This window comes from Xyrauchen texanus, chromosome 39 (assembly GCF_025860055.1).
Source record: "Xyrauchen texanus isolate HMW12.3.18 chromosome 39, RBS_HiC_50CHRs, whole genome shotgun sequence".
NCBI lineage: Eukaryota > Metazoa > Chordata > Actinopteri > Cypriniformes > Catostomidae > Xyrauchen > Xyrauchen texanus.
Window position 1 is genome coordinate 21449729 of NC_068314.1, and position 128980 is coordinate 21578708.

Genomic DNA, 128980 nt, shown 5'->3' on the forward strand with positions numbered 1-128980 from the left:
TCTTATAGTTTACTTTTATGCTGACTTATGTGATTTTTGGAGCTTCAGCATTTTGGCACCCATCCTCTTGCATTGTACGGACCTACAGAGCTGAAATATTCCTCTAAAAATCTTCATTTGAGTTCAGCAGATGAAAGAAAGTCATACACATCTGGCATAAGAGTGAGTAAATGATGAGTGAATTAAATGTTTTGGGTGAACTATTTCTTTAAGCTTTAAATACAGGTTTATCTGCATATTGTTGGCCTCTGCAGTTTATGGTAATATTAAGGAATTTCAACGTTTTATTTTCAATAAATAAACTGTGATTGTGACTATGCATTGCTGCATTACTGTGGCGGTATCAAGCCTCTGTAAATAAGGGGATGATTTTGAACATTTACCTTCAAAAGTTTGGGCATATTATTATTCAGATAAATCGCTGTAAACATTTTTACTTCAACTTACTTGTTTGGCAATATCCTCTTCAATCTGTTGCTCCACCATGACAGAAGTTGACTTGCAACATTGAGAATGCAGCACGCACTTGTGTTGTGTTAAGAATTGCGTTCTGACCACTGATCTATATATATTATATATATAGATCAGTGGTTCTGACACAGTTTGTGATGCAACAATGCATACAATCAAGCTTGTGTTGCTAGAAGCATCTGCATTCACGTATTTGCACAGAGTATGTTTTGGCCTTAAAACCGCCTCCTTTTGGTTAGCCGTAGCAAGTAGAAAATCCTGGTTTATGGCTATGAGGTAAATTAAAGGCTACTGGCTATTTAAAAAAAAAAAGGGACAAACCTTTTGACTGACCCACTTTTCTGTTTCATGGGAATTTAAAGGACTGTAGCACAAACACAGAATTAGACTCTTTTACAGGGGGTCAGAGTCACAGAATCAGGGGGAAAACAATTCCCATTGATCATGATAAAGAGAAAGGTCAGATCAGTGCAGACCATCTCTTTCCCAAACTGTACTGTCTCACCTCTCCTCACATGTGAAGTACTTGACACCAAACACTGGCTTTTGTACCAACATAAAAAAAAACAGAAGCAGTACAATAGAGCCACAGAATAAAAGCAAATCTTCAATCACCTGCTTGAATTGAATGTGCTGTTGTGTGTAGCCAAGTGTCTGGTTTCTCTGAAGTGTCCATCAGCATTATAGTGTACATGATTTAATGTATGTGTAGAGTAAAAGAGGGTTTGTGTGTGTGTGTGATGGGAGGGTGTTTAGTGAAGGATTATGCAAATTAAATTTAGGGGGGGGGGGGGGTGTCCTGTCCAAAAATTACTTTGCCGGAACACTTGCTCAGGCGGGGTGCTTGACTAGCATGTGTGACCAAGCCGCCAATGCCCGCGCTTACCCACAATCCAGCTTTGTTCACTGGCACGTCACTATGAGGGTGCAGAGCTTCAGGCTGTGGAGAGGGGAAGAGAGAGGAGAAAAGAAAGATAGGGTGGTAACTAAATAAGAAAGGATCCTGGTCCATCTTTCCATCTCATATTTATCAGATTTACTACATCTTAAAATACACCTTTCGGCAGGTGTATTTTCCACACAGACCCAATACTTACCCTGCATTATTTATCTATTACAGTATATATTAATATATAAGTATGATATAAGTATTATATTAATATATAAATATTATTTACTTTTAATATTTAAGTAGTAGTATTTTAAAGATTAAAGTATTGCAAAATAATTGCAAAATAATTGCTAAATTAGCTGCAAAAATAAAGGGCATCTTGTGGAGCACCTGCTTCTGTTTCACACATGACAATAAAAAACTGAGCCCTAGCTGGTCCTGAATAAATTATTTAATCAATTACAATAATGACAATTGTGCATTTGCATACTGATTTTTTTTTTTTACTCTGTGATTGTGCATTGTGAGATTTAAATCGAAGTCACACGAGTGTTTTGACTACATTCACCAAATCTTGTTCAGATCCATTTAATAATTCAGTGTCATTTCTGGTGATGCCAGAAGGTGGTGACAATTGAGTATCTTGTGTGAAATTAGTAAGTCACTGAATCAACGTTCAAAAGAAAATTTTAATCCTTTAAAATTTGTATGTCTAAAGACCTACGAAGAGACTTCAGTAGAGGTTTTAAGCATTATAAGAACAAAGCAAATCTATCATTTCCCTACATTTTTTGAGCTGCTGAGCATGACTTTTATCAAAAGACAACAATAATAGTCTTATAATAATTATCAATAATCAATAGACAAAATCAATAATGTCTATATTTTCATGTATAAAAAAGAGTGTCTACATACTATCCATTCACTTCAGTAAAATAAAGTGTTCTAAGAACACAGCAGATCAATATTTTTTTATACAGTTTTTCGACTGCACACCAGCATAGTTAAAAAACAGGAGCTGATATTAAAAATAGCTTAAATATTTAACACAGATCTAATAATCTGCTTACATTGACAAAAACAACTGATCAAACTATTACCTCACAAACATAATGTAAAAATAATAAACTCCACTTACAATGTGTGCTTAAAAGAAGGATTGTCCTTTGTTTTTTCTGTAGTGTATTTCATGTAATGCTGCCAATCAAGAACGATATCCCGATAATTAACTTTCATTTGTGTGTTCCTCACATCTAGATTATTAATTTAGATCATCAATGCTGATAAATAAATGGATAAATGAGCTTTGTTGAAAGCAACTTTGTAGAAATTAATGAAGCCACATTGATTAGACTGTCTGACTGAAGGCCTATTATATTAATGTTGTTTCAGCTCATGAAACTCACCTGTGATTGGCTGGATGGTTACTCAATCAGCCCAAAGTAACAAAACGCAAAGAATACTGTATACAAATCCACCATTTTGACTCAGTATGGGTTTAGCTTGGAAAAGTGCGGAGGACAAAAATCACCTTTTTAAAAGTGTGGGGGATGTGTCTCCCACGTCCCTTGTGGCTGCTACACCCTTGCCTTTGTAAAAACAAAGCTCAGTTGCTACACTCAATACTGTAAAACAAAAACATGTTTTCAGAATCAGAAACAATTATTAAAGGTGAGTTCAAAGAGTCTTGGACAATAAAGAATACTACTGTAACTGTTTTAAATGGTTACCATTAAATTATGCCTATTGTTTGACTTAAATATTTGTAAAGAATAGTAGCATACAGTGTATACTGTACAGTATTCAGTAAATAGTACGCTAGTGTTCCATTACAAACATAGTTGCTATGCCTTATGTGGGAGTCAGTCTGAGCTGGCTAAACTACACAGCCGTGTGGACAGTCATGAAGACATAACTGTTACTAGTTGTATGTGTGATTGAATATTTGTTGTTTTCATAGAGAAAGATGATCAGTAACTGACCTGCCTTGCCCCTGTGTCACCATCACTAAACTTGTATACCTTAACACAATATTTGGCATATTTAGGGCAGAATTCACTAAGAATGAAGTGTGTGTCTGGACATATGGCAGGTTAAAACTTAGACTATTTAGTTAGAAACGGAGTACTCACATTAAAATGAATGGGAGAAATTGTAATCCCCAATATGACAGATGTAGAAAAGGAAGTACCGCCTTACAGGTAGAAGAGCCAATAAACTTTCGGATACAGACATCGACTTTCCGTTAAGTCGAGAACGTGCATGCGAATAAGCTAAACCAGCCTGGAAAATAGCCATTTATGATTTTTGATCCGTAGAAAATGTACACAACTATTGCTATAAAATAAAATTAGGTGTACTGCCTGCTCTCCTGGGGTGACAATAGCGTAATGTTAATTGCGCTATAGAAGGGTTGCCCAATACGTCGATCGCGATCTACCAGTCGATCGCAAAGGCAATGCTGGTAGATCGCACAAAATTTAAATGTATTTTGTTAAATTTTAATACAAATAAATATTAATGTTTTTCCATATTTTTGTTTCTGTCTGACTTGCACTTGACTAGTACATTTTGACCAGGTGAGATTTTTGTTTATTCAGTTGCCATGACAACTAGGTTCGCGCCTTCCAAGGGCTTCTTAGAACAGAGCGCGAAATTGCGAAGCTAGCAGTTTTTGAGTCTAGCTACCAGCAGCTAATGCCCGGATTATGCAAAACTGTCTGATTCAATTCAGTGCAAATCATTCGAATAAGGTAAATGCCCTGACTATTGTAATATTGTGCTGTAGGTGTTTTGGGTTTAGTATTAAAACTGAATGACATTAACATTGAACATTAATATATATATATATATATATATATATATATATATATATATATATATATATATATATATATATATATATATATATATTTTTTTTTTTTTATTATTATTATTAATTAGAAGATTAATTCCATGTATAAATGCAGTAGTCCCAACAAGCATTTATTTTTTTTTAAACAAAACTGTGTTTTTTTAGTTGGTAGATCTTATTGAGTTGGTCATTTAAAAGTAGATCATCACACAAAAAAGAGTGGACACCCCTCCGCTAGAGGAAATATGTAGAGTTTTGTAACTTCATAATAATAATAAAGGAAACATGGTTGTACAAAAGTGAATGACAATTATATAATTTAAAGGAATAGTTCACCCGAACATTAAAATTCTCTCATCATTTACTCACCCTCATGCCATCCCAGATGGGTATGACTTTCTTTCTTCTGCTGAATACACACGAAGATATTTAGAAGAATATTTCAGCTCTGTAGGTCCATACAATGCAAGTCAAAAGGATCCAAAATTCTAAAGCTAAAAAATGCTCATAAAGGGAGCATAAAATGAATCCAAAAGACTCCAGTGTTTTAATCCATGTCTTCAGAAGCAAGACATGATAGGTGTGGGTGAGAAACAGATATTTTTTATTTTACTGTAAATTCTCCTGCCTGCCCAGCAGGTGGAGATATGCGCGAATAATGAGAATCGCCAAAAACAAAAGAAGAACTCTTAGAAGAGAAGTGCGTTTAGGTCGCCATACACATTTGGGATGGCATGAGGGTGAGTTAAGGATGAGAAAATTAAAAGTTTTGGGTGAACTATACCTGTTTCAGTGCTGACGTGCCTGCTTGAACTAGAGTGTGGGTGGTTAGTGACAAAGATGGTTCAATAAATTCACCCCATAATCATATTTCATTATTTCATAATTCTAATCATATCTTTACTGCATCCCTTTTGAAAACTCTTGTTTAATTAATGTTACTTTCATAATTTATTCACATTTTTTAAATTTGCTGATTGTTAAATTCTAATGTTACTATTTATATATTATTTTATTTGGTAATACTACATGTTAACTTTATTTGCACTATTGTTATTTTTCTTGTTTTTGCACTGCTTTGACTAAACTAATGTACAGTTTAAAGCAAATTGAATTTCAATTGATAGTAGCAAAAGTTAAAAAGAAGGGGAGGCCTCTCGTCTTCTCCCTGTCCTCTCCTCTCTGCTTCTTCTGTGTCCATCATAAAAAAAAGAGAGAATGCTATTTAGCTTTCTATGCCTCACGATATCAAGCAGGAGCCGTCCCACACCAATGGTGGCTTTGAAAGAGAAGAAAGAGTGGTAGAAGAGATAAAACAACAGTAAGAGAGATTGCAGCTGCACTTTTGAACTTCCTTGGTCACTTAGGTCTTGAAGTGGAAAATCATTTGCCAACAGCGGATGAGTGGAGTGACCACAGTCAAAATACCACCCTTGAAACACTCATCTGTCAAGAAGAAGAAAACATTTTTCAATCTCTCTGATCCAGATGATCACCAAAAATAAGAGCCCGTTTTACAGCTGATTTCTAAAATGGCTCGAGCAGTTTGGAAAACAATGTTTTGCCACTTTTGCTTCATCCGCAGTATAGCCACAGGTGAGGTTGAGAAAATGCCGCCGAACTCTCTAACTGATGTCAATCAGTAGAAGAACACAATGCAAAATGTTCCAGCTTGAGTTGAAAGTGGCGTGAAACTTCCAGGAGGAATATTTTATGCTTGCTGTGCAGACAGTGGACAAATGGTTGAGGAAAGCCAGACGACTCAGTAGGGAACCAGGAAAATCTCCACACCAGACTCCGGATTTCAGACAAAGAAACACAAAAGGTAATTTTTTTTATCTGCAGAGCAGCATCTAAAAGGTATCAAGCAGGAGCTGCTTTTCATGGCTGAGAGAACAGATGGAGATCATCAACAACACACCACTGCTCTTCTGCCTTTCAAACAGGCCGAGCGTAGCTTTTTGCCAAGTTGGATTTTCTTTCTTTCTTTTTTTGACTGAATTAATCTCTTCTCTAGCACTCTTTCTTCTTAAAAGTGAGATTCTATACAAAGCTTAGGCCTTACACTTGCAATAATCGTTCTTTCTTTCTTTTTCTGTTACAATTTCCACTGAATTCCAGCTGTGGCAATCAATAGCATTTACCATTTGTTCTCCTTGTTGGCCTCTCTCTCTGCATTTTCAGGAGATCTGTAAATTGTTCTTGACAAGAGTCAACTGGAAGCATCAAAAGCAAATCCCAACACAGGTCATCAAAGATCTTCTTATGGTAAACAGCTACTTTTACAATAAAAAGTTCCAACTGGAATACTTTATGATTATTCACGAAGAGGCCAATCATGGTACTCTACTTCAAAGAACACCCTGGTACTAGCATGGTACATGTCCATAAAGAAAAAAAGAAAGAAAGAAAGAAAGAAAGAAAGAAAGAAAGAAAGAAAGAAAGAAAGAAAGAAAGAAAGAAAGACCATGGTAGATTTAGGTAGGCTAATATTTTTGTTAGGGCAGTCTGAACTTGATGATTAACATTTAATCATTATAAGCATCAAATTGCACCATGATAAAAAGAATTCATGAATAAAACAATATTTATTTGACATTTTACTTTAATGTTCTTATCAGTGATAGCTACACAGTTAGACTGAACAGGTTTCTGAAATAGAATGTAAATCTGCTGTTGCTCATTAAGCAGTGATGGTGTGAGCAGAAATTGACATAACTTGTCATCATTATGTCAACCTAAAATAATGATTACGTGTGAATATTTACCCAGAACTATTTCTGTGCCGATAGTAAGTGGTCACATATGGCACAATAAGGAGCATATTAAACCACCCTGTTATTCCTACGTAATTATGTTTAATATTATAGTTTTTTATTTTATCCGTGGTCTCCAATGGGTCACACGCAGGGCGGGAACAAGGCCAAAGTAAATCACTGAACAACGGATCACTGTCAACTCAGTTACAGTGTGATCTGCTATTAGGCGGGCAGATGTCGCCATCTAGTGGCTACTTTGGGTAATTATGCAAATCTGCTGAAAACCGTAGCATAGTGGAAATTACTGGGATAGTTCACCCAAAAATTTAAATTATCTCATCATTTACTCACCCTCATGCCATTCCAGATGTGTATGACTTTCTTTCTTCTACAGAACACAAACAAAGATTTTTAAAAGAATATGCCAACTCGTCCATATAATGCAAGTGAATGGCTTGAACTTTGAAACTCATAAAGACAGCATATAAATAATCCAAACAACTCCAGTGGATAAATCTATATTTTCAGAAAACACATGATAAGTGTGGGTGAGAAGAAGATCAATATTTAAAGGAATATTCAGGGTTAAATACAAGTCAAGCTCAATCGACAGCATTTATGGCATATTGATTACCACAAAAAATTATTTTGACTTTAAAAAAAGCAAAAATCTGGGTTTCAGTAAGTCACTTACAATGGAAGTGAATGTGGGAACATTTTTGAATGTTAAAACACTTTTTTCAAAAGTATAGCCACAAGACAAACAATATGTGTGTAAACATGATTTTAGTTTGATAAAATCACTTACAAACTTCTCTGTATAATGTTACAGCCAATTGTACAACTTTGTTGCCATGACGATGTAACATCAAACCCTAAAAATTACAGTATAAACAACTTTACAGCTCAAATAATACATGAGTTTTAATAGCATAATTAATGTAAGGGCTTTTATAAAATTATAAGCTTCACATTTCTCCCTTTAAACCCTTAAATAATTGGCAACATTCACTTCCGTTGAAAGTGGCTCACTGTAACATCGATTACGAGTCTAAATTTATTTTTATGGTAATCAGTATTATGCCACAAATGCTGTCGATTGAGCTTAACTTGTATTGACCCGATTTGGATTTGCATATTGCCATCTACTGAGCAGCGAGAATAATTTATAGTGAAAAAGGACTTAAATATTTAACTGTTTCTCACCCACACCAATCATATCGCTTCAGAAAACATTGGAACCACTGGAGTCGTTCAGATTACTTTATGCTGACTTTGTGTCCTTTTTGGAGCTTCAGATTTTTGCTCACCTTTCACTTGCATTGTATGGACCTACAGAGCTGAAATATTCTTCTAAAAATTGTGTTTCTGTTCAGCAGAAGAAAAAAGTCACACATCTGGGATGGAATAAGGGTGAGTAAATGATGAGGACATTTTTAACTTTGGTGTGAACTAATCCTTTGGTAAAATTAAAACATTCAGATCTACACACTCACATAATGACAATGACATTAATCATTGACTAACTGCCAAAATCACACACATGACATTTAGTGACGGAAATTGTAATTGTATTGATGAAAACGCTACTTTATGCATCAAACTAGTTAAACCAGTAAAGGATATATAAATATATATACATATATATATATATCACACACACACACACACACACACTTGCAGCCAAAAGTTTGGAATAATGTTCAGATTTTGCACTTATGGAAAGAAATTGGTACTTTTATTCACCAAAGAGGCATTCAACTGATCACAATGTAGTCAGGACATAAATAACGTAAAAAATTACAATTATAATTTGAAAACAATTTTCAGAACTTCTTAAACTACTTCAAAGAGTTCTCATCAAAAAATCCTCTACGTGCAGCAATGACAGCTTTGCAGATCCTTGGCATTCTAGCTGTCAGTTTGTCCAGATGCTCAGGTGACATTTCATATCATTTTCGTATATTGCAGCCGATTAAGCCCGTATCGTGGCCGGCCCGCCCGGTTATCCCAATGGCCCTGATCGGCCCCATAGTGCATCAGCCCACCACCAAAATGCCCGGTATGCCAGATTACCAGTCCAGCCCTTCTTGTCGGGCACTTCTCACGCACCTTACAGTCTAGCTGATCCCACAAAAGCTCAATGGGATTAACATCCATAACACTCTTTTACAATTATCAGTTGTCCAATGTCTGTTTCTTTGCTTACTCTAAACTTTTCTTTTTGTGTTTCTGTTTCAAAAGTGTCTTTTTCTTTGCAATTCTTCCCATTAGGCTGCACCCCCGAGTCTTCTCTTTACTGTTGTACATGAAACTGGTGTTGAGCGGGTAGAATTCAATGAAGCTGTCAGCTGAGGACATGTGAGGTGTCTATTTCTCAAACTAGAGACTCTGATGTTACTCCTCTTGCTTATTTGTACATCTGGCCTTCCACATCTCTTTCTGTCCCTGTTAGAGCCAGTTGTCCTTTGTCTTTTAAGACTGTAGTGTACACCTTTGTATGAAATCTTCAGTTTTTTTTTTTAATTTCAAGCCTAGAAATGAAAATTCTCTCATGATTTACTCACCCTCATGACATCCCAGATGCTTTTGAGTAATGTCCTGACTATACTTTGTGATCAGTTGAATTTTAATTTTGCAGTTAGTTTTATTAATGTATACTGTATATGCATGGCCGGCTGGTCCTCATTTATACTATGTTTTTCTGTGCTCCTGATACACACTATCTATGGAATACGTCAAACAAACAAGGATTCTTGATAGTGATGAGTATCTATCTGTTTACAGTGTACAAGTACATCAAGATTGACCAGGATTTGATGTTAAACCAAAGCCCTGTGGGGAAATCACTCTGCTCAGCCAAGAGTGAGACATGTATCTTATGGATCACCACATTTTTATGGGAGACTGAGAAAGAAGCCCCTCTTAGTAGACTGTTAAATATCATAGCCCTCCCATGAAGACAGAATACAGAGAAGTCAAAATCATTCTTATTCAAATCAGCATGAACTTCACAAGTTGAAAATAGAAAATAGAATTTAATAACAAAACACCAAAATCACATCCAATCAATTACAAAAAGGGGACAACAATCAATATAAAGGCACACTTTAGGAATCATTCAATTTATGTACATTAAATATTGATGTAGTGATTCTTCATGCATGTCAAACTGACAATAATCAATATTTCAGTAAATATTTCACACTCTCCACATCTTTTTAAAGTCAAAGAAAGCCATATGTTCAGTGTGCTTCTTCACACAATCATACCCCTTACATTTTTAAGCTGTAAAAGTGAGAATGCTGCACATTCAAAAGCCTGCCACCTTTAACCAATGCAAGGAAAGATCACAATGTCTTATAATAAAATAAAGGCTGGAGAAAGAGCAGTATCAGTTCCACCCCACTTCTCTGTGAGCCCAATAATACATGACCTGTGGCTCTCATATGTGATGAGTTCCATGAAAACAAAGTCTTTGAATGCAGAGATGAGCATAAATGACCAAGTTTGGAACCTATCTTAACAGGATGCGAATGTTTAGTTTCTTAAAATAGAACTCCTATAATTTATCAAACAAAATCAGAAATGGTAGGATACAGTACTGGTGAAGAGTGTTGGCATGACTGTCATAAAACATGACTGGCTGATGCTTTTTAGCTTCAGAAAACCCCTGGAAAAATAAAAGTGCATCTCTTATATAAGCTGATATTTGGAAAACATTTGTATACATGGAATTTGTGAACTTGCTAGTATCCATAGCTGAACATCAGAATTCATTTCTGAAATCAATGTAGTAGAATAAGAAAGATTTAACTGAATATATAAAGGTATCTGAAACAAAACATTAAATAAGAGTCCAAATTATATTATAGTATCACAAATGAGCAAACAACTTTCAGCCTTTCAGTGTTTGCATGTTTGAAATAATGGGTGGTTATTTACAGTATTAACTATTAACATCAATTTACTCAACAGAGAGTTTCAGACTCCTTAAAAAAAAACACCTCTGAAAATTATGCATAAGCAGCTTTGGCACAAACCAGTTTTGATCCCATATTAATTTCCATCTGACTCCAAAACACAATTTATTATACTATTAGGTCATATCAGTCCAAAACGTACTGGTCTAGTATAAACCTACACATTCTGCTTTATTCTTGGGGGACAAAAGGAATCCAAGCATCCTAGGTTCTCCCACAGTTGTTAAAAATAACAACAAAATCATTTGACAACTGTTATTGTGAAAATCATGGGATTGTCTTCATCACATTCTTTTTTCTGGCAGTGTCAAATATTCCCAGAATTCATCTGTAGAAACAAGCAAATAAGACGAGCCGTCAGAGAGCAAGTCAGACAAGACACTATCTGAGGTATTTCCAAAATGTAGTTTCAGAGTAATCTCAGTCCAAGGTCTAAAGTCAAGTATTGATTGTTGTGCATGCTGAGTAATACTTAGTTCAATGTGTGACACCACAGAGGGATCTGATGGAACAATCTGTTGTTTGACTACCTTCTCAAGGATTTGGCCTCATAAACTGTTGTGTCTTCCTCATCGCTTTCCAAGTGTGCCATCTCCATTGTGTCATCATAGTTTGACAGGAGCCCATATTTCTTCCTCTGTACATTTGTTTTCTTCAGACTTAAGATAGGGGGATATATGAAGAAAATGAAACACTCAACAGAACAATATCTCTGTAATTCAGTGCCTCTTTAATTACACTACTACTTAAAGGGATAGTGCAGATACCCTCCTGGTATCCCAAATGTTTATGACTTTCTTTCTTCTGCAGATCACAAATTAATATTTCAGCTCTGTAGGTCCATACAATGCAAGTGAATGGGTGCCCAAATTATGAAGCTCCAAAATCCATAAATGAAGCATAAAGGTAATCCCCATAACAGCAGTGGTTGTAAACAGATAAATAGGTGTGGGTGAGAAACAGATAAATATTTATTTATATAAAACAGTTCCGGTCCTCAAATCTGATTGGACGAGAGACGTTCCATGAGCACTGATGGTCTGACAGGATCAGCACTCGGACGCTCCAATGTGTGTATCACTCCGCTTGTGTTCGTGCTGTTCTAAACTAAGGCGTAAGTGCAGTGCATATCTGTTAGGAGTTACTGTCTTTATTTTTGAAATTACAAATGTTAGCCAGCAGGTGGTGGCAAAAGATAATTTTTGTGTGTAATATGAGCCAGTTGGTGATGTAAAGTGAATCCGTTAGTCATTGTTTACATAGAACAGCGCTCTGTGATCGCTCGTATTACCACTACATTACTTAAGCTTGGACATTGTTTTAAATGAACAATTTGAGGATTAAGGCTCATCGCAGCTGAGAGACACACCGGACTGTTTGAGTACAGAACTCGAGGTGCTTACAGAGTTTCCACATTGAATACACATTGTTTAAAAATGGATGAACTCATCGCTGTTTCAATAGCGATCGACTCTTGCGCGGCTACCACGAAATAGGAAGAAATACCCCCGCTTTGATGCTATTTTTCCACTTAGAAAGCTGACCTTCAGAACGCTGACAGCATATCTGCTTGGGAGTGGCAACAGCTGATCACACACACTACATCTCTCTCTTTCTCTCTCTCTCTAACACACACACACACACCCATCCATCCATCCTTGTTTATCCAATAACTTGTTAGAAACAGCATAAGCCGTGATACTATTTCTGAAGTGAACTTTTTGAATTACTAATGGAGGTTTGGACGCATCATTTGTTTTGAACCAGCAACGGCAGATTCTGATCCGTAGCGTAATAAAGTAGTTCAATGCACAAATGCGTTTTTATGACCTCACTCTGTTTTTCCAATTTTTTTTTTTATCTAATTGTTCATTGAACTGTTGTATATAAGCAATATCACACTCGCAATCGTGCTATATGGCCCTACATCAGCACAGCTGTAATTACCTACGGCACTCGGCCTGCAGCTGAATCACAGCAGTGCTGATGTAGGGCCATATAGCACTCTTGCTCGTGTAATATTGCTAATATACAACAGTTCAATGAACAATTACACTTGTCAACACTTTTATCCAAAGCAACTTACAGTAAACTTTACCGGGACAATCCCCCCAGAGCAATAGTGTTAAGTGTCCTGCTCAAGGACACAGTGTTGGTGGCTGTGGGGATGGAACCAGCAACCTTTGGATTACTATTCCTGTGCTGTAGCCCTCTGCCCCACACCAAGTAATTTTTTATCAAACATTCTCCTCCCTGCCAGTAGGGGGCAATATGCACAAATAATGTGAATCACCAAAAACAGAAGGAGAACGTGAAAGTGAAGGGAAAAGGACTTAAATGTTGATATGTTTCTCACCCACACCTATCATATTGCTTCAGAAAATATGGGTTTAACCACCAGATTCGTCTGGAGTACTTTTATGCTGCATTTATGTGGATTTTGGAGCTTTAAAATTTTGGCACCATTCACTTGCATTTTATTGACCCACAGAGCTGAGAACTTTTTCTAAAAATCTTTCTCTGTGTTCAGCAGAAGAAAGAAAGTTAAAAACATCTGGGATGTCATGAGGGTGAGTAAATCATGAGAGAATTTTCATTTCTAGGTGAACAAACCCTTTAAAACTGTATTTAATTCGGCTAGCCAAGTCAGACTCAAAGCCAAATGTCAGAAAGGCTCTCAAACCCTAGACATCGTTTTTGGAATCGTAGGAACAATAGAATCGCATGACGCGTTCCGAATGTTCGAACGCGAATTTGATGCCCAACATGATGTCTAGGTTGGGTACTCACTAGATATTGGAAAGTTTATAAAACACTTCCCTGAGTAACCACATGGCGGCCCCATGAGGATTCTAATTGCCTGTTTTCGTATTTCTGGTCTCCAGTCACCGAAACGAAGCGACCCAGAGCAGAACAACAACCATATAATGCTACTTATTGTAAAAATAAATTTCAGGCTCAACTTGGGCAGTTGTGGGCTGTCATAACTCAAAATAATTAATTATATCAACGTAACTAACATCGGACCATCTCTCCATATCATCTACACACTCAGGTGACTCTATAAAAAAACGGTCACCTCGACAGTTGAAGTATCGATATGTTTATTATTATTATTATTATTATTATTATTATTATTAGTTTTTACAAACGTTTTTAAACTTTACATTACCCGCTAAGAATACACGCCGATGCGAGTGAAAACACTGGAGACCGGAAATTGAAAACAGTCGGATCGTGGAACTCTTCCGCGTTCAGGAAAAAGGTGGGTAGTTCTGAGATTTTTTTCCCCAGGTCATTTTAGACTCACCGGACCGCTCTCACTAAGAAATAAAGGACTCCGATGGCCGTGATTCCGATCAGAACATACAGAGCCCTGTTAATCATCGCGCCGTCCAGATTGAACCTTCCGTCGGATTTCATTTTGGTTATGCTGGTGTTTTTAGGAGTCTCGTCAGGACTGATGCTGATGTTTGAAGTGTCCTTGGTTGTGGGTGATTTAGTGGTTCTAGGATTGGGCTGATTGTTCGTATCCTCGGCGAAAGAAACAGTCCACAAAGCCAGAAGTAGAAGCAAAACTTTTAAAGATGTCATAGTGGTTTGAGTCCGCGACGAGAAAACAAACTCAGACACAAATATGAAGATCGATTTAGTGACTGTTCATTTCCTGTTCCTGATTGATAATGACGAAAGCAGCCGCACACGTGGTGTTACGGTCAATTGTGTCCTGAGGGAAATCAATGATGAGATTGCAAAATATAGTTACTATGGCTTTGTCTCGTTTGGAGGTCCCATTTGTCAGCAGCATACGTCATCGAGGCTGTCTCGTTTAATTTTTACTCATTTGTATATATTTTTATTGGGAATGAAAAAAGCGTAACAATTGTATACATGTAAGTGCATGTACATAAAATGCATTGACAATAGATAGCCTACAAATTAAGAAAAAGAAAGACAAAAATGAAACGACAGGCTCGCATCCAAACGAGACGCAGTTACTACACCTGTTATAACTTAGTATTAGCCACCACTGGAATAATAAAATAGAGAAATAAAATGATTCTCAAAGCATTTTTGAAGGAGATATTAATGTATATTAAATCATAGATCTATTTTTATGTAAATTAAGAAGTTACAGTATAAACAATAACGATATTATTATTATGGTGTAAGTTCTTCAAAAATATATTAACAAAATTAAAAAAAAAATAGAATTCATAGAAAACAATTACTTAAATACACCTTTATTTTGATGAAAATGTTTTAAATTACTGAGTTCAAAGTCATTTTTATATTTTCTCTAGGGGTTGAAGTAAAAGTGGTGTAACTGCCTGGAGACAATATATATATATATATTAAGTGAATAAAATAAAGTCCCATCAAATGCTAAAATGTTGGCAAACGTTGTCTGGTATCATCTACCTTTAATAATAAATTAATGAAAAATAATAGGTAAAATGGAGTAACCCTAAAAAATGTTTATTGATATTTGATTGTGAGTACACTGGTGGCCAAAAGTGTGGAATAATGTACAGATTTTGCTTATGGAAATACATTTGACTTTTATTCACCAAAGTGACATTCAACTGATCACAGTGTAGTCAGGACATTAATAGCAAAAGAGTTCTCATCAAAAAATCCTTCACATTGGAGGATTGACTCCAATGATAGATTTGCAGATCCTTGGCATTCTAGCTGTCAGTTTATCCAGATACTCAGGTGACATTTCACCCCACACTTCCTGTAGCACTTGCTATAGATGTGGCTGTCTTGTCGGGCACTTCTCATGCACCTTACTTTCTAGCTGATCAAACAAAAGCTCAATGGGTCCATACCACTCTTTTCCAATTATCTGTTGTCCAATGTCTGTGTTTCTTTGACCACTCTTAACCTCTTTTTGTTTCAAAAGTGGCTTTTTCTTTGCAATTCTTCCCATAAGGCCTTCTGAGTCTTCTCTTTACTGTTGTACATGAAACTGGTGTTGAGCGGGTAGAATTCAATGAAGTTGTCAGCTGAGGACATGTGAGGCGTCTATTTCTCAAACTAGAGACTCTGATGTTATCCTCTTGCTTATTTGTACATCTGGCCTTCCACATCTCTTTCTGTCCTTGTTAGAGCCAGTTGTCCTTTGTATTTGAAGACTGTAGTGTACACCTTTGTATGAAATCTTCAGTTTTTTGGCAGTTTCAAACATTGTATAGCCTTCATTCCTCAAAACAATGATTGACTGACAAGTTTCTAAAAAAAGCAGTTTCTTATTTTTGCCATTTCTGACCTAATATTTACCTTAATACATGCAACTCGAAAACAAATACAAAGACTATGCTAAGCTTCCCTTAAACAAATAGCTTCCAGTTGTATTTTGATATAAAGCGATTTTCTGGTAATAAATTAGCAATTTAGAATGATTACTCAAACATAAGGTGTTGGGAGTGACGGCTGCTGGAAATGGAGGTTAGATTTGATCAGAAATGACTTTAATATAGTGATGGTGCTGGGGTTTTTTTTAACATTCATTTCCTGACTATACTTTGTGATCAGTTGAACACCACTTTGGAGAATTAAAGTACCAATTTCCTTCAGAAACAAAAAAATCTTTACATTATTTTTCTTAACTTTTGGCTGCCAGTGTGTGCGTGTGTTCAGTATATAGACATTACATTTCTACTAACTTGATACACCTTTTCAACAGGATGATAACGTGATTTCTTATTTTCATCATCTAGGACTTTCTAGTCTAAGGGTCATCGTGTGACTTTTGCAGTCCCATGTAAATGAGTAATAACAACAGGTCCTTGTTTTGACATGAATATCACACACAGAGACTTGAGTAAACAAATATTTACTGAAGGCAAAATACATAAAAAGTACAACTAGGAATGTCAAGAAGTATGAAATAAAGACTTTCAAAGCAGTGAAATCCATATTTTAACAATTGTCTTATTGAATTATAATCATGCATGCTGATGGTCCACAGCTGTTATCAAAACATACAAAATATATAAAAACGAATAACTTTTAACATTGAGATACAAAAATAGTATTTACACCTCACCCGTCCACTGTAAGAAAAACACACTTTACAATCCAAGGCAGATGTTGTAAATTATTTTTGTGTGTGCAAAGATGCATAATGACGCTTTATCTAACCACTGTAAAGAATTAATGTTTTCAAAAGATCAGCTTTTTCTCTCTTCAGTTTATAAAGTGACAAGCAAAACAAAGCACCTCCTTTATTTTTTAGGTTTCTCAAACTAATTTTGAAAATGGTCCCAAGTTTTTTTTTAATAAAACAAAAGGTGAACATTGGGTGGGTTGGACATACCCAACCTAGTGAAAAATGAAGTTTTTTAATAACTTGATCCTTATAACTATGGACACATTGCTGGGAATAATAAACACATTATAGTTGTGCTTTTTGTATATACCCTGGTACAATACAGTGCCATATATTTTCATAAGTTCCTGTGTGCTCCTAACAGGCCTTTCATAAAATATAAAACATCTTTAAAAATGTTTCTTGGATGAACTGCTACAAGTCTACCAAGACATCGCTCATTTAAAAAGGTACAACAAATTTGAACTTTTTGGACAATAAAGGCCTTAATTATTTACAAAGGTCACTGATTGAGATCATTTTTGATTTAAGACTTACAAGCATTTATCCTCACACGGTGCGCACAATTCGGCAGGTGTTCTTATAATCTGGCAAATATACTGTATCTGATGACTGCCCCAATTCACCTGCACTGCAGTTTCCATCACACGGTTCTCTACAGTGAGACACAAGAGAACCTCTGTGTGTCACTTGTAAGCACTGAGAAGACATGTTTCTACATGCCTTTTTTCATTTGAGACTAAAAGGTGTCAGGATATCCCTTATGAAGGTAAACAGAGGAAAGGCTTTGGCTTCAAGCTGTAGTGTACACACAAGTACATGAATACATAAAATATACGAGGCCTTTTAAGTCGAATAGTTAAAAAAATCTGCTATATCACAAAATAACATGAAGCCCATAGCTAAACTACGCAAAGAACAGGACAAAAAGTAGGCCAACATGCAACGGCCCACAGCATAAAAACAATGCAAATCTAGGTAATACTTCACTATTGAATTTATACAGAAAAGATTGCATACATTTGAAGGAATGCCTGTAAACATTCTAAGTCTAAAGATACAGTATAAATGATAAAGCTAGAGGATATGAAAAGTACAACCCTGCTGGGAGATACATTATGCAGAGGTGTAGGGTTTAAAGCCTGTACCATAAGCCTGATGCAATTATTCCGGTCTCCTGTGAGCATGAATGTTTGGCGCTGAGGGCACAAAATGGATTGTAAACTACAGATTTGCAAACATTAGGCAGATGTTTGATTGAGGTTTTGGAAATATGGAGCAGTCAGGCACAAATGGCACATTACGGAATCAAAGGCCTGTAGTGGTTTCCCTCTGCATCTACATAAAATCATTGTTTAAGGCTTAAAAAGTCTGAAAACTGAAGCATAAAAGACCTAAAAAACTAAAACTACAACTGTTCTAAAACTTTGAGTAAAACAAAACATTGAAATATATCAAATAAACTAAAATGCCTCTTAAAGGATTTGTTTACCCAAAAATGAAAATTCTCATAATTTACTCTCGCTCATTCCATCCCAGATGTGTGACTTTCTTTTTTTCTGCAGAACACAAAGAAAGATTTTTAGAAGAATATTTCAGCTCTGTAGGTACTTACATTTCAAGTGAATATTGTCAGAACTTTGAAGGTCCAAAAAGCATATAAAGGCAGCATAAAAGTCATTCATATGACTCCAGTGGTTGAATGCATGTCTTCAAAAGCAATATGAGTGGGTGAGAAGTGTGGGTGAGAAACAGATCAATATTTTTACTATAAATCTCCACTCTATCGTTTTTGGCAATTCGCCTTCTTTGTGCATTTCACAATCTTCTGGGCAAAAAGAAGCAGGGCAATTTATTGTAAAATGGACTTAAATATTGATCTGTTTCTCACCCACACCCTCATTTTGCTTCAAAAGTTATGGATTAAACCACTGAAGTTGTATGGTATTTTACGCTGCCTATATGTCCTTTCTTTAGTTTCAAAGATTTGATCACCATTCACTTGCATTGCATAGACCTACAGAGATGAGATATTCTTCTAAAAATCTTTGGGTTCAGCAGCAGCAGCAAACAAATAAAGTAAAAAAAAAAAGTCTAGCACATCGCATGAGGTAAATGATGAGAGAACTTTCATTTGTGGGTGAACTATCCCTTTTAATAAAATACTGCATTGATGAAAGTGAGCTTTGTGGATAAGACTTATTAAGATTTAAAAGTGACTGGCCACTCCAGTCCCAGTTTTCTCAAATGGTAGATTTGGAGAAGGAAACCCTAAGATGGTGATTCTCTCCGAGGTCATGGTTGTGGAACTGAATCAGACACTCAATTGCTTCCTCCACTGAATCCATCTGAATCAGAGCCATCTTGCGATCCTTCCTGGAAGTTGATGGATTAGGATTCATGTTAGAAGTACTGCAAACAAAATTTCCTAGAGTCCTAAAGAAAGTCTCCAACAGAATAATAATGGAATGCAAACTTACTGAAAGAACTTGAAGTTCTTCACCAGAGCACCATTGGTAGCAAAGAGCATCTTGAGTTCATCCTCAACAACCGAGGGTCTAAAATGGAGGTAAAGGTAAGACTTGGGATTTGAAATGATAAAAGGCTTATAAAACAAGCAGCTGGGTGTGTAAAAACTCACGGGATGTTAGACAGGTGAAGTGTGGATGAGGGAGGAAAGATGTTGGAGTAGTTTTTGGAGCCTGGCTTCTTGAAGCGATAAAGTGGAGAGTTGCTGTAATCTTTGGTGAGACCCTGATCCTCATGTCCCTCCCGTGGCATCTGAACAGTTGTGTGTTTGGACAGGGTAATACGCAGGGGCCTGCCATATAACTTGTGCCCGTTCAGATGGCTCATCGCTGTAACATAAGTTACAGAAAAAAATAAACACTGAAAAACAATTTAGATATAAAAGGGCATATCAATCCACTCCCTAGTTACATATGACATAAAGCAGTACATAATGGCTGATACCCTAGTTGGCAGTGTACTTTATACTGAACTAGGACTGGGCAAAATATTGAATATTAACAACATGAATCGCAAAGATTCTTTAAGAAAAAGACTTTATAAAATAAAAAATACTGTGAATATTGCAATGATTTTATGGTGCTTTTTATTTGGCCATTAAGTTTAATAAAGAGTGTTTCGGTAGACAAATTCATGCTCTTTTAGGGCTGCATAATTAATCAAAATAACACCAAAATGGTGATATGGTCATGTGATTGTAAAACCACAAATTGCTGTTGATAAAAGACATTAAAGGAATAGTTCACCCAAAAATTAAAATTCTCTCATTCACGTACCCTGATCCCATCCCAGATGTGTATGACTGTCTTTCTTCAGTAGAACACAATTAAAGATTTTTAGAAGATAGAACTTTGTCAGGTCCATATAATGCAAGTAAATGGGTGCCAGCACTTTGATGGTCCAAAAGTCACATTTAGGCATAAAAGTAATCCATGCGACTCCAGTTCAATGAATGTCTTCTGAAGCAAATCGGTATGTGTAAAAAAATGAATCAATAATTAAAATATTAAATTTTAAAAAGTGCTTCTTGGCAGCAGTTGTCGGCGAGTTCACACGAGAATCCGGAAGCGGCGCTTATTTACAACAGAACAAACGTCACGCGAGAGTTCGACCATTTCAAACAGCATCACAGCCCTGGACGGACGCACCGATTTAAAGTTAAAATCGTTTTAACTATCAAATTGTTTCTTACCTATTGATTCACAAGACAGAAAATATTCATTGAGCAACTGGAGTCGTTTGGATTACTTTTATGCTGCCTAAATGTGACTTTTGGACTGTCAAAGTGCTGGCACCCATTTACTTGCATTATAAGGACCTAACAGAGCTCCATCTTCTTCTAAAATTTTTTATTTGTGTTCTGCTGAAGAAAGACAGTCATACACATCTGGGATGGCATCAGGGTAAGTAAATAATGAGAGAATTGTAATTTTTGAGTGAACTATTCCTTTAAACAAAGGCTTGTGCTTCTAGAGCTTTTAGAACAGTTCACATGCACTGTGAAAAATAATTCTGCATGTTGTTCAAGCATTCACACAATTCATAACTTTAGTATCTGCTACAAGTTTATATAAAAATTTACAAAGGCTACACAGTGTAAAAGAAGAGGAGATGACAATGTTTCACCAGATGCAGAACACTGTAAACTACACACTGCAATTTGTGTCAAAATAAAAGCTCCAAGTGAAGTAAATAGGACAAAAACATATTAATTTAAATATCACAAATCTGATCATCAAAATAATAATTCAGTATTATATTATAAAAATGATCTTGACTGGGTCCTACAGTATTATGCAACATTCAACTGGGTTCCAAAAAAATACATATATCTATATATACACGTGTATGTATATAAAGGATGGGCATTCATCAATAATTTGGTATTCGAATATTTAAGCTCATAAAAATGAATATTCGAATATTATATTATTTAAATAAAAGGTAATTAATGAGAAAGAGACGTTGTAAAATATTTTTCTTAGTCAAAGTTTGAACTATAAACTACTCATTTATACACACCAGTTTAAATGATGGAATGTCCCTTACCTCAGCTAGCAAAGTCTTTCTCGGACGCAATATTTGTTGTTTACAGAAGCGTCTCAGGGATTACGTTGCTAAGGGGATGCTGCTTTCTGACGAGCTGCACATATACATGAGTAAAATGTACACCACTAATCCAATGCATTTAAACAGGAACCCAGCTTTCTCACAGTAAGCCACGTTCTCACAATAATCTCCTTTTCTGATGTCCATTTGAATGTACTGACAGAACCGTTTGCACAACAAATGTGATCAACTTGTGTCCATACTCAACAGCGTCACCTAGTGCATTCTGTTATAACTGCCATTTTTAGTTTGTGGGTTCAGGATTTAACAGATATATCACTGTATATATGGCCAGTAAAGCAAAACTTTGCAAAATTCAAATAGTATTTTTACTATTCAAATAATTATTGGAGAACACATATTCGAATACTCGCGCACATACCTAATATATATATACACACACACACACACACACACACACACACACACACACACACACACACACACCTAAAGGATTATTAGGAACACCATACTAATACTGTGTTTGACCCCCTTTCGCCTTCAGAATTGCCTTAATTCTACGTGGCATTGATTCAACAAGGTGCTGAAAGCATTCTTTAGAAATGTTAGCATCTTGCAGTTGATGGAGATTTGTGGGATGCACATCCAGGGCACGAAGCTCCCGTTCCACCACATCCCAAAGATGCTCTATTGGGTTGAGATCTGGTGACTGTGGGGGCCATTTTAGTACAGTGAACTCATTGTCATGTTCAAGAAACCAATTTGAAATGATTCGAGCTTTGTGACATGGTGCATTATCCTGCTGGAAGTAGCCATAAGAGGATGGGTACATGGTGGCCATAAAGGGATGGACATGGTCAGAAACAATGCTCAGGTAGACCGTGGCATTTAAACAATGCCCAATTGGCACTAAGGGGCCCAAAGTGTGCCAAGAAAACATCCCCCACACCATTACACCACCACCAGCAGCCTGCACAGTGGTAACAAGCATGATGGATCCATGTTCTCATTCTGTTTACGCCAAATTCTGACTCTACCATCTGAATGTCTCAACAGAAATCGAGACTCATCAGACCAGGCAACATTTTTCCAGTCTTCAACTGTCCAATTTTGGTGAGCTCTTGCAAATTGTAGCCTGTTTTTCCTATTTGTAGTGGAGATGAGTGGTACCCGGTGGGGTCTTCTGCTGTTGTAGCCCATCCGCCTCAAGGTTGTGCGTGTTGTGGCTTCACAAATGCTTTGCTGCATACCTCGGTTGTAACGAGTGGTTATTTCAGGCAAAGTTGCTCTTCTATCAGCTTGAATCAGTCGGCCCATTCTCCTCTGACCTCTAGCATCAACAAGGCATTTTCGCCCACAGGACTGCCGCATACTGGATGTTTTTCCCTTTTCACACCATTCTTTGTAAACCCTAGAAATGGTTGTGCGTGAAAATCCCAGTAACTGAGCAGATTGTGAAATACTCAGACCGGCCCGTCTGGCACCAACAACCATGCCACGCTCAAAATTGCTTAAATCACCTTTCTTTCCCATTCTGACATTCAGTTTGGAGTTCAGGAGATTGTCTTGACCAGGACCACACCCCTAAATGCATTGAAGCAACTGCCATGTGATTGGTTGATTAGATAATTGCATTAATGAGAAATTGAACAGGTGTTCAATATAGGAACACCTTTAGGTGAGTGTGTATATATATATATATATATACACACAGTGTGGGGAAAAAAGTATTTGATCCCCTGCTGATTTTGTACGTTTGCCCACTGACAAAGAAATGAGCAGTCTATAATTTTAATGGTAGGTTAATTTGAACAGTGAGAGACAGAATAACAACAAAAAAATCCAGAAAAACACATGTCAAAATTTTTAGATGTAAATAGGCTGAAAAGTATTTAGATATACTGAACTAGGGAGTGGATATAGACAGGCCCAAAGTAATTCTTAAAGTATGAATGCCTGTTCCTTGAGTAAGATTCTTAGCAAATAATTGTAATTTTGAGGCTGTTTACCGAGCTGGGCCTGTGTCCCATCAGACATCTGTATGAGAGCATTATCCTTCTTGTTGAACATGATTTTCACTCTCATTACATCCCCATATACACCTAAAAACAGGAAAGGTTATGTCAAATACACATGATGCATGTTCTGATCAATCACACCCTTATCAAAACCAGCCTGTGTGCTATAAAAACTACAGTTCACAATCAAGATAATCACACAATCACATGCTTTTCAGAGTACACTACACAAAGTGCAACTATTAAATCCTAATAACAACTGGTGTCTGTTTTGTGGTGTCGATCATATAATAAGGATGCTGGAACTTGCAAGTGTTTCATAAATCGTTTTAAAGTTTTTTTTAAGAAAAGACTATGCACTGCACCGAAAAAAATATATTCTTAGTCAAGAGGAGAGTTAAAGGGGAGCCTTGGAAGACTTCTGAATATTTCAATTTTTTTTTGTTTACATCATTTGAGTATAGAAACAGATTATCGGAGGCAGCCCGATCAACTGAGATCATAAAAAGAATTGTAAGAAAAAGTTTTAGAGGGGGATAAAAATGTTGCTTAACCAAAAAAAGAAAAATAGGGTGAGCTTATAAAATAGGAGTCTTGATTATTAACTAAGTACTTTAAACAGCTTTTCTCCAAAAGACATGCAATAAAAGATAGAGGACAATTTTCAAAAGCATGCAACCTTTTTTAAGGTGCCAATTTGTTTTGTCATATTATAAAAAGCTGCAGCCTTGCATCTGCTTTTCAAGGAAAAGGTGTTGTTTCACAAGAAGGCTGCAGTTTTTCATGACAAATACTGCAGAAAATAAGCGAGGCACTCAAAATAATTGGGCCTCGCCAATGCCTTGTGAGGAAATCAAAACGAATAAAAAAGACAGAACAAATGAGTGACAAATAAAGATGCTGAAGGATGACATACCGAAGAGAATAAAGAGGCAGTGGGGCGTAACTCTCTTTAAAGGACAGCAGAGGGGGGCAGCGGAGGAGGAAGAGACAGGTAAAGATCGGAGGCAGAGTGGAGGTTCAACATATCCGAGGCAGCGAGGCAGTTCCACAGGAAATGGCAAAAAACGATGGTTGGATCAAGAAGATGGTTAATGGATTGGGAGCATAGAGAGGGGAGGGAGTGGGTGGGGGAGGAGAGAGGAAGAGATGTATGTATGTTTGAATTGATGTTGGTGTGCGATTGTTGGATGATGTTGGATTGTGTAATTGTTCAACCAAATCAGTAGGGAGAGGCATATGGTGCAGCCAGATGGCAAAGGAGAACAGGGTTTTAAAAATAAAAAAAAGAGGAATGGGGTAAGGGGAACAGGGAGGGAGAAAAATTGGAGAAAAAAGGAGGTAAAAAACAAAGTCAGTATACATAAAGAAACACAAAGTAAAAATAGTGCTAAAGTTAACAAAGAAACATGACCAGCAAAATAATAATGTTATAGCAACTAGTTACTGTAGTAAACAAAAGATTTTATCATTTGAAACATGAATAAATCTGTTCAATACTATACATGCGTGAATGCATTTTCCTTTGGTCTGTTTACAAAAATAAAAAAAGGTAATATGAATGTAGTGAAAGTGAACCCTTTCAGATAATTAAAGTAAATTAAGATAAGCGCACAAGTCATACGGACTACTTTTTACAGTGCTTAGTTTTCATTGTTTAAGCTTAAAGTGATAGTTCACCCAAAAATGAAATTTCCCTCATCATTTACTCACCCACATGATATCCCAAGTGTGTATGACATTCTTTCTTCAGCAGAACACATTTGAAGAAAAATAGAAAAATATCTTAGCTCAGTAGGTCCTTAAAATGCAAGTAGATGGTGATCAGACTTTTGCGGCTCCAAAATTAACAGATAGAAAGCATGAACGTCATCCATACGACTTCAGCAGTTAAACTAATGTCTTCTAAATCGACACAATCGCTTTTGGTGTGAAAAAGACTTTTTAATTCTAAATCATCGCTTCCGGACAGCAACAGTATGTGCGTGTGACATCACATTGGCATGTTAACGCGAGAACTGACTAGGGCTGGGAGATTAATCAAATTAAATTTTCAATTATGATTTTGGCTTCCAACGATTATGAAAACAAGATAATAGAGATAGAAAAAATATTGTGCAGCATTACCTCTTGCAATGAAACACCCTGTTGTTATATCTTTAAAGCATCCTTTATTAAAGTTCAAATAATAAGGAAGTGGGTAATGAAAATAAACTCAGAAACTAGAATTTCTCTTTGCAGTCAGCTACACGTCTATGAGTTGCGTGAAGTTTCTGGGGAAGAGATTTAATCTTCTCCCGGCTGATGCAGACACTGGTGCGGGGACGCTCGTCATGCATTTGCTGCAGCTAGATTATAACGTGATGGCTCACGATGTAGTGAATCATAATGTGTCACCTTCACTGTGTGTATCTTATTAAGAAAATTGGTGATTCAATATCTATAAAGAAGAGATGGATCAAAGTGAACATAAAAAGGTGAGACAGTGTAGTCTCAGCCCATTATACGTCTTTTTTGGCTTGTTTTCCAAAATAAATCTAAAACTCCTATAAAACAACATACATTTCTTTTAAGAGATATACTGCAGAAGAAAACTATTTTATCAGAGAATGTTGAATACAATATTTAATCAGGGCTCAACATTAACCCTTGTTAAGTGGATTTTTGAAGGTACAAGTTAAAGAGAATTTTACTTTCCCGACCAGACAACAAGACTGATTAAATGTCAACAATTAAAAAAATAACCAGATGTATTTTTGATAGCCTAGGCCACTTATTAGAAAGTTCATATTCTTATTCTGCTGTTAAAAGTAATCCAGAGCACGTAATTTTAAAATTCGCTAGCGATATAGTAACAGCAGTGCCCTGTTTGATTGAAAGGCGGCGTATGTGTGTGCACGCTAATGTGCACCTGAACGGGTCAGCTACATTTCATAATTATGCCAAAATGTCTTCGTGAGGTATTCATGTAAACACAGAGAGCGATGTCTAAAGTAAAAGTAAACAGTGGAGAAAAAGGTGGATTTGTATTAATATGTTGTAATTGCAAGTATAAATGTAAGCTAATAGACCTGCTGTTGTCTAGTATGTCAATATAATAATCATATACAACCATAACAAGAAAACATTCACTGTAGGGCTGGGACAACGCTATACGTCGACGCAAAATATTTGCGTCGATTCGTCAGACCCAAAACAAAGATGGCGGCGCCGGACAGTAGTAGCAACACGAGTGGCTCCTCAGACTATCAGAAGTGCAAGGCGGCACGCACTCGTTCCTCTAAAGTATGGGAATTCTTTAATTTAAAAGGAAACAATTCAGTGTTATGTCGTCTTTGCAAAATGGAGATTGCCTTCCATTCTAGCACCACGGCAATGCACCAGCACCTGAAGAGGCGCCACCCGGGAGCAGCTGCAGATGACAGAGCAATGTAAGTTTTTTTTTCAACTTCCCACTTTGCACTCGATGTTGGAGTAGGCTATAATAAGACATCAAGTTGTTGTTATTTTAATCTGAAAGAAGAATTACAAGATGCACTTTTTTTTCAGTAAGCTAGGCCTATGTGTTTTCAAGGCTTCAAGGTTTTATTGAATGCTACCTCTGACTAAGAATGCATTACTTTGCACTTGTATAGTCTTTTATTTTGGAATTTTAAGAGCAATAAACATACATTGCAATGTTAAGGAATTCATGTTTTTTTCATTCAGATATGTAAATCAACATGTATAAATTGCTATTAGTCAATTAATGGGGAAATAATCGCTAATCGAAATCGGACTGGAAAAAAATGTAATCGTTAGATTAATCGATGCATCAAAAAAAATAATCTCTAGATTAATCGTTTATCCCAGCCCTAATTCACTGCTCTCGACTGAGTAACTTTATTAGCTTTAAAAAGTATAATGTATTATAATCATACAGTGAAGACCAGTAGTAGATTTATGTTGCATTTAATTCTGAATATTTACTTGAATGATTGATCGCCTATTGCTATTAAAAACTTTAAAAGCTGTTAAAAAAAATTCTTATTTTGTATTTTTATTCTATTATTTTTAATCTATTTCTATTCATTGCTGTTTTTTATTGTTATTTTATTGCAGACTGTTTACTAGTCTTGAATAATTACTTAAGAACTTGAAACAATCTTCCATAATTAACATATTAGTTAGTGTTATTATTTGATGTGGTTTTAAAGCTTGTATTGAGAATCATCAAATTTCACTACAGACTACTGAAATTTTGGTATCGTGATAATTTATAGCCTTTATTGTACATGATAGATCTTGATGTAATAACATGATAAAAAAAAAGCATATCCCATTGAGGTGTGAGCCCCCCTGCTGTTAATGATGGTGATGGAGGCTTTCCTTTATTTGACTAGCATATGTGAAAAATTAATTATCATATGACAATAGCCTCCTCCCCTACCCAGTGCAGTTCACATTTCAAGTTCAAGGAAATCCACTGTTAAAATGCATGATATTTCCAAAGTCAATGAGTAATCATGTTAAATAATCCTGATCTCAATATTGACCAAAATTATCATAAATATGATTTTTGCCATAATCAGACAGCCCTAGAACAGACACGCGTGCAACACACCCAGAAGAGCAGCGATGTTTACAAGTAGGTAGGATAAACGCTGTACAGCAGCTTGGTTGGTTTTGATCCGTATTGGTTTCTTTCCTCACAGTGGTGCTTTTGTGGGCTTATTCTGGATGTCTCAACTGAGAGAAGAACGTGAAATTATGTCCATAACATGCCAACGTGAATACGTCACACGAGAGAATGTGTGAACTCCACCTCTCATGAAGCTTACCGGAAGTGATGATTTATATTTAAAAATTACTTGAGTATTAATCTTTTTCATATCAAAAGTGATTGTATCACTTTAGAAGACATTAATTAACTGCTGGTTAACTGCTGGAGTCATAACGATGATGCCAACTGTCTGTGATTTTTGAAGCCTCAAATGTCTGATCACCATCCACTTTCATTTTAAGGATCTACTGAGCTGAGATACAGTAATTTTACATTTTTCTCCAATTGTGTTCTGCTGAAGAAAGTAAGTTACACACCTGGGATATCAAGAAGGTGAGTAAATTTCCATTTTAGGGTGAACAAAAAGAGCAGCAAGGACATTCTGCTAAATGTCTTTTGCATTTCACAGAAGAAAGTCATTCAGGCAGTGTAAATGACAGAATTTTCATTTTTGGATGTTACAAAAAAATTGAAATTTATTGAGGGGGAAAAGGGTAATTTCTCTGTACCTTCAAGTGCAACAGACATTCAGAAAATACAATTTCGCAATTTTACTGTAGTAAAATATTTGGAAAGGATGAGTGAAACATGTAAAGCAGCAAAATATTCAAATGAAAGCAACACAAAAAAACTGAATGAAGTTCAACTTAATGGCATCTTTTTATGCAAAACTTGAGGATGTTAGAGATAGAAATAATAAACTGAATACTGGAAGAAGGGTGAGGACACTTTTTGCTTTTTTTCATGGAAACTCTAAGAAATGGGCTTTTGAGCCCGCAAACTGCAATTATTGAATGACAATAGGTCACAAACTCGGAATAGTGAACCAAAAATGAAAATTCCCTGTTTGTGCACTCACCCTCGTGCCATCCAAGATGTGTAGGACCTTCTTTCTTCTTCTGAACATTTTTAGCATTTTTAGAACAATATCTCAGCTCTGTAGGTATGTTAAATGCAAGTGAATGGGTACCAAACAGACAATATTTAAGTCCTTTTTTACTTTCATATTCTTCTTTTGTTTTGGGCGATTCACATTCTTGATGCATATCGCCACCTACTACGCAGGGAGGAGATTTTACAGTAAAAATGACTTATATATTGATCTGTTACTCACCCACACCTATCATATCACTTCTAAAGACATGGATTTAACTACTGGAGTCATCTGGATTACTTTTATGCTGCCTTATCTTGCTTTTAATGTTGGTACCCATCCACATGCATTATGAGGAACTACAGAGCTGAATTATACTACTAAAAATCTTCATTTGTGTTCAGCAGAAGAAAGGAAGTCATAAACATCTGGGATGGCAAGAGGGTGATTAAATTATGAGAGAATTTAAATTTTTGGTTGAACAATACCTTTAAAAGGTACAAACTATATAAGTGAATTTTACACACTTCTGAATCATAAAAAGCATATTTGTAAGAAAAGGAAAAACAATACATATAAAAACTAAACATGGGTGTTCCTTGGCACAGGAAGGATAGGCATGAATCAAAGATAGTTTTTAACATTGTTTCCTGTTAACTAAGAGCTATAGCTCCATGTACTCATCAGGACTTGCCCTTTGAAGGACATAATGGCATCATATTTACTTTTGCCATTAAAAAATGATAAAAGAAAAATACCATCAGCTTACTCCAAAACCCCCTTTATATTAGATATTTAAGTAGACACTGACAACATCTAAGTGCATCAGATATGGATAAGACGTGAGAAGTGCTAACCTCAGGGTTCAGGTTGCTGACCAACATGACACAGTGGCTGCCGGGGAGGGCAGGGAACCCCAGTCTGCTGGCAGCTGCAGCAGCCGCCGCTGCTCCGGGGATAGTCAATGAAGCCAGGGCTCCAGGAATCCCAGACAGGGTCAACCCTAAAAGAGACATCATCAACATAATATTTCAAACATATATGCAATAAACAAGATGTTGTTTACAGATGAGCAGTATAATATAACACTGTACCAGCAGCCTGCTGGATAGCAAAGGCTGGTGGAAAGGCATGAGCTCCCGCAAATGGTGCAGCAGAGATGAGTCCGGAGAAGCTGCCAATTATAAGGAGAAGAAAATTAATGAATGCACTTCCTGAGGTGTAGTTACAGTTAAAGGAGGTAGAATGTGAATATAGTTACTAAAGGCAGCCATGGCGTGATGCTCAATAGCAGGTTGGCTGTCCCCAGTGGGCAGGTCTGGCCGTGTGTAATCACGACTTTTGTCATTATTGTACTTCACATTTAGGCTGGTTAGTTTGGAGAAACTGATACGCAGAGTGCAGCAGCCATTGTAGATGTTCTGTCCATCCAGGGCCTGAGAAAACAAAGAGATCCATGTAAAGCTGACAGTGTGACTCAAAGGGAACAAAAAAGGAAGGAATGAGTCTACTTTGAATAAGCCAGCATAAAAATACTATAAAAAGATGGCGCCTCTCACCAACTTGGCATGTTGCGCAGTGAGCCCATCCGCAAACTGCAGGAGAGTTTGAAACTGATTGTTTTTTGTGAAGGTGATCACCTTTAACACTGTGCCAAACTTTGAGAATATCTGTAGAGGAACCATTCCACATATTACAGTATGAAGCAAATGTAATCTTTGATGCAATGCCAACAGCTCAATATATCAGAGTAGTAGTACTGGAGGAAGTTTATACCTGGTGAAGAACATCTAGGGTCACTGGGTAGAAGAGGTTTTCAACAATGACCCTCAGGACAGGGCTGGGACCGGTCATACCGGATGGGTCAACACCAGCTATGGACATGCTACCTGTCTGAACAGCATTCACTGCCTGCAGTGCTGCCTGTGCCCTCTGTAGTCACAGAAAAAGACAAGAGGTTATAAGAAGGATGTCATTTTACTGCTTGCTTCGAGAAGGAAAATTTGTAAATGATTGATTACATTCCTGTGTATCCATACAAGCCTATTTTGATGTTTGACCAAGTGATTGGTGATTTGTCAACGGAACATTCTAAACAAAACATGACGTAAATGCCATTAGCTACATTTCTGTGTTTACTCAAACATAATGACACAGATCAAAACAAATGAAACAATCCTCCAAATGAGCACTGATGGGCTGCAGCTGTGGAATTCACTGCTAAAAGACATTTAGCAGCATATAAACTATGTTTAGAGAGTTGAAGGAAAATGTGCAGTGTGGAAAATGCAGCCACAAACAATTTTAAAATAATAATAAGATGCACAGCAATAAGCAAACCAGACATTCCATCCCTTCAATCAAAAAGAGCGCAGCTGCTCCAAATAACTCATCATCATGAAATTCTGCTGTCTTTATTTACATAAAAAACATTTACAAATTATTCACTCTGTCAGAAATGTGGAATGAAAACATCACACAGCCTCTGTACTCAGACTCTGATATGTGCTGGAGTGGCTTTTTATAAAGCACATACCACTTGGTTTGGGGAGTTGTCTGTTTTCAGCTCTTTGTGGTTGGAGTACTGCATGTATATGGGATGATTTCTGATGACTGGCGTTACTGAGGAGTAGTAAGTAACCATCGTTTGTGCTACCTCTTCAGTGTTCATTTCCAAGAAAGCCTGGGAAAAAAAAATGCAGATCATGCAATTTGCCTTAAATTAACAAAATAATGTTTGCTCCAATAGGTCTGTTCCAAACCCTAGTAAGTTCCCTTGATGTTTACTCTCTACATAGGCAGCTACCTTATAAGGCACCATCATAACAGATTGAATGATTGAATTGAAACAAGCTCCGTGGCAAACAAATTGTCACACTAATAGTGTTCCTCACATGAAGAGAGAGACTCGAATACCTATCACAGATGATTGCAACAATTTGATATAAATTGATACTCTAACAAGCACAAAAAAATGCATTACGTACAGAAATTATTACATTTGCTTCCTATTGCTTGAAATAGCCTTTTCATCATGTGCACACTTATGATGTTGCCTATGTAGTAGTAATGGATAATTTCAGCCAGCGGACATTTTTGGCCGAAAACGAAAAAAGTCAGAACATTTTTGTTTTCCAGTACTCCGATAATTTGTATTATTGTCTGTCATAGGTTACTTTCAAGCTGCAATATGGCATTAAAAAAGCATAAAAGCACAATTGAAGTAGTGCATATGACACTTTATATTCACTTCATTCGCATTATATTAAAAATCTCTGGAAGCCATACAATAGTTGAGAATCGCAGAGGATGCGTTTAATAAGTAAATATATAGTGTGTGTGCACGCTTCATTGAATGAGTGCTGCTCTTCAACTGATGCTGTAAAAATTACTGAGTGGATTTTTAATGATAAAGGTTCTTAATATGCTACACATTTTTATGTACTTTTTCTCAGTCTACTCTAATTTATAATGAAATGTGTAGTTACAGAAATAGTGGTTTCAATGCATCCTTAATAATAACAAAATGAAGAACTTCAGTTATTCCAAACAAAGTCTAATTTAAAATTATAATATTCGGTTGATAACCCAGTGTGTCCAGCATTTTCGAATTTGGCCTAGAATTTTAATTTCGGTCCATCACTTCTCTGTAGGCAGCTCACTTTGTATTAGAACAGAGAAAAATTTCAAGTTTAAGAAAAGCATTAAAGATTTCATAAATGCAAAATTCTAGAGTGTTTTACAGAGGGAGATTATCTCTGATTATTTACAAGCTAATGTTGAGTTTTATGAGAGAAGAGGGAAAAGTACCTGATTCTTTCCCTTCAGCATGAGCAGATTGGTGACTTTGCCAAATGGAAGGCCCAGGGAGATGACCTCAGCTTCGTTGATGTCATTGGGAAGCTTACGGACATGTATAACTCTGGATGGAATGCTGGGACTTCTAATGTCCCCTTTGAACTTCTTGCTGTCATTGCCGTTAGCTGTGAAGAAAGCAGATGATCAGGCCACTTTGCTGGGACAAAACTAAAAACATCTATTGAGGTTTAAAGAGTATATACCCGCTGAGCTCATGATATACGGCCCGCTGGAAACACAGGAGAACAGCTCGTCAGATCCTCTCTGCAAAAAAATAAATAAAAAAAAGCTCTAGATCATAATGTGTCCAGTAACATTTAATTTTTTACTACGTTTAGACTGTTGGTTCTTAGACTTGCATAGTTATTTGTAACTGGTTGGCGGACAGATAGAGAACATAAAGCCTTTACTTTTGGATATGAACACAAACAAAAACTGTCCTACATTTAGCCTGAATGCCAACCACAAGAGGCAAAAGGAAAGTTAGTATTATGACCAAATAAGGACAAGTTTATATTAGCAAAAACTAAAATACAGGAAATGGACAATGTGACAACTTCCAGCCTTCTTGTGCAAACAGCACAGCCTTAAGAGAGGGTGGGGTCAGAGTTCAGCAACTACAGACACACACCCCCTCCCCCCTTACCAGAATCTGATGAATGAACAAGAGATCTCAGTAGACTGGATAGAGGGGTGGAGTAACATTTCCAGGACGTTGATTGAGAGGAATGAGTGGCCAGACTGAATCTGGCCTTTCCTCTAAGGGAGCATGTCCATGTGAAAGCCCCTAATGCATCTACAACTAAACTACTATAAACCTACGCATAAATGTGCATAAATAGCCTACTTTTACATACATCTTTATATACTGTATTTTTCTCTTTAACTGGTAACACTTTACAAATAGGGCTGTTCTCGTTTATGTTAGTTAGCATGAACCAACAGTAAACTATACTTCTACAGCATTCAATTAATCTTGGTTAACTGGTTATAAATGATGTAGCATATTTGCTTAATATCACAGAGCGTCTTAAGTAGGGCTGGGCGATACATCGAATACCTACGATATAATTGCAATGATTTTGCTGACAATATAAAATATCGCAATGATTTTAATAAGCCTTTTATTTGGCCATAAGGTTTCATAGAGTGCATCAGTAGCTGTAAGAGCTGTATAATTAATACAAATATCAAAATGGAGATATTATTATATGCGATTATTTAACAACAGATAAACATGGTCTGTCTGCGCATGCGGGGGTGGCGGGGCTCATGGGCTAGTGTTTTTAGCACAGTTCACCTGCATTGTGAAGTACTGCCAGTTCAAGCATTCATGCAATTCCAAACAATAGTAACCAATATAAAGTTGTTAGGGATGCACCGAAATTAAAATTCTGGGCCGAAACCGAAAATCCAGGATGCACTTGGCCGAAAACCGAAACGTACTTTTTTTTTTACCTATTTAAGAAGAGAAAAAAGATTTTTTTTGTGTATGATTGTATTAATATGATACTTTTTCATTAATTTCATGAATTTAATGAATCTGAATTGAAAAACTACAAACCAATAAAATAAATCACACTTTTATTGAAAGTAACACACCAATATTGGACAAAAAATATATTAAAACATTATTAAATATTATTCTTCATTCAGTTCTGTAAAAATCTAATTTTACAGATTTTATTAACAATTATCCAAATAATGTAAAGTTTTAGAAAACTATTATATGCAAAACAACAGTCAAGTAATGAACTTAGCTAGCATCTTTGAAAAAGTTTAAATATGCAACAGTAATTTTAATTGAAACAAAAAGGCAGAACACAGAATGGCAGAGGGCCTCTATTCCACTGATCTATATATAACTATAATATATAATTATATATATAGATCAGTGCTCTATTCTGTTTATGTAAACGTATGTACACTTTAAGTGAACATTGTTGTGCAAAACAACAGTGCAAAACAGCAGTAATTGAACTAAATCCAACCTCAACTGTAAACGACAAATGTATCCTCAAGTGAAGAACAAGTGTAATGTAATTGCTATACACATCAAATTGGACCGCTTTCTATTTAACTACAAGTGACCGGTTTCTCTTCAAGAACAAAAGTTGCTAAACTTTCTGACAGTCTCTCCTGTCAGAAAGCTCATCAAGAACATGAGATGCTGCACTGAACAGTCTCTCACTATCTGTGCTGGTGCTTGGGCAGATAAATACCTGTTCGCAATCCACGCAAGCAAAGGAAAGCGGTCTTTGTTTATGCGCCCGTAGTCAAGGGGATTGTCGCCTCTGGCGTAGTTCAGCTAGATACGTCTCAAGTTGTGGTGTAGCTGCGCTAGTTGTGGCACTGCTGTGGATCGGGGCTCTTTCCTGTAGAATCTCTTGCTGTACTCTGTATATATATATATCTTGAAAGTTCTGCTGAACAAACACTGCAGATCGCAAATGTGATGTCCTTATCAGAAACTTTGAAGAATTTCCACACCGCTGACATGATCGGCCTTTGTTTGGTAGCGCTGTGATAAGGGCTAGATCGATCCAGAGTGAAATCAGAGCACTGAGGGGCGGGGCGAGGAGGTATATATTTTCGGCCTTTTCTCTCTTTCGGCCGAAAACCGAAAGTGCCATTTTCGGCCGAAAATTTTCGGCGGCCGAAATTTCGGTGCATCCCTAAAAGTTATTATACAAGTCAACAAATGTGGAACAGTAAAGGAGAGTTTGACAGCGGTTCACATGATTCGAAACTCAAACTGACAAACAAACATTGCACTTTCAGTTTCATTATAAAGCTCCTGGTGAAGGTGAAATAAACACGACTGCACTTGCAGTGTCTAAATAAAAACCCCAGTTTGAAGTGAATAGGACAGAAATATATAAATTTATCTTTACATAATCTTATCCTGAAAATAATAATAATTATATTATAATAATAAACTTTACTGTGTTCCACAGTAATCATTTAGTACTATGCAATATTTATCTGGTTTCCAAAAAATAAGTGAAGTCGTTTTTGCACACCTTGTTCATTCACAAAGAAAAATGTTTTAGTAAAAATGTATGAAGGTTAATAAGATTTTTATTAAGCTTCTATATATGATTGTAAGTTAAATCAATGAAAATTATTTTATTCTCCCTTGTGTTAACTTGGTGAAAAACTGTGGGAACTATGCCTTCATCATTTTTAAATATATTTTTATTTAATGCCTGTAAAATAAATTATACATGGCTACAATGGCTTTTTATATATGATATGATGGTTCCTCTTGATACCAAAAATAAACAAACACCTTTATGCCATTTCAGAGCAAATACCTAATTATCGAGAAATATTGAATTTCGTCAATTTGCTGAAAAATATTGAGATATAATTTCTGAGGCCATATCACCCAGTCCCATTCAAAATGACACATTTGTCAAATTACATGTGATTACAATATAAACACAGTACTCTTTAAATGACCAATCCTTTTTCAAGTAAAGACAATCCAAGCAGCACAATATGGTTAACATAATAACAGAGAAAAGATGTTGGATGCATTAAGACAAACTATGTTCTGGTGGTCCAATCTTGCCATGTGTTGAACTTGAGTGAAATCAGCATATTCAGCAGGACCACCTGGAGCCCACGTAACCACATGCAGGCCTATCCACCATTTATTAAAATTCCACGGCAAAACAACTCAATGAGAACCACATGTAAAACAGAGGGGGGTGGCTAAACAACAAGCATCTGGCAAGACATTTTAACACACTAAACTAAGCTATTCTCTGAAGAAACAAACGTTTTAAGCATTACTCCAAAACAAGCAGGACTCCAGACTGCGTCTAAAATGGTTGGAAATGTGACCAAAAATAATTGATTGCGACAATAATGTAAAATCGAATCACCATCTAATCTAATGACATTAATTGATGCTCAAGATGACAACACACTACTATTTACATACTTTATGTAAATATTAGGGCTGTCGATATAACACGTTAATTCAGTGCGATTAATTTGACAAGAATTTACACGTTAAAATAATTAACGCAATTAATCGCATGCCCACGGACCATAAGGAAGATTCCTGAGAAATGCAAGCTTGTAGTACCACCCGTTTACTCCAGAGGGCAGTAAGTGAAATTTCAGCTGTATGAGCAACACACAGTTTATACAGTGAAGAAAACAACATTCAGCAGACACACAACAAAGACATGCGTTACGTTCTTGCATTCAAACACTTGAAGGAGCACAAATGCAAACTAAGGGATCTCAAAATGTGTTTAAAGATTGAGTATTAAACTATATTTAACTTGACACGGTGACCTAAACATTATATGTTTATGCACACCCGAGACGCTACACAAGCATAACTGATGCAGGTGTAAATTGAGAGCTCTTAAACAAGCCCTCATAATAAATCTCTGATTGACAAATTCACTTGTGAAATGGATTGCTGTGAACTGTATGTCAATGATTGACTTATGATCAATAATATGGTAGTAAACAATACATTGTATTCTAAAGCCGCTTTTTGTATCGTCTTATCAATGATTAACTCTTCCGCCACAAGAATGTAATCCATTTTAATTATCTGAATATTTTTTATTATATATATATATATAGATAGATATTTAAAAAATGTAAAGTTAACTATGTATAATTATATACTGATATTAATATGTATAATCTTTAAATATTGAATTATTGTTATAGGAGGGGCTTTCTCAGCAAATATTTGTATATGCGATTAATTAATCGGGACAACACGTAATTAATTAGATTTAAAAATGTTATCGATTGACAGCCCTAGTAAATATCTGTAATGTAACAAAAGGGAATGTAAACTTATTTTCTCAACTATATATATTGTTTATTAAACCTCCGATTAATGGGTTATCAGCTGTTTTCCAGCTTTCTATCTAAAACTCACAATTCTGTGATTTAATGACTAAAACCAGCCATTTGTCGGCTTGATATTTCAGTTTAGGAGCCTATGTCATTTTTTTTTTGTCTGGAGCCCTGTAAAGTTTATGGATGGACTGGCTCTATTCACTTCCATTGTAAGTGCCTTACTGAAACCACTCATTATTTTATGTGGAAATCAACATTATTCAACTGTAGATTGAGCAAAACTTGTAGTGAACCCGAAATATTTCACTGACATTTATCCTGGTTCAAGGACTTCTATTATCTGTGCATAATGGTAAACATGATTTTTGCTCGTTTTAAAAACTGAGTGACAATAAAAAAAAATTCTGGAGGTAATCAACAGCATGTCACAGAGCTTGAATTTAATTAAACCCGGAACATTCCTTTAAAGCTGTCAGACAGCACTTTCACTGTGTATTTAACAAAGTTAATTAAGTGTAAGAAACACAGACTTTCAAAGCGTTTAAGTTTTATTTGGTGTTCCAAGATGGAATACTGGGTTAAACAGATTAGTAAAGGTGTGAAGAGCAGAAGAAGGGGCGAAGACCACAACAATTCACAATAAATAAACTGGTTCGTTACCACAGCAGCTCTGATTGTAATGTGCTCACCATGGAGACATTGTGTCTGTGCTGCAGGTAACTGAAACCCAACCCAGAACTGAATACACAGGACCCATTATCATTATACGCCCAGGTGTGCTTTTCACCCACAATTCCTCTTCAGGCAAGTGCCTAGACCTCATGTAAGAATAGGAGCCACTGAATGGTAATGGTCCATGTACAGGCTATGTATACAAATTACTACCTGGTTGTGCACCATAACAATACAAAATATGTTATTAGTTAATTGCAACATGCTGGACGTATAGTGTATTGTCAGCTTGCCTTAATCAGCATGTGTGGCACACTAAGCTTACAACACAAATTTTCACAAGATACTGAAAGCGAAAAAGACTGATAGCATCAAGCAAACCCCATGTGACCCATTTGCACCTCCCCCAGCCATCTTCTCTCTGATCAGCACTGCAGAACAAACACAAGAGCTACATGTGTGTGCTGAGTGATGAGGCAAAAATATTTGCATTTGATGAATAGACATCATTCATTTGAAAATATCAACAGCCAAAACCAATCTCTGAGGAATTCTCTGAAATGGGTTCACTCATTAAACAGAGGTAGAAATCCCACTAAATGAACAGAATGCTTGACAAGCAAAGCGCTTTAATGATGATCTAAAACACCAGAAAAAACAATGACTAAGTTTAAGACAACATCAAATCAAAATTGACCCTATATATTTTTTAAATAGATGCCCTTTGTCTTCAGTGTACATCTCTCCTCCATTCAGTTTCAAAGACCGTAACAAACAAACAAACACACACACATTAGTGATGTGCACGGATGGTCGACATTCGGTTAACCATTCAACGCGCCACTATTTGAATACAAAAATCACTATTCGGTTATACAAACTGATGGTTTTCTGGGCGCATATGGTCAGTTTTTCCAAGTTTAGGGCAAGTTAGAAGTTGTTCAAACGTTGTTTGTCTATATACTGTTAAACGCACACTTGACTGACAGCTTTGACTGTTGCGCTGAATCTCAGTTTTTTCTTTGAGCATCTCACGCAGGATCATTTTTAGATACCAATAAAGTTAAAAAGAACTTCCATTTTAATAAATGCATTTCGAAACACCTGCATTGTGTTTCATTCATTGTGCTGCGTTCTGAAGTTCAGGTTGCAAAGAGGACTTTGTGACTTACACCATTAAACATGATTCCAGGTTGTTTTTCACCAAGGAAAATTTCATCACTTGAAAAACAGTAAGACTGTGTGTAAGAGTATTTTTTCCCTTTTGCTCTGGTGTGCATATTTACATACAATAATTAGACAAGTACAGTGCCATTTGATTTTAAACCATTTAAAAACCAAAGCACTCCAACGAGGCTATTTAATCACAGCAGTGTAACTCCATGTACATGACAATACTTGAGTTCGATTTTTTTTTACTTTGTGAAACCAATGAAAACCAATTAAAAACCAATTAACCATATGTGAAACCTCACGTTTAATCGAATGTTAAAAGCAGTACCTGGGCACAATCCTAATTATATATATTCTGTATATATACTTAGTGGCATAATACTGATTACCGCAAAAAAAATATTTAGTCTTAAAAAATAAAAAACCAAGGCAGAAAATGTGAAGCTTATAATTTTATAAAAGCACTTATATTCTTTTACTGTTAAAACTACTGTGTAATGAGCTGAATTCTTTTTTAAAATCATCATTTTCATGGTCGTTTCAGGTTAATCGTATTGTCGTCATGGTAACACCACTGAATAAATAGGATATTACTTTACATAGAAAAGAAAGCAATTTTATTACACTAAAATCTTGTTAACACACATTTTATTCACAGCTTGTGGCTACACCTTTGAAACAATGGCCCCATTCTCTGTTTAGGGGTGAAAAAATGCAAATTTAAAATTAATTATCATTATATATATTAATAACCAATGTGTCCATCTCATATTACTTGAACCTTCTCGCAGCAGATATCGAGTAGAGCATGCAAGATTAAAGGGAAAAAGCGTACTTCAAAATTTTAATGCAACCAAGTTCACACCTACATAGGATAAAATGGATGAATGGATAGATAGGTAGATAGATAAATTGATGCTGCAGAGTTCGGCTTTCTGTGTCAATATTGAAAACTGTTTGCATCCATTTGACCAACGAAAGTTGTTGTTGTTGCCTTCTACCCCGATTAAGCTATATTATGTAAATATTGCTTTGTATCTCCATAAAAAGGTTTAACTATAGAACTTGGCTTAAATAAATGCGACTAGTGGTCAGGCATTGACTGGGAACGAAAACACTCACTCGTTAATTAATTATCTTTATATAGTGAATGCTACAAATAGGGAGCGATTGCAGACTGTTCTGAAGGGAACTAACCATTTGATTAGTCACCTGTGATTGGTCTATGACACACAGCAGCCATAAAAACATAAAACATTTTTATCTTTCACAGTGTGTGCCGCAAAAAGTCCAGCATGACAATGCGATTTAATTATCGTAAACGAGCTTGGCAAGCAGAGGTGTCTCCATTTAGCCACTTGGCGCCTCTTTCCCTATCCCAAAATGAATAGGGAACTCATGGTTACCACATATCCCACGTTACCGCCTTGCTGCTTATAGACGGTTTTTCATTCTATGGCCCTGCTCGATTAAAACCTGGATCGTATCTGCCTGCACATGGCATTTCATCTATAATTACTGGCTTCAGATTTCATGATGCACCGTAATCGTTAGGTAGAGAATCTTATTCGAATCACTGTCAATTGCGAATTGTCACACCCCTACTTCCATTGTAAGTAGAGGTCGACAGATATATCAGTTTTGCCGATTAATTAGCACCGTTAACAGATTTCTGGAACTATCGGTTATCTGCAAAAATCCACACAGATGGGAAGGGTCCGCTATCATTTTACAGTATGAGAGTGGCCTTTAGAGGTGGAAAAAAACCCCTATCACTTCACTGGTCCCTTGTGGTGTTGTTTTGACACGTGAGACTACACTCTGCATGGAGCGGAACACTTCAGATGTGGATTTAAAACATCAACAGTGAAAAGATATGTATACAGTACACTACAGTATATGTTGTCATATCATTATAAAGTAATTAATTTGTTGACTAGATGCTGCATTAGTAGAGAACAGCAGTATGTTTGCTAACAAGGAAAGATGTTCAACTTGGAAAAGTGTGTCTCAAGATCTGAATACCACTGCTATATCTGGACATTGCTACTTTTCATTCAAATGTACTGAATAAAAAACAATGCAACATTATATGGTTTATTTTTGTAATAAAGTTCAGCACTATTTTACTTTGAGTGTTATTTTTCATTCAGTATCAGTTTTAAAAACGATCAGTTTATTAATCGGTTATCAGCAGGTACTTGCCCAACTTAGTTATCGTATCAGTAAAATCCACTATCGGCCAACCTTTGTATGTGCCTTACTGTAACCCAGATTTTTGCTTCTTTTTTTAAAGGAAAAAAAAAAGCAGAGCTTAATTTGTATTGAAGCCAGAATTTTTCTTTAATCTTTTAGAAATCCTTAAGCAATAGGCGTAGCACTGAAACATTACATAGAATAAGAGAACAAAGGAATGTCACTGACAACCGTTTTCACAATATATGAAACCTCTCGTGTCCAGTACCAACCTCTTCAATTAGCATTAAAGGCCTGTGCTTGTACTCTTGCAACCCTCAAATAAATGCAGGTTTTATGCTACATATGTTACTGCATGACCTGAAACGTGTAAGTTGGTAACCTAAATGAACCTCATGAATCAGCCTTTTGTTCCACATCCTGCTGGTCCCTCCTCACTACCCACATACCACAGGAAATAATCTTTAATGAGAGAATGTGCGGGAATGTTCACATTGTGGCCTTGTGAAGACAGATCAAGGCAGTGATATAGAGACTCATCTTTGAATTTCACAACAGGCACAAACAACAGAAAAGATTATGAACCAGTGTTTAGTAATACAATCATCTCAGAAATTTGCCTTTTAGGTGAAACAATAAGTTGAGAAAGCATAGTGTGCAATGACGCAATGTTAAAAGTGCCTGTTCTGGCAAATCCTTAATTTGCCGGATTAATCATCTGTATGGAGAGATAAGTCAAGGCGTGGAAGAAAAAAAGGCCATGTGAATTCTTTCAACACAGAAAGCCATTGCACAGTGCATTCACAAAGGAAAAGGAAGATAGATCTCATTTACTTATCCAAGCCAAGCTGTTGTATGGTAAGTTGGTGGTTTAAGGACTTCTTAAAGTAACATTCTTACCTTTGTACCAACTGCAATATCATGAACAATGCTGTAAAGGAACACAGAGAAGGGACAAAATCTTAGATGAGAACCACAAACAAAATACACAGCATGAAGTTGAATGGGAAAGGAGAGCAGAAACTCTTAAGAGTTTAAAGCCTTTACCATTCTGACCTTTTGCATTTGTTTAATATAGACCCAATGAAACGAAAGGTAAAGAATCAACGTCTGCCAAGATGACTCTTTTACCAAAATATTAACCATAACGTAATACATATTTAACTGGTGCCAGTGGGTCTAATATTAAATTTGGCTCATGCTGTTTAGATGTTTTTCACATTAAAGGAATTATTACAGAGTAGATTGAACCAAGACTGCGTAATCTAGTTAGTTCCCACAGATCTCCCTTAGTGCAAGAAATATGGGTGGTATTTTGGGGTCAGTCAATGGTCGAAGATTAACCCCCACATCCTGTTTTATATGAACTCAAAGCAAATGCAATGCCGGAATCTTTTCTCTTGCTTATATTAGCTCAAAAGTCCTAAAATGAACATAGCTGTAATGTTTAAAAGATGATTTAACTGTAAAACAATGAATAGCTAACTGTGGCAATACCAAGTCAATATACATTTTGCCCAAGAGGGAAAAAAACTGAATGCAAACAGAGAGCTCAACAAAAACCTTAAGACAGGGGTCATTTTTTTCACAATACTTGAAGTGGTTAAACTTCCTTAGTTTCTGTGTAACATATTACATGTTGCATGTCCAGTGAGTCTGCCTGGTTCATCCAGGTCTATCAGACAGTCTAACTGGACAACCTTTAGAGCTTTTCATCATGGTGGTAACCATAGTTTCCATCAAATTGTCAGTTGAAAACAGTTACTGCTTTGGCAATATAACTGTGGTAAAACGATATTAGCAACCATTTTCACCACAAAATAAACAATTAAATGATACATTATGAAGATATATGTATATATACACACACTCTTAAAGCTTTTATACCGTTTTACAGCAACTAGTTATTTTTGTATTTCCACAGAAACGATGGTTACCATGGTAATTTTAGCACGCAAACACAGTTTACTAAGATACACATTATGCCAATATTTCTCTGGATAAAAAGTCAAATAACAGTAATACATGGCGAAGTAAGAGAAGAAAAGCAGTAAACTAAATATATACATTTACTCATAATATAAATTTTACCCATCTCTGAGCAGTACAATTTCAGACTTACTCTAAATCTGGGTAACTTGATCCCATAGGATACAATTCAGTCTCTAGGCGGCTGTACAGGGAAAAAGATGTCAATGCCATCACAATCTAACTAGACAACTTATCTCTTACTTACAAATTACTTTTGCCAAATTATTAGGCAGAATAATGTAAGTTTACATCTTTTCGATGCTTGACTCTCCCTATTTACACATATCAAAGAATGCTGCTCTTCTACGTTCTGTTTATAATATCTATGCATATACGATGGAACAAGTCCTCTAGATGGAATTCTTGTTGTTGGAGGGAAAGTTGAATCATGAGCAACTGTCCTACTTTAGACTGTAAAGCACGGACATCGATGCATGCATCAAACTACAAACAAATTATAGGCAAAACCAAGTAAAATGCATAAATGAAAACGTGCGTGAATCGGGTAGAAATCTGAGGCACGGGAGAACTACAGGGTTGTTTCATCGCAACTCGTGATGAAAGCGTTCGCGCTGACCAATCCAACAAAAACATTCATAACGGTTGTTAAAGTTTCATACGTGTGGTTGTGAGGGATGCATATCACCAAGACAGTCTAACTTATTTTCCATTTGTAATAATGCAGCGTCACTTACCCGTCCATTGCACACCGAGGAACAGCAGCTCTGATCTGCAACTTTCTGCTTGGCTGAGTTTTTCTTAAAGCGCGACAAAATGGTGGAGTATGTTGAGCGGAGCCTCAGCGATGAGCTCAGTGATTGGTCAGCTCTGGAAAACAGTGGGAGTCTGAGACACGAGGTAGCTTGTGGTTGGATAAGACGAGTTGAAAGCGAAGTACGGTACAGTTTTGTGTCGCGCATCCTAGTATTGTTCTGAAGGAAAGTACATTGTTCTGCGAGTTGTAGGATTTGTCTTTGTAAATATACCATAATGCGCTTATATGAATATATAAAACATGTTTTGTTCGTTTAAGTGGTTTAATGCGTTAATTTGTCAGTGTATTAAAAACTTTATGTGGTTAAATAGATTAGCCTACTGTATGGGTCCCACCAACTCAATGTTGAAAGAAAAGTCAGCCATTCTAACACTGCACTGAATCAAGACAGCCTCTAATAAGTACAAGGAGTTTATGTTCTCAATGGTTGGTAGACTGTGTGGACAATACAACAGCAGAATGAAAGCTAATATGGCTGGTCTCACATTAATATTTCAAGTAGTTAGTCTTGCAGAGATCGATTATGTCTGACGAGTCACTTAATTAGGCTACTGCCTTTCTACAACATGCAAAAAGATGTTGGTGCAATATAATGCCCCAATTCCCAAAAAGTTGGGAATGGGATAGTATTGAACATGCTAATGAAAATTAAAAGGAGTGATTTGTAAATTCTATTCAGCCTGTGCTATATGAAAGCACTACAATAACACATTATTTGATGTTTTACATTGTAAATGTATTTTTTTATACACACTAATTTCAATTCAAATGATTGCAACATGCCACAAAAAAGTAGTAACAGTCAATTGTTTACCACTGTGTAACATAAGCTTTACTTCTAAAACACAAGGTTATTACGTTTAGCAAGATGAATTTCCCCCCATTCATCCATTATGCAGGTCTTCAACTGCACAATTGTATGGGGCCTTTATTGCCATGCACTGCATATTGCGCCACACATTCTGAATTAGAGACAGGTCAGAACTGCAGGCAGACCAGTCTAGCATCTGCACTCTCACTTGTAATCCAGGGTGGCTATTTGGATAACAGCATCCAGTATGTTGCTCCAAAATTTGTACATATATTTCTGCATTAATGGCGCCCTCACAGATGTGCAAGTTACCAATGCCAAGGGCACTGACAGCCTCATACGACAGATGCTGGCTTTTGGACCTGACACTGATAACAGATTGGATGGTCCTTTTCCTCTTTGGCCCGGAGAATAAAATGGCTGTTTTTTTGTTGTTTTTTTTTTAAAAACTATTTGAAATGTCGACTCGTCGGACCACAAAACATGATTCCACTGTAATACTTTCCATCTCAGATTAGATTGAGCCTAGAGAAGTTGGCAGCGCTTCTGGGCAGTGTTGATGTATGGCTTCTGCTTTGCATCATAAAGCCTTAACTTGCATCTGTGGATGCAGCGGTGAATGGTATTGACCGACAAAGTTTTATCAAAGTATTTCCAAGCCCATTTCATGATATTTATTTCAGACATATGATGTTTATTAAGACAGTGACTTCTGAGGGATCAGAGATCACATGCATTCAGAAGTGGTTTTTGGCCTTGGCATTTACACACCGAGATTTGACTGGATTCCTTGATTCTTTTAAATATATTGTGCACTGTAGAGGGTGAAATGCTCAAAACCTTTCCAGTTTGTCTTTGGGGAACATTCTTCTCAAAGCGCTGGATTATTTGCTGATGCATTTGTTGGCAAATTGGTGAGCTTCAACCCATCCTTACTCTTGATATTCTAGGCTTATTTTGGAGGCTCCTTATTTACAATAGAACAATTGCCTCACCTGTTTTACATCACCTTTTTATTTCAACTTGTCAGATTGTTTTTAGTCCTATATTGCCCCAGTCTCAATGTTTTTGGAGCATGTGTAATCATCTGATTTAAAATTAGTGTATACTTTCCAAAAAAGATTCAATTCACAAGGTAACACATAAAATAATGTGTTGTTTTAGTGTTTTTAATATACAGTGCATTCATAAAGTATTCAGACCCCTTAATTTTTGTTGCAGCCTTATGCTAAATTGCAAAAAACTGAAATATCACATTGAAATAAGTATTAAGACCCTTAACTCAGTACTTAGCTGAAGCACCTTTGGCAACGATTACTGCCTCAATTCTTTTTGGTTATGATGCAACAAGCTTTTCACGCTTGGATTTGAATATTTTCTGCCATTCTTTTCTGCAGATCCTCTCAAGCTCTGTAAGGTTGGATGGGGACTGTCGGTGGACAGCCATTTTTAGGTCTCTCCAGAGATGTTCGATTGGGTTCAAGTCCGGGCTCTGGCTAGGCCTCTCAAGGACATTCACAGAGTTGTACCTAAGACACTCTTGCATTGTCTTGGCTGTGCGCTTAGGGTCATTGTCCTGTTGGAAGGTGAACCTTCGGCCCAGTCTGAGGTCCTGAGTACTCTGGACCAGGTTTTCATTAAGGATATCTCTGTATTTCGCTGCATTCAGCTTTCCTTTAACCTTGAGCAATCCCCCAGTCCCTACTGCTGAAAAATCCCCCAAAGCAAGATGCAACCACCACCATGCTTCACCGTTGGGAGGTTATTGTGCAGGTGATGAGCGGTGGCTGGTTTTCTCCAGACATGATGCTTGGAATTGAGGCCAAACAGTTTGTTTCATCAGACCAGAAAATTTAGATTCTCTCAGTCTGAGAGTTCTTTAGGTGCTTTTATTTTTGCAAATTCCAAGCATGCACTGAGGAGAGGCTGGCTACTCTGGCATAAAGTCCAGAAATGTGGAGTGTTGCAGTGATTGTTGTCCTTCTGCAAGTTTCTCCAATCTCCACACATGCTCTCTGGAGCTCAACCAGAGTGACCATCAAGTTTTTGGTCACTTCTCTTACCAAGGCCCTTCTCCCTAGATTGCTCAGTTTGGCTGGGTGGCCAGCTCTAGGAAGAGTCCTGGTTGTTCCAAACTTGTTCTATTTAAGAATTATGGAGTCCACTGTGCTCTTGGGAACCTTCAATGCAGCAGAACATTTTTTTGTAGATTTCCCCCGATCTGTACCTCGACACAATCCTGTCTCTGAGCTCTGCAGGCAGTTCATTTGACCTCATGGCTTGTTTTTTTCTCTGATGTACATTTTCAGCTGTGAGACCTTATATAGACAGGTGTGTGCCTTTCCAAATCATGTCCCAATTGAATTTGCTACAGATGAACTCCAATCAAAGTGTAGAAACATCTAAATTAAATGGAATGGACCTGAGCTAAATTTCAAGTGTCATAGCAAAGGGTCTGAATACTAAAGTCAGTGTGGTATTTCAGTTTATTCTTTTTAATACATTTGCAAAGTTATCAAAAATCTGTGTTTTGCTTTGCTATTATGAGGTATGGAGTGAAGATTGATGTAAAAAATAAAAATTATTTAAAGCATTTTAGCATTAGGCTGCAACACAACAAAATGTGAAAAAGGGTGTCTGAACAAATTATGAATGCACTATAGCACAGGGTCAATAGAATTTACAAATCACCCCTTTTTGTTTTTATTAGCAATTTCCTTACTTTAAAAAAATTTGGGGAATCAGGGTTGTATTTAGACTTATGTCTGATTGAAGGTTGCAGCATCACAGAGTATTGTTTTAAAGGGATAGTTCACCCAAAAATTAAAATTCTCTCATCATTTATTCACCCTTATGCCATCACAGATGTGTATGTCTTTCTTCTGCTGAGCACAAAAAAAGATTTTTAGAAGAATATCTGTTGGTCCATACAATGCAAAAGAATGGTGGACAGAACTCTGAAGGTTCAAATATCACATAATGGCATCATAAAAAATTATCCATACGACTCCAGTGGTTTAATCTATGTTTTTTTTTTTTTTGCAAATTAAGAAATTGTTAATATATTAGAAAGAAGGATGCATAACAATACACACAGTAGTCCAGTGACCATAGATGGCATGTGTGCATTAACAATTGCATTTTCTCAAAAAATACCAAATCAATTGCACACACAGTGCATTGTGAATAAGACATTTACTTATAGAACATGTAAAGTGCTTTTACTATGAATTTGCTTGTGCGGATCCAGTGCAAACAGCAATCTCCTGACAATTTAAACAGCCTGGATCAACTGCTTGGATTGTCATGGACTGACCGTCATGATTTGTGAATCAGAGGAACGTTTGATCCTGATTCTGAAGTTTATTTTTGCTGGAATTTCCTAGATTTTCATGAGGTTCATGAATTACATATTTTTAAATGAGATATGCACATATGTGAAGATGGTATATGATATTAGTTTGATTGATATTTGCCTTTTTATCATTAGACAAGACAGTAAAAGTTACAGTGAACTGTTGAAATGAGAGGGAGAATGAAACAGGTGAGTACTTTAACATTATGAGGTCGAATGCATGTGCTGCGTCTCTGATATGCAGACCGTTTAACTGAGACTGTGTTGCAGACCAGTCTATTATTGTAGTAACATGAAGACATGCAACAACAAAACCAAAGTGACGAGTTGTTTACATGTCTAAGTTGCTTTACATGCAAGCAGGCGATTCTCAGCACCCTCAAGAAACAAATCGGCCAATAATTAAAGAATATTTGCCTATTTATCGGCTTCGGCAATATGTCGGTCGTCTGCTATTTCAAGCTTGATTATACTTATTAGCACCATCTAGAGCCCCGTGCATGCAAGAAGCACTAAGTGAAGTGTAATCAAGCTTGAAATCATGATCTGACTGCAAATGCAATATGTACAGTGAAAAAGGAGTTATATTTTGGTTTGTTCTCACCCAAAATTTATTGGAAGAGCATTTTTTAGACAAACTAACATGCTCTTCAGCCCTTTGACTGTTGTGTAGACACATTGTTTGGATCAGACCCTTATTTATTTGGATTGCTCACAGGTAGGTTTAGACACTTATGGCATCAAAGTCTCCATGATCTCCTTGATGTCCAATAGCCTCTGGTGTGAGACAGAGTCTATTGTGACCACCTGGCTGAGGGGAGTTTTTACTGTCATTTTTATTCTGTTTTCATGGACCAACCTCAAACCAGGCTAATACAAATTATTTTTGGTTTGGTCAAACAAAGTATCCAAAGGAAATGGAAAAGGCCTACATTATATAGTATACAGAGTACATTATATAGCGTACAAGTAACAATAAATGTATTTTTGCTTGTTTCCTTTTAAAAAATTCTTAGTAATAGACCATCTGGCAGTATCGGTTCTTCAAGCTTAAAATTTCTTGTCCAGACGGACTATCTTACACAGAAAGCTTTAGAATCAGGTATCATTGTCAATAATTGCCTGTTTGCGACACTCAGGAAATTACTTTTTCCCTGTGCCCTGGGAGACACACCTGCTCTAGATGGGGGCAGCAACAGGAACTGAGACTCATTGTCTGCAAGGTAGCCAACAAAATGAGTCACATGATCTGGCCAGGTAAATAATAGGCCAGAGCAGAGACCAATTATCATTCATGCTTTGAATGAGCAAATAATACAGCTTGGAAAATTAACCCTAAAGTTGTAACTGTAAGTTGTAAAAAGTGTTTCTGAAATGTGATTAAAAATATTTGGTGGACTAAAGAATAAGATCTTAATAATATAATTGGGCACACATGTTGCTTCTGTGTACTTGAGTTCTCTGTATTTTAGATTTGTGGGTTAAAGGTTTAGTTCATCCAAAAATGAACATTCTCTTACCATTTATTCACCCTCATACCAGCCCAGATGTGAATGACTTTATTTAATCTGCTGAACACATCAAAGATTTTTAGAAGAATATCTCAGCTCATCTCATCAAAACAATGCAAGTGAATGGGTGCCAAAATTTGAGACTCCAAAATCCACATAAGCGCAACATAAAAGTACAATAGGCAACTCTGGTGGTTAAATCCATGTCTTCTGAAGTGATACGATAGGGTGAGAAATAGATGAATATTTAAGTCCTTTTTCCTTCACTTTCTTCCTCTGTTTTTGGTGATTCAATATATTCATTCATATTGCCCCCTACTGGGCAGGGAGGAGAATTTATGATAAAAATGACTTAAATATTGATCTGTTTTTCACCCACACCTATCATATCATGTCTGAACACATGGATTAACCACTGGAGCCTGGATTTATGGATTACTTTTATGATGCCTTTTGTGGATTTTGGCACCTATCTTGCATTGTATGGACCTACAGATCTGAGATATTCTTCTAAAAATCTTTATTTGTGTTCTGCAGAAGAAAGACAGTCATACACATCTGGAATGTGAGGAGGGTGAGTAAATCATGAGAGAATTTTCATTTCAGGGTGAATTATCTTGCACACTGGTTCATCTTGTATTATTTTCATGCAGTTATTTTAGAAAGATGAGTCCATTGTGAGAAGCTTGATCTTGCTTTCGCTTAAGTGACACCATGTGGAAACTTTTGGATATTACAGGTAAAAGACCTCTGACCTCTTGTCTTTGAAGATTCATTCATTGTTTTAAGCAATTCCTTCAAAATTATCTGTCTTTCTATATTAGTTCTGCAAACTTGTATGAGCCTTAATTGAGCCTGTTGACTTGAATGTTTTTACATTACCTACCAACACTTATTTTAAGTTTTCCATGTTGTACACTTCAAATAATAAATACAATATGCATTATATTTATATTACTATAAACATAAATACATTTATGTGAGTTTATACAGACTATGTATTGAGTTTTCCACCTAAGATACATTAATATCACACTTATAGACCTGGAAAAGAATTTAGAATAATGCAACCAGTTATACATACAAAATAATACTTTATGGATCTTTAAACAATATGAACTCAAATATTGATGAATCTTCAAATGATGTGGATAAAATTGCAAAAATCACTAGTAGAAACCATCTGATGGACCAAACAATTAACTGCAGAAAAACTCCTTTATTGCTCTTTGTTATTGTTTTACAATCTTATGCTTTAGTTAGTGATTTAAGAAATCAGATCAAATGTTTTGTGAATATCCAGTCCCTGACAGATCAGTTCTTAAACATTCTCATGTGAAGATGTTCATTCTTTCAAACAGTTCCATGTCTTAAACCTCTGCCACTTAGATAACTGAAAATGACAACAGAAAGATACACAGCAATGATTTACTCTGCAATCATATACATTTAAACTCTTTGAAATATATTGATTTAAAATGTTTGCACAATAGATTTAAGGAGACAACAATATCTGAACAGAAACCACCAAAAGATCTTTTCTTGGTGGTATGTTAAATTGTCGATTTACTTACAGGATTGGGATGGCACTGATGTAGCTAATGGCACCTGAGAGGAGAAAGCAGAAGCCACTGTACCAGCCGAGAGTCAGCGGATAAATGGAGGTGAAGAAGACATTAGACAATAGATCAGACACAGCCAGAACCAGCTGAAGCAGCCCAAAGATTCTCCCTGCCAATAGACCAAGCAGATGACTCTCAAAAAGTAACAAAAATGCATTCTGACTACATATGGATTGTGATTTATTTATATTAACATTTTATTGATTCACAAAACCGGATTGAAGAAACAGAACACACACACACACACACACACACACACACACACACACACACACACACACACACACACACACACACACACACACACACACACACACACACATGTTGTGTTTCCATGTTTTATGGGGACTTTCCATAGACATAATGGTTTTTATACTGTACAAACTTTATATTCTATCTCCTAAACCTAACCCTACCCCTAAACCTAACCCTCACAGAAAACTTTCTGCATTTTTACATTTTCAAAAAACATAATTTAGTATGATTTATAAGCTGTTTTCCTCATGGGGACTGACAAAATGTCCCCACAAGGTCAAACATTTTGGGTTTTGCTATCCTTATGGGGACATTTGGTCCCCACAAAGTGATAAATACACGCTCACACACACACACACACACACACACACACACACACACACACACACACACACACACACACACACACACACACACACACACACACACACACACATCCAGTGGTCCATATGGCTTGTGATTAAAAGAAACAGATTAATTTGCTTATGCACCAAGACAACCTTGGTCAACCAGCTTCACCAAAAGACCATGATGGTCCAAGATGTGCTTATGAGCAACATGGATATGCTGGTTGCCAGCTAAACCAGCACTAACCAGCCTGGCCCATCATAGAAATTCTTGCATGACTAAGCTGGTCTTTTAAATGGGGGTGAACAGGTGCCACTAGATAAGAGACATTTCTTACATATTGCATGGGTTTGTTTTGTTGCAATGTAGTTGTAATATTACCATATTGCTGTGGATGTAGATTCTTGGACAGCATTGCTCGCAGTGTTGGCATGGGAACACAGGCAAACATCATGATTGCTCTGGCTGTTTGAAACAACATATCTCAATGCTGAATCACATTAGACACCATAATGACTTACAGTTATGGCTGTGTAAACATGTTTTTTTTTTATATATTTTTTTTTAAAGGAGGATATACTTTTTCTGAAACATTAAAAGTGCTGTAAGTGATACACTGAATTAGACATTCCCCACCCCTTTAACCACAAGCTCTCTCCAAAAACCTGCCCTGTAATGACAAGTCAGCCAAGTCGATGTCAGCAAACCTGACCACACAAAATAATTGACGGCATGGCCAGGTCTAAGGTGGTGATTTTAAAGATCAAAATCAACACCTCGACTCTGATTGAAACTTTCTGTTTGGCTTAAAGAGTGTGAACCAGCCCCCTCACTTATTTTTTGCTTTTTACAGAGCCTAGGTTTGAGGTCTGTGGACACTTATTTCTGTGATTCCTGTCAGATAGTGGTGACATTTTAGACATTGCGTTCAAAAATCACATAGAGTTCCTGTAAAGGTATAGTTCACTCAAAAATGAAAATTCTCTCATGATTTACTCACCCTCCAGGCATCCCAGATGTGTATGAAATTCTATCTTCTGCAGAACACAAATTAAGATTTTTAGAAGAATATTTCAGCATTGTAGGTCTTCACAATGCATCTGAATGGGTGCCCAAAATGTTGAAGCTCCAAAATCCTTATAAAGGGAGCTTAAAAGTAATCTATATGACTCCAGTGGTTAAATCCATGCATTCAGACACAATTTGATAGGTGTGGGTGAGAAACAGATCAAAATGTAAGTAATTTTTTTAAAATCAGAAATTCATCTCCCTGCCCATTAGTGGGCAATATGCACGAAGAATGTGAATCACCAAAAACAAAATAAGAATGTGAAAGTGCCATTCAAGTGGAGATTGACTGGGAAGAGAAATCGGCCTGGGATTTTACATGACAACTGGCCCAACTGTTAACCGGGGGGTTGCAAATGTTGTTGAGCGGGGGGTGATGGGGGTTGTTCGATGTCCTTTACTGCATATCGCGTCGCTGTTTTGTGGTCCGTTCTGCATAAGGCGGTGGTTAATTGTTGCTTATTGCAACCACCAGCCCGGATCTCCCAATGGACTTTCCACCCATGATCGGCCAATAAGTGCATCAGCCCGGAAAATGCCAGATTACCAGTCCAGGGAGGGGAATCCAGGATTACCAGGGAGGAGAATTTAGAGTAAAAAAGTAGTTTAATATTGATTTGTTTCTCACCCACACAATCATATACTGTAGCTTCAGAAGATATGGATTTTACCATCAGAGTTATCTGGAGTACATTTATATTGCCCTTATGTGGATTTCGGAGCTTCAAAATTTTGGCACCCATTCACTTACATTGTATGTACCTACAGAGCTGAGAAATTCTTCTAAAAATCTTTGTGTTCAGCAGATGAAGGAAAGTCATACATTCATACTTATTTCGGGGTGAACTAACCCTTTAAACTACCACTATAATGACCATAACATTTTTTATTCTAATTAGACAAACTCACCCAGGAAGTAGACCCAGCTTTCTATGGCAAAAGCCATAATTGCCATCCCGGTGCAATTGGACACAATGCCCAGAAGAGTGAGGGCTGTGTCCCCCATCAGACTAAACAGAGTCAGGACCCCTAAGAAACTACTGAGATACATGGCACTGGTGGCAGCCATGCCATATCCTGCCCACACTGAGTCCCAGCTCAGGGGAGGCTTCAGTACATATAGCTGGAGCACGTTTTCTGCGCCAACCATGCCCACTATAAATACCATCATAGCAACCATCAGCATACCCACGGAGACTCTGTCCATTTTATTCACACTCTCAGATTGTGTTAGCAATGATTCACTTTCAGTATCTGAGCATCTCGAGTCAGAAAGGAGAAACACAGTGTACAGTAATGCCAACACACTGACAACAACTGCTGTCACAAGAAGAACTGATGGTCCGATCTGGTACAAAAATCCAGACAGGAGACCTCCCACAACCCCTGCAACACCAAAACAAAAGTCCACAATGTTCAGTTTAAGAGTACGTTTGTCCTTCTCTGAGCTTAGTGCTGCCAGAGCAGCCACCCCAGCCCAAAACATTGGCCCTCCTCCACTCAGACCATGCAGCAAAGAACCCAAGTACAGAAACTCCAAAGGAACCTTAATGTACATGAAGATGACAAGCATAAACATGCCCATAACAGAACCCATTTGAGAGACAACTAGGAAGACTTTTGGGCCATGGCGGTCAGCAATACGGCTCAAGGGTAGTATGGATAACATGGCTGCCACAGAGGATATTACACTTTGAATAAGAAGAAAGCGTGATGATAATGCCTGTGCATGATCAGTATCTCCAGCTGTTGTCTCCAGTGAGTGGTTGTACACAATCTGTGTGAGGGCCATCTCAAAGAAGGAAGTGCCCAGTTTATTGATAACAACCACTGGCTCCACTAAAGTCCAAAAGGTCCCCATTTGATTGGCAGACAGGGAGCTTGTGTTTTGAGGATGTGATTTATTTCAACCTTTAAGACAGAAAAATAAACAATATTTAGACAAATAGACCATATATAAACTATATTGCTTTTGTACTCTTAATATGAGACTTCTTAGGGTTTATTATTATTATTGTTTATTATATTATAAATAAGTTGGATTTTTGAAAACTGGAACACTTATATGATTTGATGTTTATAGCTGAATGAATATACCAAAGTAATACTCAGATTTTTAGCTACCAGATCTAAATATAGGGTAGACTGGGGCAAGTATTATAGTATTATTATATATAAGAGCAATAATTTTGTAATTTTAAGGTATTGAGTCAAAAGTGCAATTAAAGTAATGATTGTTTTCCAATGAGTGGGTTTATATGTTGGTTTTGAACTCCTTATTGAAAACGTCTCGGGTTACATATGTAACCCTTGTTCCCTGAAAAAAGCGGAAGGAGATGCTGCACTGAATTGCTTTGGGAACATGTCTCAGTTGTGACCAGCTGTGAATATGTATGCAACACGTGAATGAACATTGACTGGAATTTATAGCCTCTGCTGATGTAATCATTCGACGCACCTGGCACAGTGGCTATAAATAGATGCGTCACCAGTGCATCATCAGATATTTCGTCTGAAGAGCAGTCCCGGGGCATCCCAGTGCAGAAGAAAAGCGCAGCATTTCGTTCCGCTTTTTTCAGGGAACAAGGGTTACATATGTAACCCGAGACGTTTTCAATAAGGAGTTCAAAACCAACATATAAACCCACTCATTGGAAAACAATGAAAACCTGAGATATTCCCTTTACAAAAAGCTTCACTATGATGATGCGCTGAAGAGCGCTTTGGGAACGAGAATACCCACGCCGCCACACTGTGGCTGTCCGGACCGCCTACAGTTGTGTAGTGTGCTCACAAGAGCCTGAGAGGCCTCAGACATGAGCTTCAGATGTTGATTCAAGGACATAAGAGCCCGGAGTGGCAAGAACATCCAAACTATAAAAATGGAATGAATGTGTGCGGAGAGCACCAACCTGCCACATCACAAACTTGCTGCAGAGGGAGACCTCTAGCCAAGGCTTTAGAGGAGGTGAGCCCTCTGGTAGAGTGAGCCCTGACACTTACTGGCGAAGCTTGAAAGCACGCCACGAAGGTCAGGGCAGTAGAATCCCTCACCCAAGGCGACATAGTCTGCTCGGGGGTGGCCGCTCTTGCGGCTCCCATGGCAAGGAGCTGTTGCCCTATGTCTGAGAAAGTACCCTGTTCGGCCAGCACGGCACTATCAGTAGGAGGCAAGACCCTTGCTGGTGAACCTTGGCGAAGACTCCTGGGAGCAGAAAAACCGGGGAAAGAAACGCATACAGACGCATTCCGGGTCATGTATGTGCCTTTACGTCCAGACCCAAGGGGGCTGGGTGACTCAAGGAGAAGCAGAGGAGATATTGCGCTGTTCATAGAGGCGAAGAGGTACTTTGCTCAGGGTGTTCTGTATGGAAATGATTCGAGCGGGAGACAAATGAGCCCGCATCATGATCAAATTCCATATAACTCCCAGATAGGTAATTCCCTGGGTGGAAGAGAGAACGCTGTTTTGACGTTGAGTCTCAGACCCAGAGAAACCAGATGAGCTAAGATGATATCCCTGTGCTGAACTGCCAGTTCTTGGAACTGCGCAAGGATGAGCCAGTCATCTATGTAATTCAGAATTCGGATACTCCGGAGTCACAAATGAGCCAATGCTGTATCCGTGCATTTCGTGACTGTACGGGGTAAATAAGGCTAGGCCGAATGGAAGAACCCGATACTGGAAGGCTTTGCCCCCCTGAGTGCGGCGAGGGAAGAATTGCCCGAATGCTTCCTCGTGGCTTTTTGCCTCCTGGAACCTGGAGATAACCATAGTCATGGCGTCTTCAAAAAGTCCAGAAGGCGAAATTGGGGCATCAAGGAGAAAAGTTTTATCTTTGTCATTGATGCCAGATAGGTTGAGCCACAGGTGTCTTTCCGTGCTGACCAAAGCGGACATAGACCGGCCAATAGCACGGGCTGTCTGTTTGGTCACGCGTAGAGATAGGTCCGTGGCTCGACAAAGCTCAGAAAACGCTTCCTCGTCGAGCGCGGAACCTGCACTCAGGTCCTTAAGCAGATCAGCCTGGTATGCCTGCAACACCGCCATGGTGTGCAGAGCAGCACCAGCCTGACCCGCCGCTTGATACGCCTTCCCCACTAGCGTGGAGGTGGTCCTGCACGGCTTCGTGGGGAGCGAGGGTCTTTTCAGCGATGATGCCGAGCCTGGTGAGAGATAACCCTCAAGCATTATCAACCGGCGGCATTATCGAATACCCCCATGCCTCAGCACCCACGATAGTCGAATATATCGACGTTGAGGGCACGTGAACACAGGAAGTATAAGGTTTCCTCCATGAACGAGAAAGCTCGTCATAGAGGTCATTAAAGAAGGGAAGGGACTGATGAGGCGTTCCCTTCCCCCGGCCACCAGACAAAAATCTATCCTCCAATTTGGAGCATTTGGGGGTCTCTTGTTGGCGTGGCCACAGCACGAGTAACCACGTCGAGCAGTTCCTCTGTTGATTTATTATCAAATCCAGAATGCTCGGAGGTGGATAACTCGAGATCAGCAGAACCAAAAGATTCACGGTCCCCCTCATGAACCGAAGAGGCGCCAGAGCGTGCTTTGAGATCACGGGAAGGACCAGCTGGATCTGGGGAGAGAGCAAGCGAAAGGGACAAACCCGTCTCTCACTCCTCAGCCAGATCCATGCGAGAGCCCCACGAGTGAAGTGTGGGTGCTGACTCCCAGAAGTGAGCGAGGCGAGCGCGAAGCATTTTGCCTGAAAGCAGATCACAATGCTCGCACCCGCCCCGCCCCAATGCGAGAGCAGTATGCTCTTCCCCCAAACAAACAAAACAAAACTGATGCGTGTCCCTCTCGGCCATAGAGCGGAGACAGGGGAACACGCACCGTTTGCCTTGACTTTCAGTCATTTTAGGTAGACAGATAGATTTTTTTATTTATATTCTTTTTCTTTTTCCTCTGAAAAAAAAATCTATCTGTCTACCTAAAATGACTGAAAGTCATTAAAGTTACTGCACACTGCCTAACAGAATCTAACTCCTAACAGAGGAAAGAAAGTTTGACAGCTTCGTGATAGCACACAGCACAGAATGGCTCTGAAGACGAAAAATCTGATGATGCACTGGGGACGCATCTGTTTATAGCCACTGCACCAGGTGCGTCCAATGATTACATCGGCAGAGGCTATAAAGTGTTTCTTTGTTTTACCACTTCATAGCATTACAATGGCAATGAATTATTCTATAATACATTCTACTTACAAATATTTGAAAATATGTATTTTTTCCCCCCATTCAATAGTAATTCATATTTTAAACTTGGACGTAGACAGAAATTTACTTTCAAAACATACACATCCTGAGAAATATTCTCTGGAGTAAAAAGTGTGAAAACTTGCCCAGGTAACCCCTACATACTGGTCTATAAAGTACATGCAAATACCCATACATGCTAAATCAAAATGATAAATAATGAATGAAAGATGTGATTTCACTTAATTATAATCAAAAGAAAATTTGTATAAACTAATGCATTCAAAAGCCAGTACAGGCTAACATGAACGTGAATTTCTAATTATGAAAAAATAAAATCGACTACACATACCCACAGAATTGTATATCCACAAAAAATTGATTTTAAATAACCGTAAAAGTGTGGAAATCCCCGCTTGGTCTTGAACACTATCTGTTGCAGGATTGAAGCTGTGTGATTGAAATGAAAATGATTTTTAACGGAAACTTGTTGCTGCTTGTAAATCTGTGCAAAGAGAGCTGTGTTTACCATGAGACTGGTGATGAGAATGAGACGATTATTTAAATGTAATCTTTCTTGGCAGAAATAAAAATCACTATAGACAGCACAAAACAGTGTCAAATAATAGGGTTTCTGGGTCTTTTTTTGTGTGCAAACTTCAAATATTTACATTAGGCTGCAGGTGGACATCTCAATATTTTACATCATTAATAATGTTCTGGCACTGAATTAACAAAAATTATTTGTGAAAATTGCACTGCATATATAATGTGTTCATGGGGTTTATTCTCTGTCGTTGTCATGTACATGCTGGATTTAGAATAAACAAACCTTGGAATTAGAACATCAAAGAACTTCATAGAATAATAGAACATTAGAGAGCAATAAGTACTTGTGCAATAATTTAATTAATCTGAAATAGTGCACAGGGTTTACATTAGAGGGATCATTGCCTCCAGCCAAGTGAAGAATAGTCAGCAGGTATGAGCCATTTCTGAAATCGAACAAACTTCATACTTGGATAAAAAAAATAACAATAAAAAAGATCAATCAATATATAAACCTTTACTTGTTAACACAGGCTACAGGTAGTTGACATTTACATAAAAGAGAAAGAAAAATATTTGCATACAAGACAGTCAGTTGTATTGCACATATTCTTTGCTGCTTAAAAAAGGTATATGCTTATTTGTTTGTAGTATACCTGCCAACATGTGATTGTGAAAAATGGGGAGATTTTGGTGCCCCCATAGCCGGTGAAGTTGTTGGTGCCCCCCCCCCCAACGGAATGGTGGTGTCCCCGTAGTGAGTAGGTGCACCATGCAGACTGTGTAATATAGGGAGCGACAGTACTGGTAAGTAATACTACATTGAAGATTAATAATAGGCTACCAAGAAATTGATGGTATTCAATCAGATGGTCCCTTAGCACATCCAACACAGTTTTAGCAATAAATGCTTTTTGAATTATTAATAATAAAATGTGGATATCCTTTCATATATTCTGAGAACATTTCTGACCCATGACTTATAAAAATATATTTTCTTTGATTATTTATCTTACTTCTGTTTTCAATATTTGTTCTACATTTATTTAGTTATTTTTTCTTTCTCTCAGGGTTGTCTTTATGATTTAGTGATTGTATTCATACATTGTTAGATCTGTGTAAATTTGTACATATTATATTGAATATTAATATTTTTCAATATAAAATCCACAGTTTTAGCACAATGTGCGGACTTTTCAGACGGTCCCTTACCACACCCTCCACATAATTTTCACGTTTCAGCACAATATGTGGACTTTTCAGACGACTCCTAACCCACCATCTAAAACATTTACAATTGATATAATTGTTAAATAACGATCTAGAACGATTTCGCCGTGATGTCATCTGACCAGCTTACAGGACAAACCGTGTCCCGTATTGATTCGATACGGCACTCATCATTTCATATTTAAATTAGGGACGATCCCGTATGAGCAAATGTGGATGCAGAAAATCACGAGTTTATAGGGTTAGATAGGGTTATAGAGTTCAGAAAGTGTAAATCGGCAGTACAGCGGGAGGAGGGGTGGAAAACCGGCAGAAACCCGGTAAAATCGGGAGTTTTAGCAGGTATGGTTTGCAGACCTATTTTAATTTAACAAATCACATAATCTTCAAAACTGTTAGATCACATTTGTCTAAATGAAATCAGATATTCATTTCCACTATTATTAATTATTAATCTATGAATATCAAGCCTTTATTTATTTATTTATTTTAATATCAAGCCTTTATAAAAGGCTTATAAGCCTTTTAAGGACATAAGTTAGTATAGGTTATGTGTTGGCATAGGCCTACCTAGTTTCACCACGGCATTTATTTCTGAACAGCCATCTAAACTGTTAGAAAGATGGAAACAATATTCCATGTTCATGAATGTTTCTTAGGCTTTTGTTTTACTTGCAGCGTGAGGTGGCCAAGAGAGTGCGTCTGTAAGCGCAATGTGATATTTAAACCAGCCCATCAAGTCGATCATGTAGATGATTTCATCAGTGGTGCTGGATGAACATTGTGTGCAACATGTCATCTTGGTGCTAATTCATTTGCTCTCTTGGTTGTGTACATGCCAGCTTCCCACTGCAGGGCTCTCTGGTTTTTATGCCTTGTAACACGGGTGGCTTCTACAACCTGCAGAGAAGCAACAGTAACACATGATAAAACTGGAACTGTTCTAAAATATCTCACCTCGTTATTTACGCCGTCAATGGGTTGGATCCCAGCGTACTGTGATAAAATAAAGAACAAATTAATACAAAAATATAAGTAACTGTATTCCACTACAGTTACAGTTTAAATAATTGGTATTTAGAATACAGTTACATTCAAAAAGTATTTTGATAACTGAAGAGATTACTTTGCATTTTACTGTCATTTGTTTCTGTGACGCACACAAGTTGAGACAGTCACAATGTAAGTCAAAAAACTGCGTTTTATTGCAGGCAGGCAAAAGTACATACAAGGGGCAAATCCAGTAGAGAACGGTCAGGGAAAGCGTAGAGTCGAAAGCCGGGGAATCAGGATGTAGATATAAACAAGAGGGGACTAGAGGGAGCAAAACACAGGGGAACAAGAAGAGTTGGCAAGCTAAGAGGAAGACAAGAGGAGTACAGAACTAGGCGAGACTAGCGGGGGGCAAAGCACGGAAACTAAATACAATAACCAACAAGATACAAACGGAAGGATAGTGTATTTATAGGGGACGGTGCAGGTGTAAACAATGAAAGGTGACGAGACGAGTGCAGGTGAAACTAATGTGTGGGGATGCAGATGACGCGTGAGTGCAAGTGGTCATAATGTTCAGGCTGTGCGCCAGAGGTGAGTGCGCCAGAGGGAAGATAGTTTACGAACATGTGAGCGAGTGGGAGCAAAGTGGGCGTGAGGGCTCGAGCGAGCAAACAGAGCATGAAAAGCTTGAGGGGGCGGAGCGAGGGAGTGAGGTCGAGGGAGTGCGCGCGTGTGTGCTGGACGATCGCGGGAGAAGCAGAGGAGCGGGGTGTGTATGTGTGCGTGCTCGAGGAAGCGGAGATGGGGCAGAGGAGTGGGGTTCGTGACAGTACTCCCCCTCTGAAAAGGACGGCTCCTGACGGCCGCTCGGCTGCTAAGCTCGAGGGAACAGAACGAGCGTGTGAGCTCGCGGGGGCAGAACGAGCGTGTGAGCTCGAGGGAACAGAAACACACAAAACACACTAACAATATGAGGGCAGTCCAAGGGGGATAGGAGGTCCAACAGGGAAATGAAACAGTCCATGGGGGTCAATGGGCAGTTCAAGGCAAGGTCAGGGGGAACATAGTGGACAGGCGGGTGGTCGGGAGATCTAGGGGGCAGCCATAGGGCAGAGACTGGGTCAGGAGGTCTGGAAGGCGACTGGAGGACAGGGACTGGGTCCGGGGGTCTGGAAGGTGACCACCGGACAGGAATAGGGTCCGGAGGCCAGGGACGAGGCCACAGGACAGGTAGAGGGTCAGGAAGTCCGGGCTGAGCCGTGAAAGGCGGAGCCATCAGAGGCGGCACCGTAGGTGGCTCTGGAGGTGGGGTCCTGGAAGGCTCCGGAGGTGGAGCCAACGGAGGCTTTAGGGGTGAAGGCCTGGAAGGCTCTGGAGGTGGAGCCGAAGGAGGCTTTAGGGGCGAAGCCCTGGAAGGCTCTGGAGGCAGAGCCGAGGGAGGTGACGCCGTGGGAGGTGGCGCCGTAGAAGGCTCCAGGAGTGAAGCCCTGGTAGGCTCTGGAGGCAGAGCCATAGGAGGTGGCGCCGTAGGAGGCACCAGAGGTGAAGCCCTGGAAGGCTCTGGAGGCAGAGCCGAGGGAGGTGACGCCGTGGGAGGTGGCGCCGTAGAAGGCTCCAGGAGTGAAGCCCTGGTAGGCTCTGGAGGCAGAGCCGGGGGAGGTGACGCCGTGGGAGGTGGCGCCGTAGAAGGCTCCAGAGGTGAAGCCCTGGAAGGCTCTGGAGGCAGAGCCGAGGGAGGTGACGCCGTGGGTGGTGGCGCCGTAGAAGGCTCCAGGAGTGAAGCCCTGGTAGGCTCTGGAGGTGGAGCCAAGGGAGGCTTTAGAGGCGGAGCCGCAGGAGGCTCCAGAGGCGAATCTCTAGAAGGCTCTGGAGTCTTAGGGAGCAGAGCCGTAGGAGGCTCGGGTGGTGGAGCCGTGGAAGGCTCGAGAGGCGGAGTCATAGGAAGCTCTGGAGTCTTTGGGAGCAGAGCCATGAGGGGCTCGGGAGGTGGAGCCGTAGGAGGCTCTGGAGGGGGAGCCGTAGGAGGCTCGGGAGGCAGAGCCATAGGAGACTCGGGAGGCAGAGCCCTGGAAGGCTCGAGAGGCTTGAGGGGGGGAGCCATGAAAGACTCGAGAGACGAAGCCCTGAGAGGCTTGAGAGGAGGAGGAGCCCTGAAAGACTCGAGAGGGGAAGCCCTGAGAGGCTTGAGAGGTGGAGCCATGAAAGACTCGAGGGGAGGAGCCCTGAAAGACTCGAGAGGCGAAGCCGTGAGAAGCTTGAGGGGTGGAGCCATGAAAGACTCGAGGGATGGAGTCCTGAGAGACTCGAGAGGCGAAGCCGTGAGAGGCTTGGAAGGAGGGGGAGCCCTGAGAGGCTCGAGAGGAGGAGCCCTGGGAGGCTCGTGAGGAGGAGCCCTAGGAGGCTCGTGAGGAGGGGCCCTTGGAGGCTCGAGAGGAGGAGCCCTGGGAGGCTCGAGAGGAGGAGCCCTGGGAGGCTCGTGAGGCGAAGCCGTGAGAGGCTTGAGGGATGGAGCCCTGAAAGACTCGAGGGATGGAGCCCTGAAAGACTCGAGAGGCCAAGCCGTGAGAGGCTTGAGGGGTGGAGCTCTGGGGGGCTCGTGAGGAGGAGCCCTAGGAAGTTCGTGAGGAGGGGCCCTTGGAGGCTCGAGAGGAGGAGCCCTTGGAGGCTCGAGAGGCGGAGCCCGGGAGGGTTCTGAGGGGCGAACAGGACCCGGCAGAGCCGTGGGAGACTCTGGGGGCGGAGCAGAACCCGGCGGAGCCGTGGGAGACTCTGGGGGCGGAGCAGAACCCGGCGGAGCCGTGGGAGACTCTGGGGGCGGAGCAGAACCCGGCGGAGCCGTGGGAGACTCTGGGGGCGGAGCAGAACCCGGCGGAGCCGTGGGAGACTCTGGGGGCGGAGCAGAACCCGGCGGAGCCGTGGGAGACTCTGGGGGCGGAGCAGAACCCGGCGGAGCCGTGGGAGACTCTGGGGGCGGAGCAGAGCCCGGCGGAGTCGTGGGAGACTCTGGGGGCGGAGTAGAGCCCGGCGGAGTCGTGGGAGACTCTGGGGGCGGAGTAGAGCCCGGCGGAGTCGTGGGAGACTCTGAGGGCGGAGTAGAGCCCGGCGGAGTCGTGGGAGACTCTGAGGGCGGAGTAGAGCCCGGCGGAGTCGTGGGAGACTCTGAGGGCGTCTCTGTGGCCTTGAGCACAAGACGAGACTGGGGAGAAGGTGCCCTCTTCCTTCTCTTTCTCCTACGACCAAGAGGGAGCGTGGCCATGGGGACGGTTGAGGCTACAGGAGCTGGCTCGTTGACCGTAGCAGACATGGATGCTGGCTCGTTGGCCGTGGCGGGCATGGGCGTTGACTCGTTGGCCGTGGCAGGCATGGGCGGTGACTCGTTGGCCGTGGCAGGCATGGGCGGTGACTCGTTGGCCGTGGCAGGCATCGAGGCTGGGGCCGTGACAGGCTTCGGGGCAAGGGCCGTGACAGGCTTCGGGGCAAGGGCCGTGTAAGGCTTGGGGACTAGGGCCGTGTCAGGCTTCAAGACGGGGGCCGTGGTAGGCTTCGAGACGGGGGCCTTGGTGTGGAGCGCTGGTTCAGTGTCTGCCTCCCCCACAGTGAATGAAGAACCAGCGTACAGTAGGGCGAGGTCAATAAACTGAGCCAGGTTAAGGGAGCAGCGACCACCTGGCATGAGTGATGAGGTCGGCTCATTCAGTCCACATCGAAAAATGTCTTTAAGAGCCACCTCATCAAAATCCACCTGGTTAGCCAGGGCACAAAAGTCAGTCACAAAAACCTCCAAAGGTTGACTCCCCTGACGCAACGCCAAGAGTCGGGCCGCTGGCTCCATAATGTCAAGGGCGGGGTTATGCGTTACACAACCTCTGCCTTGCATAGAAAACCCTAGGTCAGCGTCCGAAGAGCCATAAAACCTCTCCGGGGGTGGAGAGTTCACGGCGCTTAGACATGCAAAAACGGGCTCAGGGGCAGACACAGGTGAAACCGGGTGAAAAAATCAGAAATAGTACATACCTGCTGCCCCTGGACCATGGCAGCTTGGTCGAGTTCCCAAATTGTAGCTCCTCGCGCCGAATGTGACGTGCATCTCCGCTCTAGTGAGCTGCGCGAATCCATAGCGCGGGGCATTGTGACTGTCGTTTGTTTGTGGTTGGTTATTCTGTGACGCACACAAGTTGAGACAGTCACAATGTAAGTCAAAAAACTGCGTTTTATTGCAGGCAGGCAAAAGTACATACAAGGGGCAAATCCAGTAGAGAACGGTCAGGGAAAGCGTAGAGTCGAAAGCCGGGGAATCAGGATGTAGATATAAACAAGAGGGGACTAGAGGGAGCAAAACACAGGGGAACAAGAAGAGTTGGCAAGCTAAGAGGAAGACAAGAGGAGTACAGAACTAGGCGAGACTAGCGGGGGGCAAAGCACGGGAAACTAAATACAATAACCAACAAGATACAAACGGAAGGATAGTGTATTTATAGGGGACAGTGCAGGTGTAAACAATGAAAGGTGACGAGACGAGTGCAGGTGAAACTAATGTGTGGGGATGCAGATGACGCGTGAGTGCAAGTGGTCATAATGTTCAGGCTGTGCGCCAGAGGTGAGTGCGCCAGAGTGAAGATAGTTTACGAACATGTGAGCGAGTGGGAGCAAAGTGGGCGTGAGGGCTCGAGCGAGCAAACAGAGCATGAAAAGCTCGAGGGGGCGGAGCGAGGGAGTGAGGTCGAGGGAGTGCGCGTGTGTGTGCTGGACGATGCGGGGAGAAGCAGAGGAGCGGGGTGTGTAAGTGTGCGTGCTCGAGGAAGCGGAGATGGGGCAGAGGATTGGGGTTCGTGACAGTTTCATTTAATGTTTAGTCTTTTCAGATGGAAAACATTTATACCTATAAATGATGTGATCAAAAGAGTATTTGAACAGCGTTGAAACACTTTCTCATGATGTGTTACATTCATACAGACAGAGAAGTAAGTTTGAAGTAAGTTTGGAGCAGAATAAATAGAAATAAACCTTGCATAAATTGTCAGCATTATGCTAAGCTAAAATGCTATTTCTAGCCATTTTACATGCACGTTACAGGCACAATCATATTTTTTTTTTATCAAGAAAATTCACAATGGATCATATTTTTTTTTTTGGTGAGACCTTTGATATTAGGGCAAAAATCATATTCTTAATTATATATATTTTTTAATTGTATTCCTGTAAAAATAGCTAAAAATCCTTAAAACAAGATCAATTAGATTGATCTTGTTTTAGAAACAACACTACATAAGATATTCAGGTTTTTTAGAGAATGTATTTTTAACATGTGTATTTTGTCTTGCTGTACTGAGAGTTTTTATAATCAAAACAAGTGAAAAAAATCTAAAAGTGCTGAAGAAGTAAAACAAAGTATTTAGAATATGTTATTGACCTTGAGTAATCTAACAGAATACTTTACAAATGATATTTTACAGCAAGTATTCTGTAATTTGTAGTGGAATACATTTCAAAAGTAACCCTCACAACCCTGCCTATGACATACATCTTGGAATAATATTCTGCTGTTTATAGTGCCTATGCTTAAAGGTGTAAAGTGTAATTTTTTTTTATGTTATAGGCCTAATATTTTCTCTCATCCCAATTTATTCAAACATTCTTCGGATGATTTCCCCCAAAAGTGTAAACAATCTGACCATGTACGTAGAGCTATGAAAACACTGCTCTGTTTCTTTAAGTATGCCAACCGGTTTGATACATTAACGTTGGCTCAACCAATGGTGTGGGTTTGGGGCAAGACTACCTGTTTGTTCGACGAATGGAACATGAGGAGAGTGTTCTGGATTATTTTTGTGATTATGTTTTTACACACTTGACTTCAGCTTTAAGAGTATCATTATTTCAAACTTCTTTCTAAGAGAAACACAGGGTTAGATGTATGTTCAATAGATTTAGTTTACTCACTGCACTTTCCTCTGGTTTTAGTTTGACCTGTCTGTCTTCAAAATCTTTTAGGAATTTCTCAGTCAGGCCTTTCTAGAGTGGCGAAGACACGTCAGCAAGTGGGTTTAAGGGCTTGATAGACAGTAGGGGGCATCGGCTTTAAGCTTCCCCACGGCTGGGGTGTCATTATGGACACAGAGGGCAGCCTGGAACTAAGCCGTGATGAGGACAACTGTGAACTTATATCTGGAGAGATAAACAGAAAAAAACTAAAAGATTATGCTTCATTCATCTATTTCTGCCAGTCATAAAACTGTTATCTGACACTTGCTGATATGCACTGAATTATGTTCAATTAAAACCTGACAAGTAAACATATAAATTGTTGACTTGTAATACCTGTAAACACCACTTCAGAATGCTGTTGCATGTATTTCATTAAGGATAGCTGAGAATACTATTTGTCTATTGCACTGATAAGTGTATTGTGACATGAGCCTGACATGAATTCTCAGTTTGTATGTGTTACTGGTCCTGCTCAACCCGCTCCGAGTGGGATTTGAACCGGGGTATCAGGCATGGGAGGCGGGTGCACTAAAGAGGAGGCTAAAGGCTAGCATCAGTCGCTATTGCGCCTCTTGAGGCCAGGGGAGTGAGGTTTACACACTGCACAGCTATCTACAAGCTGGCTACCATTACACTCACCCCCCTAAACCTCACTCCCATCCGGGTCACAGCAGCACTGTTACTGGTCCTGCTCAACCTGCTCCGAGCAGGATTTGAACTGGGGTCTCCGGCATGGGAGGCGGGCATGCGAACGAGGAGGCTAAAGGCTACAGTCTCTAGCATCAGTCGCTAGTGCACCTCTTGAGACCAGGGGAGTGAGGTTACACACTGCACAGCTACCTACAATCTGGCTTCCGTTACATATGTACAGGACACTGATATTGGATCAACAGATATAATTATATCAGAAAACAAGGCATAACATGCATGATTTGATTGCTTAAAAGCAATCTTTTACTTTAAATGTGTTTTACATCCATATGGTAAATGATTAAATCAATCTTCAGTAAAGCAGAATGCCATGCCATGGACAAAGTTCAGAAACTAATTAAGTTGGCAAATCTTTCTCATTCCTTGGTACTGCTGATATTCGTAAACATTTAACACAAAAGTTAATTATTAATCTATGAACAGGAGAGTTATGAAAAGCATTTGCCCAATATACTATAAAGAATGAAAGACAGTTTCCTGGCAAAAGACAACTAGAGGGACAATAAGAACTGTGTGCAGCAACCCCTCCCCCCCTCCACACCCCACCCCCAAATAGACAGAATAGTTATACCTGCCATGGATATTTGGGAAGTGTCCAGATTCCAGGAGTTAGGATGACTATAATCTGTCTTCTTTTCTTCTGGAAGAACAGAATCTACGTCCATCATATACTTCTGCATACTTTGTGGTGAGGATAGCGTTTCCTCACTACTGGTTGTTAGGGGCCTGGATTCGACTGGAGTCATGGGTGCTGAGATGGGTTCTATGAAAGACTGGCTACTTGACTCTCTCAGCTCCTGGAGCTCCTGTTCTCACCTGAGGTCTTGTTCGATTTCCTGGCAGATACTGTCTGTGGCATTCTGCATTTGGAGACACCAACTGACCTCCACATAGGAATATAACAAGTTTTTGTGGGTTCCAGTGGAGATGGAATATTTGGAGAGGATATTCTGTCTCTCCCTGACATGCTGGTGCCATTTTCCGCAATCCAGGATGGCAATTTCTTTGTTCTTAGAGAGCTGGGTTTTGTCTCAAAAACATTTTCTTTTTAAAACCTTACTTTAGAATGGAATTTTCCTCAAGATTTACATTAATATGGACTTTTACATCTTGGTTTCCAAAACAGCTGCTCTCATTGTATTTTCTGTGAAGCATAGATTCATCTGGATGTCAAATCAAATCAAAATCAAATCACTTTATTGTCACACTACCATGTACACAAGTGCAACAGTAGGTGAAATTCTTGTGTGCAGTTCCGAGCAACATAGCAGTCATGACAGTGACGAGACATATACCAATTACAATAAACAACATACTTACACAAAACAATTTACATATCAAATGTACACATACTTACACAAAACAATTTACAAATCAGATGTACACATACTTACACAACACAATAATTATATACAATGCAGAATATGGAACAGAATATACAATACAATACAATAAGTGGGAGTATATGAAATATATATGTGTATATATATATATATATATATAGCAGTTGTATTGAGGAGAATATGTTGACAGTCCAGTGTGAGATTATAGCTGAATAAAGTGCAGTGCTAATTATTGATCCTGATAGATCAAGAGTTCAACAGTCTGATTGCTTGGGGAAAAAGCTATCATGTAGTCGGCTGGTGCGGGTCCTGATGCTGCGATACCGCCTGCCTGATGGTAGCAGTGAGAACAGCCCATGACTTGGGTGACTGGAGTCTCTGATGATCCTCCGAGCTTTTTTCACACACCGCCTGGTGTATATGTCCTGGAGGGAGGGAAGCTCACCTCCGATGATGTTCCTGGCAGTTCGCACCACCCTTTGCAGGGCTTTGCAGTTGTGCGCGGTGCTATTGCCGTACCAGGCGGTGATGCAGCCAGTCAGGATGCTCTCTACAGTGCTGGTGTAGAACCGTGTGAGGATGTGGTGGTTCATTCCAAACTTCCTCAGCCGTCTCAGGAAGAAGAGGCGCTGGTGAGCCTTCTTCACAACGGCCTCAGTGTGGACCGGACCATGTGAGTTCCTCAGTAATGTGGACACCGAGGAACTTGAAGCTGCTGACTCTCTCCACCGGTGCTCCATTGATGGTGATGGGGCTGTGTTCTCCGTCTTTCTTCCTGAAGTCCACAACAAGCTCCTTGGTTTTACTGACGTTGAGGGAGAGGTTGTGCTCCTGACACCAGCGTGTCAGAGTGTGCACCTCCTCTCTGTAGGCTCTTTCATCATTGTCAGTGATCAGACCTACCACCGTCGTATCGTCAGCAAACTTAATGATGGCATTGGAGCTATGTGTTGCCACACAGTCATGTGTGTACAGGGAATACAGGAGTGGGCTGAGAACACAGCCCTGCGGGGCTCCAGTGTTGAGGGTCAGTGATGAGGAGGTGTTGCTGCCCATTCTAACCACCTGACGTCTGCCTGACAGGAAATCCAGGATCCAGCTGCACAGCGAGCTGTTTAAGCCCAGAGCCCGGAGTTTCTCATCAAGCTTGGAGGGCACTATGGTGTTGAATGCTGAGCTGTAGTCTACAAACAGCATTCTCACATATGTGTTCCTTTTTTCCAGGTGGGAGAGAGCAGTGTGTATTGTAGATGCAATGGCATCATCAGTGGAGCGGTTGTTGCGGTAGGCAAACTGCAATGGGTCCAAAGAGGGGGCAGAACAGAGCAGATGTGATCTCTGATTAACCTCTCGAAGCATTTGCTGATGATGGGGGTCAGAGCAACAGGACGCCAGTCATTTAAGCATGTGATTATAGCTTGCTTCGGTACAGGCACAATGGTTGATGTTTTGAAGCATGTGGGGACTACAGACAGGGAGAGGGACAGATTGAAAATGTCCGTAAAAACACCAGCCAGTTGATTCGCGCACGCTCTGATGACGCGGCCTGGAATGCCGTCTGGACCCGCGGCTTTACGGATGTTCACCCGTCGGAATGATCGGGTTACATCCACAACAGAGACGGAGAGTGAATCAACCTCTGTAGCGTCAGTCGCGAGTGCACTCTCCGTGAGGGCGGTGTTACTGTCCTCAAAACGAGCATAAAATGTATTAAGTTCGTCCGGGAGAGATGCAGCGGTGTTCATGGCGGAGACTTTATTCCGCTTGTAGTCCGTGATTGTGTTAATTCCCTGCCACATACTTCTGGAGTCAGTGGTGTTGAACTGACTTTCAAGTTTGTGCCTGTACTGGCGTTTAGCTGCACTGATAGTGTTACGGAGGGCATAACTGGCTTGTTTACGCTCCTCCGTGTTAGGAGAATTAAAGCGGAGGTCCGCGCAGTGAGTGCCGCGCGAACATCGCCGTTAACCCATGGTTTCTGGTTGGGGTATATCCGTATAGTTTTGGTCGGAACAACGTCCTCTACGCACTTCCTGATGAAACACGTTACGCTGTCAGCGTAAACCTCGATGTCGTCATCAGAGGCGGACCGGAACATCTCCCAGTCCGCGTGATCAAAACAGTCTTGTAGCGCAGAGTCTGATTGGTCCGACCAGCACTGGATCGTTCTGAGGGTGGGTGCTTCCTGTTTCAGTTTCTGCCTGTAAGCGGGCAGAAGCAGAACGGAAGAATGGTCCGATTTGCCAAATGGGGGCGGGGAGGGATTTGTAGCCTTCCGGAAGGGAGAGTAACAATGATCCAAAACCCGGTCCCCTCGTGTGTTGAACTTTATGTGTTGGTGGTATTTTGGGGCGATTGTTTTGAAGTTGGCTTTGTTAAAGTCCCCGGCAACAATGAACGCAGCCTCAGGGTGCGCGGTTTCCTGCTCACTTATACACCCATACAGTTCCCTGAGTGCCCGGTCTGTGTCGGCTTGCGGGGGATGTACACAGCTGTGATGATAACCGCTGTGAATTCCCTCGGCAGCCAGAATGGTCGACACAGAAGCATGAGATATTCCAGATCAGGAGAGCAAAAAGACTTGATGAAATGTACGTTCCTCTGATCACACCATGATTTGTTGATCATAAAACATACACCACCACCTCTGCTTTTACCAGAGAGGTCTTTCGCTCTGTCCGCTCGGTGCACGGAAAAGCCCGTGATTTCGATGGCCGAGTCTGGAATCTCCGTGAGACAGCCAGGTTTCTGTAAGGCACATAACGCAGCAGTCCCTCGTCTCTCGTTGGAAAGAGATCCGCGCTCTCAGCTCGCAGGAGTTTGTTGTCCAGAGACTGAACATTTGCCAGTAGTATACTGGGTAGCGGGGTCGATTTGCACGACGCCTTACTCTGATGAGAACGCCGGCTCGTTTTCCTCTTTTCCTTCTGCGTTTCGCGGCCGAGCAGCACAGACAAAGGGCTCCGCCGGCGTGTTTGTAAACAGCGGGTCGGCATTAAGGAATTTGAAGTCCGGTTTTCGATGTGTGATTGTAGAACTAATGTCCAAAAGTGTTTGTCTGTCGTAAACAATAAGGCAGACAACATCCAAGACAAAAAAACAAAGAACTGTAAACAAAACAAACAATAAACCGCAGTGTTGTAACGGAGCTCGCAACGCAGCAGCCATACTCGGCGCCATCTTGAGTCCAAAGGATGGATGCCGATGGGGGCAGCAAGGTGAAAGAACTTCCTCTGACTCATCTTCATCTATTAGTACAGGTTTCTCTGCAGTCCATGTGTCCACCACAGAGACATTACTTTGCTGTAAATCATTTGTTGGACTCACTCTGGGGCTTATCCTTAAAGATGTGATTTGAACTTCTGGTTGTGTCTCAAATTTAGTCCCCTTGTCTTGTGCTGTACCTAGATTCTCTTTGCTATGAAGGTTCAAAAACCTGTTGTGGCTCTGTCGCCGTTTCTCAATCTCAAACTCTCTCTGAGTGAGGAAACTCACCCTGTTTTTTCCTTTGGCTTTTGGAGGTTTCAGCTGTGGATATGACTGTGGCAGAATTTTTGGTCCATTCAGATCTTCTTGAAGGGACTCACCTCATCCTTAGGACCCTAATGGAAGGAGAGAATTCAATTGTATCTAAAAGCAATGAAAGGTACAGTGAAATCCGGGACCAGCAAACCCCATCAGCATTGCAGCAGGTGACAGCCTGACGCCTGTATCTGCCAGTCCTGACATTAAGTCCTGACCTACCACCCATAAAACTTGCGTTTTAGGCTCAGTTGCTCTGTTTAAGCTCCACCTCTGTGGCTGTATGTGTGTTAATTACAATACAAGGCCAGAACATGTGGTCCAAGAGGTATCAGCTTAAGTGGTAAAAGCCAAAGAGTTTGTGTGGGGTGAATCTTGGCTTTTTTCAAGCCAAAGTTTTAGTGCATGAATGTGCAGGTGTGTTAGTGTGCTGATGGTAGGGATACCAGTCAGGAATGCTGCTACCATCAGCAATCTCAGGACAAAAGCTGAGCGTGCCCCTCTAATATCCCATAATCCACCCCATAGTTGCTCTGTAGCCTGCTCATTTAGTCATTTATAATGGCAGTGACAATACAGCAGTGTCTCTCAGGTTAGTTTTAAATGGCAGCAGTGGTGTTCCTCAGGTCTCACTACTAGGTCTGTCTCCAGTTTGTACCTAAAATAATTCAACCAAACTCTCTCCTCTCCATTCTTTCCTCCACAAATGTTTCAAGTACACAGGCAATTCTATTTGGACATCATCTTAGGCCTGAAACATATTTGTACATGCAAATACTTGAAGCTTGATTTCACACATTGTGTTAACCCAAACCAAGCATGTGTTGCATTCTCAGTGTTACCACAAGGGGCGCATTAGCGTGGATCAGTGCCCGCCCAATTTTCTTCTGTCTTGAGAAGGATGTAGATGCAGGTCAATCTCCAAAAAGGCACAGGAGCTCCAAACCGCACACAAAGATTTACAGAGCCCCAAACCTAACCATTTCCGTAACACTAACTGTGTGTGGAAGTGTTTTTGGAGTTGGCCCAACCCCCTTCTGGAGTAATCACACCCCCTTATGTAGTTACCCTGCCCTCTTTTGGAGATTCCACTCCCATTTGGAGATCTCCAGGCTGCAGTTATACCTACTTGGTTGACAAGGTTCCGGAAGTGATTTTCCCATTAATTTCTTCCATAGGGATTTCATAAAATGCTTAGTCATGAGTTGAGTCATTAATCCAACAACAGGCAGGCCTACTGAAAATAAAAATAGAAAACCACTCTGCAATTGTAATTATTTATTTATTATATTATTATCATTATTTATTTTTGTATTACTGTGCTTTATTATACTTTATTACAGTAGTTATTTTTATTTCGGCAACTGCTTAACTGAGTAATTTCTTTAACCTGAAGGCAACAAACATTATTTAAGGTTCATGGTGTATTCATAAATCTTTTACTTTTTAAAATCAATTGAGTGTGTTCAATAGCATGTTTGTTATTATTGCTGTAGCATTTAAAGAGGTATTGATAAATTAAATGCTCAAAGAGGGATCTACTTATTCTGCTACCCTTTCAGCTCCTCCAGTAGATCAAGCTGACTGGCCAGCAGTCTTGTCCAACAGGGAAAGGAATGATTTATTTATTAGAGGACCAAATCAGATAGATACCAGCTTTTCATTTCCAAACAGACAAGACGGGAGAAGCTTTAGTTTACATTACATGTTTAGGTAGCTCATTAATCGGGGAAAAATAAGGCATACCTGGGTTGTTTACTCCATGGAAAGTGATGCTGTTTTCTGTTTTTGCTGCAAGTTGTTTTCCCAGAAGAATTCAAAGCTAGTCACAGAGGGACAGTGTGACTGGATTAATATTGGAGCAGTTTTAAAATCGCATGAAAATAGCCCAGATCACATGCGATCTGTAGTGTCAAGGAAGGAGCTGGAACTCCATATGAAAAAGGGCCAAACAACTGACTAAAGAACTGGACCTTATCTCTCTTGCAGAGAGAAACCTGGCTTTCCGGTGTACTGAAGACAAACTAATGAAGCCCAACAATGATTTAAAAAAAAAAAAAAGAGGTTGAGCTCATAGCTAAGTTTGACCCTATGCTAAGAGAGCACATCAGACATGTTGAAAGGGGAGAAAATCACACAAACTATCTGGGGAAAACAATGCAAAATTAACTTATCCCCTGCGTCAGTGATCAACTGGTAAAAACGATGGTGGCTGCCATTAAAGTGTTTCTACCAGAAGCAGGCAGCAGTTCATAGTTTTGAATAAAGTTTTTTGCAAACTTTATTCTGTTGAATAAATTGACTTGTTTGTTTGCACAATTTTTATTTATGTTGGATGTTTTAAATGGAATTAACATGCAAACTGGCATTACAATTTTGTGGTTGAATACATATTAGTCTTCAGTAATATCAGTAGCAATGTGTGCCAGTGAGTATAGTAGTAGGTTGGATGTAATGCTTAGTGTCTGTGGAGATGGGGATCTGCTTAGGCCCCCCAAATTGCTAAGGCTGGCCCTGATATGACCAACCAAATACTACTTGCTTAATCTCAGTAACCGCCCTGTTATTGGAAAATCTCACTCATGTATTAAAACTATTATAGCTAACTTTGAATAATGACAACGACAATGGCAATGACTGTGAATTTTTACAATGACACTGGTAACTGAAAACTATTGTGTTTGAATGATGCTGCATCTGTGCCCCTAGTGATCAATGTCAAAGGTTATATGCTAAAAAAAATGTCTGTGTATACCTTTAAAGGAAATAAATTAATGGGATATTTTCGGCCTCTGTGTTCAGTTTTCTCTTTCAGGACAACTACTCTCAAGGCAAATTAGATATTACAAACATGTTTATAGCAAGTTAGTGGACTAATACACAGACAACTGGACTGCACGCCTGCAACATGTCAGCCAAGCATTTGTACCTGCATCCCTGTGTTGGGTATATTTCTGGCCATATATTTGAAAAGTCATGAATTCACAACATGTCCTAAAAAGGCACAATGTAACAATATTTCAGTGATCATTTTTTCTGACATTTGTCTCCCACACAAAGGTGCAAATGGTGTGCACACAACACAATCACATCAGAACATATTTGATCTTTAATACTGTAGGCACTCATGTGTAGCAGGATTTCGGACCAATAACATTTCACTGTGGACAGGGCTACCCAGCACATCAGTGAAGATGTAGAATCCAAGTGACCGTCAAACCGTCCTGTCGGACTTGTTGCAGACAAGTTTGTTTAGGACATGGTTTCACACAGCTAAATAAAGTTTTTATTGTACATGTTTACATGTCAAGATTTCAGAATTGTGATCCAAGCACATGGTACATTCCTGTTACAAAGAAGAAGAGACAGAGGCAATAGTTTCCATGAAGCACGTCACATTTTAATATCTCGTTCCAACTAGTTCTATAGCTCTGTCAGGTTGGTAAGAAAGCAGACCTTCACAACATACAGACAGCAGTGGCAGTAAGAGCACACACACATCATAAGGAAAATCAATAATATAGGGCTGCTAGGACAGGTAGAGATTGACCCTGTCTGGACTGCCCATTATAGCTCATTGCTCATTAGAACCAGGTCAGATGTTCCTACATTTACTCTGCTATCATGCCTTTGAATGTTATCATTACAGTAGCTTGTCATCAGTTGTTAGGGGTTCAAGAGCAGATACATTATCTAACAAGGAAATGTTTATGTATATATGTTATTTATGTACCTATAAAAGCATGCATCTGTACAAAGAAATATGCCAGGCCCATGGCTGGATGACAAGGCATTCACAGATGAAGAATGCGTTAGATCTGAAATGTATAGTACTGATGGTAAGGTGTGCAGAAAAAGTGAAACCATGAAACTTACAATTGAGCATTGTGGGAAATTCAAAAAATATAGAGTGTATTCATTGTGTGCATTTTATCAGTTTGTATGTTCCCTCGGATTTGAACCAATTACCTTGGCATTGCTAGTGCCATGTTCTACCAGTGGAGCTACATAAGCCAACTTCACAGAAACTGCTGTGCACTCTCTCTCTTGCTCTCTCTCTCTCTGTGTGTGTGTGTGTGCATGTGTGTGAACATGAAAAGACAAAAAAAGAGTTTACCAACAGCAGGATCTTTAGGCTCCTCAAGTCAGGGGTTACAGCCATAGTGCGCGCATGCGCGCGCGCACACACACACACACATGTTGGTCTACCTATCATTATGAGGACTTTCCATAGACATAATGACTTTTATACTGTACAAACTATAGATTCTATCCTCTAAACCTAACACAACCCCTAAACCTAACCCTCACAGAAAACCTTCTGCATTTTTACATTTTCAATAAAACATTGTTTAGTATGATTTTTAAGCGATTTGAATTATGGGGACACTAGAAATGTCCTCATAAATCACATTTATAGCATAATACCCTTGTAATTACTCATTTGTAACTTACAAAATTGTCCTTGTAAATCACAAAAACACGCACACACACACACACACACACACACACACACACACACACACACACACACACACACACACACACACACACACACACACACACACACACACACACACCAATCTCCATATAGCTAATGTTCATTATTAGGGCAGTAAAACAGACATAGATCATGAATGCAACCACGCAGACACACTTGAACACAAACACACTCCATCTAGAACACCTTTGGGCCAGCTAGTAGTAACAGTGAAATAAGCACTACATAAATTAATTCCCCAAAAATTTTGTTTAGCTACAACATTTTGTCATCTCTAAACAAAATTCATTACGTAAGTAATTTATAAGTAAGGTACTTACAAGGGAATAAAATTCATTAACACTCTCCAACGTAATGTATAACAAAAATTATTTGCATTTCCATTTGTGATGGAAAACAAATAAAAATAGAACATGAACATGAATTAGCACCACATTAAACCAAAATGCAGTCAGTCATCTTTTGTGCAAAAACAAGCATTCGTTTTGTGTTAATACTGAAGCATTTTACATCGTAGCTACTTAAAAATGTATTACAAATTTTTCAGTTTTCACCAGTAGAAAATCTTAATATTTTATAATGGGTATCTGAAAAGGAAAAAGATAATGAAACTCTAATAAGCAATTTTATGTTTCCAGTACCCCGCCACACTTCCAGCCATTTAATTGATGCTGAAACAACCCAAGGAAGGATATTGTTTTTCCTGTCCATTCTGTCTCAGGACCTGTTTTGATTGTGTGTAGGAAGTGAGAGAGCTTTGCTTATTCTGAAACTTGTTTACACGCATGAAGGATCCTGTATAGGAATGGCTGGAGCGATTCAATGATGTCATTTGTTAGGAATGAGCTGTCAGTCACCCTGTTTAAGAGAAGGGCTGATGGCAGTGTGGACTGGCATACGATCTAAATCCCATCCTGGACACAGCCAACTTGATACTTAAACACCTCAAATGTCTCATCATGTGCAGAACTGTTTAAATACTGTAAATATTTGTGAGATAATGAGTTTAGAGATGGAAATTCTTGTATAATCATGAGAAAACTACGAGGACGTTTGTTTAGGTTACAAACTGGTGATTACAAGGTATTATGCTATAAATGTGGTTTATGAGGACATTTCAAGTATCCCCATAATTCAAATCGCTTAAAAAAACAAACATATTAATCTATGTTTTTTTGAATATGTAAAATTGCAGAAAGTTTTTTTGTGAGGGTTAGGATTAAGGATATAGATTCTATAGTTCATACAGTATAAAAATAATTATGTCTATGGAGAGAGTCCTCATACGGATAGCCACACAAACATGTGTGTGTGTGTGTGTGTGTGTGTGTGTGAGGGAGGGAGGGATGTGATGTATAGTCGAAAAAAGAATGGGGGCATTTTGGTAAAAGAAAGCACTCATAGAACCATTCTCATGTCCACATTAGAAGTAAACAGGAATTTGTCAAACATTCCTTATACAACCTTATCACCAATCATAAGGATACACATTAAACCACCTGTATGATGACTGCACTCGTTTAAACGATTCTATCATTTCTAAGCAAATGCCAAATGTGCTCTGAAAATACCACAAATTGTATTCCTATCTTAGGAAACCAGAACAAATAGTTTAATGAGTAATAAATAGAGCACAATGCATAATGTTGGGATTAATCTTCAATTTTTTCTTTTCTTGAGAAAGTGACACTACTTGTGTAGAGCACGCAACATATCATGCTTTTACAAAAATTCTGGGTTTTTAACAAGTTAACTCAAAATAAATTACATATTTTTTTCAAAAATAAAAGGTTCATATACATTATATAGTTATATAGAGATTTCGAGTCCTCCATATGAAAAGAAAAAAAACTAATTTTATGTAAAGTGAATGCTGAATAAAGGGGCTTGTCAGACAGTGACTGCTTCAGTTCGATTAAAGTGTAAAGAAAAATGGTCTTTAAATTTTAGACTTTTCTCAGAGGATTGTGGCAACAGTGCCACTAATGTGACATGATTCATATCAGCCACAATAGATCCAATCCAGAAAAAAAAATACATGAAACTGAAATGAGGTTATAGAGGATCATGGGTAAAGGTTTAAAAGTAATACGGTAAATATAAAATGGGTAAAAATCAATAAGGAAACAACAGCTTTCTATCAAAAGATATTGAAAGTTTATTCTTCTCTGCCTTGCTATTGTTCTCTCTGTTTGTTTCATTTCATCGTCAAGTCCATGTTTGGAAGGGTGTGGTGGGGCTCACATAATAATGCAGCATTTCCAGGGTTGTTTCTCCTTGCTCTTCACCTCAGTAGTGCCACCCTCTGACTGCCCAGACTCGCCTGCTACCTCTTCAGCCTTTGGTGGCTCAGCTGGGCTGCCATTAGGTGGCGCCTGCTCCTCCTTGATGTCAGTGGCTGTGTTTTTTGCATCTCCATCCTCGATGACCACCACCTCTGCCTTTACGGTCACGCTCTCGAGCCCCAAAACCTTCTTTGCCTCATCCTCCTCCTCCACATTCTGGTAGCCCATGAAAACCACCGTTTCCGGGTTCTCTGCACTGGCCCCACCCATTTCTGTCTGAGGGGCTGCAAGTTTCGCTTCCACACCGGTAATCTCCTTTATGGAAGTGGAGCCAGCTGCAGTTGGGACTACCTCTTTTTCCACCTTCTCCACCATCTCAGTTTCCTCAGCTTTACTACTCTCCAGGCGAGTTATGGTCTTACTGCTCTCACATATTGTCACCTCATCAGCTTTTTGGAGGAGCTCATCCACCTCTGTAGAGTTGAGCTGGTGAACACCATTGGTTACTGCCCCATCCACAGTGCGCACCTCATGCACCACTAGATAAAGAAAAGACAAAGAGAGACAATACATGGTCAATCAAAAGCCTGATGCATACTCTAAGCAAGTATGTGAACGATGACACTTCTAGCTATGTGTTACACGTGGTTGCATACCAAAATATGTCATATTACAATTTATAAAACAACGCAAGTGCACGTTGAATTATTAGCATTGCCGCAAGTGGCAATATAGTGGTCATTAGCATAAATTGTTTGCAGTCAAGTGTCTCTTTCAGGTCAACTACCATCATGGTGGGGCAATATTAAGAAAAAGTTACTAAGCAAATTAGATAAACCTGAAAATTAACATCTGGTTTACTGGCACTGACATTTGAACATAACTCTCAGCCTCTTGAGAACTGACGTTTGTTTACTACCCTGCACGGTAATGAAGAAGTTTGTAAACTCTGCGCCATCAACACCACCAAACGCAATTGCAAAACAGCTGCAGTTCAACAAACAGATAGTCCCGCCTCCAACTTACGCCATTGGTCGAGTCAATGTTGTTGTGTCTCAACTCTGTTATGTCTCAAACTGAATATTACGCTGGGGTAGGAGAAAGCATTTTAACACAGGAAACGTTACACACTTCATCTTACAATTGTACGTACAATTGGACCTCTTGCTTGCAATGCATTGGCCAAGCATTCTTGTCTGCATTTACATAGTTGCGTAAAGTATTTCTGGACCCAAAATGTGTCTGACTGCCCTTCATTTCATGATTATCATGACACCACTTGGAGCAATTTTAATCCAAATTATTGTAATACCATTTTTTAGGGAAGAAAACAGCACTAAGCTCCATACCTGCTGACATTTCCTTTTACAGAGATTTACATGTAAAAAGAGTAAATGCCTGATGATATTCTGAAAATATAGACCCAAGTTTACACCAAGTAATCTAATCACAAGTGGTCAGGTGAAACACAAAGCCATTTACACTTGGTAGTAAGATCAGTTTCAAATAATTATAAAGTACAAAAAAATCTTAAAAAGACAAAGAAAGTGTGATACAATTTGGCACAATGTTTCACAAATATGACATTCTCTTTTATTTAAGTGGAGTACCTTTGTTAACCTTGCTTTAGATGTTTGGGCTTCTTTGTGCTTCTTTGCCCTTTTGAAAGCCATTCGTAACCAGCTAATTTTAAAACTCTTGGTTTAGCGCAGTGGTTAATTGATAGGTGAAGTGCTTCACTTCTGTCCGGGAAGCTTTCAGTACGAATTAGCATTTACACCTCTAATGCGATGTGGTTACAAGGGGTTTTGGCTACTTCTATATGTAGTTTTTGTAACAAAAAGGTTTTGTCACAAAAAGTTTTGGACCCTGTTGACACCTGTGCTGACCTGTGATCATATCACCCCATATACGCATCTTAAGTTGTAAACAGGCTCTTACAAAAATATAGTGTTAGGGCAATCCTCTGTGGAAAACATCTTGCGAACATTGCTGTAAGTTTGTAATACGTTAACTGAAAGTTTGCCAAAAATAAACCGCTTTTGCAAGAGAAGGTTTATAATACTGTGACTAAAGTCAACAAAGATGGCTAGTAAAATTCAAAAAGCATGAAAAGCATAATGTGTATATTTAGTGAATACTATTAGCACTGCAAAGTCTTTGAGGTTTGTTTGTCAAGTGCACTTCACTTGCTAGAAGTACCTACTTGACTGAAAAGGGATCAAACACTGGGGAAGTGTGGTTAGCTGAGCAAACAGAGCAGAAAGAAAGCACAGTGCCCACTGTTGTTAGCATTAGCTGCTAGCAGCATTACAGGTATAGTGACACAAGCATTACAAGGTTTAAATCATCTTATCTTAAATAATCAAAATATGTGCAACATTAGATTAATTGTGTAACAGCACATAATAACTGTGAATTCGCTTTCAGAATATCTAGAGTTCTGGCAAACTAACCGCAAATTTGCCAGTCATTACTTTACTTGCAAATTAGCATGTGATTCACTGTAAATGTTCGCCAGAAGTTTGCAGCTCTTTACCGGTAGTGGAGAACCTGCAGCATACCTTTGGTGACAATGAAGAGTCTACTGCATGTTTGTTGCAATGCTCATTTGTATGTGAAAATAATCAGTGGCTAATTCAATGCAAATTTGACATGAAATCATGATATACGAAAGGCTTATTGCTAAGACAGCAGCAACATGCTTCACAACAACATGCTCAAAACTAGCAGCCTACTGAGTTGCAGGGCGACCAAGTGATAGTTTGCAGCTAGACATTTATGTCTTATAAGCTCAATTTCATGTGCGTTGTGGCCAAACTACAGTTTTAGGTAATGCTGCATCCAAAGCCATGCTAGAGGGTGAACTTTTTCCTTTACGAGAAGTTACCAGTGTATTTTATAACTGAAAAGAGTAGATTCAGATTTTCACACTAAGTTGTAATTTGTTGGTAGAATAGAAGCCAGTGTTAGTTTGTTAAAGGAATAGTTCACCAAAAAATTAAAATTCTGTCATCATTTACTCACCCGTATGTCATTCCAAACCATGTGTGGAACACAAAAGAAATATTTAGCAAAATATTGACAAGTACACACTGATCACAGTTTCTCTAGCTTCAAAAAGATAAAAAAGTACCATAAAATTAGTAGGCCTACATCACTCATGCTTTTCTTCTGAAACCATATATAGCATTGTATGAGGAACAGACTGAAGTTTAAGGTATTCACTGAAAAATCTTTGAAAACCTATACTGCAGGTTCTCCAATCTAATTCTCGCTTGTGAACATTCATATGAAGACACATCACCCCAGGTTTGACATTAGTAATGTTAAATGGCAATGGTTATAGTGTCATGTGACAGATTACAAAACAGTGAATTTGAATATACAGAAGTGTGAAAGGTATATGAGTGGCCACAGGGAGGCCTTGAGAGGCGGAGCCCTGGGAGGCTCGAGAGGCGGAGCCCTGGAAGGCTCGGGAAGTGGAAATGCGCTGGGAGGCGGCTCAAAATGCGCTGGCTCTTGGACGGTCATGGCTAGAGGCGCTGGCTCTGGAACGGTCGAGGCTACTGGCGCTGGCTCTGGGACGGCTCGAGGCTACTGCCGCTGGCCCTGGGAGGCTCGAGAGGCGGAGCCCTGGATGGCTCGAGAGGAGGAGCCCTGGATGGCTCGGGAGGCGGAGCCCTGGAAGGCTCGAGAGGCGGAGCCCTGGAAGGCTCGAGAGGAGGAGCCCTGGATGGCTCGGGAGGCGGAGCCCTGGAAGGCTCGAGAGGCGGAGCCCTGGAAGGCTCCTAGGCTCTGGAGGCAGAGCTGAGGGAGGCGGTGGCGTAGAAGGCTCTGAAGGCGGAGCTGAGGGAGGCTCTGGAGGCGGAGCCGAGGGAGGTTCAGGAGGCAGAGCCGTGGAAAGCTCTGGGATTGAAGCCGTGGAAGGCTCGAGGGGCAGAGCCGTGGAAAGCTCTGGGATTGAAGCCGTGGAAGGCTGGAATGAGACTGGCAACGCTGGATCGCTGACCGTGGCTGGCGTGGGCTCAGGCTCGCTGACCGTGGCTGGCGTGGGCTCAGGCTCGCTGACCGTGGCAGGCGTAGGCTCTGGCTCGCAGACCGTGGCAGGCGTTGGCTCTGGCTCGCAGACCGTGGCAGGCGTTGGCTCTGGCTCGCAGAGTGTGTCAGGCGTTGCTCTGGCTCGCTGACCGTGGCTGGCGCGGAAAGCCCAGAGGCGGGAGCCGGGATCAAGAGAGGTGGTTCCCCGGCAGCGAATTCCTTCACGACGAGTCCCACATACTCCTGCCAGATGTAGTCTCCGGTCTCCGGTAACTCCCACCATCGATATTTTGGTAAACCGAACCGGTACGCTACCTTCAGGACCTCGTCATTCCAGCCGGTGTAACTGGCCACGCAGGAGAAAAAGTGGGTGAACTCCCGCACTGATAATTCCGCCTGTGTAAGTTCTTGGAAAAACGCCGCTAGAGCCATTTTTGGTTGATTGTTCTGTAACGAATGCAGGAGGAGGCAGACGAGGAGTCTGTTTGCTTCCGTCCGGGTCCGATGCAAGACCGGCACGCCTTACGGCCAGTCCATTGTCTCATTCGGACCCCGCGAGCTGGATGATGATCGCACCGCTGCATCGGAGAGCATCACAGCGGTCCTCGGGTCTGGGCGCCACTCATAGCCACGCCCCTCCCCTCCAAGGCCTGTAGGATGATGTCGTCACTGACTTCGAAAGCCTACAGCGCCTCTGGACAGGCCTGGAACTGCGCTCTGCCACCAACCTCACTCCCAGAGCTACGAAGGTCACTCGGGCAGGCGATGGCCACCCTCATGGTCCAGGAACATCCCAGCGTCGAGCACCTTGCAGGCGGATCACACCCCCCATCTCCAGGACTTCCTCTAGGACCCGGAAGGCTCCTAAGCACTCCTGAGACGGAAGATCCAGGGAGTCAGACGTTTGCTCCAGAGCTGGTACCAAGACCACTCCTTGTTTTCCCCCATTGTTAATAAAAGAGCGATTTCCTCACTTCCTGGGTCATCTAGCACTAGTGTGCCATTCGGAGCAAGGTAATTGCTTTGAGTCTTTTCTCAGCACCCAAGGCTCAGGACGCGCTTTTGCCTCACGACGCGTTATTACCTGCTCCCACCGCTGCGAAGCCCCATCTGGTACGTCAAAAACGATCGTCCCCTTAGTGCCCCTCACATGAAGCTTGGACGCATGGCTTTCACTGTGCAACCCATCCTGGTTGACCAGGATCATCTGACTCGGCTACACGATTCAATTCGCCAGGATCCTTACTTCTCGTAAAGCAGGCATATCTGACAAAACAAAACCATGCATGCCTGCTCAATAGCCAGCCACCTTTCTGTTCATCCTCAAGGTTCAGACCTTGACCCCCTGTTGTGAGAGGTCTTTGGGGCACACACACACACGCACACACACGTTGGTGCGGCTATCCTAATGAGGACTCTCCATAGACATAATGATTTTTATACTGTACGAAGTATAAATTCTATCCCCTAAACCTACTCCAAAACCTAACTCTCACAAAAAATCTTTGTGCATTTTTACATTTTCAAAAAACATAGTTTAGTATGTTTTAAGCTATTTTAATTATGGAAATGCTCCCCCCCCCCCCACACACACACAGATTGCTTGGGCCAGTTGCTTTCTATCTTCAAATCCAACTCTATTCTGTTAGCTACAATCACCATTATTATTGACACTGATTATCGTACATGAGTGACACATTAAAAAACAGACAGCTTTCCACAATTGGCTGTTTGAGTTGTGGTGTGATGTATGATAAATATCTTAAACAGTTTATAATGGAAATTGTTCATGGAATAATGTACAACAAATCCAAAGCAGCAACATAGGAGACAAACAGTGCCATTCAAAAGACTTTGCCTTTGCTTTGTGCATTTTTTTATCATTTGATTCAGTTCACATTAGTTAATAAAAATAGTTAATTGTTAGTTCATATTAGTTAACAGTGCATTAACTAATGTTAACAAATGAAACTTTTGAATTAAAAAAATGTATTGGTAAATATTGAAATGAATATAAACCAAGATTAATAAATGCTGTAAAACAATTGTTCATTGTTATTGCATGTTAACTAATGTTAACAAATGGAGCCTCATTGTAAAATGGAACTATATATATATGAATGTGTGTATATATATAATATATATATATATATATATATATATATATATACACACACATTTAAGACAGCCAAAATAGATAGAAGGACTGTGGTGAATTCTCCAAGAAGCTTTTAACATCCTATCTGCCAACAACCAAGAAAAATGTGTCCAGGTGTACCTATGAAAATCGGTGCTGTTTTGAAAGCAAATGTGGTCACACTTAATATTGATATAGCTTTTTTATACTTTGACTTTAATGTATTAATGTATGACATAACTGATAAATGAAAACTATTTATGGAATTATTTTTTAAGACATCTTCATTATGCAACATATATTATAGTTCTGAGCAAAATACCTTATTCATTTTACATACTTTTTTTCAAAATCCAGGTTTCCCGGATTTTTTAATGAGGATTTTTGAACGCCAGGATTGTATAATAATAATAATAATAATAATAATAACTGTAATGTAGGATTTTGTAGATCAAAATCAGTAACTTTAATCTTATTTAAAAAAAAACAAAAATGTTTACTTCAAATGTTTTTTTTTATTATTGTTAAATTCCATCATGAAAATGTGAATAAAAGCCATAGAATCTGTACAAGAGGCAGTGCTACCATGGCAACCTGATATTATCTGAATGAGTGGTCAGAATTTCTAAAAATAACCATTTCTGTTTGATGTTACTATGCTTTTCAACTTGATTTATGAGTGAGGGAAGATCTGGTGAATATTGAAGACATGCACGCACGCACACACACACACACGCACCCACGCACGCACACACACACACACACACACACACACACACGCACACACACAGAAACACACAGCAACTCAGAGAATTAGTAGACAAAATTAGATGAAATCAGCACAGTTTTAGTTACAGATAATTTTAACACACTGCCCTAGGGAAATATTTGTGGGTTGACAATTAGTTTATTTACAAAACTCATGATGTAGAAATGTGGTTGTATATCTCAGTACATAACTTAGCAGAGAGAGAGACACATACACCTACCATGTGAACGGGAGCCTCTGTTTTTTACCAACTTTTTACTTTTTGGGATAACTGCAAAACCTAGCTTTGTTTTTCCGCCTCCCAATAGGTCACCTCTAAGTTTCATTCTCAGCAATCTCTCAGAATTCCAAGAAAAATTGCAACAAGTAAACATCTTAAATGCCAAATCAAAAAAGATGAATTGTAAAGTAAATACAATAAATAATTTAGATTGTCGAGTTTAGGGTAAAAATTGTGTGAAGTTTGTGTGATCTTTGTGTGAGTCACGGCTGGACCGACACTCACCTGCTCTCATCATGTCAAAGTCACCTCACGATTTGTCCAGACGAGGGCTGAGGTGAACTTTGACCTTTAATAAGGGTCATGAAATGAGATTATGTAGAAGAGAGAAGGACAGAGAATGATAAAGATGTATAAGAAGCAAAAACGAGGAAGAGAGAAACAAGAGAGAGGGAAGATGGGAAGGAGGAAGTACTACTGTACACACAAGACTGACTACAATTTCCAATAACCAAGTCGATATGTCACAGGATAGCTGCACAATTTTTTGCAAGGTTCTACCATATCTGAACATGCAAATTATTAAGTGCTGTTGAGAATAGCACCGAACGCTTAAATCATAACAGTGGAAGCTCTACAGATCTGAGCATGGAACTGAAAGCAGAAATACACATCTTTGCTGCCTGTATGAATAAAGATGGCCACTGCTGAAATGCTAAAAACAGGACTGTGAAGTCAAGCCAGAGATGTCAACCAAATACAATATTATCAATTAATATGAGGAGTACAAAAAGAGATTTGTCATTCAAGAGCTCTCAAACTGCTATGAGCCTAATGGGTCATATAGTAGTAAAATTGCAATAAATTGACAAAATATCATGGAATTATAGACAAAAGGAACTCATATTAGAGGTGTTTTTGCTGTCAGAGATAAGGATTGTACCTTTCACAGAGTCTGTCACAACCTGCAAAAAGTAAAGTGAGAGAAACAGAGATTGAGAGAGAGAGAGGGAGAGATTGGAAGATAGAGAGGGGAAAAAAGTTATTCAAAGTTTATCAGATTCAAGCTATATTTTTGTAATAATAACGGTATGGCAGTGGTGTAATAACAATGCAATAACATCTTTATGACTAGAAATGTATTGTTGTGTCTGACATTGACTGTGCCTGTACAGCAACTCCAACCATTCGTGAAATGTAAACCATTAACATAAACATAAAATGTGATATCAGCATATCATCAATCATGCAGTATTTCTATAGAATATAATTGTATTATAAGAAAATATCCTGACCAGTAGTCCTGATTACAAAACCCCTTCTGCAGAAACTTGAAGCACTAGAGGTCAGCAGCCAATGGACAGTGACACACAATGTACTTTAGAGAAGCTGGATATTGAGCACCACCAAAACAGCCAATCGTTAAATTATTAAATCAAATACAATCAAATTATTAGAGTTGCAGCATCTTTAGTCTTTGGTGCTGCAATTGAATCTGCTCAGAAAGTGGCCCCAAATTTAGCACAATAACAAATTCAGTAAGGGCAAAAGTCTGTCAGTCCCAATTGTTTAGTGCATGCTGCTTGAGTAAGACTGATTTCAGCTCCTCAAGGCAATCTGTACAGTTAAGATGAGCTCCGTTGCTTCCCTTGATCAAAATGTCCTTTGTGTAGCCGGACATGAGACTGTCCTCCTTTGTGCCATGCACTAAAGGCTTCAATAGCAGCCTCAGGATCCCTTGCTGTCTAACCTGGTGTGAGGTTTTTGTGTGCATGTTGGAAGGATTGCTGCGAAATGTGTCAAAGTGCAAAATCTGAAATTACCTTTCCTACTATGATGGTGTTGATTTCCTGTGCCATGTCTGATAGGTTTTCTTTGGTGGATGTTGCAGACACACCTGTCTCCAGTTCTTCTAGCTCTCTTTCCAGTCTGTAGTTAAGAGAGGGAGGCAGAGAGACAATTTTTCCCCCTGAGATCCACTAATGCTGTTGGTAAAGTTTTTCACCAAAAAACAGATATAATTCTGTTTTTAACAACCATTTTCACACTCTCAGACCCTGAATTGTCTGATTTTTGCCATTGTGCCTTAAGAAATGCCCTGCTTGCAAGTGTAATGATTAAATGATAAATAGCCTAGGATAAAATAGCTTATAAATGTTGACTGTGCGGCCAGGGTGCCAAAGTGGCTGGTACTTGAAAGAACCAGTCAGTAAAATTTCTTACCGGCTATTTTTATATTTAATTATTATTATTTATTCAATTTTACAAGTTGTGACAGGGTGGGGGAGGGATACGCCATAGTGGAGTTCTCGCTGCTACCATCCACCCCAGCACGCGGCCATCTGCCTGGAAGCGGAGGAATGGCTGCTGACCACGAGGGGAGAAGGGGCTCCTAACCAACCACCTGGAGCAGTAAGGGCCACTGCCAGGGGCGGAGGAGACCCCTACCAGCCACTGAAACATGCCAGGGTCTGAGACCGCCGACCGCGAGGGGAGAAGGGGCTCACTGCCGACCGCTTGGAGCGGGAGAACCGCTGCCAAGGACAGGGGAGATCTCTTCTGTTCCCCGAGAATGCGGCAGGGCGTTCCGTCCACCAGGGGCTGGAGGACTGCCACTGATTCGCCTGGGGAGGCGTGGCTGGCCTGCATTAGAGGGTGGAAGAGTGGCCGAGGACCAAGCTACAGCGTATCGGAGAACCGGCGAGTAAATGTTTTTTTTTTCTTTCTCTCTCTCCTGTCTCACTCCCACTGCCGCTCCGTGTTGGCCTTTTCCCTCTCTTTTAAATGTTACTGTTTTTATTGTTGGGGGGTACTGTACTGTTACAGGGAGTACCCCCCCATTTTTCATTATTTTTTCCCCCTGTCCCCTCCCAGATTCAGGAAGGTGAGGATGACCTGCCGGCAGATGGGGCATAAAGGAGCGCCCTCCGCCAGGGAAAGGTGGGGGGTGGGTGTACGTCATGCCGGAGGCTCCCTGGCCTGAGAGAACGAGGGAGGAATGTGACAGGGCGGAGGGTGGGGCCGGGTCGTGATTTTACACACTCGGCCCCTTATCAGGCTAATCAAGCCTCCGAGAGGGATAAAGTCCGACTGCGGATGGTGGTGCAACATAGAGAGAACGTTTATGGGCAGCTGTCCGTCCTATGTGTGTGTTTGTGTCTTTTGGTTAATTTCTTCATTAAACTATTATTTATATTGACAAGCCGGTTCTCGCCTCCTCCTTTCCATTGAACTCCTTTACACAAGTGTTTTTGCAGAAATGAAAGAGAATTAAACAATAATGTAAGTAAACAAACAACTTTTTAAAGAATGCCTGATGACCCAGACTAAATGGTTTCTGTTCTATTTACCCCTCTTGTGCCCCTTCATAAAGCAAATGTATCACTAGGTTGCCAGTTTGCTGTACTGTTAGTAGGCGATCCTGCCGCTGAATGCTCATATGTTATCGGTGGACTGTGCAACTGTTTCAGTTTCAGTTGTCCAAAAAAACAGAATTTAAATTTTTGGTTGAATTGCATAGCCAATAAGATGTGTGCTCACTTAACACGTACAGTAGAAAGCGATAATGTACTTGTAATTTTACAGTAAAATATTGTAAATAAAATACATTTTTAGTTGTAAAAGCACCATATAATTAATGGTAACGTTGATATTATGTCTAACAAGAGATGTACTTTTATGGTAAATTATTGTTAAAATCTAGGTGAAAAACAATAATTGGGCATTCCCAGAAGTCCCTGCGTGAGCCATTACATTTCATTATATTTTATGAAAATAGACAGCTTTCCTCTAATTCTTTTATATCAGTTATGTACAATGGTGTGTTCTATGCTCTATTATATGTAGTTTAGTTAATGTTTATTACATTATTTTAGTGCCACATGTGTTACTGGGATGGTGTTTTGTGTTTGTGTGAGTAACATTGTGCAATGTCTATACATGTGTATTCATTTCATTATTGCTTCTGGAAAGGTCACTCTTGATGAACTTAAAGTCATCATGTGGCCTTTTGTAGTTACGTTTTTTAACAATAGTGATAAAAAAAATTAAAAAGCAGATAAAGTGAAAAACAGATATTTGTAGTTCTAGAAGGCTCATATATTATGCTTTTAACATTTAATAATATAAACGGTAATGAATTGTACATTTATGGTATTTTTTCCCAGCATGCTTTGCATGAGACTGGATAGGAAGAGTAAATGTTAAAATCAAAATTTTTCTGTAATTTTGGAGTTTTGGGGTTTACCACTTTACCACTGTGGTGTATTCGAGCTTGATCTTAAAATCTCCTGAAATGTCAAGTTTCTAAGTCTTACGATAATAAGTCTAAATGAGTTTAAAATGCATAGTGGAGTAAACCACACAGAGTGTGACCAGTGTCTGTTTAAAATTTATCTCTGATTTGTTATATCTGCTCTGTTGAAATCTGATGATTTCTCTCTCATGATTTGGCAACAGACTACTAAAAATTGCATTTATTATTTCTAAACATTTCTTCCTCAAAATTAAGAATCATTAATGGATCTGATAAGCAATCAGGATCACTATGAGGCATTGGAACTGGAAATATTGAATTCCTTATGATTCCCATCCCTTCTTCTCAGTGCTCTGTCCAGATCTTAAATTGGAGCTAAATGTAGGAATGGGTTTAGCAGTTCACTCTTATCATAAAGAAGAGTGATTTCTTTGACAAAAAAGCGTCATCCCTGGATGACCTGCAAGGGAAGGGCTGATGAAAAAGGTGACATTACCTTTTCTCAATACAAGGAACAAGGGCTGGAACAAGGAAGGAAAAGATCTGTGCCAATTATAATTTGATTTCATGTTGGAGCCATGGCCTAGCAGTTGATGCATTGAGGTATGGTGCTCCTCTGGGTGACAAAGAGTTTGAATCCAGCTCACAAAATTTCCTGATCCCACTCATTTTTTTTCCTATAATTTCTTTTTTTTTCTTCATATTTTTGATTATTTAAAAAACCTCTTTCTGAGTGTTTCTTCCACACCAGGCCTTACTGGCATTGACTGCATACTGGCATGACTTATTGGTTGACATGCCAGTCTTGCGCCAGGAACACTTGCAGCCAGAGCAGAGATTTAATCAGGGAATGGAGAATCAGGCTGACCTGACAGCCAGCAGAAAGACCAGTGCCACTTTATCACCATCAGGAATACAATGAGACAAATCAGATAAGAAAGATCTCAGCCATTGGATCCACACTACACTGTCTGGAGTGATGGATCCCACATCAGAGACTTGCTGTCTTACCACAGCTGGACTGAAAAACACGGCCTGATGACACAGACTAAATGGTATCTGTTCTATTTACTCCTCTTGTGCCCCTTCATACAGCAAATGTATCACTAGGTTGCCAGGTTGCTGTACTGTTAGTCGCTAACATGCCCATTCATTATTGGTGGACTGTGCAACTGTCCATAGCTTTTGGAAATCAGATCACAAATGGGATATATTGCTGGTAACAATGGCATGTCGGGAATCAGTTGTCAAAAAATCTGAATTTGCATCTTTGGTTGAATTGCATCACCAATAAGATGTGTGCTCATGTTGCTCGAAATCGCCAACTCATTGAAAAAGAATGACTTAAGGTTGCTATATTGCTGGAGATTGCTCTGTGTGACTCTGTTTTATAAATGATTGTACAAGAGCATAACAGGTGTTCTCAGAGTTGATGGACTGTTTAAATATTTATAAATAGCTCTTAAACCTAGAAATCTTACCTGAGAATAGTCTCCTCAAGGCCTCTGGTCTTGGCTTCATCCTCACACAGCTGTTTCTTGGTCTCGTCTTCTTCAGGGCCTGCAGAGGGCGCACCATCCAGCAGCCATCTTTCTCTCAGTGCCTTTGACTACAAGAAAAAGCACAAAATAATAGAGAATGTTTGGAATAGCATGCCACCTTATTACTTATACTAGTTTTTTTTTTTTGAATGCAAGGAATACCCAGATGACCTACTATATTTGTCCAAATGTGCTACATCCTACAATGCAACACGACTTGACCAAAAGCAGTTATTTTTTTTAACATCTTTTCTTGACTCACTGATTTGATTAAAGTGTAGAAAATCATTAAAAATAAAGGATTAAAATACAAAATCCATAAACAAAAATAAAAAATGTAAAAATTACCAAGAGGACAACTGGCCATCTCTTGCTGAATTTAACATAGTGAATGCAACACAGTGATGTCACATACCTCTTTTGAAAACAGGTATTGTTGCACATTTTACACTGGTTAATATACTATTTTAATGTATGTGCAGAATATGGTATAGTACACTATTATTGAATTCATCTATATTCCTTTAATAATGAAAAAGACATGTTACCTAACAAGAGTAGAACAATGACATGCATTTTTATAATGTAGCACCATTGCCTCACCCAAAGTAACCATTCATCTTTGAACAATGATGAAAGTGAATCATGCCCCCAAAGGAGCTTAATTTCAGTAATCTCCAGCCTGTGGAGATCACCTATGAGAGAAGAGATCTTTACTAACCAAATACTGCACAGCCCTTCCTATGCCTAATTTATTCAGTTGATTGGCACTAAAATCTAAGTGTAGAACTAAGTTACACTGCTCTGACTTATTTTCTGAATCTGATATTACCCTCCACCTCTGACACCTAATGGTTGATGTTTGCTTCTTGGTAAGTTAAAATCTTTGCCGATACATGGAAATTTGTTTGCCATTCACATACCATACAAGACGTATGCTTGTACAGTAGGGTGACCATACGTCCTCTTTTTCCCAGACATGTCCTTTTTTTCGGACCTTAAAAAAGCATCCAGCCGGGATTTCTAAATTTGCGAAAATGTCCGGAATACGGCTTTAGTTGCATATGATGTGCATCTGGCCTAATACTACATTGTGTGTGCGCATATATTAGCATTGCTTTAACCCCTCTTTGTAAGTCCCACCTTCTTGCACACCAATTGGTCGATTATAAGAGGCTTGCAGCAATTACTGAACAAATTCCTGCCTGTCAATTTCTCCGTTAACGCACAAAGCGCTGTTGTGTTCTGCATCAAACTGTCAGTAGCAGCAAATGACAGCTGAGTGGAAACAATGCCCAAACAAAAGTGCAAATTTACAGAATATATTCTAAATAAAATTCCCATGCTTTCATTCATGTCGAGATCCATGGGAAGCAGAATGTATGACATGTAAAGCTAGCACTTATGTGTCAGTTGCTAATAAAGGTGCTAGTGATTTAGAAGCACACATTAGCTCTGCGAAGCATAAATGGTCAGCAAAAGGTGAAAGTTCATCAGGTAAATAACTGACTACTTTTTGTGACCAGGTAAAATAGTTATCACAATGCTTCATTTTCCATGGCCATTCAAAAGAATAGTAATAGTAAATAAATGAAGGTACAATCAATCATGGCAGTAAATATTTAATTTTAGTACATGGACATTTGTGCAGCGACCTTGGTGTGCACATGTTAAGTTTGTACATTTGTACAGAGATGATTTCACCTCTAAAGAACTAAATTGTGGCAAAAAATGACCAAAAATATTACTAAAACAGCAATTGCGAGTGGGGTGGCCAATGGGGTGGCCGTGGCCATGGACCACCATGGACCCCCTAGCTCCGCCACTGTGCCCACGGCCATTTGCGCTTTGTCCTGGCATGAAAATTGCACTTAGAATTACAAAAATTCGATAAGTAGGAGCATATGATCATTGCGTGTAGTGCTCCACTTTGCGCACTAAAACAAATAGAGCGCTATATCTACTCCTCCTGCAAGTGCTCACAAAAAACAACAAACAAGATATGTATATAGTGCACACTGAAGGACTGAGCATTATGGAAGTGAGCTGTATGATTTGGCAGCTGTCCAGCCCTTAAAGGCATTTACTGCACAGTGCACTGCAGGCCTTGAACATTCCTGCTTGTCCCAGCTGTTACTGATCAAGATTTTGAAGATGGCCAGCTCCCTCTTTTCAGAAGTCAAATACCTTTCTGTGCTAATGAGCATTATACATTTTGATTTGGATTCATGCACACCACTTTCACATTCTTTCTAAAGAAAGCTACTTTGCAACAACAGATGCTATTTTATAAATAATCAGATCACTAAAAATGTAATCCAATCATCCTTTGTCTGACAGGTCATTCTTGCCTTCCCTCCTAAATCATTCTGCACCTCGCTGTCTTTCGTTTCTTTGTTTGATCTCATCTCCTTTTTCATTTTTGCCTGAACTGCCACCTCCCACTCCCTGGAGACCTACCATGTGAGCGGGTGCTGACCACACACACACACACACACACACACACACACACACACACACACATACATCTTCACTGACACAATGCAATCAAAAATAGAGGACAAAGATTAAAAGCTCATCATTGCTGAGCCACTGTATTACAAAGTAAAATTTGTTTAATTCAGTCATTGTTTACTCACCCCCAGCAGCGTCTATGCATTGGGGGCAAGTGGGGTTGAGCCTGCCAGAGGTGATGCTGTCATGCAAAATGCTTAATATTTCAAGAAATTAAATAATTTCCTCACCTTAAACTTGTTTTATGTCCATTATACAAGAAAAACTTTCAATTCTTTCAAGAAATTCTATTATTAAGGTTTGTTGCGTTAAAGCCTTTTAATAGTTTTAATTTGCTATGTGTGGGGCTTGCCCAATGTCCTCAATGTTAATCAACAGAGATCCTGAGAACGTCATGCGCATGTGCAACGAGCCATTAATGATGGCCCGAGGGGTTCATTTGCCTTTGCCCCAGAGCCAATCAAAAGCTTTGATCATACGTATGTCAAGCTGTTAACATGAGTCTCGGAGATGACCGCTCTTGAGTGCTTACCTGCATGTGAACTTCATTGGTAAGTTTTAAAAGTTAATTTTATTCTAATATGTTGCTGGTTGGATTAGTTAATGGCCACCATTCATCATTTCAATTAATTGTTGTTGTTGCATTGATTTACATAAGATTACAATAACTGCTAAATATTCAGAGTTTGTTCATTTTGATTAGTTTTGTTATGATGCTCATATGAGATAAGTACAGCCTTTGATGGTTTGCCCATTTATGGTTTTCTTTCCCTGTCGCTTGAGCTTTTTGACAAGGATGTGTATATTTAGTGGTATTTTTGCTGAGATTAAATTATTAGGGCTGTTTTTGTGTGGCATCACGTTCAGAGGATGCGCTAGAAAACAAAAATCTTTATCAGTCACTCTCTATAAAATTTCTATCATGATCTATTTTCATCCTTCATACTTATTTTTATGTGAAAAGTACTAGAGCTACATTCAAGGGTACATCCATTATATTGGCATATTTATGACAATAGGCTTGGTGAAACCAAGGACTTCTAGGGAGCGTTCTAGGTTGAAGGTTCTACCTGTCAATCTAAAATGAGCCTCCATCCCTACAACTCCACCTTGGTCCTCAGCCCCCCCCCCCCCCCATATTCCTCCTGTTCTTTCTTGAGCACAGTGTTTTTGTTTTAGAGGGAGGATATGTCATGTTTAGATGTGTTTTTGTTCATGTCTTTATTCCATGTCTTTTATTTTGAAAAGTTTTGTTCCTGTTCATGTCATGCATTGTCCTGTTTTTCCCTCCATTTTCACATGTCTTGTTTTCTTTGGTTTATTGTTTAATTATCTTGTTTAGAGTTCTGTTTTATCGTTGGTTTATGTTCCCCCATGTCATGTATTTAATCCCTCATGTTGCCATTGTCCAGGGTCGAGTATTGTTAATGTAACATTGTTATTTTGTCAAGCCATGCCATGCCAAGTCAAGATTTTGTCAAGTGATGTTAGTTTGTGTAGCACATTTCAAGTTCATGTCTAGTTTAAGCCTTGCCTACCAAGTTCATGTTTGTGTTTAAGTTTCAAGTTTATGTTGTTTTATTCATGTTTATGATTAGGGTTTTTGGATTTCACATTGATTATTAAATTGGACATGGGTTCTTCATTTCATCATCATAATCTTCGTCATTGCCTTTGCCAGCTACAATATGTTACAGACAGACAGCATTTGGAATTATCCGTCAAGTTTCAAAATGTGTCTTTTGGCAGTCTGCTCAAATAATTATTCAAGAAAAAGATTACAATTGTTGGGTGCTATAACTTCCAGTTAATTTGTTACACTAGAAATGGAAGGTTTTCCTTACAGTGTGCTCAGTTGTATATTGCACATTTTCGTAAATGTAGTTTAAGTCATCTGGGTATTTCATGCATACTCAAAATTTGCGGACTATGAACACAATACATACTTCACAACAGAAACAGTCAAATTTGAATGATTCTATGCTATTCCAAACATAGCCTATCTCCCTGTTTATGTGCCTTTTTGGATCAAAATAACGTGGCTTGTGTTATTAACCATCCCATTAATCAAACCACATCCAACTAATCAGCATTATTTACATCCTGACCACCCCAGGGAGGCCATGCATCCTTTAATCAGTCTTGACAAACTGACGAGCCAATCAAAACAAGGGAAGTTTTGGAGCCAAAACACTTCAGTGTAAAGTTTACACTCTCTGACAGAAAGTGAATAAATGAAACCTCAAAATTGTATATATATCATACATACATTTTTGCAAGAGCAAGATTTGGCCAGAGGCCTAGAACTCGACCCTCAAGTGGTTTGAATTGTTCTGTATTTGAGCAGAACACTATGGCAGTTATCTCAACTGAACAAAAGCTTGCTCATATATCAGAGAGCATGTGTTTTCAGGACTGTCAGAGGCCCCTCCATACTTTAGAGACATGCGGCCCACTATTCACTGACTATTCATCTCTCTCTCTCTCTCTCTCTCTCTCTCTCTCTCTCTGCATTTTGCTGACTCTGAATGGGAGCTCCATAGAAACTGCTAATGAGGAGAGTTTTTGAAACTTATCTCTGGCCAGCACAACAAAGTCTCTCGCAACCAGAGCTGCTCTGTAAAGTTTTGAAGCTCCAAAAAACACAGGCAGGAAAATCCTAGCTAATTTCAAATATCACAGTGTTTACAAGACCAAATTGTTTTATTTTATTTTTGAGCTTTTGCCACTTTTATTAATAGAGACAATACAGACAAATAATTTGAGGGCATTGCGAATGAGTTTGGGAAATTATGAATTCCACTTTCCAACCTGTCCCCTGTGAGCACCAAAGTACTAACTGCCAGCGGCGTTGAAATAGGGGGGTTTGGGGGCTCAAGCACCTGATGGAGCGTTCCAAACCCCTTATCTTTTTTGAAGATTTGCACTTGTTTCACTTTAAAAATAAATAGTTTTAACGATTTATGTTTTTGTTGGTGTCAATAAATCAATGAAGGTCACATTGAATGTACATGTTTGCATTTCAGGACTTTAACATGCTAGTAACCCAGCTGCAAAAATAAGCTGCATGGGTATGATAATAATGTCTGAAACATTTGGGTCCAATCTTCAAAACAATTTGATTAAGTTTAAGCTCCTTATCTCGTCCAAGTACAGCCTACTGCATTCAGCACACCACAAGCGTTACAGACAGAAGCGACATTGTTGTCACATGACTTCACTACATTGCATGTTTAATACCAGCGAGTGACATCCAGTTACCAAACTGGAAATGAAAAAAGGTTATTTTGACATTTTAATCCAATTTTGTTAAAACAGTCCTAGCTTTTGGCAGAAGAAGTAGATTCACAGTTGATTTTAATTCTGCTTCATATGTCATACTGGAAATGGAACGTCAAATAACTTTCTAGTATTTGGTGCTCAACAGGGTGTGCTTTGTTCTCTACTGCACATTTTGTAATGCACAAATTTGCATAATGTGCACAGTATACTGTACATACTGTAGAGATATAATTTGTATGCCATTGTGCATTTTAGGAAATAGCAAGAGACATTAAATGTAATCTCTGTTTTAACATATTTCTAAAACTGAAATTTGGGAGGGAAAAGACACCTTTCCAATCGTGTACACCTGACCTGGGGGCCACAGAGATAATACAGCATATATTTAGCAGGGTGAAACATTTCCCTCTTCACATAAACAGGATGTCCTATCAACCCCCCTTAGCCGATTCTCTTTCCTGTGTCTGATGGGTGTTCTTGGCCTAAACTGCACCATTTCATACAGGGGTGTCCAAAAGTCTTCAAGTCACTGTGGACTGGTCAACACAGCAGTCTTATACAGAAGCCATCCAAGAACACACCATCTCTTCATGACAATTAGAAGCCCAACGCCAAGAGAATAGACCAGTTTACAGACAAAAACACAAAGTTCACAACTGGCTAATCATTCATTATAGAACAGATAATTCCAGTCCTGGATGCTGATTGGTCAATAAAGTGTTTCAGTTGTGATACAATGCACAATGTAGTAACAGTTATGACATGAAACACCTGTACCCTTACGACTCATTGCGTGCGTGCTAACGCATATGGGGAGTATCCTTCCACATGACCTTGTTGAAACCTCTCTACAATAATGCCAATATTCTAATATTGGCTTTGGTGTTTGCCCTTTTAGGCACAAAGCTGTCCGCTATAAAAGCAGGAGCACAATTCCCAGTGGGTCAGAAGTTTACATACAATTTGTTAGTATTTGGTAGCATTGCTTTAAATTGTTTAACTTGTGTCAAACCTTTTGGGTAGCCTTCCACAAGTTGCTGGAATTTTTGCCCATTCCTCCAGACAGAACTGCTGTAACTGAGTCAGGTTTGTAGGTCTCCTTGCTCACACATGCTTTTTAAGTTCTGCCAACAAATTTTCTATCAGATTGATGTCAGGGCTTTGTGATGGCCACTCCAATACCTTGACTTTGTTGTCCTCAAGACGTTTTTCCACAACTTTGGAGGTATGCTTGGGGTCATTGTCCATTTGGAAGACACATTTGCGATAAGCTTTAAATTCATGGCTGATGTCTTGAGATGTTGCTTCAATATACAGTATCCACATAATTTTCCTTCCTCATGATGCAATCTATTTTGTGAAGTGCATCAGTCCCTCCTGGAGAAAAGCATCCCCACAAAATGAAGCTGCAACCCCCATGCTTCACAGTTGGGATGGTGTTCTTCGGCTTGAAAGCCTCACCCTGTTTCCTACAAACATAATTATGGTCATTTTGGCTAAAAAGTTAAATTTTTGTTTCATTAGACCTGAGGAGATTTGGTAGTTCTGAATCATCACATCTGACTGACCCTCATGCATGACAAGGAAAAAGCCATGCTGTTTGATGTGTCTCCAGCCGGCCTCTTTGGTGGCTCTGTGGATACGTTTTCCAAGTGTTACATCGTGACTCAGTAATAATCACAGGCTATGAGATATTTTATGCCGATACAGAGTAACATATCACAGCTGGATCGCTCCCGCTCTTTTTCGAGCCAGTGTCTGTCCAAAAGTCCCAAGTCCGCTGCATCACCCGTGAGGCCACACAAGCCATGGCCCAAACGGAAGCAGCCATATCAGCGCCCGCCCCGGGCCGGCAGAAAAAAACTCCCGAGCAGCAAATACGCTCCTGACGGTCACAGCCCTTTGAAGTGGAATGCATAGCTTACTGTTCCCTCCGAGCCTGCTCTGAAGAAGGCTTGATTGGAGACACACAACACAGTTCCCCACCTCCCCACTGTTGGTTGTCAGGAAAAAAAATAGTGCTGTTCACAATATTTTTCAAAATGTTGTTTCTGTGTCTCACATTTGTATGAATGCAATAAAAAATGCAATAAATGCAAAAAAGAATACAGCATTTTTGCACAAGCACGAGACGCTCACACATTCTTAGTAAAGAGCTATTTTCATCTTCAAAGTCCTCACATTGTGCACAACCGCTTCCCACTGGCGAGCAGCACAATATTTCATACAATGAACAAACCAAATTGCCCTCTGTCCCGTTATACGTTATATGCATGGCGAGCCCTTATGGGTATTTCAGATTGGGTGCTAAAAACAATCGAACATGAGTATATGATCCAATTTGCACGCCGGCCACCCCATTTCACCGGCGTTCTGTCTTCCACAGTTTTGTCCAAAGATGCGTCAGTGTTACGAGCCGAAATACATAATCTCGTCACAAAAAACACGATAGAGGTTGTTTCAAATTGTCAAACACAGAAAGGGTTTTACAGCCATTATTTTCTTGTCCCAAAGAAAGACGGAGGGCTTTGGCCAATCCTAGATCTGAGACATTTGAATCGCGCACTTGCAAAGTGCCCATTCAAAATGGTTACTCAGAAAAGGATCTTCAGCCAACAAATCTCCTTTTTGCGATCCTGCCTCAACTCTGTGAGAGGGCACATGCACCTCACCAGAGTGCGCATTCAGGTTATTTGGCGGCGGCATCTCCGGTCATTCATTAGATCTTTTACACATGAGACCTCTTCAGTGCTGGCTCAAGTGTTGTGTGTCACAACATGCTTGGGGCCATGGGCACATCACTATATCTTTACATTTAGCTGGTCTAGCACCTTGGATAGCTCCTGCCTTCTACCAGCGAGGTATCACATTGGGGCAGATTTTCAGGTGGAAAGTTGTGACTACGGACACTTCCAACACAGGTTGGGAGGTGGTGCGTGATGGATCCCCGGCTTTCGGCATCTGGACGGGTGCGAGGAGGGTATGGCACATCAACCGCCTGGAGCTTTCAGCTGTATTCCTAGCTTTGAAGGCTTTTCAGTCAGAAATAGCGAACTATTCAGAAATGTTCGGGGCCACTCAGACAACATGACAGTTGTGGTGTATATAAACCGCCAAGGTGGAATTCATTCACCGCAATTGATAAGACTGACGCGTCACCTCCTCCTGTGGAGCGAGCATCATCTCCTTTCCCTGAGAGTGACATATGTCCCAGTCCATCTGAATTACTGTGAGGACCTATTGCCATACCAAGGGATGATACCGGGGGAATGAAGACTTCATCCTCAAACTGTCCTGAGGATTTGGGAAATATTCAGCAAAGCAGCAATTGATCTATTTGCCTCAGTGGAGGATGCCCACTGTCCCCTCTGGTACTCGAAGTCCCAAGCCTTGATATGAGTGGAAGCAATGGCCCACAAATGGCTGGCGAAATGCTAATATGTGTTTCCCATGGTGTGCCTAATTCACTCTGTCATATGCAAAGTCCGAGAGGACAAGGAAACGATTTTATTGGTTGTGACAAAATGGCCCAATCAGCCATGGTTTCCGGAAATTATAGAGATGTTATACAGCTCGCCATGGGAAAACTGCTGATCTCCTCTCTTAGGCGCAAGGCACAATCTGGCATCCCCAGCCCAAGTTGTGGAACCTACATGTGTGGCCCCTGAGCGGAGCACGCTAAACGCGCCAGAAATGATGCATTCAGTCATAAACACCATTTTACAGGCCAGAGCGCAATCCATGAGACGCCTTTATGCGTTAAAATCGAATGTGTTCACTGATTGGTGTCTTTCACATGGCAAAGACCCAGTAAACTGCCCCATACATGAAATTGTTATATTTCGTCAAGAGCGATTAGACGCAGGACTCACTCCATCAATGCTCTAAGTTTATGTGGTGACTATATCTGTGGATCACGCACCTGAAGTTTGCCTGTATTCAGGCTGTTGTAATTTACCATCAAGTCACAAGCACTTTCATGATAAATAAACTCCCTTACTGACTTGGTTCGTGAATGGGTTAATTCATAATATGTGACTACAGTTTATATATTCATTCTGAGAGCTCCCTTCCTGGCTCAACATTAGGGTCACTCATTGCGGCATACTCACGTCGTTCGCCATCCCATGGGACTATGGCATCATGTTTCCTCTCTGGAAGGTTTTGTCATGTAGTGCGGCATGATGGGATTCTGTTCACTATATGCGTTAGCACGCAATGTCAAATGAACTGAGTCGTAAGGTAACGTCTCGGTTATGTATGTAACCTCGGTTCCTTGAGACGAAGGGAACGAGACATTGAGAATGCTGGCCGCACTACAAGACTCTTTTGAGGTGCGAGCGATGCCCTCCTTGACCTTCAGTCAGAAAATTCTGAAGAATGGTGTTTGCACACCTGCTTTTATAGCGAACAGCTTAGCACCTAAATGGCAGGGCTCAAACACCATAGCCAATATTAGAATATTGGCATTATTGTAGAGAGGTTTCAACTACGTCATGTGGAAGGACAATCTCATATGTGTTAGCATGCAATGTCTCATTCCCTTCATCTCAGGGATCAGAGGTTACGTACATAACAAAGACGTTTACATAGCTACTTTGAATCATAGTACAGCACCCCTAGATTCCAAATATTAAGTGTAATTTGCATGTCAGGGACTGAATCTTCAAGCAGAAGGATGACATTTAATGAATTTGCTTAAAGGGATCATGGCAAGAGGAATCAAATTTCCCTTGATCTTTTCACAAGAGTTCATTGTACTAAAAAAAAACATACTGTGAGTTTCAGAACTCTCTCCTCACTGTAATAAGAGCATTTGTTGAAACCAAGCTGCCAAAATGGTTCATCCTCCACAATGTGACATCAAACTGTGGTAGACATTTGCATCTGACCACCTCCACAACAACACATCAATGCCTACTTTATCTTATCTCTTCCGTAGTCCCGCCCAGTAGTGGTAAGCAGTGAGATGGCAAGGAGAGGGCAGGTCAGTCAAGATCAGAGAGACAATCATAACAGTGGGCATTTACTGTCAAGTCTTAAAGGAAAAGCAGCACCAAAATTGAACATTCTGACTCTCTTGAGGGTTGAAAAGGATCATGTTTGACTGTGTTTTGCACACACAAAAAATACTAATATTATAAGTGAACCTCAAGGAACATATTAAAATAATAAAAATAATGCATGTTATGACCCCTGTAATAAAGTACTGTTAACTGAAAATCCGACTTTATTGCTTAAATAACAAACAATATACACAATAAAACAAATTCATTATATTCTGAGTTGGATTGAGTTAAATGGTCAGGAAATATTCAATCTAGATTGTATGAAGTCACACAAGTCATTCTCTCCAGTCACCGAGTTATTTTCCATACTGCACAAATAAAAGAGTGAAGTAATGGGATGAATTTTCAAATGCCAATGTTACAGGGGAAATGAACATGCCAAATGATTTGGCCCTGTGATGTCTGTCTTACCTTGAGGTGCTGGAGCTGTCGTTTGTCATCTTCTAGTTGTCTCTTCTTGTTCTCAATTTCTGTCTGTCTTTTCCTCTTTTCCTGAGAAAAAAAATGAAATTTGTTTGCAGCTCTGTCTCTCTAGAATTTGTATTTCAGTCTAAAAGGTCAGACAAAGCACAATTTTCCTAAAAGTAGTTGATATTCACATAAAAGGAATTTACCCTAAAAAGATAATTCTGTCATCATTTGCTCCGCCTAATGTTGTTTCAAACTTGTACGACTTTCTATCTTCCGGGGAATTCAAAAGGTGCATGTTAGCCTCAGTCACCATTCACGTTCATTGCATTTTTTTCTATAGATTGAAAGTAAATGTGACTGAGGCTGTCATCCTGCTAAGCATCTTCTTTTGTTTTCCATGATAGAAAAAAAAAAACTCATACATGTTTGGAAGGGTGAGTAAATGATAACAGGATTTTCATTTTTGGATGAGCTATACCTTTAGCACAGACATGCAGACACTTTAATCAGTGAAATAAAGAGACATACTTATGTATAGTTTTTGTTGGGAATTAACTCTCAAGAGACAAACTCACGTATGTTCAGTTTCTATGTTGTGCTAATGAGTGCTAACAACATTTGCATGTAAGAGAAAATGAGCTGAGAAGCGTATGCTCATCAATCGGCGAGTGAGGAAACAATCCAAGAACGAGAGTACATGTGTGATTGCGCGTGTGAAGTATGCACCTAAATACATGTACTCGTGTGTGAGGGCTAGAAAGAGTGCATTGATTAACAGACTAAAATGATGTATGTTACATAGACTACAAAACAAGATAAAGCTGTGTAATGCAAACCCATAAGGCTGGGGTGTTTATATGTTACAATATTAGTTTTGTTGGGGAGCATAGATACATACAATATGATGTCAAAGGGCCAAAATCCTTTGACGATACAAAACACCAGACTCAGAATTTTTAAATATGAAACAGGATTCCCAATATTTGTCAGTGGTGTTTATTAATGGTTAAAACAGCAAAAATAAAAGACCACAGGGCTTGGCCTGGTCATTAGCTCTCAGTTGAAAAGGTTGGCTAGTTGATTTATCACTATTTTACTGCAATATGCCTCTTTCCAACTTAAAGGTGAAGTGTGTATTTGTTCTGTTTTCAAACAGGTTTCTAGAACACTCCCTTCTACTAGTCATAAAACAGATAGTCCCACCCCAAACTCACACTATTGGTTGAGCCAATATCGGGCTGGTTAGGATGCTCGGTAATGTTGAAATGGTCACAGTGTTTACACTTTTTGGTGGAATTAATCTGAATGGCCCACTTATTGTTGTGTCTGCATATTAAAGTGGGATAGAAGGTATTTTAACAATGAAAAAATGACAAATTTCCCCTTTAAATACATCTGACCTGGTTTCTGTTTCAATTTTAATAACTTAGACCAACACTGTTAGACACAGATTGACAAATCAAATACTTTTGAGATCGGTGACATTTGTAAAAATCCCTGACCCAGATTGTGATCCATGAAATGGGTTCAGTAGGTGGGTTTAGGAATCCAGAGGAACATGGAGTGTGAGAATCTGACTTACTGCTATAGCCTGGAGCCGCTCATGCTGTGTGACTGATTCTGACATCCTGCGAGATAGAGAAAGAGAAAGAACATATAAGGCAGATAGAACAATCAGAGGACAGATTTGTTTCCTGCTCTGGCTTCTGGACTTCCTTAGCTATTTCTGGGAACTGAGAGGACTGTGATATCACATAGTTAATAATGCTGCCTTCAAGTTGCCTCAGAATGATCGTATTTAAGAGATAGTATGAATGAATTGCACCACAATGTCGTGTTTACCAGTACCAAGACTCTTCTAGCTGACTGGTATTGATCTTCATAACTTGAAATTGTGAATGTTGACTATGCTCTTTGTGTATTTTTAATGCAGAATAACAATAAAGCTTGACAGAAACTACTACTCATTCACCCGGTTAATGAGGTGACAGGCATTCACAACCAGAATGACCTTTTTTGTCATTCTCTATGGCAGCACCAGAATGTTCTACACTTATGCTGCTCTTTTGCACCTAGGAAGCTCCTATGTTCATGTTGGGCATTTGCTTTTACGACATGTAGCACATTTAAATTGAGAAATAAAATAGAGAAGGCTAACAAAAAGAAATATGAAATTAACTGCAAAAGCTTTTTTTCTATGTTTAAATATACCTGCATCACTTTTAATTGACCAATAATATTTATTAATGCATGGTATCTTACAAATCATTAATTAATTTGAAAAAAAAAAAAAAAAACAGTGAAGGGTCACTCACAAGCTTAAAGGGATAGTTCACCCAAAAATGAAACTTTTTTCTGCAGAACACAAAGGAAGATTTTTAGAAAAAAATCTCAGCTCTGTAGGTTCATACAATGCAAGTGAATGGGTGCCAAAATTTTGATGCTCCAAAAAAACACAAAGGCATCATAAAATGAATCCATATAACTCCAGTGTTTTATTCCATATATTCAGAAGTGACATGATGTGGGTGAGAAACAGATCAATATTTAAGTCCTTTTTTGCTAGAAATACTTCTAGCCCAGTAGGTGGTGATATGGATGACGCAAGTAAATCATCAAAAACACAAGAAGAATGTGAAAGTGGAAGTTGAAGTAGAGATTGACTGAGCAGGGAGGAGAATTTATTGTAAAAAATTACTTAAATATTTATCCGTTTCTCACCCACACTTATATATCGCTTCTCAAGATAAGGATTAAAACACTGGAGTTTTATGGATTCATTTTATGGTGATGTGACAGGCAAATCAAGCATCAGAGAGGGATAAAGGCCTACTGGAAGCTACAGTGTGAGAGAGTGTAGAGCGGGGGAGGGCGGGGCCGGATTGGAACGACGCGCTCCCGGTCCCCAGTCTGGCTTGACAATATAAATCATATTTTAATATGAAACTTAAACAAAAAGACAAACACACAAAGGTGTCGGACAGCTGTCCGTAAATCTCACTCACACTGCAGTTTCTAGTCGGCCTTTATCCCTCTCTGAGGCTTGATTAGCCAGGGCCGGGTGTGCGGGAATCACGACCCGGCCTCGCCCCCGGCCTGTCAGAGGAGACTGATTTTTGGAGCTTAAAATTTTGGCACCCATTCACTTGCATTGTATGGATCAAAATACCTGAGAATTTAAAAATAAAATGTTAATCTGAGTTCAGTATATGAAAGAAAGCCATACAGACCTGGGATGGCATGAGGGTGAGTAAATGAGAATTGAAATCTTTGGGTAAACTATCCCTTAACATAAGTTGACTATAAAGTCTCTCGTATATAACAAATTCAGCCTGGTCTCATGAACTTTACGTGACAAAATGTTTGTCATTCAAATGTATGTGCTGTATAGCACATTTGGCACCAGTTTTAGAGTGAAATGCCCAACTGGGGTACAAAAGCAAGTAAGATGGAGTCATTGTAAGATGGTATCGTTTTCAAAAAAAAAAAAAAAAAAAAAAAAATATATATATATATATATATATATATATATATATATATATATATATATATATATATAACATGCTCCCCTGACCTAAAACTTTTGCCTGAACCTAACCAATTGTGTTTGAATATATATGAGACACTAAAAAATACATCCTTACCTTATCAATGTCTAAAAAAAACAAAAAGCACAATTTCTGAAGCAACCACATAATTTCATGCAGCTTAAGTCCAATGCCTTATCAGGTGAGCTAATGCACAAGTAAATCAAGTTGGAATAAATATGTATATGTAGGTGGGTCTGTAATACAAGAATTAAAATGTTTCTCTAAAGATGTGTTTGAGTAAATGTGTCTATATCATAAAATAGCAGGGTCTGAATAAGAGAGAAAAACAAGTATTTATAAAGCCATAATTATCCATTAAATCATAATTTGAGTGAAGTGAATAACACATAGTTGTTGTAGTGACTCTACTGGAAACTGCAGGGAAATGTACCTGGAGACACGTATAACAAGTTTTTCAAAAATGTATATAGTCATGTCTTCAGGTTGAACAAATTAATATTATTAAAATAAAGCACTGCAATTGAAAACATTTTGCAAAATTATTGCTGTCATCATCTTTCATGTTGACATACCCCTTCCAACATCACAAGTCGCAAACTCTGTTTTCATCTAGAAATCCGAGTTTCCCACTAGTAAATATGACTTTGCTTGGTCATTCATTTGCACTCGGAATTGCAATATTTCCGACTTCACTTGTAGTATGCACAAATGTGCACCTTTTGCACTACATTTAAAAAAGAAAGAAATAAGAAACCAGTGTATCCATTTTATTCCAAACAAAATCACTCATACGAACATCAGGACAGTTACGATTTTTAAAGTTAATAAGTTGGAACTTCACTGGGGGATTGAAGGTAGCAAAATTCTTACTGACTCAAATATTTGTATTAGTGCAATGACATAAAAGTTGAGATATATGATGTAGAAAGAACTGTAGGGCTGTAATCTGTTAAATGTTTCATTGACTGCTAAGATACAGTTTAATATGGTGATTTTCTACAAAGAAAAGAAGGGAAATATTTGGGAAAATGGGAGCTTTCTGAGAATTCTGTCATGCTGAGTTCAATTGAGCAATAGCAAAACATATTAAGATCTGGACTGAAACTGCAAAAATTCCTTGTATCAATAGTGCAACTGAGTCCAAGAAGAGCGTAAAATGGCTAATTTCATGTTGACCACAGCCTCTATGGCTGTGAGTGGAAGATTGCTGTGTTGCAAGTGTGAAGCTTATCCCTAGTGACAAAATCTGTTTTCCGATCAGGAACGTCCTCATTCAACACACACACTCATTTCTTGTGAACACATACACACACACACTTCCTTGCTTCATTTGCTAATGGTCCAGCCCAAAAGGTCCTCCAGACCGTAAGATGGCCTGCTGTCAGCCCTGTCTACTGTAGGACGCAGCTGTAGCGTCGGCCCCAGTACGAGAATGTTTGAAATCTGTGGTGACATGCCGTCAGGGAAAAGAAGAATGTGAAAGCTGTTCTTCAACTCCTGTACACTCACAGACAACCCCGCCTGTTAGATGAGTGACATGCAGCTGAGAGAGATTAGGTTGAGGAGAGGGTTGATTTAACTTTTCTAAGAGATTTTGGCTGAGTAGACAATAAAAAAGGCAAATCATAAAAATAATGCAATATAAGCTTGCATTGAAGGAGAGATATGAGCCATATTAAATGACCAGAATGAAGGTGAGCATTTTGACCAACTTATAGAGGAAACCCAGGATACCCAGGGAATTGCATACAAGTTTTGAAAGGGCAACAGGTTTTTTCTTTTTTCCCTGTTAGTGTAGCGTAAGGTCTTGATATGCATTAATATTTGCATCATTCATTGATTCAGCAGTTGCATGGGATTTTAGATGCAAGAGTTCATGTCTGTCAGGTCTGCTTCCCTTCACCACAAACCAGACCTGCTTTTTCAGCAAAATTCACCTCCATATCCAGACAGACTGATACACAGCACAAAATACTGCAGTCCTCCAGTAACCCCATAACCCACTCCAGCATTAAGCAAAACAACTGAACATATTTACAGTATATGTGCATACAAATATTTCATGTTCCTCTTGGAATGTTAAATCATGAATTTTACAAACATGTAAAACATTCTACATTTAATTATTGAAAGCCTCAAACTCACAGCAGAAAGAGAATAATCCTGTAATAATAAATTAAGTTACTACACTGCGAGTGAGCAATGCAGCGTTGATTTGTTGATCATGCAGGTTAAAGGGATAGTATCTGGAAAATGATCTTATTTGCTCACCCTTGTACCATCCCAGATGTGTATGACATTCTTCTGCAGAACACAAATTATCATTTTTAGAAGATCTAAGTTCCACACAATGCAAGTGAAAGGGGAAAACATTTTGATGCTCCAAAAAGCTAATAATGGCATCATAAAAGTAAGCCATATGACTCCAGTGTTTTAATCTATATCTTCATAAGTTATATGATAGGTCTGCGTGTGAAACAAATCAATATTTAAATATTTATTTTGCTAGAAATTATTCTCCCTGACCAGTAGGGGAAGATATACATGAAGAATGTGAATTACCAAAAACACAAGAAGAATGGGAAAGTGAAAGTGGAGATTGACTGAGCAAGGAGGAGAATTTATAGTAAAAAAGGATCTCTCACCCACAACCTTAATGCCTCTGAAGACATTGATTTAACCATTGGAACCATAGTCATATAAAATGATTTTATGCTGATTTATGTGATTTTTTAAAAAATCTTCATTTGAGTTCAGCAGATGAGTCACACATCTGGTATGGCGTATGGGTAAGTAAACGATGAGAGAATTTTCATTTTTGGGTGAACTATCCCTTCAGTGTTCTAATTTTTGTCCAATTTGAGATAATCGTTCCAGATTGGCAGATTAACCGGGCTCACTGTGAATTCTGCAACAGTAGGTCTAAGGTTATTCATCTAAAATTGTTCCGTGCTTACCGAAATCCAAAGCACTGTCCCCAATTGCTGAAGTGCCTAATATTTTCACTAAGTGTCTGTTGCAGCACTAGGCTCAGGGTTAGTTGGTCAGCTTTATCAAGCATTAAAATGCATAATAATGTGCTAACAGGACAGTCAGCAACTCAGAATGCTGATTTTTTTCATTACTTTTTTTGTATACGGCTACAGATGCAGTGTCGTTGAGGCTCAGTCATGTGCAAAATGAGGGTCATATGTCGGACTAATTTTCCTCCCCATCACATGCTTATCAGCCACTGCTAACACAAACAACAGTAGTATCTCGGAGCAGATCCGATCAGCATGCATCATATGCCAGCACATTAGATTTTCTTTTACTAGTTTAACCCTTTAATAGCTGTCAACAGCGTGTCCAAGTCGTCATGTAATTTCATGTAAGAGCATATCAATTCATGACACAGATTTATCAGATAAGTTCTGACTTAGTGAAAAAGTGTTTAAAATTTGGAATGTGATGACACGTCATGGGGTGTGTGTGTCTGAGGTACATAAGTCACACTTAATAATGTTTGAATTTCGTAAGATAACAATTGCCTACATAAACATTTTCTGCCTACATTAATCTTTGAGCTTCCATCAGAACGTACTGATAACTGTAAGATACTTCAAACGAGTGGTGTATACTGGTCTTGCAAATGTGGGGGGGGGGACTGGCGCTTTGGTCCATTTTGAAAAGTCTTGGACTAATTTTATCCTGTCAATAGTGACATACCAGTGAATTTACTTTTAATAGGATCAGGCCTAATCTGTCTCCAAGATGTCTCTCATTTCTGTAGCTCAAATGATAGAGCATTGTGTTAGCATTGCCAAGATAATGGGTTTGACTCCCAGGGAACACACATACAGTAATATAAACATCTTTACCTTGAATGCACTGTGTCTTTTCGGATAAGTGTCTACCAAATATGTAAATGTAAATATATGAAAAACTGTGCACTTGTGAAACAATAATTGTATCCACATGAGTTTGGTTTTCTTGGCAGGCAAAAATATAAAGATTCTGATTATTCTTGTAGATTCTGCACCATAAATGTACATTCTTTTTCCACTGCTATTTTAGATTTTTTTTTATTTATTTTTTAGGTTAATCACATCTTTTACAAATTAAGCTGCTTTTGACATGCACCACTTGTTCAAAAACAGCCTAAGGAAAAGGAATTCCAAGCATCTCCTTCACACTAAAGGTATCACATCAGACATGCTAGTGAACTACAACAGATGTTTTTCCACTCAATCTGCTTCATCTTGGCTAACACAGTCTGAACACAGTCTTCTAACAGTTTGAGCAGTTAAATCATGTAATATCTCAGCTGAGGGCAGAGATGTTTTAAGGTCGTGTGGATGAGGAAATGTGTGAAAAAACATGTCACAGACTGTAGGAGTGTCCCTCAAACAGAGACACATTAAGAGGAACATCTAAGAACTTTAGAATCATCTAGAACTTTAGATTTTTTGTAAGAGATAATATACACTACACTCTGTTTTTGTAATTTATAATGGCATTGATACTACTACAAAGATGGGTGTATAAAAGAGTGAACGTTTCTTTTGTGAATGAATTTGTCTTTTTGAATCTGTCTTTTTTTCACCTCCATATGGGAAAATAGATATTTGTTCATTTTAATATCCTATAGGATATTAAAATGAACAAGATATTAAAATGAACAAATGTCTATTTTCCCAGCCTGTTGTATTAGTATTTAGTCATCACCCCTTATTAATTTTAGATACAGTTCCTATATATTGTTATTTACACAGGGCAAATATACTATTTATCAAATCTTCTATTACGTATCATATAATTTATTACAGCACACAGTTACTTGAGCAAATAAGAATGCTTAATATATATATATTTTGAATGTGTTGAAACTTGACACACTGAAAACTGCACCATAAGAATGGTTTCATGCTGAAGAGACACTTAAAAGTTTTAGTTTTCTCTCTTGTAAATGTAAACGAGTGTAAATGTCCACATCATACTGTATGTCGAATGGATTGAAGCCGATTACGTAAAAACATGAGCTCATTGATGTCAAAATATCAGTCTGCTTTTTATTTTTACAACTGTTGCTCCTGGTCGGAGGCTTCCGTAAATCTTTAGATTATAAGTAGGGTTACATTCTCCATAAGTTTAATGGTGCAACGCTCAAATATTTAGTAGTGTATAAATTGTGACTTAGTGCCCATTTACGCCACAAATAGCCCAAGTTGTAACTTACGTATAGCTGGTGCAACCAGCCCCAGATGAATTATGAATAAAAGGGAGTGATGACCACACAATACAATGACATACGGCCTTTAAAAACGTTTAGTCTTTTTTGTATAGCTTGATAAAAAGTCATGCTCAGCAGTTGCACAAGAGAATTTGAATAAAGGATAATAATTGCATGTCACAGTCATGAATGACTCGTTCAAAACATAAGAGACGGTCATTTGGCAACATCTACTCATGCAAAGGTGTAATTTCACGAACGAATCAAAGAACGAATCTGAACAAATTTTTTGGTGAACTGAATCAGACTTAAGTCACTAATATGAATCAAAATCACCACCACTAGAATACAGACAAAAGAATGATGATTTCTTACTTTGGGCAGATGTGTGAAGTGCTTTCAGCTGCAGACAGCACACGAGTGAAGCAGCATATTTATTTAAACAAAACAAAAAATTTTAACAACACAAAACTCACAAGGGAGAGAAAACAAACCAAAGAATAAACTGAATAATAACAAACACATTCACAGACAACAGAAAGGGGAGGGCTGTCAGACACCTATCTATTTTGTGGACAAAATAGCAGTAAGAAGGTTCTAGCAGCCAAAAGGTCCTGAAAGTTTTCTCTGGCAAGCTGATACGAACCACCAAATTGAACTCAAAAAGACCTCTTTTTTGGCAGTATTTGGTTCAAATTACATCACACCCGTTCTTCTTCGAATTCACATGAAGTGAGTAGAGGCCTTGAATCTGATTCACATCAAAATAAGTTTCAAAAGAAAGCTTCAAAGGACACCTAAAAAAACAAGGAACCTTGGAGTTTGCTGAGTGGTTGCTAGGTTGTTTTAGGTGGTTGCTTTCTGGCCCAAGACAAAAGAACCCATGCCCATGTCTTTACTGATTTCTGGTCCCTAGATATGGCCCGGATGAATGGACCTGCCTTCCCTATTTGAGGTATCACCCATGTGTGTAGCACAAATTGTGTTCAAATGCCTTAACAAGCAATATAATATCTCTCTCTTTCTTCCTGGTCTACATCCCAGCAGAAAAACTCAAATTAGTCTAATGACCCCATACTCATATTCACATTACAAATCTAATAACCATAACTCAGCAAAACATACTTAAATGTCAAGGCTAAATAGTTCAGTACCCAGAGATTATTGGTTTAACCTTTTCTTCTGCTGATTGTGAGAGGAGAGGAGAAAAGATAATCTATTCCAGGCTGCCGTAGATAAGGGATATATTTCAAATTAAATTCCCACAAATTTCGTCAGGTTTACCATCTAAAGATTTCCAAAGAGGATTCAGAAAAATCTGTAGACTAAAGGACTGCCAAGGAAATAACATGTTTTTCCTGAGGCATGGACACAGACTACATAGACTCAGATTTATAGTGTAGGTCTAACCTATGTGAGAGTCTGTTTATGCCTTTGGCTCAACGCTATGGATTGTGGCATCCAACAGCCTCACAAATAGAACTGTCACAGCAGAGTAATCATGTCTGGTTAAAGGGTCATTGACACAGCTGAGCAATGGGAGATTGGAGGATAGATTCTGCAATAAAAGTCCTTTATGCAGTTAACCTAAGCTTTATTGTGCTCTTAAGACTACGATAGACTTACATAACACATTATATGAAATATGAAATCATATTGCCTAAGCAAGCAGCCCTGTTTTTAATGCTATTTTTTAAAAGACCTAACCATAAGTATTAAAATTTGGAGTGTTACCTGTCCCTCAACATTTGTGCTATGGACATGATTGATGCCGCAAATCATGTAGCTTGTTGTGTTTTTTTTTTTTTACTGTTTCATCTGTGTGTATTTTACCTGTTGCTGCTGGCACCTAGCTTGAGTCTGTGTTTGTAGCCTGCTAGCTTTTTAGCATTGCTTATCTATCGTTTTTCAGCTTTTAATCCTTAACATCTGCCATCAGGTTTTCCCCGCATAATTCTCTTATTGTGATTCAACTGCGTGCATTTTCCACGTATCTGCTTTGTATTTTAATTGTGATTAAACTCATAAACACCCATTTTTCGCCTCTGTGTTACATGGATTATTGCATCGATCTCAAAGCACCACTTATCACGAGGGATTCACATCGATCTCAAGATGAGGTGTGTGAACTTGCAAAAACAATGTCAGACACTGTAATATGCTCTGGCCACTTCCCTGCTCATCGTGGTGAAAAGGTTTATAGTAGATTAGTGTCACTGAATGGCTGGATGTCTTAGTGGTGTCTGGAGAATAGAATATGATTTATAGACAATTGGAAGAGTTTTGGGGGTAGACCTGATCTGCTAAAGAGAAACAGACTCCATCCCTCCAGGGAAGGTGCCACTCTCTTCTCTGGTAATTTGGCTCATAGTCATAATACATTAGTGATTAATCTTACAGTTCATACAAAATCTTTGTTTAAACACTGACCCCCCATAAGAGTTAAGGGACCGACCCCCAACCCCCCCCCCACCGACTGCGGTGGCATTACGCAACATTGACAAGTGTGTGTCCCAAATTTTATATAGTTTTATGTTGATATATTAGCTTGGAATATAATCCTTCATTTCTGGAAAGGAAATATCTCCATGGTTATTATGTAAGGTATACGTTCAGATTAATATCAATATCCAAAGTCTCTGTACTGAAACCAACACTATTCTGTCCCAGGAAACGGGAATGTCCCAATGGATTTGCTTATTGAATTGAAGAATCCTGTCTAATATATATGACCTCACCCGATTTTGTAAGCAAAGGCTGGCAGCAGAAAAACCTAATGCAGCCAAACTCCTTTCACACTGTTGGCGAAAAACAAAATGACAGGAAGTGAAAGGTAGAGGATATATTAGTTTTAATGCATGGATCATTAGGTGGGAAGGGTATCAGCTAGTTGTCTCTGCGTTCTTTCGTCTTCTGTCTTTGAGGAGCCTGAACAAGCTGTTTTGGCCTCTTCATTAAGGTTTACGAATCCTTTGAAGCTTCCTAGCATTTCTAAGCACATGTGGCAGACATCAGCACTTCATAAGCAAGAAGAAAGCTCGACAGTGGGGAATAGTACACATGCTGAGTTTCAAAGCAACATCCACAGGAAGTGATGCGCCCATCAATCCTGAGTTTCTATTCCAACATTCTCATGGAAGGATGAGGTCAATGACGCTCTAACTTGGTTCATATTAACACTATAGTGAAAGTGAAAATGTACACAAATTAACACGTTTATTGTTCCATCAGAGCTGCATGGTCAAACAAAGGAAAGTGGCTAGTTAAATGTGAAGTATTTAACTTCTGCATCAATAGTGTCACCAAATTGAATACAACAATAGAACACAACAGTCTAGTTCCGGAAGTAAAAAAACCCATACATTTTTTCTACTCATTTCTATAACTTATAAACCTTTGAAGACAGATGTACCATGAGCTTTGAGGTTGTTTGTCAGTAGTAGAGTACAACAGGGCTAAAGGCTCTCTGGGTAAAAGGCTCCCTTGGTTTTATTTTCTTCCAAAACACTAAACAGCAACAAAAATTACCACAGTTCTACCCTAAACACCACAACATTTTACTTGTTCCATGAGATCATTGCGTGTAATGTCTAAAGGTTGATTTTGAGGTTATTTGATGTAATATTAATAATGAATAAATAATAATTAATTATTTTATTTTTTTAATATTGCAAATGTATGTAGCTTATTAATATTTTGGAAATTATTATTTATTTTGCGACAAAATACTTATTTGTCATTTTCAATGTTGTTTCAGGTGATTATAATATATTTATATATACAATAAAAAATAAATAATTGTACAATAAGTGAAAGGAGGGTATTTGGGGTAAAAAGCCCCCCAAATGCCCCTATTAAATACATTGGTTTTCTTAAGTGGGGCAAATAGATTTGTTATGAAATATGTTCAAAGTGGGCTCACATTTACTGATCCAATCAAAATGGAGGATATTTGAGATGTAAGGAAATGTCAAATGTGTTTGAAATGAACAAGAAATGATGCACCCTTTTCTGTGGTTATTTTGAATAAGCATTATTTTGACAAAATGTACCCTATAACTATTGCCCCGGAATCTTTTTTTATATATATAATTTTTTTCAAAACAACCTTCTGTTGTTATTTCTTTTCACAAAAATTATGTTGCTCCATCAATATTCAGTAAAAATAATTGTATTTCTTGAATCTTGATTCATTTTATGGCCAGAAAAAAAGTACATTTTCCTTAAGGTGTGTCTTTAGCCCCGCTGCACCATATATGCTTCTGCTGAAGCCATCAGTCTGCAGTTTTTTTGTCTTTTTGTTCATTTTTAATCATTTTTTGCTACAAATCAAAGTTTTTAATTTTGTGATTACCTGTCAGAGGTTGGTTTGGTTCATGGTTTAGATCTCTTTTATGAAGGATTTAATGAAAACCCAATGAAAAGGGGAAAAGTACTTCCGGAAAATGCGAGCAGGTACTGTTGTGTTCCATATTTACTCCCTCCGTCTGCAACTGGTCAAAAATAGATAATCCCGCCCCAAACTGATGCCAATGGTTGAGCCAGTTTTGCTATGTCGAGTTAGTCGGGCTGGTCGGGATGCTTAAACAGAGTAATATTTTAATAGTAGGGATGTGTCATTCGAATAGTTGTTCAACAACTGACTAGTCGATTAATGAGGTCCACTACTCACATTCATATTTTAGTGGTAGTGGTTTTAATAGGAGATCTAATTCTCAAATTAATATATAGACGCAACTTCTTGGAGAGCTTAAAAGTGAATCAAAGTCAGCACAGTAAAACCCTCAGCAAGAAGTTTCATCTCTTGAATGCTTTAAGTTCAGTCCATTAATGCTGTTTCAGCCACCAAAGGGTCACATCAACATTACATGACAAGACGATCACTGTCAGACATCAAATCCTCTACTGTGAGTAATGTTCCTGTATTTGTGAGGTGATTTGGAGAGATTCAGGTCTTTTCCTCATTCTGTCTGACACTGCCTAAATACAGTATATAGCTGCTAGTGATGGATCGTTCATGAACGATTCGTTCATTTTGAACAAATCTTTTATGTGACTCAGAAGAACAAGTAGTTTCAGAGAGTGATTAGTTAATTTTGTGCATGCGCATTGCGCAACCTCGTTCGCTTGTTACTTGAAAACCGCATTGGAAACAGAAATTATTAGTTCACCTCTCGAGTCTTCTGGTCCAAGTCATTCATTCATTTGTCACGTGTCAGCGGTATACGCTATGTAGATATGGCCGTCACATGACAAAAGAACGAACGACTTGGACCAGAAGATTCCAAAGGTGAACGAATCATTTCTGTTCCTTGGCTGCATTATAATTTTTTCCTTATTGGGACTATAATCAAAGTTGCGTAAGAAGATGTGTCGGGGAGATTTGGATATTGAAAATGTAACATTTTAATTAAATTCTGATTAAATGACTGAAATGTCTTGAATAAAGATTTGTTAATTTTGCTGAACGAGACTCAAATTCTGTAAAACGATCCGATCTTCCCATCACGCAGTAAAAAAAATGGATGTCGTGAACTATATGTTATGTACACGCATCATTAGCTTGCAGTTCTGCACTTTTGAATGTGCAACGTGGATCACCTTGAGACTTCCGAGTGCTCTGGTTCCATTGAAGCAGGACAGGATGCACTTAAATGGTTTTGTGACGCTCTGTATTTAAGCCTTTCTTATTTATAACTTCACTTTGATACTTTTGTGCAATAAGATGTTATAGTTATTTAGCCTATTTGTTGAATATCCGTTAGTTACCATGTTGAAGTGATGTGCTTAGCGTTCGTATATCCCTCTGAAACGGAGCCTAATTATACATTATTATAACACTGATTAGTCGAAAAGTCGTTCAAACTAATTGATTATAAAAATTGGTTGTTTTCAATATCACAATTTAAAAGTGCCACAGAGCTATCGTGTTTACATTTTCAGGGAAATCAATCAATGAATTGTCTCCACATATTACCTGGGAGAGGACAAGCTATTTTATTATAAATAAAATGAAGTAAATAATAAAAAATAAAAAAAAATAGGTTTATCCCACGTATAACCACATATTTTAGAGCTAAAAGCTGCTCAGATCATGTTCCAGGGAGGTTATTTTCATTGTGCCAATAAAACAGCAGCTAATTTCATCCTCCCCTGAATGGAGCGGTCATTTATGGGATTTCAGACAAACCCCTGCACGTCACTAATGGAGAGGCATGTGTCATCTGATATGGGCAGGGCCTTTCATTCAGATTCCAGGAGCAACTATCAATCCACTCCTCATCTCTCTTTCTCTCTGTCTCTGTGGTGTAGTACATTAGAGTAATTAAGTCTGCCAGCAGTTGTCTCAGCTAGAGCTGATGTATATGTCTTCTCAAATCTCACAGAGGGAAACAGCATTCCCTGTGCATGGATTATTCTTTCTTTCACATATCGATTCAGCAGGTATTGCCAAGTACATTAGTAGCAGTGCAACCAGCCCTTAAAGAAATCTTTGTCTGTGTTAACCAATAACCCACTATTTGTATAGACTGAAAACAACTCAGCATGTAATAATAGATTAGGATTTTCAACAAACAATTAAGTAAAATCTCTCCTACTTGTCACTGCCAAAGTTATCATCCATCTATCTCATAATTTCTTACGTGTAAGTGCAATACACAAGCTGCAGCAAAAGAAGTGTTCAAATTTTAAGCTTTGATTCTATGTAAGTTCAATTGTGCGTCGATTGTGAAGAAGAGCAAGAGAAAATAAATACAAAAAAGAACACAGTATTGCCTTTCTATACTGTGAAAATGGTCTACAGTGAATGGGGTAATACAATGTAATGCAGTAGGCTATGTGGTTAGTATTACATATTTCTATTCCAATTTTAAGTATCCGAAAGATTAATAAAGGGATGAAGGAGAAACCTATTTCTGTCAGCACTGGGGATATTGAGCGCATGTGTGCTGGATGCTGCTCACCGCTGGATGATCCCGTTATTCTGCTGTACATCACAGATTACACGAACCACTTCAAATAAGCCAAATAAAGACTAAAATAGAGTTACATACCAACAGCGATGTGTATACTGATTTGCAAAAGCACGAAACATCATATAGGATAATACATTTTATCCTTCGTGAGATGAGATAATACATTATTAAATCAGCGCAAGATCTGGTGGACAAACGGAAAGAAAACTTAAATTTGTTGCTCATTTGTAGGTCAAGCGCGTTTGCGACTGCCCCTCAATAGTCTGATTCCAGCGTCTCTATATCCAAAAATATTTAAACAGCCAACACAAACTCTTTGATTAATATATATATATAAAAAAATCAACCTTATTTTAAACATGCATACCGTTAAAAATGCCATATTGTAAAAGCAAATGTGTATGTAAAGAAACAGCAATCACAGAAGAGCAGAGCTTAGGCTTGCAGGTGTGGCTCCGTTAACTATTAGGCTATCAGTGCCAGCCAGAAGCACAATGGCCTGCGCTGGCATTATGTGAAGAATAGTTGCAATACTTACTCCATAGTGTCCAAATACTGTTTCCCTCAAATTCCGGGTGTATTCTCCTTGGTGAGTTTATTATTTGTATTATTATTATTATTATTATTATTCAAATGTGCAGCACCATCAGTTTCAGTCCAATGTCCTCTCCCTGTGTGTGTGTGTGAGCAGTGAGACCGGGAGCTGCTGATGCGGGCGTCCGATATAGCTGTGCGGGAAGCGCCTCTCTCTCTCTCTCTGCCTTGATGAGACGACCGCAAACATCAAGCGGCAGAAACAGTCCAGGACAGGTCGGCGTCAAAAAGATTGAAAGATCACAATTCATGCCCCGTATGACAAAATCTGGCCTTTCGAAGTGCACAGTTTTGTATGCGCGACTAATGATGCTTTTTGTATATAGGCGAGATTGGGCGAAGTCTGATAATGAAAAGAGTAGTTTGTCGCCCCCTCGTGTATGTAAAGGATAATACGAGTTAATGTATGTGGCTAAGAAATGACACTTTAGCCGCGTTACCGAAAACAGGGTCCACAGAGCGTGTTTATTTATTTATTTACTTACTGATGCTCCCCTCAGAATTGGTGCAGAAGGCTTATGGCTTTTTGGTGTTATTATTATTTAATTATATTTAAATTTATATATATATATATATATATATATATATATATATATATATATATATATATATATATATATATATATATATATATATATACACTCACCTAAAGGATTATTAGGAACAGCATACTAATACTGTGTTTGACCCCTTTCGCCTTCAGAACTGCCTTAATTCTACGTGGCATTGATTCAACAAGGTGCTGAAAGCATTCTTTAGAAATGTTGGCCCATATTGATAGGATAGCATCTTGCAGTTGATGGAGATTTGTGGGATGCACATCCAGGGCACGAAGCTCCCGTTCCACCACATCCCAAAGATGCTCTATTGGGTTGAGATCTGGTGACTGTGGGGGCCATTTTAGTACAGTGAACTCATTGTCATGTTCAAGAAACCAATTTGAAATGGTTCGAGCTCTGTGACATGGTGCATTATCCTGCTGGAAGTAGCCATCAGAGGATGGGTACATGGTGGCCATAAAGGGATGGACATGGTCAGAAACAATGCTCAGGTAGGCCGTGGCATTTTAACGATGCCCAATTGGCACTAAGGGGCCTAAAGTGTGCCTAGAAAACATCCCCCACACCATTACACCACCACCAGCCTGCACAGTGGTAACAAGGCATGATGGATCCATGTTCTCATTCTGTTTACACCAAATTCTGACTCTACCATCTGAATGTCTCAACAGAAATCGAGACTCATCAGACCAGGCAACATTTTTCCAGTCTTCAACTGTCCAATTTTGGTGAGCTCTTGCAAATTGTAGCCTCTTTTTCCTATTTGTAGTGGAGATGAGTGGTACCCGGTGGGGTCTTCTGCTGTTGTAGCCCATCCGCCTCAAGGTTGTGCGTGTTGTGGCTTCACAAATGCTTTGCTGCATACCTCGGTTGTAACGAGTGGTTATTTCAGGCAAAGTTGCTCTTCTATCAGCTTGAATCAGTCGGCCCATTCTCCTCTGACCTCTAGCATCAACAAGGCATTTTCGCCCACAGGACTGCCGCGATACTGGATGTTTTTCCTTTTCACACCATTCTTTGTAAACCCTAGAAATGGTTGTGCGTGAAAATCCCAGTAACTGAGCAGATTGTGAAATACTCAGACCGCCCGCCTGGCACCAACAACCATGCCACGCTCAAAATTGCTTAAATCACCTTTCTTTCCCATTCTGACATTCAGTTTGGAGTTCAGGAGATTGTCTTGACCAGGACCACACCCCTAAATTCATTGAAGCAACTGCCATGTGATTGGTTGATTAGATAATTGCATTAATGAGAAATTGAACAGGTGTTCCTAATTATCCTTTAGGTGAGTGTACATATATACATATATATATAATTGTAATTCCATTAGAATCTAATGTTAAATGCTAAAGTTTGATGTACATTTCAAACATCTTCAATATTCATTATAACCTATAGACTAATTGAGTGGAATTAAATCTGAATTCATAGTATTGCTATCATGACATCTCTCCGGTTTGAATTGTCGAAATATGTATGTATTCATAGGCCTATACAGTGTAAAATTCTTAGAACAAGTTTTCATCTAAGATAAATCTCTATGCCTGATTTTTTATTTGATTTGTCTGTCATTATTCAGTTATCCAGTTATTCAACTAAATAGAGAACATACAGAATTACTTTTATAATTATTTAATTTAGTAATTTCTATTACGTAACAAAAAATACATTATTATACATTATATCTGATTTATATTATATTCTCCAAAAACGTTTTAAAAATCCATCAGGGACAAATTTACCCTGATGTGCTTCTTGCTCCAGGTGCAAGGACATCTTATACCCCAGTTGTGCTATTCTTCCTATTCTTCATGATAATATATCGGATGGTGCATCATCATGTTAGTACATGTTAATATTAAACTCATATCTAAATATGTTACAATTTAAAAGTAAATGTCATTGTTCTTAAGGATGTGCTCTTCCCCAACTTTTCCCTTTATCTGCTATAGAAATAATCATATTGTATAGACAAAAAATAAAAAGTGGAGACTGGAGCTAAAGTTTTATTTTAAAAGATTTATATGCCTAAAATCTTGGATGTAAAAAAAAAAAAAGAAAAAAAAAAAGCCTACGTTGAACTTTTGTGACAGCATCCAACTTAATGGGGTTAGTGAAATTGGAACCCTCCATTAAACCAGTGGTGTAAGACAAGGTACTGAAATATTAACCCATTGTTTGGGTCAAAAGTATTTTAAATGATAAATAGTAAACATTTATGACATTAAGTACTTGTGACTGGACATTTATCTAAACCCTTGTCCTGACCCTTGACCTTCATTACGTAGCTGACAGAATGTATGCCAGTGTTCACTTTTTTACCAGCTATTACAAAAATATGATATGATGATATCAAAATTTTAGTTTAGATGGTAGAATTCACAAAAAAATATTCTAATTTAATATTGTTTTAAACTAGATGTTTGAAAGCAACACTTGTGTGAGCGAGAACACACATTTATGTAATTCTATTTTAACACCTTACAGTTACTAAGACACAGCCATTGTGACAACTTCCCCATGTGACACATAGTGCTGGTCTCCACTATGTTCTTGTTAATTTAAAAATATATAATCGCTGAGACTGAAGACACATTCCTTATGCCATATTAACATTTCCATTCTTTAATTGTCTATGTGTATGGACGAAATGTATATACATTAAATACATTTTCATTATACAGTTAAAGTATGATGATCCTAATATGGGATATTAAACTTCATGACTTATTTACAATTAGTTATGATTACACTACGACAACATGGCAGAAAATCTTTTCTGTTGTTCTTTCAGAAAATACTAGCTGTGCAGTGTTGTTGTGTTGGGAGTGTAGCCTGTAGATGGGGTACATGACCACCCATGCAGTACATAGTCTGCCTTAGAAATGTTGCCATGACCACTTCAATTTCATAACGAAACACAAAGTTGAATTCATTCTTGAATGAGTGGAAAATCAACAAAGACATGTGTAAATCAGTGAAATTTTTATGTACTGCTGATGAGTGTTCTCGTCATGAAATTTGTTCAAAGGATGCAGTAAAGCTTTAATCCACAGTCTGGTTGACTTCGATGAGAGAGCTTTGAGCCTCCAAAAACAAAGCTAATACTAGCAGCAATGGCGTAGATTCCAGGGAGGATGGGGTAACCCCCATGTTTATATCATGATCAATGGAAGCATGTAAATGCTTCACGCTGCAACCCCCTCAATGTTCAAGCCAAACCTACGCCCTTGACTAGCAAACATACAGTACATATCAAAGTGATATCATGTGATTTCCGGCTGAGGCCATTTCAGTCAAAGGGCTCACACATGGTCTGGTTTGGTGCATAATAATTCACTGAATCTTTCTGGTCCAACATCAGAGAAACATCGGTAGATCGGTGATTACTGAACATGTTATAATAATGTAGGGACCTATTCAGGCATACATCACATTCTTGAAGTACTACCACCTACACAGCACCACTTTGATGTTCTGAAAGGGTGTCCTCATGCAGACTCTACAGTAGCTTCCACACAGACCCACCACACTGACCTGCCAGTTGCCGTGGTAACTTGACACATCTCCATTTTGCTCTGATCAATGGAAATGTTGCTGTCGCAGGGGACTGGAACACTGCCAGCTCTCTTGGAGTGCAACACAATGCTCTCTCTCTCTCTCTCTCTCTCTCTCTCTCTCTCACTTTGAGACAAGTAAGACACAATAGGAAGAAATTGAGGCAGGCGAAGGGGTGGGGGGAGGGGTGGTGGTGGGTGTAGAAGTGCTTCTAACCTGGGCTGTAGGGCAGAACTGGGAAGGTGCCCTCTCTTGACAGACATTCAAAAGAGAGCCAGTAAATCAGATTCTTCCCCAGATTATCACCATCACTGTGCATTTATACACAGAGAAGTACACCCTGAGAGTGACCCTTTACAGTATTTAGTAGTGGACAGACATCACCTAATGTATCGATTCAATTCAGGCAGGCAAATTGAAAACAAATACAAAACACGACTCATTGGCAAAGCAAGCTCAAAGGAATAAACAAATTATCCTATTTCCCAAAAATTATATATATATATATATATATATATATATATATATATATATATATATATATATATATATGGTTCATACAATAACCCATACACACACAAAATTACTTATATGTCAAAATGCATATATATATATATATATATATATATATATATATATATATGGCAAATTATATTAACATTTACATTAGGCTATATTTATATAACTTAAATTGCACAATTCAATTATAGAGTCAATTAATAAAGTAAAAAATGGCAGAATGCTTGCTGTTATTCTGTTTGCTGCTTGTGCTAATTTGTGTTGTGTAATTATATATATGTATAAATATTCAGATAATTAAAATGCCTTTACAATGCCTTGCATTGTCTTATCAATGATTAACTCTTCTGCTACAGGAATTCCTGTAGCAGAAGAGTTAATCATTGATAAGACAATACAAAAAGCGGCTTTAGAATACAATGTATTGTTTACTACCATATTATTGATCATAAGTCAATCATTGGCATACAGTTCAGAAATTGTCAGAAATTATGAGGGCTTGTTTAAGGGCCCGTCAATTTACACCTGCGTCAGATGTCTCGAGTTTGTTGCGTCTTAAACATAAAATGTTTAGGTCACTGTGTCAAGTTAAATATAGAATCACGGCATCACAATAAAGAAAGCAAACTCAGGGAAAATCAAGGTAAATGTGTGCAATTGAAGAGGGCCCCATTCCTGTATTTTGCTTAAAGTTTAAATTACAGAAATTGTGGTCATTTGATTCGGAGAGAGAGCCAGGAAAAGTGCTTTGTAAAATAAAAGCTTTAACACTGCAAGCATTTGAAGCACCTGGAAGTCAAAGGGCAACCATCTTCATTAAAGCTTTTACAAATTTCATCAGCTTGAATGTAATCAGGGTAAGTAAACTGAGTATCAGGAGGGGATGAAGGAAAGTCATGATGAGGGATTGGGAATTTAAAAAGTGTGTGTGTGAGAATTTGGATGAATGTGTTTTGGGTACATTTTAATTGAAAGATTTTTGTCTTTTGAAAAAAAAATATGTCAGACAGCCTTACCCTTCTTACAACTGAAAATAAGAAGGAAACTTTGTAAATGATCCATCCATCCATCCATCCATCCATTTCAGCTTTCCAATGCATTTAATGTAAAAAAAAATAATTGAATGCACCCCCCCCCCCACACACACACACACACACAAACACACAAACACTGGAGGCCCCAATTGCTCAACCCCAGTCACTATAGCAACAGCCAGAGCTCTTTTTGCGCGTTTCGCAGAGTTCACAATAGTTGCAGTAGATGGCGTGGGCACTGCTTGTGTTTGAAGAATGTGTAGGCATTAGAGTTTCCTGAGCAGAGAGAGCATGTTTGCTTGGGGCCAAGTGGGTTTCTTTGGACCAAGGTAGGCCCTTGTGAATCATTGGTATAAACCAGAGATTGTGGTATAAACCAGATGATTTGGATGGAGGATACAAAGAGATGTAACACATCTCTTCACCCATAAAATTTGTAATGGGCTAAGATATGATTTCAGGGTCTGGGACTTCTTTGGCCTTCAGCTAGTGTTTACACATAATATACAGACATTTTCTAGAAATTGGTTCACTTTCATTTAGACTGAAGGGCAGATAGATAGATTATAATATCCATTAGATTAGACCTCATCAGACCCCATTAGACCTCCTCAGACCCCCGAGAAACTACTTCAGACCCCACAAGACCATATCAGACTCTCAAGAGATTACATCAAACCCCATTAGACCTTTTTAGAACCGATCAAACTTCATCAAACTCCCTGGAGACCCAAAAAGACTTAATTAGAACCCCTAAAGACTACATCAGATCCCACTAGACCACATTCGATCTTATCAGACCTCATGAGATCCCCTAAAGACCAAATCAATCAAATTAGTAAGCATTAGAACTCATCAGATCTCAAAAATATCACATCAGACCACATTACATCAAAACATGAGACCCTCAAACCACATCAGATCCCATTAGACCTTCTAAGAGCCATAGATATCAATGTGTTGATACCGCATTTGTTTGGTTAGGATTTGTCAACCATGCCATAGTCTTGAAACAGTCAAAAAGGAATTGAATAAAAGTAAATGGAGATGCTTTAGCGCACTGAATAAAATGCTTTTGTGTTGAAACAGGGTTATAAATGGACAAATCTTCAAATGTTTACCATGATATATCCATTTGCTGAGAACTACTATTGGCGTTTGCTATGACAACTATTACTATCAAATATAAAACTATTAATATCAAAATAATGTAATAATTAAACTTAATTAAAATACAAAAAAATACTTTAAGATGTATGCCTACAAATTATAAACAGACTCTCTCTTTTTTATCTAGAATAAAATTGATTCATGATAATTTTTTTAATCAGACGTGTCTAGTTTTGTGCGAGGGGGCCTTCAAATATTGTCTTGGACAGTGGGGGGGCATGGAGATAAAAAGGTTGAGAAGCACTGCTCTATAGTATACTGTATATTTGTATAATAATATCTATTGTCACAATTTCAACAGGCAGATTAAGGAAATCCTAACCTGACAACATTTGTCTTTATTTTATTCCTCTGTATCTTTCTGACAAAGATATAAAACACAGGTTTGGTGTTTTGTATAATTTTATGCAACTTAGTGGGGAGGAAATCATCTTGTATAATCACTGAACTCATTGATCTTAATATACAGCAGCTTGTTTATTGATGTCTTTTATTTTGTCACCTTTTTCAGAAACTGCGTTAACAGCACAAAGCATCCATTACGGACAACCATCCAAAGGGAGCAGCCCACGGCACAGTGAAGAGAGAGCTGAAACAGAATTCAAACTGCAGTGACGGCTGCACATCCACATTATAATTCACTGACAAGGCTTAACTTCCACCTTGAACACACACAGGTAACATGCATCAAGTCCATCTAGAGGAGAGCCTTGGTCTGGGAAACAGCATAACATAGAGGCCAAATATCAAAGATCAGTTCAAGAAAGATTGTAGAAATAATTTTGTGATATACACAAGGAAAAGTCTTTTCTTTTGAGGAAATATTCTCATTATGACATGTAAAATATGAGACCTGCAATAAATTCTTAACACGGATGTGTTGTACAATTGCTGTTTCCTTACAAGGTACTGTATATGAAAACCAGATGTGAAAATACTTGCCTTGAAGAGTCCAGTTCATTCTTAAATTCAGCTTAAATGTCTCCAACATTCTGATTCAGCTCTTAACGCACAAACAGAAAAGTGATTTATAAGTGCATATTCGAAGTGCTTCCATAGGTTCCACCGCTATTTTATGGAGTCTTCTGCAGATTTGAAATTTCCAGAATGCTGCATAATCAGATTTCACATGTGAAATGACATTAGAGTACCGTCTATTCCTCCAGTATTCAGATTTGTGGTAAAAATGGGTTTTTCAAGAAATTACTCTTAAACTATTTTATTTGGTCCCATTAATCAGGGCCGGCCCATGGCATAGGCGACATAGGCATTTGCCTAGTGTGCAAAGTGATAAAGCACGAGAATATTAAAATTTTTTGTCATAAGTGCACCCTTTCAAGACCAATGTGTGCACCACTACACCTGTGTTGA

General features: G+C 39.0%; 5 protein-coding genes across 5 annotated transcripts; all 5 read right to left on the minus strand.

Moving 5' to 3' along the window:
* Positions 1–9980: 9980 nt before the first annotated feature.
* LOC127632729 (protein FAM174C-like) lies at positions 9981–14658 on the minus strand. The gene is made up of 3 exons (XM_052111472.1): positions 14270–14658; positions 11490–11618; positions 9981–11287 (listed from the first exon to the last, which is right to left on the minus strand). The coding sequence occupies exons 1-3, from the start codon at positions 14551–14553 to the stop codon at positions 11284–11286; spliced, it is 417 nt and encodes a 138-aa protein (XP_051967432.1). The 5' UTR covers positions 14554–14658; the 3' UTR covers positions 9981–11283.
* Positions 14659–16691: 2033 nt separating this feature from the next.
* Positions 16692–44839, minus strand: LOC127632479 (polypyrimidine tract-binding protein 1-like). Its single transcript, XM_052111068.1, has 16 exons — positions 44798–44839; positions 44194–44244; positions 42972–43002; positions 33392–33452; positions 33141–33313; positions 31867–32013; positions 31107–31262; positions 30890–31000; positions 30592–30766; positions 30425–30544; positions 30188–30333; positions 24611–24644; positions 23686–23778; positions 19719–19935; positions 19558–19635; positions 16692–19453 (listed from the first exon to the last, which is right to left on the minus strand). Exons 1-16 carry the CDS (start codon positions 44803–44805, stop codon positions 19321–19323), a joined length of 1734 nt encoding a protein of 577 aa, XP_051967028.1. The 5' UTR covers positions 44806–44839; the 3' UTR covers positions 16692–19320.
* A 7027-nt stretch (positions 44840–51866) lies between these two features.
* On the minus strand, positions 51867–53374 carry LOC127632476 (thymic stromal cotransporter protein-like). The gene is made up of 3 exons (XM_052111066.1): positions 53161–53374; positions 52129–52285; positions 51867–51947 (listed from the first exon to the last, which is right to left on the minus strand). The coding sequence occupies exons 1-3, from the start codon at positions 53258–53260 to the stop codon at positions 51908–51910; spliced, it is 297 nt and encodes a 98-aa protein (XP_051967026.1). The 5' UTR covers positions 53261–53374; the 3' UTR covers positions 51867–51907.
* A 1368-nt stretch (positions 53375–54742) lies between these two features.
* On the minus strand, positions 54743–55708 carry LOC127632700 (thymic stromal cotransporter homolog). The gene has a single exon (XM_052111440.1). The coding sequence runs from the start codon at positions 55706–55708 to the stop codon at positions 54743–54745; it is 966 nt and encodes a 321-aa protein (XP_051967400.1).
* Positions 55709–76679: 20971 nt separating this feature from the next.
* LOC127632475 (paralemmin-1-like) lies at positions 76680–121059 on the minus strand. The gene is made up of 7 exons (XM_052111065.1): positions 120710–121059; positions 106014–106059; positions 104432–104512; positions 93096–93223; positions 89183–89288; positions 88303–88324; positions 76680–80731 (listed from the first exon to the last, which is right to left on the minus strand). Exons 1-7 carry the CDS (start codon positions 120712–120714, stop codon positions 80148–80150), a joined length of 972 nt encoding a protein of 323 aa, XP_051967025.1. The 5' UTR covers positions 120715–121059; the 3' UTR covers positions 76680–80147.
* Between the last annotated feature and the right edge of the window lie 7921 nt (positions 121060–128980).

Excerpts from the sequence above, each read along its gene's own strand:
- LOC127632479 (XM_052111068.1), bottom strand. Across the intron at positions 30,334-30,424 it reads TGCTATCCAGCAGGCTGCTG|GGTTGACCCTGTCTGGGATT; the intron begins GTACAGTGTTAT and ends TGTCTCTTTTAG. Across the intron at positions 19,454-19,557 it reads AAGAACTTCAAGTTCTTTCA|GAAGGATCGCAAGATGGCTC; the intron begins GTAAGTTTGCAT and ends ATCAACTTCCAG.
- LOC127632475 (XM_052111065.1), bottom strand. Across the intron at positions 104,513-106,013 it reads AGCGGCTCCAGGCTATAGCA|GAAAAGAGGAAAAGACAGAC; the intron begins GTAAGTCAGATT and ends TTTTTTTCTCAG. Across the intron at positions 93,224-104,431 it reads GACAGCTCCAGCACCTCAAG|TCAAAGGCACTGAGAGAAAG; the intron begins GTAAGACAGACA and ends TTTTTCTTGTAG.
- LOC127632476 (XM_052111066.1), bottom strand. The coding sequence starts at position 53,260 with ATGTTGTTTCAAACAGCCAGAGCAATCATGATGTTTGCCTGTGTTCCC. Across the intron at positions 52,286-53,160 it reads TCTACATCCACAGCAATATG|GGAGAATCTTTGGGCTGCTT; the intron begins GTAATATTACAA and ends GTCTATTGGCAG. Across the intron at positions 51,948-52,128 it reads ATCAGTGCCATCCCAATCCT|TTATCTAAGTGGCAGAGGTT; the intron begins GTAAGTAAATCG and ends TGTCATTTTCAG.
- LOC127632729 (XM_052111472.1), bottom strand. The coding sequence starts at position 14,553 with ATGACATCTTTAAAAGTTTTGCTTCTACTTCTGGCTTTGTGGACTGTT. Across the intron at positions 11,619-14,269 it reads TTCTTAGTGAGAGCGGTCCG|TCTGAAGAAAACAAATGTAC; the intron begins GTGAGTCTAAAA and ends CCCTATCTTAAG.
- LOC127632700 (XM_052111440.1), bottom strand. The coding sequence starts at position 55,708 with ATGGGGACCTTTTGGACTTTAGTGGAGCCAGTGGTTGTTATCAATAAA.